Consider the following 120,205-nt stretch of genomic DNA (forward strand, 5'->3'; position numbering starts at 1 on the left):
CAGTCTATTGCTGTCAAAGTGTAAACAAACTGTATTTTAAATGTACGCAATTGATTTTATGAATTAAATTGCTAAAATCTTTTTATAGTCGTGAAAGAAAAGTGGTTCACAATGTGTTAAAGTATTTGTCGAAGAGAAATACTAAGGGTTCGGCAATGATATTATATAAAATAGTTCTTTAATATCATTGGGGTTCGGACAATATTTTCATTGAATAATGTTTCCGACAAAGGTTGTCAAATTGACTGACATGTTTATCGCATAGTACAGTCCACTATGAAAATTAGCTGTGGTTTGTTTCAACTACCTATTTTAAAAAAAAAATTCACTTTCTAAGTGTTGAATTTTATGGAATTGGGAAAGAAGTACCGAGTTTGAAGCGTTCATGAGCAAAGATTGCAGTTGAATATTCAAGTTCTGAATTTGATTATTGATGAATAATAAAATAAATCCTACTAGCTCGATTGATAGTTTCATTAATTTATTTAAACCAGGTTACGTATAATAATATTTTTTCGTTAATTTATGAAAATATCAAATTAGCCCGTAATCCTGAATGCCACAGTAGATATATGATTTATCTACTGTGTGAATGCTGATACATAAAGTGAGCCTATTAATTTAACACGGGTACGACTGTACTCAGTGTTGCACTATCAAATGCAATTGACGCGCCTCTATGCCAGGGTTTTTATGTTCCTGGTCAGGCTATAAATATAGATGACCCACGGTGAACTGTCCCGCCAAACTCAATGACAGGGGGGCGCTACCATCGTTCAACTATATGGTTTCCAACATGGCAAAAATCGGAACCAGCGATCCGGTATTGACGGTGGCGCCCCACTGTCAATGTCATGCATAGGACAGTTCAGTATTTTGGAACTATAGTTTACTATAATTACGTTTACTCACAAGTTTTTTTTTTACAAACTTGTTAAAAACTCACGAGGATAACTATTTTTCACGACTTGTGACTTTGGTATTATTATTCTGTGCTTTGACTTTGATGTACTAGGTCAATATAGATGACCCACGCTGAACTGTCCCACCAAACTCAATGACAGGGGGGCGCTACCATCGTTCAACTATATGATTTCCACATAGAGGAAATTATTCCTCTATAGGTGGTTTCCAACATGGCAAAAATCGGAAGCAGCGATCCGGTATTGACGGTGGCGCCCCACTGTCAATGTCATGGATAGGACAGTTCAGTATTTTGGAACTATACAAGTTTTGTACAACAAATGTTGACATTTATCAGTTGAAAAATATATTCAAGATTGTTTTTCTCTGCGGTTGGTATCTGTTCTAGGTATTGTCGTTCAGGAGAATAAAATGTCTCACCTAGCCAAGTGGGAATATGTTTCCCCGTATTGGATTTAAGGCGCTTTTACACTGCGCGGAAATTAGCCGAGTCAAATCAAAAAAACAGTGGGTGGAGTGGGGATTAACTTTAGCGGGTTTAAGCTCCATCACCAACGCTAAACACCATATTTTTTTGTTTTCTCTATCCACAACTTATAAAATCTCTGCACCGTCACAGACACTATGTTTATGTGACACTGTCACACTGACAGCACCACTACCAGGGTGTGGAAACTTCCATACAACGGTCATCGAAGTGAAACTTGCTTCCAAACAGCGACATCGGTGAATAAATTCAAATACTTTTTAACTACCCTAAAACGCTCTAGATGTCGCTGCTCCTGTTTCCTTCATATTTTCATTTTTTTCTTAATTAAAATATATTTGAGAATATTGTTAATTACAATGTGAAAACTTTTTTGAAATGAAATTAATTTGTTTTAATTTAAAACTGAACATTGTCATTTTTGTTATAATTTACATAATAGAGTAGTAGAAATTACTATTTAACATATGGCAACTTTGTTTTTCCTCCAAAATGGCCGGTGTTGTTTTTGTTATGTTAAATGCATTCTTGTTTTCTTATCCATCATTTAAGTTTTCTGTGGCCCTATTAAAGTATTGAAGAGTCGTCGAGTCAAATTCAAGTTCATTCCTTCGTACCTGCTGCTGTTAGAGATGGGTAGTGGGTAAAAACCCATTTCACCCGATTGGGTTAAAACTGGGTGATTTGGGTAAAAACCCGGTTTTTACCCATTATCACCCATTCTGGTGGGTGAAAACAAAAATAGCGTTTTTTTAAGGTGAGAAGTGGTATTTATTGCTAAGGGGGCGTTCTAGTGTTACGTAATGCAATCTGGGGGGAGAGGAGGTCTTGAAAAACGTTACAATGCGTTACAGTGGCGGAAGGGCGGTTCGATTTCAAGTTTTTAAGCAGAAGTACTTTGTAGTTGGTGTTGTTATTTGTAACTTTATACCGTAATGTCATCAAAGAGAGAGTTTGGCATCTTTGGCATCCCCCCCTCCATGTCCTTGCCATGATCACAAATTATTGTGTTCCTACTAAATTTCTTCTAAATCGGTTCAACAATTCTTGAAATAACACCATTTTATAAAATAATTGGTCACATCATCATAACGTGATCAATTTTACGATTTGGCCACGATATAAATGCATATTAGTGTTAAATTTGACTTATTACTTATTAAACAGTACTGTACCGTTATTCGAAGCCTTTATAATGAGAGTAGTGTCTGTCTTTTCCTGTTTGAGTACTAGTTTTGACGTATAATCTGCCCACGTGACTTCCGCTCCGGTCCCCCACCGCCTAAGCACGCCTCAATTAGCGACACTAGCGCCACCAACGGTAGCTCGAAACTAGGTTTCGATATTCTCGCCATTGGTGTTTTAGTTCCCGTTCGAGACGATCGTAGAATTAGCTCCGCTAGTTCGCGACCCATCTCACAGGTACTAGTCGTGACGTGATTCAGGTAAAATATTACCATCATAATGTAAGTACTTCTAAATTATTATGTACTGGCTGAAAACTTATAAAAATTACTGTGATTACTTATTTCGCAGTGTAATTTATTTTTACAACGGTGTTACCGTTCGGGGGTAGATTGCATTCAATCTAACTCAGTGTAATTTTAAATAATTATCTTTCTTCTCTAGTAATACTTGTACCTAACGGTATTCCGTTAGACGTGTTTTAAAAGTAACATTACTTTTTAGCAATGTTTGTTTCTAACGGTTTTTCGTTAGATATGTTTTTAAGCTAACTTTTCTTCTTAGCAATGTTCGTACCTGACGGCGTGTTCCGTTAGATGTGTTTTAAAACTAACATTCCTTTTTAGCAATGTTTGTGCCTAACGGTTTTCGTTAGATGTGTTTTAAAACTAATATTCCTTTTTAGCAATGTTCATTCCTAACGGTATAACACTCCTTTTTAGCTGTGTTTGTTCCTAAGGGTTTTCCGTTAGATGTCTTTATTTTCAAAAGGAAAGAGGAAATATTATGTCCACGTGCAGAAGAGGAGCAAGAGTTGGCGTAGAGGTCAAATCAAAGGATGGTGTGGTGTAATGTGATAGTCGCAAGATGTGATTGCTTGCTACAATAAGTTGTAAGTACCAAATTACCAATACCATTTCAGACATACGAATTCCATCGGACGGATTGTGTTGATTTATAAATCAACAAAATAAATAAACGGTAAACTACCTTTATCAATATGCATCCGGGGAAAGTATGAAAACTTCCACTAGGTAGGGTAGCGTACCGACGTACCTATTCTACCGCCATTATGGAAGTCTAACGCATGGCTTATAACCCAAGAGTGAAGTGTGCAGTTTGTCCTATTAGGATACGGTACGTAGGTATAATAATACCTTTGTGGTTTTCTTAAACTATGATTTCAGGAAAACGCTATGCTGTTACTGTGTAGATAAACAGTGAGTCTGTGTAATAAACGGTGAAGGATGAACATCGTCTATTCAGCCTGATACGCAGTTTATTTGATGCTAGCGGCGTCTGGAAAATTTTTCGGCAGCAATACGATCGCAACTCTGCTCCGCAGATCGATCTGAGATTTCGCCTTATGCTAAATACCTACAGTGGAAAACTCAAACTGGCTACTCGGCAAGCTAGATGGCAGTGTAACCAAAACGCAGCAGCATAATCCTGTAGCGAGGGTAAGTTCTCTTGGAGCAAACAGGGAAAAACCAGGAGCCAGAACCTTTTCTCCCTCATCCCACCGGGATAGGAGAAAACTCAAACACTCAAGGAGTCTCATATTGAGCCAGGCAACGCCGCTCATTTTTATTTACGTCGAGAGGTCTTAGTAAGGCATTGGTCCAAACCCTCTTGTTATCCCTCATCCCACTGGGATAGGAGATTACCCAAAGAGAATCGGACTCAAATCATTACATTTCGAGCCGAGCAACCTCGCTCATTTTTATTTACGTCGAGAGGTTTTAGGGCATCGCTCTAAACTCTCATGTTATCCCTCATCCCACTGGGATAGGAGATTACCCAAAGAGAACCGGACTCAAATCATTACATTTCGAGCCGAGCAACCTCGCTCATTTTTATTTACGTCGAGAGGTTTTAGGGCATCGCTCTAAACTCTCATGTTATCCCTCATCCCACTGGGATAGGAGATTACCCAAAGAGAACCGGACTCAAATCACTACATTTCGAGCCGAGCAACCTCGCTCATTTTTATTTACGTCGAGAGATATTAGGGCATCGCTCTAAACTCTCATGTTATCCCTCATCCCTCTGGGATAGGAGATTACCCAAGGAGAATCGGACTCAAATCATTACATTTCGAGCCAAGCAACCTCGCTCGTTTGTATTTGCGGTTCAAAGACATGAGGGCATCGTCCTAAATCCTCATAATTTTTGAAGAGTTATAGAACCCAAACGCCTTATTCCACGGCAAACGAAAATAAGTAAAGTTGCCGAGTAGACATGAGGGCTTCGCCCTAAATCCGCATAACTATAAAAGGGTCTGAAATTCTATTTAGCACGGCAAAATTAAAGTAATGTTGCCGGGAGGACATAAGGGCATCGCCCCAAATCCTCATAATTTTCAAGGGTTATGGAACCCTAATTAAAATGCTTTATTTCATGACAAAAGTAAGCTATTTAAGACCTGCCATGGGTAAAAGGTGGAGACAGAGATCATGAGATTACGCAAAAATTACTCGATTCGTGTCAGTTTGGCTTATTTCATTACTGCCGAGATGATACAAGGGCATCGCCCTAAACCTTCAGAATCTTGAAGGATGTTAATTAATCGGGGCCGCAGCTATGCGCCCTGAATTTTTGGTACCGAACAGTTAACGCCTGGAGAAATTAAATAAACTTAAGCCTTTATGCAGCCTCTGCATAGTAAAGTTACAACTATTGACCTGATAGTCTTATAAATAAGGTATACATTCATAGACGCTTGGCGGGTACCACAAAGTACTGAATACTAAAATAAGTATTTGTCTGCTATACATACCTATAGTACACCGACAGACTCATGCAAATGTTCTGACGGCAATTGATTCGCACAGAAAGAGTCGCGACATTCGCGCCCTTACCTATTGGACGACTTCATTCTGGGGTAACTCAGGACCCATCCTTGCTTCGGGGTCAGATATAACCCATGCCCCTATTGTAATAAAAGCACACAAGTCTGGATAATAAACACAATGAAGTCGGTCCTTACCTATATAAAATAAATAAACAAAATAATAACAGTGTTACAAACTAGTAACAGTAAAAGGTGAACTCCATAAATACAAAATGGCCTAACCGAGTCTCGGTTACCAAAAACATACAGATCAAGTCACGTAACGTTACAAATCCTAAAGCATTGGCTCTTCTCATGTTATAACACTACAATTCATGATTTGCGTGAGGCAAAGAGCATTTTAACCGCCAACTTGAGGCGCTCATGGCACCCAATACCAAATACTTATGATCCACAATAACCAAAAGTATAAAGCTTATCTGAGCTTAAAACAAATTGGGCACGCTGCATGGTAACGCATTTCGCAATTGAATTTCACTGTACAACGAAAACAGTGACTTAAGTAAACCGTACTTACTAAATATATATTAAACCGCGTAGGTTTACATACTACAATTTGTTATTTTCTCATTTATACAAGCCATTACATTCGTTGGAGAAAAGATTGCATACCAAAAGTCACACAAGTCTTCAGTCTCTTAACTGAACTTTCCGTGTGCCCTATTATAGTGTCAATGACTACGTCTTGTCTACTTAATTTAAGTAAATAAAAATATAATTTATTATTAATGTCATATGACACCATGTCATATTGTTAATTCGACATTTTGTGCACCTCTGTGGTTCAATAAAAATTGTCGTATGAATATGAACGGCTTTTACGAGGAGTTAAAGGGAATAAGTCAAAACCTTCAGTCCAAGAAAGTAATTTAACTCTGATTTTTCCAATTATCACTGTGACCTTAGGGTCACACAGAAGTACATAAACATGGTTGGAATTAATTTTGGATAATGTGCCGCACTCTTAAGCTCTTTGCTTGGGGCCGAAAGTCCTTCGCCTACCTTCATAGTACAATTTACAAAATTCGTATTTGATGTGATTTAAATCCATCAATTATTATACTGTAACGAAGGTAGTCACAAGCAAAATGTTGTGGCACACACAACTGTTTACGAGTTAACTTGTTTTAAGTACAACAGCCTCGTGAAATATTCTAATACCTACCCGACTCGCTAGGTCAATAAAGTAATTTGTCTCTGCTGACTATTGTCACAAAAATTAGTACTTACCTACCTACTGGCAACTTAGGTATGTACACTTCAATGAATCATGAGTGACATTGGCGATGATATAAAACTTAGTGTTACACAAACATCATTACATAAATATTTTTACATCGTGCAAATGAGCGATCGTCCAACGGTATTCAGGGTGATGAAAATAAATCATTCGAAATTAAATCCGATGCCCACCCTAAGGGCCTTGATGAAACCTGATAAGGTTTAGATCGGCTACGAAACTATCATTTAATTCTAGCTGTGCTTGCGACTTCGTTTACATAACTTTTCCCGCTTTCGCAACATTCTTATTGATGCTCCGCTACTATTGGTGGTAGAATGATGTTATTATGATTTTATACATAGAATTCGTGGTTAAAGGACTCCAACACAAAGATAGTTTTTGTGTTGATGCAAACAAACTCTTGTTCAGCCCTATAACATTATTATCATAATTGTAATTACAATAATACATAATTTCATATTAAGATTGCTCTGAATTAAGCTGGTTGACTAACCGTCAATAAGCTGATCTAGCTGACAAGTTATCACTGTTAGCCCTAAAGATAATGGTCGCACAGTCTTACCACAGCACCGACGTTTGTAAACTGCAAAGTTTACTAAGTTTGTACTAGGAAAGTCTGTATTATTATAAATTTTATCAATTCCGACTCAAACTTCGCTATCCCTAGCGAACAGCGATAACGCGGAATACTCAGGCAATACAAAAGTATCGTACCTATACATAGCCGGCTAGCTATTGTCACCTATTCATTACACCGTCCACCTAGGCTACGGTCCTGTAAAGGTTTATAAATATTAAAATCTGAGCGGATACCTAAATGTGGGAAATGTTGGAGATCATCAAACGCCCGCTATCGGCAAGCGACCTTAACTGTACCAGTGAATATTCTTATCCATACCTAATAATTATTCACTCCTACCGAAGCTTATTAAATTCATCCAACGGTCTGATACTGTGAGTGAGGGTGGACGTAGCTTTTGCGCCTTTTACATGACGTAAAGTAACCGATAGTTCATTATTACATAGTTGTTAATAAACGATGCATTAGACGTGAATTTACGGAGATGCAGATGCAGGTTGCGTTCTGTAAAATATTATAATGTACCTACACACAGTACATTACCACTCAGTAGACAGATAAGCTAAAGTTCTAACTAATTCATAACATTTCTCACTGATCAATGTCTTATTCTTCAATTGATCACATTGGCGATTACACAGCGCCACCAGGAGATAATAGACACGTCTCTCATTATAAAGGCTTCGAATAACGGTACAGTACTGTTTAATAGCGACGTTTTACCTGAAAATAAAACGTTTATTAAACATACTTACCTTATTCGAAGCCTACTTTTTAAATCTACCTGGTGTCATAAAACACAATGGCGAGAATATCGAAACCTAGTTTCGAGCTACCGTTGGTGGCGCTAGTGTCGCTAATTGAGGCGTGCTTAGGCGGTGGGGGACCGGAGCGGAAGTCACGTGGGCAGATTATACGTCAAAACTAGTACTCAAACAGGAAAAGACAGACACTACTCTCATTATAAAGGCTTCGAATAAGGTAAGTATGTTTAATAAACGTTTTATTTTCAGGTAAAACGTCGCTATTAATCAATAAACTTAAATGAGAAAAATTCAATAAAAATAAAGAAAAGATACCAATTGAAATAATTATAAAATTATTTGTTTTCACCCGGTGTAAACACCCACGGGTGGAATGAAATGGGTTTTTATTGGGTTTTTACCCTCATGTGGGTTTTTACCCGGGTGGAAACCCATCTCTAGCTGCTGTTCTGGTTCATCGGAGTTTTGTTCGTTCCTTCATGAATCGCGAAGAAACTTTCTGTTATGTTCACAAGTGATCTGAGTTTTCTCAATGTGCAAATGCTTTTTTAGTGTTGTTGAAAACTTTGCGAAAAGACGCTTTTGGTGTATAATATTATGTGTGTTCATAAATAAAGTAAAATTATTAAATTCAAAAGTTTTTGTTTACTTATTTGCATTTCCATGTGCAATGTAGATCCATTGTTTTGAAAATAATACAATACGTACACCATAAAGATAAATATTTTCAAAATAATGGATTTGAAAAAATTCTACATTGTACATCATAAAAACAATAATTCTTTGAAGGTTATGAGGGCCTATGTGTGCGTGAACTATGTGTGTATGTGAGCGTTACGTACGTAGGTTAAGTACAGGGAATTTAACACCAGGCTGTCAATTAGTAGGCTCAAAAATTTGACAGAGAGGGTTCTTAGGGGTGTCCACTTTGAAAAAACATCGATGTTTTTTTCGATTCGATATATTGAAACTGTAAATCGATTTCTTTCGATGTATTGGAAGAAAACATCGATGTTTTGTATAAATCGAGTACTTTTTTAAGATTTTTTATAATCCACTAATTTAAGCATTGTATTATTAAAAAACAGTAAAAGCCATACCTACATGAGAAAAATCTTCATTTATATTAAAGTAAGAACAAAAAAAAACATCCGCATTTATTTTTATAAGTTTGTTATATCCTAAGTATATTTCCAGTGTTCTTTTGGAAGACTTTGCAAAAACAACAGTTTATTTAAACGTTTGCCTTTCAGCCTATTTCTTTATTGATTGACACAAACAAACTCGCCAACCGACACGCGTGACACGACATTGACATAACAGAGCCCCGATTACGATTACGGTAACTTTTAACGTCAACAATCCAGACACGCTTCTCGATTCTGCGATACGATTGGTCGTTCAACAGCGTACGTCAGCTGTTTTGACCAATCGTATCGCAGAATCGAGAAGCGTGTTGTAATGTGGGAATTTTAAAATAATTCACAACACTTACAAAGAAAATTAATTTTGTTTATTCATTGTAACATTGCATAGTTAGTTAATACTATATTGTGGGATATTGTGGGTAAGTTGGCCGAGATAAGGTGGTTTGGCTTGCTGTGCAGAGCGGTACTGCCCTGGTGATGATGAATCCTTGGCAGGACAACGACGTAGGGTATGCTCGCCAGATCGAAGCTCGTACAGTGAACCCCAATAAGTGGGGGATACACACGCACAGAGTTTATTATTAATCTTTCTTTGGATACGGCAAATAAATTTAAAGTAAAAATTAGGGACGTTACGACGAAAGTTTGACAGCACGGACGACAATAACGCTGCGTCTACTCAACTCCGACGTCCCGAGCGAATGAAATGGCCGACGCGGGCTGCCGCGACGTGAACCTCGTGCGCTTGATCGCTGAAGGAAACGAAATAGAGATGCGGTACAGTCGATAACCGCAATCGGAAATATCGATAAACGTTGTAATCAATTTGTACAGATATTATTACTATTATAAGAGTATTATTTTATCAATGTTTTGTTTATAAGAAATTGTTTTATTTAATGAGTAGTTATTTAATTTAAAATATTTATTTAATTTTAACTTAAGTTGGCGATTATTTATATCTAGATAAAAATAACGCTACAATACCCCGCTCGCTGGTGAAGGATTTTTGGTACATGATAGGTACATTTAAAAAAATCCGCACTATTTTAAGACGTACTTAGTTATATTTATATTTATTTATTTATACGTATTTGTCAGTTTCAAATCTTTGATATGCCAAACGCCTAGATCTCTACCGGACATGTCAGATAATTCATAGACGAGGGGCGAACGTTTACCGGTTACCCGACATTTTAAGAACTTAGGTGCAAGTTTTTTGCTGAAATACTTATCTTTGTCACTTTGATAGTAAGTTCTTTTCCAAACTATGTCATTAATATGGAATTCGGCTGGCTTACGTCTAAGGTTATAATGTGCTGTATTTTTAGCATGAGCGTGCCAAAGACGCGTTTGGACTTTATCAAAAATTGGGGCAAGATGGCCAGTATTCTCTGCATACGAATCACGTGGGAGAAAGATAATTTGATCACCAAGATCTGATTCTAAATAATGTGAACCACACGTAACAAGTTCCCTACCATATACAAGGAAAGCGGGTGTATAACCTGTTACTTCATTCACCGAATTATTAATAGCAAAAAGTATTTTAGGTAGATTGACATCCCACGATCTTTGATCCTGGTCAATGGTTGTAGAAATGCAAGTAACAATAGTTTTATTGTATCTTTCTACGGTGTTAATCTGAGGCGTATAACGAGGCGTAAAGAAAATGTTTGGTATTTTATAATTTTGAAAAAACTGTTCCAGGCTTTTACTAATAAATTGACTGCCATTGTCCAAAAAAATTGTTTGGGGGACACCGTGTACCAAAAAAACTGAGTCCTCCATGTGACGTATTACTGCATCGGCATTGGCTCTTCTAAGGGGAAACGCGAGACAATACTTAGTAAAGCAACATACTACTACTAGTAGATATGCGTGCTGTTTTCTGCTCGTGGGTAGAGGTCCGATGAAATCTATTGATATCATCTGGAACGGCCGTGAGCACTGTTTGGGCCTTCCCATAACTCCTAATGTTGCATGGTTAGGTAGTTTATATGCGAGGCACGTGGGGCAACTTGAGACAAATTTAGCTACGTCCGAGTAAATGCCTGGCCAGAAATAGCGTAGCGACAAACGGTGATAAGTCTTGTGAATTCCCAAGTGACCAGCAGTAGGCTCTGAGTGATTAGCTGATATCACTTGTTGGCGTAGTTCGCTTGGGACTACCTCTTTCCATGCAAACTCAGACGTAAGTCTACATTTATTTTTCGAAAGTCTATACAGCGTATTATTATTTATTATGAAGTTGGGCAAGCTAGAAGGAGACTTTAAACAGGTTGTATATTTATCTTTGTACCAATCATCATTGGTGTTTGAAAAGACATTAGAAGTGTTTATAGTATTTACGGGTAGGGCACGTGACAGAGCGTCGGGAATTACATTATCTACACCTTTACGGTGTCTAACTACGAAATTAAATGATGACAATCTCACACCCCAGCGAGCCAATCTGCCTGTGGGATTACTTAAGGACAAGAACCATTTGAGCGCAGAATGGTCAGTGTAAACAACGAAGGGTTGGCCATTATCGAGGTAGCAACGCCAGTGTTCTAGAGCTATAAGAACAGCTAAAGTCTCTCTTTCAGTAATGCTATAATTTTTCTCAGCTCCTGAAAGGGACTTGCTCATATAGGCAATGGGGTGCTCCTCGCCATTAATATTTTGGCATAGCATGGCGCCAATTCCATAACTACTTGCGTCTGTATGTACTTCAAAAGGCAAGGTATAATTAGGACAAGAGAGAACAGGAGTGGTAGTCAACAATGTTTTTAGACTTTCGAAAGCGATATTAGCCTCTACAGTCCAAGAAAAATGTGGGGCACCTTTTTTTATAGAGGTAAGCTTATTTAGTGGTCCGGCGATCGTGCTAAAATTAGGAACAAATCTACGGTACCAGGAAGCGGTTCCCAAAAATTTTTTTAACTCTTTCTTTGATGTTGGGGTAGGGTAGTTGAGAATGGCGCTAACCTTATCAGGATCCGTACGCAGACCTTGTACGTCCACGACATACCCCAAGTATTTTAAGCTGTGTCGGAAAAAATGAGTCTTTTCAAAATTAATTGTGAGATTAGCCCCCTGTAGCTTTTCTAGGACACGGCGAAGAAGGTTCACGTGACTGTCAAAGCTATCACTTACACAGATAATATCGTCTAAGTAACAGAACACTCTCAAGTCGAATTCAGGCCCAAACAGTTTGTCAACCAATCGCTGTTGTGTTGCTGGAGCGTTAGTAAGACCGAATGCCATAGTTTTAAAACAGAAAGTGCCACGACTAGGAACAAAGAATGCGGTTTTATTTTTATCCTCTGGACAAATAGGAATTTGCCAGAAACTTTTTGAGAGGTCGATGCTAGACAAAAATTTTGCATCTTTTAAATTATCTAAGATCTCTGATATATAAGGCAAATTATATGCGTCTTTGACGGTTACGGAGTTCAATTTACGGCTATCCAGACAAAATCTTGGTGTACCATTCTTTTTATTGACTACAAGCACCGGGGATGACCAGGCGCTCTCACAGGGTTCAATAACGTCCAACTGTAGCATTTCGTCTACCTGTTCATTAATGATTCTGGTTTTCTCCGGTGACATACGGTAATAGCGTTGGCGTATAGGCACGGAGTCCCCGGTATCTATGCGATGACTAATTAGTGCAGTTCTCCCTAAACCCTTTTTCTCAAAAGATATATTCTTGAAGTCTTGCACTAAGTTGTCCGCGATAACACGTTGAGACGGTAGCAAGTTTTCGTAAGGTGTAAGATGGTTATAGTTAGCGGTTGTAGTGGAAGACTGAGCTATATTCATAGAGCCAATATATTTGGGACATAACTTGAATTTTCTCCAGAAGTCAATACCCAGTATAAGAGGAGTATCAATTTCTGGGATAACGTACCCTTTTATAGTGTGAAAAGAGTCTTCAAAAGATACAGGTATTTCAATGTAACCGATGCCACGTAAATTCTGACCACCAGCAGCGGTTATTTGGAGTTTATCATCTGAACGCAAAACAAAGCCCATGTTCAACAACTCATTGTACAGTTTGTCACCTATAACTGATATTGCAGCTCCCGAGTCCAGTAATCCACAAATATTAAAGTTGTTAACAGAAATAGTTACATAAGTTCGTGTATCATCATTAGGTTTAGATTGCAGAATTGAAGTTACTTTATAAACAGTAGAAAAATTTTTAACGAATGACAACCAGTCTTGCCACTCTTTTTTGCTTGTGTAACTGCAATTCTGCGCTACTCGTTTTTTGTTTCTTCTGAACAAGAAGGTTTTTGGCAATCTGGGCAGTCATAGAAGCGAAAACCTGGACGACCACAACGGAAACAGACGATATTGCGCTCAGCCGGACAATTTCTGAGTCCGTGGGTGTCAGCACGACAGCGTGGACAAAATTTTAGTTTAGTAGTAATAGCATGAACAGGTTTTTGGTTATTTCCTGAATTCCACTGATTGTTAGATTTATAATAGTTTAAATTTTGATTTGAGTTTTGTGCAAAATTTTTGTTATAATTATTAGTGTAAGTTTGTTTTTGTGGATAGGATTGGTCGCTGCTAGTTGCTTTAAACGCCTTATTACCAGCTGGGGACTGAGAATACGCAAATGCAGGTGCTAAAGTATCAGCTGTTGCTTTAGGGGGTTCACGAAATTGTGATAGGCGTGCTTGAACATTCTCAAAGTTCTTGCAAAGTGTTTGCAGAGTATCAATATCTTTTATGTCCGGACAAGACGCCAGCACGTTGGCATAGCAAGGGCGGATATTATGCAGTATGATCTCTAGCTTATCTTCTTCGGAGAGCTTCCGATCTAATTGTGCAAACATTCCTGACATGATCGAGAGGTAAATAGTAATGTTTTCCCGTTCGCCTTGCGTGCGTGCTCTAATCTCTGCCAGAAATCTATAATCGTAATCCGAGTTACTAAAATCAGATTTAAGACGTTCACAAACATCCTCCCAAGTATCCACTTTATCTCGTATACTGCGAAACCAGTGTAACGCATCATCTGAAAAAATTTCCGAAGCAAATGATAAAATTTTATTAGAAGAAATTCCCCTTGCCTTAGTAAAATCGTTAACACTAAGGATGAAAGCGCGCACGCAAGTTTTTCCGTTAAATTTAAGTTTGGAAAGATCGGAAGACAGACCACGGTCGCAGCTAACAGTTACGATTTGAGTCATATTTTCTGTTGGTTCAGCCGGGACAGAAGAGGATTCCCTGGACAATTGTGAAAGGGAAGATTTAATAGATTCGAAGCGTTTTGCGGCATTATTCCAAGAATCGAGTACTTCAGGTTGAATCGAACAATCAACTCTATTTAATCTGTGGTAAACATGGCTCATTAAGTTTTTTGTTCTTTCTAGTAGGCTTTTGTCAAAATATAAATTTAACTGTTTAACATTTTTATAGGCTTTTTCTAAACTTTCGTTTATAGATTTAATATCATCAATTGGTTCAAATGGTGATGCTAGAATATCTTCTGAAGGAAAAAGTTGTACCAATTTTACTATTTGTTTACGTAGGTCTTGTACCGTGTCGGCTGGATTCTCACCTCTTATTTCTACTTCGTAAGCGAGTTCTGATTTTTGTAATGATAGAAATTTAATCGTGTGCGTCATTATGAATTTAGACAAGTTGAAATTTAAAATATGGGTAAATGTGAACAGTTGTCGACTAATACAAATAAAATTAAATCTAACTACCCCGTTCCGTTACAATTGTATACTACGGAATTGTTCTAATAGCACCTAAATACGACTGAAAGGGCAAAAAGAAGAAAAAAAGCAAAAGCAAAGCAAAACAAAAAAAAACAACACTGAACAAAAATAAAAACTGCAACTAGTGTCTAAGTGTGATAGATTACAAAATTAATAACTTATTATTATTACAAACTTAAAAAAAAATAACCCATAACTATCGATATCGATAACTATTCCATCCACACTAGACCCTAGTTGCAAGGCAAAAATAATAGGCAACTAAAAAAACAAAGCTTAACAAAATGCACGCTCACAACACAAACTACACAGCAATCCAAATTATATCCCACAATTAACTTAATCCACGTTGAGGGCGCCACTTGTAATGTGGGAATTTTAAAATAATTCACAACACTTACAAAGAAAATTAATTTTGTTTATTCATTGTAACATTGCATAGTTAGTTAATACTATATTGTGGGATATTGTGGGTAAGTTGGCCGAGATAAGGTGGTTTGGCTTGCTGTGCAGAGCGGTACTGCCCTGGTGATGATGAATCCTTGGCAGGACAACGACGTAGGGTATGCTCGCCAGATCGAAGCTCGTACAGTGAACCCCAATAAGTGGGGGATACACACGCACAGAGTTTATTATTAATCTTTCTTTGGATACGGCAAATAAATTTAAAGTAAAAATTAGGGACGTTACGACGAAAGTTTGACAGCACGGACGACAATAACGCTGCGTTATTTAGTTACGGCAGTTTACGTAGATTTAGATATATTATTATTTAAGTTTATTTATTTAGGTAGATAATAGTAATTAAATTAGAATTTAGATCTAAGATAAAGGTCAGCGGTAACGCTAACCGTTACAGTGTCTGGATTGTTGACGTTAAAAGTTACCGTAATCGGGGCTCAGTTTGTTTTTATTGTCACTAGAGAGAGACACTACCATGAAGCTACAGATAAAAATGGAGGCCACACTCCGAATACCTACTTGAAGCACAAACTAAGTATCACTATCTCGCTCTCTGTGGGCAGACTCGCTCTTTCTAAATAAACAAAAAATATAAAATTGCTCAAATTCAATGAAACCAATGTAAAATCATTATTTCTTGACATAGGTATCATTAAAAATGATAAGTGTAATTACTGGTAAAACGTTTTAGGAAGAAATTACTGTAAAAATGTGAAAAATGTTTACAATGATCCAATGTCGGAAATCACGAAATAAACACTTACGCGTGGAATCTTATGTCACTTCCAGGACACCACGTACTACTGCAACCACGCACTACAAAATTTTGCACCAATTCTTGTGATAAAACAATGATTATTTCCTGTAAACAATCTCAAACGAAATTAACTACTTAATAAACAAAATAGTAAACAACCGCCATGATGGGCCAGATTGGGCCGATGTTGCCACATGGTACCGATTACCCAGGAATTGGGATTGTAATTCCCTGATTCGCCAACACATTAAGCCTAAATGGCCGACAATTTTGTGATTTTTTATTTAACTAGGTAATCTTAGTTTCAAATATTAATTATTTATTTGTTTAACTTCTGATATGGTTAGTGAATTGGCTATTTCGAAGAATTTACAAGGAGATTTAAATCAGAAGATAGCAATACTACAGTTCACACTAAAAAGAGAGGTAGGGCCGCAGAGAGCGAGATAGATATAAGTAGGTATTTGACTCAAGTTTTTGTTCCAACTCTGCCCTCCATTTTTATCTTTAGCTTCATGGACACTACTCACTGCACTCGTACGCAGTGTTGCCAACATTTTTAAAATACAAGTTGGGTTGTCCGTATAAGTAAAATTTTAGTGGTCAGACTTGAGTTTTATGAAATTTTAATTGGTTATCATCGATTCGATGTTTTAACACTGAAAACTTAAAAACATCGATACATCGAGTATTTCAATAGCTTTTTAAAACATCGGATCCATTCGATGTATCGCATTGTAAACATCGATGTTTTCAATACATCGATGTATATCGAATATCCCTAGGTTCTCTATTTCCTATGTATTACTTTTCTCTATGACCACTACTATTTTGTTGTTTTTTGACAGGCGAACTGTGTGTGTACAACAAACTTACCAAGACGTGTTTTTTGTGTTATTTATTTATTCTTAGGGGCTGTTCTCCTCGGATAAAGTAGGATAGAGGACGAGATTTCTGCGTATTTTCTAAAAAAAAAATTATATCGCTATGGATACAATCTTGAAATTGGACGATAATGATACTTTTGATTTGGTAAGACTACGCTGTTATTATTTTGCTAAACTCTTTATAATACTTAAATTTCATGATACTACTTACCTAAATTAACTGACCATTTCAGGTTCTAGAGGAGTTGTTGCGAAAAAACCATGCATCAAGACACTCAGTAAGTCCTGAGATAGCAAATGTAATAGAAGCTGCCAAAGAAGATTTACGAACATCCTTGATTAAAGCCAATTTTAATATTGATGAAGTATCTGACCGTATACTCGATGGTAATTACTGTCAAGATAGAGCTTCAAAGTTTGTTACGCTATTAAAAGAAACAAAGTCAGAGTTATTTCGTTCCATCATTACACATTACAATAGTTCCTACGGTGATGTTTGTATGGACTTTGATTGGTTTGTGAAGCTTGTACTAGGCACAAGTGAATCTAAGGTCATAAGATATCCTATAATACAATTGGTATTGTCAACTGTTAACTGTAATAGTCAGCGAAAGCAGAAACTTTGTGAAATGGACAAGGATGTATTAACTAGATTAATAAAAAACCTGGAAACTTCTCTGAAAGAAAGTCCACCTTAATGTTTTGGATTGATATTTATTTGTTCATTGCAATAATGAGACTAAATCAGTTTTTAATCTATACTAATATTATAAAGCTGAAGAGTTTGTTTGTTTGTTTGTTTGGTTGGTTGAACACGCTAATCTCAGGAACTACTGGACCGATTTGAAAAATTCTTTTTGTGTTGGATAGTCCGTTAGTTCCTGAAGGCTTTAGGCTATATACACTCGGCATCAAATAAATCGCACCTCCCGCGACAAGCACTTATCAAACGTATGCATCCCCACTTCCCACCAACATTGGTACCATTTGAAAGCCTAGTTCTAAACTTCATTTCATTAAAGGAAAGGCTTTTACCCCAAAAATGTGTCTTTACAACGATCCAGAGTCACTTCTTCAAAAAATAGGTAGTTACGCTATAGCCATTTTTTATGACTATAAAACTGTTAAGTTGGGATTAATCGCTATCCATCTGTTAAAGAGGACACGTGAGATCTTTATTTGGTTTTATAACCATAAAAATTGGTCTAATTGATCCCAGAGGTGAGCCCAAAGTGAGGTATATTTTCAAGTCACATTTATGGTATATGTTAATTATTTATTTAGAAATGAAATGTATTTTTCTTGAAGGATATTTATTGGGCTTTCAAATAACACCAATATTGTTGGGGTACCATGATTGTGTCAGAAGAAAATCTTTAAAGTTCGCGTCGCGGAAGGTGCGGTTTATTTGATGTTGAGTGTATCATCACGCTAAGACCAATAGGAGCGGAGCACCAATGAAGAATGTTTCAAATCAGTGATTTTTTTCCTTTTGAGAGCTGACGCTGCGTAAACGGTTAAAGTTTCGCAAAAATCATGTATCACAGGATTGTTCCCCTTTAAAAGTTCTAAAAAAAAGTCCGCGATAGTATAATATGTCTATCTTTTAAGGTTGGCTCATTTTTATGCAAAAAGAAATCTGTTTGATATTAATGCATTATTTTCGGAGGTTTTTTCATAAACATGATATTAATCCTTATCCAAATAAATAAGTTATTCATCACAAGTATTTAATTTTAAACATACTTGGCCTTTACACCATTCAATTTCAATAAATATCTTAGGAGATATCGCAGTTTTAAAATATCATCGCAGCAAAATAATGATCAAGTAGGTACTGCGCGCGCCACTGATGGATCAATGCACAGCCTAAACCGCTGATCATAGAGACCTGAAACTTGGACGGTGTGTTCTTTGTAAGACGTAAGCATCTGATAAGAAAGGATTTTCCAAAATTCTACCCCTAAGGAGGTAAAAAGGGGAGGGCAAAGTTTGTATGGGATAACGAGATTCCTTCGTTCAATCTACTTCAAATTTCGCATAAGCATTCTATAACAGAATTAATGGAAGACGTGTTTCGTATTTTAGTGAAATGCATCCCCTAACTATGTTAAAAAGGGGTAGAAAGTTATTTTAGTGGTGATTTGCTTCAAAGTTGATATTAATTACTCATTAGCTCATTAGTGCATTTTTTTTACAATCATGTCATGTTAAAGACTATCATACTCTAGGGGCCTCCACTTAACCTCGGAGTGGGTGCCCGCTGCGTGCGCTCGCCTAACAATGCATAGTAATGCATGACGGTCAATTCATGCCGCGGGCACCTGCTTGCGCTGTATATGTCACCGGAAAATAACAAGACTCGTAAGTTGATCAATTTTCTAGGTAGTTGATCAACTCTCGGAAAATAATAAACGGCATTTGAAATGTACTATTTAACGTATGTATTTTAGTAAGTTGATTAATTTACGGCGTCTTGCCGTTAAATCATCCGACAAAGGCAAGGTGTACGATGATTGGTTAAAAGACTCACGTGCTTTTATACCGCTCCCCGCCACCCGGCCGCCGCCATTACCGGTTTAAACATAAACAAATCTATCTACAAGTCTAATTTTTTAGAAATCAGCAGAAATGTCATCAAAAATGGCCAACTGACATAAAAATATTTTTAGTCTGTGAACTAGTGATGCGACAAAACTTCTCGTTAATCGCGAAGTGAAATTATTATAGTACCTACTTGCGTATCATCGCCGGGTGATCGTCAAAATACTAAAAATATGCAACAAAGTCGCAACATTGAATGTGAACTGATTATGACATTTTCGAGAACAGGAAACAAACTGTATGCACAGATGTAATCAAAAAACACACTGGACAGTAAAACAATCAATGATATCCGTAAAGTTATTAAACTTCAAATAGTTGCAAAAAGTTCTGTTTGACAGTGTTGCTACTAGTGACATCTCGCTCGCTCAGTTCTTTGTTGCTCTATTCCGCTAGGGAGGTAATTTAAGATGCTATCAATGAGGGTTTTCGCGATTGAAAAATCCGCCAGATGGCAATACGTAGACGCGAGGTCCAAATGTTGCATGATTGGTTATTTTTGACATGACATTGACAGATATGTCAAAATCCACCAATCACGCAGCATTTGGACCTCGCGTCTACGTATTGCCATCTGGCGGATTTTTCAAAAGCGAAAACCCTCATTGAAAAAATATTTTTATTTTCTTTTATTTTATTTACTTGTATAGGAAAATAAGCCATGGAACAATACGTAAGCATAATTGCATAAAAAAGTAAAATAATTTCGTTTAAATAAAACCGACTAAAAATTAAACTGACTCCGAAAAAGTAAAAATAATTTTACGTTATCTCCAGTATTGTCGAAGTTATCGTTGGAAAACTAAACAAAGTATCGTATATTTTTTATTTAAAATTAATCAGTAATCGGAATAAGTGAATACTTAAAATAATATCGATTAAATTTACAGATTATTGTCTATGACTCACAGGTTACAGCACTGATGTGTCAGAGACAAGTCATAGACAATATGGAGATAACACATGATTTTAAACGTCAAGTCAATTTGACAAGTCTCACAAATTTTCATCGTCCACGTATTTTTCTAAAATAATTTGTTTCAAAGATTGATTTCAAACTGGTATAAACGTGAAAATAAAGTTGGTTTCATGGGCTTGTTAAATAATGTGTATGATATTATGAACACGTAAGTGATTATGGTGTAATTGTGTATGAAAGTGTTTGTTTACATCTCTGCTGGATTCTAAAAAATCAGTCCGTACTTGTTTTTCTTTATTTACAGTAGTAAAATTAGCACAAATATTAGAATACAAATATTAGATATTTAGACTGATTGTACTGACTGATTAAACTGATTATAATACTTATTATTAATATAACTTACAATAATAAAACTCTGAGCTCCAATATATTTTTTAAACATTTTTAATTTATTTAACTATATAGCATAAACGAACTTTAATATCCTTATCTCTAATATATAAATATTAAAACAACATATCTAAGAAATCTAAGTGTTTGTAACTCTTTGAATAAACACTTCCTAAATGCTTATAATTAATGCTGTCGACCAATCAGAGAAAAGTGTATTAAGTGACGGATAATAGTCTACCGTCAAATAGTACACTGGGCAACGATTGGCCCATTTGTGGATGATTTTACTGGTAGCAATAATAGTTTATTATTAAATTACGGCTAGGTACCGTAAGTTGACCAATTAGCTAAACTTCAATGCGTTAAATAGTACATTTCAACTGCCGTTTATTATTTTCCGAGAGTTGATCAACTACCTAGAAAATTGATCAACTTACGAGTCTTGTTATTTTCCGGTGACATATCGCACACCTAGATCTAAACTGAGACAACTCAAAAATTGCCAATTTTAACTTATGCTTATATTCAAATACTCGCTTATCATACGCATCTTTCCAACATAACAGGTTTAATAAAGCCTTGATCCATTTGCCGCTAGATGGCGATAACTTACTTTTGTTGAATCAACGCTTGTCAACCCCTTCCACCTAAACAAGCGTTTTGTCAGTTGACCTTCGCTAGTATCAGAGAGTGCACGTATTAAAATGAACGAAAACGCGGATATTTAGATTTGTTACAGTTAAGCAGAAAATATATAATGAGTTAATTTGAGTAGTAACAGTATTGATGAATTGTTCTGCAATAGTCAACCAGATCATTTTGACTTGTTCCAGTTTTGTTTGATAAAGTAACTTATATTTTGTTACTATTTTGAGTTGAGTTTGTTTTGATGAATCAACTTGTGAATTTCTAGTTGGCGTAGTTTTGTTGGATCAAATTTCAATTCAATGTTTTTCTATACAGAACGCGTAGTTTTGCATGTTTCACCTAAAATCAGGTACAGTATGATAATCCCTGTTTCTAAATAAAGTTAGTTTTATTCAAACTGTTCAACTGATGTGTTTGAGAAGAGTGTTTTGAGTTAACTTACTATTGTTGGATAAGTAAAAATTACAGTGGATATTTTTATTATTTTCCGAAAAACATATGCTAGGTCGTTTTCTTTTAAATATTTTGAGAGAACAGTGTAAAGATAGTTAAAATGGCAATGTATAGACGACGGCACTTCAAGTTAAACACTGTAGTAACTAATGTAGTTGTAATACAAGTGTATAGTCTGATATGCTATTCTTTGTAATGTAGAAATAAAAAATAATGTAGAAAAAAGGTCGATAATAAGTAAATAAATAATAAATAAACATATCAATCAGCTGATGCTAAGAAAAAGTGGCTGAAGAAACTCAAACACCTATCATGTTCACCATGTCATGAAATCTTCATTTAAATCTCTTATGCTGATCCAAATCGTATTAAAAAAGAACTGTTTTCTCAAACAATTCCTAAATTGATGATTAAGGATATCGAAACATTCAATGAAAACACTTTAATAGTGCAGGAAGAGGACTCAGCCACATCTTGAAATTTTGAAATACAGAGGACCAAAGAACGTGGAAGAGATGACATTTGATAAGTTTTATGACAGTAAAATCTTGCAAAAAATGTGGGCAACTAATTTGGTTGTAGACGAAAATCGGAATCAAGTTAAATGGCACGATATAAAAATTTTAAGAGTGGAAAAGGAGGACTCAAATCTCAAAATGTCCAAACAAAACTGATTCAAGTCTAAATGTACTTTATTATTTATACAAAGTCATTCCCCTAAAATGTAACAACTAAAAAAACTGCGATTAAAGGTAAAAAGGATAGATTTTTTGACCCAGTTTATACACAGGGTCATTTCACAGCCTATCAATAATCCAAAATAAAACTGAGTTTCATAACTTCCCTAACAAAAAATGTAGTAATACGTTTTTTTCGCCTCCTGAAAAATGCCCTTTTTTGAGTTGTCTCAGTTTAGATCTAGGTGTGCGAATACATAAACTCATTTTCGCGCGAGAGTTTTTGCGGAGGCCCTTGAGGTAGTGGGAGTAGTCTTGAGGAAAAGCTCCTTCTCCCACGGCCAGTGGCATGCTAGAAACTTGGTGATTCTAGCACCCGTAGGAAAATAAAAAAAAAAAAGTTTACCAATAATACTGCGGTAGGTGTAGTTTTCGATTTCGTTGTAAAAAGATAATACCACCGATCAAAGGCCGAGCTGCATATTCATAAAATAAAATATAAGAAAATTTTATTTTCATGTTTATTTAACCTTTAAGATTTTTATATTTTATAAGTATTCAAACATTTAGATAATAACGTTAAAAATCGTATGAGAACGTTTTCGACTTCTCCGCGGACGAAGTCGCGGGCAAAAGCTATTTGTAAAATAATTAGACTAAATTATTAAAAGTGCCTACCCAAAGTCATTATTCCACGCGGACGAAGTCGCGGGCACAGCTAGTAAGATATTTTAAACATTGTTCAATAATAAATAATAATCTGATTCACTCACAGGATAACATTCTCAGTTCATAGTTCTTTATCTGCCAACATAATTTTGTATGAAAGTTCATTGAACAGCATACTTACCTCAATAAACAAAACTTAATATTCTGTTGGTTTCAGTATTTTTTGTCTCAAAATTTGGAGTTTTCAAGAATTTTGAAAAAATGTATAATGTTAAGTTACATAAGTGTACATAATATTAAATTTTTAGATTTAAGTTAATTAAAGTATTTAACAAAACTAATGTAAGCTTTTTTATAGTTGTCTAATTAGTCCAAGCAATAAAATTTCTTAGAAATTCCATAAAGAACAACTAAAACCAACTCAAATCCCTTAATCATTGGCATATCTAGGGCATTCTAGGGTATTTTTTTAAGGGGGAGCCTGGCCCGAGCCCGAGATTGGTATGTTGTACCAGCTTATGAAAGAGTACTATCATCTTCGGTACCCACTACCCATTCGGGGATCCTAGTGGACGACATGCAAAATCCTCTGGGGTGGGCACAAAAAAAAAAACGCCCGAGCGAAGGGATTTAAATACTGTAATGGCGCAGTTACATTATTCGCGAAATTCAACGAATCAGTGGTAAACACGCAGTTCATTTCGGTTTCACCTTGCGTTGTCCATACTTCCGAAATCCGAGCGCGTGTTCGCGGTTGATCGAAAGTTAGTGCGAATCACAAGATATCTAGTATAAATGAGGATCAGTACTGTTGTAGAAAATTCAATAAAACTAGTATCTACGTTAATCTTTAAGACATAAGAAAGATATATATTTTTGAATTATCCAAATCGGACCATTACTTACGAAGATATTAAGTAATAAACATAGGCCGTTTTTGCCGCTAAAAGTCAACGTACGCAGGGCCGCGTGACGTCACTATATCCGAATCGAGCGCAGCCGGCGTACTATTGGGATGGAAAATATTTTTTTCCAGCTAAACTATCAGTTTTAGAAAAAAACTTTTAATAACATTTATTCATCAAAATATTTTTATTAAAAGTTATACCCAGTTTCTGGCATTTCTGGCATGGGGGGGGGGGGGTGTCATAACCAGCTTCTGGCCGAAGGGGAGTCATATCCAGTTTATGCTTATGGCCTGGGGGGAGGGGCAAGCCTTACCCAGCTTCTGGCCTGGGGGGGAAGTCATGCCCAGCTTATGACCTGGGGAAAGGAGGGGGGCGGGGGAGTCATACCCAGCTTCTAGGCTAAGATTAAATAGATTTCCAGGAAGGTGCAGCTGTCCTTTCCTGCACAGCTGGCCCGCCCATGGGAACGGCGAATAGATAGGTAGGTACTATCGGGGACTCGGACGCCTTGACACCTTAAGGGCCTAAATTGTTTGCACACACACACTCGATTATGCTACGCCCCCCGTTCATTCATGTTTCGGGTCTAAGCAGCGTCGGCGCACCACTGTAGATGTTTACCCTTGCAAACCAAGCTCTATGTAAAGCATTTAGGATTGAGTATTGCTTATTACCCGCATCCGTAGCGCTCGTTTGGCAACGTCGCATTTTAGTCAATTTGAAACCCAATAAAGAATCGCTACAAAATATTATATGGGGCTTCGTGTAAAATTTGAACTAGCGACTGCCCGCTCGGGTCACAAAATTGGTATCGCACATTCCGAGGTAAGTAACTGTGCAATTTCCTGAGAAAAAAGTAGCCCTTTCTATAATTATTGTTGATATTAAGATTAAGAGTGTAAATCTCGTGATATTAGTTTAGCTAGTTAAGGCGAGAAATACAAAATCATACAGTTAGTTACTTTCGAATTTTACTTATTTAATAGGTATTTAATTTATTCGGAACTTATAATTTATAAACAATATTATGTTATTGAATTAATTAGTAAAGAGTTAAGGAATATTTGTGGCTTAAAAACAATTATTGTAAGATAACTTCATAATAACTTTCTTAAATCCTTGAATGTAAATAAAAACCTATAATAGGTTTCTATTTATTTTTAATACATTGGCAACTTTTGTTTTCCGTTTTAAAGAAACACTTATCTAACTACGTTATTACAATTTAATACAAATATTGCACTAGGTAGCTATGATCCAGGTAATTTGTTATTTTAAATATTATAATATTCAGTTAGTTTTATTTCAAATTCAATTTTTTATTGCACATTAAGTGTCTTTACACAAGGTCTTAAATCAATAACAATTAAACTTCAAACTAAATAATACTTAAACAGTTAACAATGTTTATTGTAGATAAGTTTGTAAGTAAATATAAGAATTAAGAATTATTTTGAGAGGCATGGTTCAGTAATCGCGCGAAGGTCAATAAAAAGGCAATCAAACAGTCCAATTACTAGCACGGGTCAACACAAAACAAACTCAATCGGTTATTGATCACAAAACTTCACAAAAAAACAAAGGCGAGAATATGTCGACAGTTCGCCAAAGGAAAAAGCAGACAGACCTCGTATAAAAACACAATATTAAAAAAATACATTATCTATTTGTTTGTAACCAAATTCTATTATGTATTAAAATTCTAAGGCTGAGTTGCACCATCTTACTTTAACTTTGACAAACGTCAAAAATCCGTCAAACTCCATACAAAGAGCACCGGTTACTGTTATAGTTACGGTCAAAGTTAGGTGGTGCAACTCAGCCTAAAACTAAGAAAGATTGAAGAAAAAGAAACATTTCGTTTTAAACCTTAACCGTATGACAATAAAGTGCACAATGGTATTTCGTATTGCAACCTAAGCCCTGATTGTCTCTTATTGGTCGTAGTAAAAATATAGTAAAATGAGTAACCAATTAGAGACGGGGTGAGCACGTGACCGGAGCGATGCGCTTACGCTAAAATTTCTACAAAGTGGTCAGGCGGAAGAGTCCCCGATAGTACCTACGTAGGTTTAACTCAGAAAAACTAAATAACAGGTAGGTATTGCGTGTACATCGAAATGATCTTCATAGCAATGTCTTGTAGCATAGGCAGAGTGTATCTGCCTACCTTATTGTTAGAAGGAAATAAATTAATACCTATACATTTTTATATTTTACTTGGAAGAAGAAATGACTCTAACAACACTTATGAACACTTTATTTGAATAAATCGCCAAATATACCACCGCGGAGACCCCAATCGCGTCTCTGCGTTCCATTGAATCGTATGAGCGTATGGATTTTTTGCGATATTTTTCACAATTTCTATTTAAAAAAATTACCTATCGATAGCTTACTTTATTCTGATGAATAAATGTCATTACAAGTTTTTCTCTAAAACTGATAGTTTGGCTAGAAAAAAATATTTTCTATCCACACAGTACGCCGCGCGGGCGGCGTTCGGATCGGATATAGTGACGTCATCGTTCCCGCGCCGGGCGGTCAGTGAACTTTTTTAGTAATTTGGCCATAACTTCGTCAATTTTTGTCGTAGAACAAAAATTTTTGGACTGTGTATTAAGGATTTCTTAGCCCTATACATCTGCATTCACAGCTAAAAATCGAAATGATCCTCATTTAGCTATTTGGATCAAATATGTAATTGCTCAATAATGAATAATAAATAAATAAATAAAATAAAGTAAGGCAGAGCATTCATTTTACAGTTTTACTGCACAGTAGTTGGGAAGCTTTTGAGTACAAAAACAAATAAAATTCATACAAGTACTTTATTACGAAATTTACTCTGTTATTATATTTTTTAGGTATTCATAAATGATAAAATACTTAATCCTTAAGACCATGTCACTTGGTAAGAAATAAAAAAACATTAATATATAAGACTACATCCATAAAACTAAGTAAATGTGCAAGTCAAAATGTGAACAGAACAAAATTAACTACAATTGAACACTTCAAAATGCAGGCAAGACAATATCATTCATTAAGTATATTATTTATTTTACATGCGTGAAGTATTGATGTAGGAGGACGGCGGCACTATTCATTGTATAAAATAAAATTATTGCAGGCAGGTTGGCTTATTAAGATATGGTAAAGAAGTTCAATTAATAACTACACTTATATTGGCATCAAGATCGTATTAGCTACTTACAATTTAATTAAAACATATCGGTTAATGAACAATCAACAACTATTTATAATAATTAACGAATTTTCAGTACCTATTAGCACGGTAATAATATCATACAGTATTGTAACTTCATATAAACAGACGAAACGAGAACTTTCTTTCGAAATTCAAATCTCGGTATGCGCTCGGTATGCAAAAGTCGGGGGTGTCGCGAATGTGCCGAATGGACGTCGGTGGCCAAGCTGTGGGCCAAGTGTTAAAAATGACAAAACTGATTGAATTTGAATGACCGTCATTTACGGTCAAATTGGTAAAAAACTAGTCAAATTGTTATTTTCAGTCAGTTTGATTTGAAATGAAAATGATGTTGTATTAAACCAGCTTATTTTTGCCCACGACTTCAACGACGAATTAAAGTAACAGATCATTATGATTATTAAAGTTTCAAAATGATTTAAGTAGTTTTTACTAAATTAAATCTACTAAGTAACCACAAAACAACACACATTTTTAACCTATTCCATTCACAAAGTATTTTGTTTGTCTAACTAAATAAAAAATACAATTACAAAACTAGATAGAAATTTTAAGTAGGCAGATGTAATCAAACTGGGTACTGTAGGTGGGCAGCCCTATCGCATGTTGTCATACTGTGACATACCGCGCGACTGTTGACATTTATTTCAAAAATATGGCCGAGTTGGAATACTGTATAGATAGTATTACCGTGCTATTAGCACGCCGCGCCAGAAGAATATCCTGACGGGTTGACCTTCAGTACCTACTAGACTATGTATAATGCCTTGTAGTTAGCGCTGATCTGTTTAAAGCTATATTCCTATTAGCACTGTACGAGATGACGTCTGAATATGTAGCCAGTGTCCATGGTAGCCAGTGCGGCAAAGTCAATAATATACCTTTATGCTTATCTTATTCTGGTCAAGTACAGTAAGCATAGCCTGGTTAAGATACATAAATGCTACATTCATTTTCTTTGCTGTTTCCTACGAGTTCAGTTTTCAATTTTAATGCGACTTGACTGTGGTGTTTAGTTAACTTGTCTTAAAAATCCATAATTAAACTACTAAGTACACATTATCATATTGTTATCTTAGTTCAATAGGCACAAAGAGTGATTTATAAGTACACAATTAAACAACTATATTCGAATTTTACTAATATTACTCACACTACAATTATTATGTACATACTCGTAATGTATTTACATTGAATGAGAAATGAAGAATAACCTTTTGAACAATGACAACAATAATAGGTTCTCTAGCTATTCTGATATTCATTTCTTCAATTAAGTATGTAATAACAAAAACGTAGTATACCGTTGGGCCTACTGAACCATTGATAAAACATGGAAAATAAACGTGTTATTTCAATAAGTATTATTTCTATGACATTGAATAATAGCACCCAAGTGTGAATACAGTTTTATATACAGCAAAAGAGCAGAATGACTTACCCAATGGATTTGAACTTATTTAGAGTCAATTGAATTTCGTTACATTGTGGTTGGATCATAAGCTGGCGACTGTATTGTCTATCTAGAAATCTTGTTAGCACGTACAGACGCCGGCACATCAAGCAAAACACTGTGCACCTTATTATATTATAGTAATAGGTGCCATATTGCATTAAAAATGTTTAGTCTGATGTGCTGTATTTTTTTATTTTAATGCAAATCTAATTCTTTTAAGTATCTTATCAAATTGTATTAAGTACCTTCCTACTTACTATTGATACTTTTGTGTTTGAAAAGAGCCAGATGAATAAATATTTAATTAGAATAGTTTATCACCAAAATGTTTTATTCAATAAACATATTGATAAAATATGAATCTAACAGTTACGTAACATCTATAAATTCAATAAATTGCAATTATTACTAATATAAAGTGTAAGTACATTTCATAATCTCAAATAAATCTGTTTATTACTTTATAAAGAAGTTTTAACAATAATCATAACGAATCGATATTCGGTAATGTAGGTCTTGAATTGAATATTTAATTATTACTTCTAATGGAAAAATAATATTTAGGCACGCAATATTCATGCGGTAACTATGTACCTACGTATATGTACGCTGTTTAATAAATGCAGTGATAATTATACTTTAACAATCTTCCAGCTAATAAATTAGCATAATTCAGGTTTAAACGTAAATACGAGTAAATTTCGTAAAGAGCATGGCATTGCGTTAGCACAGTGGAAAGAATAAATATGCTTGAGGCTATAAATACGCGTTTTGTGAATGTTTTTCTCGAGATTTTGTACTAAAAGACCTTGAATAAGCACACCAAACCAAATTATTCAAATGTGGTAAATTATTTACCTTAACAACAGGAATGGTGTGATCTGATAGGATTAACCCATGTACTTGCATTGCTATTTGCGTTTTATATAGACACGTCGATATAACGCATTCTGGCACTTATTATTCTTTCCACTATGTGGTTGGTAACTTGATTTTTAACATGGTAGTCGGTATACCGTGTAATAACAAAACACTATTCATTCAGATCTACCTACAACATAAGTACGTTTCGAGTTATTTTTATGTGTGTATTATTTGTTTCTCAATTACCTAAAAAGTCCACAATATTAATATCACAAGTACATAGTTTAAAGTTATATAAGTATCTTTATTTTCGATAATTGAGATATAAATAACACATATTTCAATTGGCAGCTACAATAAGGTTGGTTTAGTTCGAAATACCGAAATAAATAATAGTAAATCAGTAAAATATTCAAAGATAAAACCTTCCGGTTTTTCAACTAACATTATCACTATCACTGGACTGGTCTCCACACCACAAGCAACAAAATGAGTACTACTACTTTGGAGTAGTAAATATACAAAATATTAGTGCAAAAACACCCGTGAGAAAAGTCACTATCACGCACACCACTCTTATATTTTACAAAACCGAAATAACATGTAAAATCGTTATTCCTTCCATTATTTTCAACAATATAAAACGATCCAATCATTTATAATAGTTAAATATTCCAAATTAATATTTGAGGTAGGTTTATTTATTACATTCGCCCATTGCAGGATCGAAGTTTGAAAATTTAAAATATTTGTGAGAATTGGAAAGTAAGCAATTCACTCTCATATTTTGAAAGAGTGGAAGCAACATTATGTCGATTTATTCAAACTATTTGGGCAATCAATTGACGACGTTGGCGGCACGGGCCGAACCGTAAGGGACGCTGTTCTTGTCCTGTAGCGGGCGGCACCTATGCTGGCCCTGGAAATAAATAATAATTAAATAAATAAATATGGGTCCCTATTAAGTAGCCAGCGAATAGACCCCTCCCATTCTTCCCAAGGCTCGTTTAGTCGTAATTGGTCCAATATGCAATTGATCCAACATAACTGTCGGAAAAATCCCTTACCGAAAATGCTATCGGATCAATCGCAAACTTTAATTTTTTTCACCAATGGACCAATCACGCTTACATCCAATGGACGTATGTAGTATATTCTTTCACATCTGCATAAATAAAAAATGAATCGCCGAAACACATTTCCGCCGCACATTCTTTACTGTTGTGTTCGTCGTTATTGCCAGGACAGGAAAATATGGCGACATGAAGTTAGCCAAGTCGGCTAGTTTATAATATTATGTCATGCAACGAAAGTTGAGGCAAATACATACTGGCACCACAGAATAATAATAAGTACTACGTACAGAAGTTTTTCTTCGCGAAGGTATTCAAAAAAATGTATGCTCAATGTCATCAACAATATGGTGTAATTTAGCTTGTCTTAAGAGTCGAGCACCGTTTTGTTGACATACGTCAGTGATCGGTACTGTCTTGATGCCATAGGGCTGACTGCTACAAGAAGCTACTGTGTCGCCATCTAGCGCACCACACTTGCATTCACTGCTCTTCGCGGCAACGCGCAGCTACATGCGGCCGCCAGTTATATAGTGTAAGAGCTAGCACCTAAATATTTTATAACACACATAACTGTGACAATTTATTTCACGTGGGCGAAGCCAAAAAGCTAGTAAGAAATAAAAATTCAATTCAGTAGGTATTTCAAACCAAATTTTATTACATAAACAAACATTATACTAATTTCATTATGGGACCTTAGTATGTGAAAACTGCAATTGACGATATTTCGCACTGTTTTCAATATTATGTATTACAGAACGTATGTGTGATGGGATGATATTTTCGAAAATACGATTAGAAAAAAATTTTCTCGAAAAAAAAACATTTACCTCTGGATTTTTTTATAAAAGTTTAATATGACCGTGTTTTACAATAAAATTCCTATAAAATCACAAAGGTATCATGTTTGCCTCTTTGATTTCCTGGCTGTTTTAGATTTCAAAAACCTAAATATATTAATTTATTAACTTTCTGATAAAAATGTGAATGGCTCTTACGATGTCCCCCCCTTAAATCAAAATGTCTTTATTTGGTCTATATGCCCATCATCACTACGTAATAATTATAAAAAAAAGTCGCTTTCCTGTCTGTCTGTCCCTATGTATGCTTAATGCTAGATCTTTAAAACTGTGCAACAGATTTTGATACGGTATTTAGGGTTCCGTAGCCAAATGGCAAAAACGGAACCCTTATAGATTCGTCATATAGTCTGTCTGAACATAGAAAGTTTTTGTGCACTTTTTAAAATGAGTTAACCAAGTATATGGCTATTAGACTTGCACACGTCCGTCCGTTTTTTGTAGGATTAATATAATTAAGTAACATTTATTTTTTGCATTCGGCTCTTGGTCTAACCCAAACGAAACACGAACAACTAATGAACTAACAATGAACAAAGTTGATAAATTAGTAATATGTAAATAATGAATTTGTTTTACGAGCTGTCCCGGCGTACTTCGTACCGCAAATTAATATAAAGTTGTTTAAGTGATTTTTAAAATCACAATATTAATTTTTGAAAGTAGGGTCATTGTGCTGGTTTTCTATCTAACTTCGGTTTTCGTCCATTTCACTGAGTTGCCATAAACACATGCGTAAAATTTGAATACAAAGTATTGTATTCACAGAAGGCAGTAGCCATCCCGCGCTAGTTTTGTTGCAATCTATAATGCCTAAGCAACAGTTCTACCTAAATGAAAATGTAATTTAAAAAGTAGTGAGTTCCAAAAAATTACGTAAATGCGCGGCCTTACACCGGTCACCGGTACATTGCAGAAATCATCGCGCTAGAAAAAAAACGTGCTGACAGGAAAAGTTTTTGGCACGTATGTCTAATTGATAGCATTATAAACACAATTTTAAGTGTTTATTAAACTTCTTCATACAAAATTAAATCTTATATGACTAAAGGTCATTTTTTTAAAGCATAGCTCAGGTCATATTATAGCAGGCAAATCAACTCGGAAAGGGATCAACAAATTAATGACAAACAGCTGTTTATCTCTTTCTAAATTACCCCTGGTGATGTATAAAAAAAAGAAATAGATAATGTTTGGTCAGTACTCATTCTGGCAACATTTTCATGTGACGTCACTAACTACCTGACTTGTGCCGAGTAGGTACCTACATACAAGATTTAAGAAAACAACATATTTATATGCAATCAGATGCAACTACACGCACACACACACACAAATACCTGTCAGCTGATTGCCTATATTGCGGCCATGTTGTTTTTTTAAATCGTGTATGTGTTTATAATGCGTGTAAATGTGTGCGTAATGTACCGAGTACATTTATTTTAAAGTTACGCCAAGTCCATGAGACATTGATAAACGTCAGTGTTTTGCGAGCTGTCATTGCCCTTCGCGCACTGTCATCGGCGAGGCAAGGCGTTTACGTTACGGTGCGGATTGTGTGTGCGTTGCAGTATGGACTTTAGTTGACTGCCTTTATGAGCACTCGAACGACATAAAATAATATGATACATTTATGTAAGGGTATGTTAAGATCACAAAGTTGGCAACTCCGATAGTTGGACGAAAACCAGCGCAAAGACCCTATCCTGTTTGACACCTATAATAATTGACAATAGCTGGCTCGGCGAACTTCGGCAAACTAATGTGTGACGTGAAGTGCCAAATCGCGGAAAATGTCGGAAGAAATACATGAATTTGCATGAATTATCATGAATAACAATAACCACTTATTTACCTCTCAGTGTCTTCATGCAACTTAAAAAAAGTACATTGTGTGTTTTTATTATTATTTAGGCAGTAAAATACTGCACAGTATTTTTACACAATATTTTTTTATTTTTTTCCATAATACAAGACAAGAGTACGCGTGCGTGTGTCAATGCTCGCTCGTATCTCGTATGTGACGCCTTGTCGAATCGCCTCCTGTAGGTGGGCTATCGTGCGTGTTTTGTTTTCGATGTGAACTCGCGGAGATGAACAGGCCTGCTGGCACCGACAAAATATTTGAATACCGATGCAAATCTTTGCTAGTGTTGATCGCTTCAACTCTTGCTGCGCGACCTATAGTAGGATATGTCGTGACGTTTGACGAGGCCGCTGGCCTCGGCCATGCCGTAGAAGATGCTGTTCTTGTCGTAGTGTAGCAATATAATTACGCGCGAGCGATAAGGATGGGTAACTTGGAGTCATTGGACGAAATTCTGTGCTCAGCGACCGGACTTTAGAAAAACTAGTAATATGAATTTTGCGATTACCTACCTGTAATTAATCACTCAGCGGTCAGTTGACGAGGCCGGCGTCCTTGGCCATGCCGTAGAAGATGCTGTTCTTGTCTTGTAACAGCTGCTGCGGCGGCGCGTACTCCACGAGCTGGCCGCGGTCCAGCACCATGACCTTGGTGGAGTCCATGATGGTGTTCAGCCGGTGCGCGATGGTGAGCACCGTGCATGACGCGAACTCAGAGCGGATCGTTTTCTGAGGATAAAGAGCGGTTGTTAACTCTTTCATAAGTATAAAAAAATGCATAATACATATTTACTTCGACCGAATGCATAACATTGGCCATCAGAGCAAAGTGGAATTTTTAGTGTCCTCATCTCACCTCGGAACCATTTCACCCAGATGAATTGATTCGACTAAAGCAGTAAACTTTGTTCTCCTAGGAATTAATTCACTCAGTCTTCGCAATGCGAAGTTCGCATCTGTTCACCTAGGTGAATTAATTCCTAGGTGAACAAAGTCGATCTTTTTAATCGATTCAATTCACCTGGAAAATAAAGCTAGGTGAAAGTTTCGAGGTGAAATGAGGACACTAAAATTCCACTTTCTACACTCAGGTGAACAAAGTGACATAGACGTATCTTTTGAGGGAACACGGCCCCTGATATGCCATGTCATGGGGTCTGGTATAGCTCATGAGTCAGTACTATCAACTAAAGTCCGGTCGCCGAGCACGTAGAATTTCATCCAATGACCTCAAGCTATCGCTCGCGCTTAATTATATTGCTGTCGCGCTCGCACACTCACTGCGGCCGCCTGACGCAGTCGCGACTGCAAATGATTACGCGTGAGCGATAAGGATGGGTAGCTTGGGGTCATTGGACGAAATTCTACGTGCACGGCGACCGGACTTTATCATCAAATCAGTAGCCCAACAGCACTAGACCATTCTGGCCGTGCCACTCCGGCCCCCCCCGCTAAATCATCATCGTCATCATTTCAGCCATAGGACGTTCACTGCTGAACATAGGCCTCCCCCAATGCTTTACATGTTGATCGATTGGTAGCGGCCTGCATTCAGCGCTTCCCTGCTATCTTTATGATGTCGTCGGTCAACCTTGTGGGTGGACGTCCCACGCTGCGTTTTCCGGTACGCGGCCTCCATTCCAGAACCTTGCTGCCCCATCGGCCGTCAGTTCTGCGTACTATGTGCCCTGCCCCCGCTATACACCACTACATTTTTATCATCGAAAAAAAAATCTGGGTAATGAGTTATTGATACTCATCCTATTTATGCAAAAAAAAAAGTTAAATAAAGTTACTCAAAATTTCATCCCAAAATTGGTAATTTATGGACACACGCGTCGCTAATAAATGTTACATTATCTTACGTAAATAGTGCTTACGTAAGATAATGTAACATTTATTAGAACTCAAAATTACTTGAAGTTAGCTAAGTAAGTAATAACAACACTGGAAGCGTGGTCGAGGCGTGAGCGAGACAGACAGATCGGGGCAATGTGCGAGCGCATACGACTACTCTAGCGAGCAGCGGAGTGCCCCAACTGTGACGCGTAAAATACGGAGTAATACGGACTAAAGATAATAAAAAAAATAACTTCATGAAAAATTTTTTCGGTGATAAAAATGTAGTGGTGTATACGTGCATGCAAAGTGTAACAATCCGAGTGCGCACCTGTATGAGCTCGTCGGTCTCGAGGTCGACGGCGGCGGTGGCCTCGTCGAGCACGAGCAGCGGCGTCTTGCGCAGCAGCGCGCGCGCCAGGCACACCAGCTGCCGCTGCCCGACGGACAGGTTCTCGCCGCCCTCCGCGATCTCGTGCCGGAGACCCGCCGTCAGACCTGGGCGAAACAAGACCGGTTTATTATTCGACAAACACAATAATAGGTGACTTACTTAGGCTGGATTGCAGCATCTTACTGACAAGTCTGTCAAATTCCATACAAAAACATCGGCTATGATTATAGTTACTGTTAAAGTAAGATGGTGCAAATCAGCATTTGGTTCTCTAGCAAGCTGATCTTAGCTGAGAAACTAAACAGAGCTGGTGGTACTATAGTAAACAGTCAACAGATATACCCTACTGGCTATGTATACCAGTAATTTGGTATGCATGGGAGTTCTTTTTCAGAACAGTAATATGACTGCCACTGTACTGTGTCGAACTGAATTTCACGCAGGTAAGGCTGCGGCCAAAGGCTATACGTCTAGATGAACTGTGTCAATGCCTGAGATATGGGATCGGCACAGAAGAGTGATTTTTAAACATCAAACATCAGCGAGGTTTCAGATTTGTATGCTCTATCGTCACGTCATATTATGTCAATTTCCTCCCACTCCCATATCTCAGGTACTGACTGATTTATGCGCTAGATCTAGTTTAACTATTATATTTTACAATTTAGATTACTAATCCCATGTATATTTGTAAAGTTGAAATCAAAAAAGGGGAATAATTTTCTAGTGTCTGCAACGCGTTACCTTTAACGAAGTTCTTCAAGTGAGCATGCTCAAGCGAGCGCCAGATATCGTCGTCGGAGTAGGCCTCGAAGGGGTCGAGGTTCATGCGCAGCGTGCCCGAGAACAGCACGGGGTCCTGCGGGATGATGGTGATGCGCGAGCGCAGCTGGTGCAGCCCGATGGACGCGATGTCGATGCCGTCGATCTCGATCTTGCCCTTCATCGCTTCCACTATCCTGTTGGTGAAATTAGATTTATTATAGTATATGATTGGCAGAATTGTCGGTCGCAGGATTGGACAGTCATCTTGTAGTCAGTTTACCGATTATCGTGTGAGATTTGGAGCTAGATAAACTATTTACTCTCTAAAGGGTTGTCGTGAGAGGCTACGACGCATGTGATGTCTCGTAGAGCCGATTCGCCCACGCAGTAGTCCAGCGCACCCGTTTCCGCAGAGCTACTCCTAAACACTGTTTTTGTAGTTTCGGGTCTTCGCTTATGCTGATATCTCGTTTTACATGAGAGAGATGGCAACATTCCAAACTTTGGATAACGATTATCGGAGTAGCCTTGCCGGCCACGAAACGGAAGTTTTCATTGTCTCTCACTAGAAGTAAGCATGTTGGGGGAAATGGAAATGCTCACTATCTTGCAAAAAGGTGCTTTCTTCTTTTGGACTGACGTTGTTGATAGCCGCTCGCTTTCTCGGCTTCAATGGGCAACCCATTTTCCTCCAACGGGTAATAATGGAAATGCTCTTGATCTGGCAAAAAGGTGATTTTTTCCTTCACTAACCTGAACAGTCCGAGCGTGAGCGTGGACTTGCCGGCGCTGGTGCGGCCGACGATGCCGAGCTTGTCGCGCGATGTCGCGCAGCGCCGGCTCGCCCGCGCGGTAGCCGACTGTCAGCTGCTGCAGCGTCAGCGCGCCCGTCTCAAGCAACGAAAGTTCCAATATTCCCCCTTTTTTTCTTTGGGACTGACGTTGCTTATAGCTGTGATCAGCTTTCTCCGCTTCAATGGGCACACCATTTTCCCACCATTAGGGGGTAACCATGTCCGGGGCGATGGAAATGCCCGATCTTGCAAAAAAAAGGTTTTTTCTTCACGAACATTCGCCCAAACTCACCTGAACAGTCCGAGCGTGAGCGTGGACTTGCCGGCGCCGGTGCGGCCGACGATGCCGAGCTTGTCGCGCGGCGCCACGGCGCACGTGATGTCGCGCAGCGCCGGCTCGCCCGCGCGGTAGCCGAGTGTCAGCTGCTGCAGCGTCAGCGCGCCCGTCTCGGGCCACGTAGAACCCGGCCCGTTGGGGAGATTCCACGCCGCTTCCTTATGACACAGGTATTAAGTTTGCTTTTTGTACTAAAATTTTTGGTACGTCACATAAAAGTTCGTGATGGAGTTTTCTTCGTCTTCCTTATGTTTACTCAGACGGCGATTGATGGACCGCGTTCAAATTTGTATGAAGAATCGACCGATAAAAAATCGGTGTAATGTGCGCACTTGTAACAGTCCGACCCAACTATCGGTCAACTAAAAGTCGGTGGTCCACGCCAAGGCTTAAGATGAGTGTCATTTTTACAACACATCCAAAAGAAGAATATTTATATAGCAGTTAATTTTAGCAAAACGTTAAGTTACAATCTTAGAGACTAGGCGCAGACCACCGATTTTTAGTTGGCCGATACCACAGAATAAGTAATAGTACAGGTACAGAAGGATTACTCCGCAAGACGATTTAAATAAATGCGAGTCTTGCTACGACGCGATACAGTGGAATTCAGCTCGCACAGCACTACGTACCTACAATTTTATTCACCTACAAGTTTTGTCTCTTTCTATCGCGTGCCCCTGAACTCTTCTTACGCTGTTAGGGTTGCTGTCTAGTAGTGTCTAGTAAAAAAATAATTAATCTACTTATTTGTAATGAGGTACGTATGTAGGTAAGTACGCATTCATTATAGAAAACCTTGGGAGAGGCCTTTGTCCAGCAGTGGACGTCATTTTTGGCTGAACCGAACGAACGCATTCTGAGCAGTAGTCATGGTAGGTTAGGTTCCTATACTATGCTAAGAATTATTGATTACCTACATGGCCAACATACCTTTCAGCATCTTTGGGAAGCGAAAAAAAAAGATAAATCCGGTAGATTTCTTTTCGAATTTAAACACCCGAACGCCGCACAATAATATTTATTTCTCTTTATGTCCATTTTTAAATAATACTTCGATCATAGAATTAGGTACTACAACGCACGCCAGCGTCCTGACGGGCGCGCGCGTGACACTCGACTGATATAATACCCGCCGGCGGGGCGCTTCGCTGTAGGTAATTATCGGATGTACCGCGCGGAGTGAGCCAGGCCTGCCGATACTTAGTTGGGCCCGATTTTAATTTGTATGAAGAATCGGCCAAATTAGATCGGTGTAATGTACGCACTTCCAAACATGCCCATACTGATCAACTGCCCGACTGCGCCTAGACTTAATTCCAAATTATTGACTTACTTGTTCAGTTTCAGCATACTCCTTTATTCTTTCAACGGCGACAATATTGGTCTCCACTTCAGACGTCATTCTCACCAGCCAGTTTAATGTTTGTGTTATCTACAACAAAAGCAAATAATAATATGTTAATGTAACTATTCTACAGGGTGTTAGGTAAATGGGTATATGAGCCGACACTAACCCATGTTAACATATGCATATAAATGGTATGGTGAAGTCAGAAATTTGATATCATCATTTTATTTTTTTTAATTTTCATACAAAATAAATTTTATAAATTCCGATTTGTATGGAAATTTAAATAATTAAAATGAAGATATCAATTTTCTGACTTCACCATACCATTTATATTATTATGCCCATGCTAACATGGGCTAGTGTTGGCTCATATACCCATTTACCTAACACCCTGTATATGAAACAAGTTTTAATTATTTTTTTTAACAAAACTTTTTTAGCCTTGATAACGAAGTCAATATTTTAAAATGTTATCAATCTTTTGGGCCATACGTTTTATATTTCAAATCTGTGAATTACCTGCAGAGCGTAGCTGACCGAAAGGCCCACCATTCCAGGGTTGGTGTCGTCTCGGTTTAGAACGGCGAATATGGCAGAGAAGAAGATGATGAGGTTTCCCATCATCTCCAACCGCACTGCCAGCCACCGGTTGGCTATGCAGCTTGGGTAGTAGCACGCCTGGTTGTGGTCAACTCCCCGCTCCGATTCTTCAATAAATCTGTCCAATGCCATAGAGATACGAATAAGTCTATTTTTTTTACTTCGAAAAAGAACTTAAGACTTAAGTTCTTTTGCGCTCCACGTTAACTACTTATAATCCGTGGATAACGGTATGAGCTCACAATAAGTTGTACCACTTGTACTTTAAGATATCACTTTCTTGAGCCGATTTTTTTTAATTGAAGTTCATATACAAAAACTAATACAAAATATTGTCTTATTAGGTAACGTAAGCAATAATAGCATTTTTAAAAATGTGCATATCTCTCTTGTTAACAGAATAATCATGAATTAAAACATTACACCCAGCACACCGCTTACCTGTTCGTAACTCCATAAGCGCGGATGGTAGAAGCGCCGGTGATGCTTTCTCCGAAGTGCGAATAGATGGGTGACCGCGAGACCGACTCCAAACGCTTGAGCTGCCGCGAGGTGGCCACGTAGAACCGCTGGATGATGTAGTACACCACCCCGATCGGCAGGATCACCGCCAGGAAAATGGGCGTCGAGAAACTGATCACGAACAACGTCCCGAGGACCTATACGCAGTTAAGTTCAAATCAGATGGCGTCTTCGATCATGGCGGCTGTCACTTCAGGTTAAGTTAATGGCTGCCTAAATTGATTTTGTTAAGATATTTTTATGTTATTACGTGTACGGCATTCTTGTGTAACTAAAAATCTGTAATTCATCATCATTTTAAGATGCGATACGCTTTAGTAAATAGAAATTGTAGAAAAAACATACGTATCAACAAGAGCAAATCCCATATTAATTCAAATGAGATTTTATAATAAAAGCATAGATACATATTTGTTATGCATACTCTAGCTTTGATATTTTGTACCAAATGTGTTAAAAAACATCTTAAGCATTTATTATGCCGTTTTATGTAATAAACATGGGCTGGAGACCTACGTTTGTATATTAGTCACACCAGTGGTGCAAAAAACGACACATTTGATGAGCGTTAGCAACTGTTCATAGGTATTGCGTTTAATTTCACTTTGTTATCCGATAAACCGTCCTGGGATCAGTTTACAATGTTATTTACACATTGAGTAATATGGTAAATAGAAAATAAATAAATATTTAAATAGTTTTGTCACAAATTTTAACATGTAGGCTCGATAACATAAATTAACAGTAAAAGCATAAAATATTAAGACATAAAACACAATCTTCAAATTACTAAAGAAGCCAAGAAAAAACACAAAATAAAATGAAAGAACAGAGTAACAGAGATAAAGCAGTAACATGTAAAACCCCCAGTGAATTTGGAACACGTTTTCATAAAAAATAAGATGAAATGTAACATAAATTCCCATCAAAACATAACCGCGAAATAAAATATTAATTATATGTATTTTACGGGGAGATTACCTCGAACGCGCAATATATCACGTCGGCAAAGTTAGAGGGAAGTGACGTATCCAAAACGTCCATGTCTTTAGAAAATCTAGAAAGTATCCTGCCCACGGGAGTCACTTCGAAGAATTGCAACGGCGTCTTTAATACATTGTTCAACAGGACCGCATGGATTATCTTCGCCGCACGCCACCCCGCCAAATATGGCATTAAATCAGCAAAAAACGATGCTATGGCTGTAACAACGTCCACGAAAACTAGTTTATTAATTGATTAGTAGGCATTAGTGGGAGTCCTACAGGGACTTAATAATGAATACATTATTTACGAGCCTAAACGGAACCCGGGATGAGTGAAAGCGGTGTCTATTTATCTACCGGAACTACATTGGTGCCTGGGAGTTAAAGTGCAGGGGCTGAAGGCAACTACATATTGAAATCACTATAGAAGACAGAAATCATGCATAGTCCTTACATAGTTTCTAAGCGCCGGGCATAAATTGGCTTCTAAGCACTATAAATAAGCATTAGAATTAGAAATAACAAATTGCACTACATTTATGTATTTTTGGGATTATTGAACATAAACTGATCCCACGTCAGTAAATTCGTGTACCTGAACGAAATCGCACGTATTTGAAATCCTAATATTTGGTTAGTATGCAGTAAAACTTTGTCAATGTGATTTTTTTTTATTATGCATTAGATACTTGCATACTTTACATTATGTAAGTTTACAATATGTAATAGTTTCAATTACAAATGAAATTTAAATTGAATAATGTATAATGGTAGGTACATATTGTGTATAGTCTGAACTGATAGTCCAGTAGAATTAGCTTTTAAATCGGAAATAATTCCTACAAAAGATTTTATTGTTTTAATGGCTTCATTGGTTGCCCATTAAGACTCTCCTAAGTTTTCGACTTCGACGGAGTTGTGCTTAAGTGGTGGGGGCCCCCGAAAGAGGCATTTTTTCGATTTTCCGGTTATACCGCGTAAAGGACTTACCATATCAAAAAGTGGTCTTCATAACGGTTGAAGGGCACTTAATCTTGCATTGAATAAGACCAAATTCATATGTTTTGGACAAACCGTTCTCGCGCTAAAGTTCGGCAAAGTAGAAAATATACGTATAATTAATGACCCTCTCCACGTCCAATGGTTTGTTACCCACAGGCTTCCAATTCTTGAAAAGGGCCACCTCAACCAGTGTAACCCTATCAAGGCTTACGAGCTTGATGCGCCTATCCTTGTTCGTCCCAGCCGTTCCTTAACTGCGGTTGCTGCACCTCTTCCTGGCACTCACCTGAACGACTCTGTGTTACCTACTGTGGCTGCCCCTCTTACTTGTATCCACCTGCATGACTACGTTGCCTAGCCGTATGCCTGGTCTAAGGTTCGACGCCAAAAATCAATGACAACAAGTTCATATTAATACGCTGAAGAGTTTTTTGTTTGTTTGTTTGAACGCGCTAATCTTAAGAATTACTAGTTTGATTGAAATCATTATTTTTGTGTTGAATAGCTCATACATTGAGGAAGGCTATAGGATATATACAATCACTCTACGACTAATAGAGGCGAAGCAGTAAAGAAAAATGTTGCAAGCACGGGAAATAGTATTTAAACTATTTTCACTCGTACGAAGTTGACTTTGTGGCGTCGAACCTTGGACCAGGCATATGGCTAGCAATGAAATCGTACAGGAGGGTACAAGGAAGAGGGGCAGCCACATTAGGTAACACAGAGTCGTTCAGGAGAGTGCCAGGAAGAGGTGCAGCAACCGCAGTTAAGGAACGGCTGGGACGAACAAGGATAAGCGAATCAAACTCGTGAGCCTTGTTAGGGTTACACTGGTTAAGGCGACCCTTTACAAGGCTTGGAAGCATGTGGGTAACAAGCCATTGGACGTGGAGAGGGTCATTAATTATACGTATATTTTCTACTTTGCCGAACTTTAGCGCGAGAACGGTTTGTCCAAAACATATGAATTTGGTCTTATTCAATGCAAGATTAAGTGCCCTTTAACCGTCATGAAGACCACTTTTCGATAGGGTAAGTCCTTTACGCGGTATAACCGGAAAACCGAAAAAACGCCCCTTTCGGGGGCCCCCACCACTTAAGCACAACTCCGTCGAAGTCGAAAACTTAGGAGAGTCTTAATGGGCAACCAATGAAGCCATTAAAGCAAAAAAATCTTTTGTAGGAATTATTTCCGATTTAATCAATTTTTGTGTTTAATTCTACTGGCCTATGAATAGGTACTTATTTTTGTAATTAGTAGTAAGCCGTTTTACTGGCTGTAAAGTATGCACATGTTTCAAAACAAAGGTGTAAAATGGAGAAAATTGAAGGACACTGCTCATTGCGCTATACCAAACCATGACAGTATAAATAATACAAAGGCGTTGCTATCGTTATATTTTCGGTTCTAGAACGAGTACGCAGGCACAATCGAAAATATGGTAGGAGTCTTGAAGAGTACGGTGTCTGATGCAATCTAGTACGGTATGGTAGTGAGCATAGTACTTCAATCGAACCATTAAGCCACGTATTCACTAGTAGAGGAACTACGGAGACGCGAAACATTCGTCGGCCAATGAATACGAGGCTCTTTACACCCGTATTGGCGCAGTTACACCATGCGGAAAATTTATCGAACAGCGCGAGCACGCAACCGAAGTATGGGAGATGCACGAAAAAATTAACTGAAGTGTGTGTTAACACTATTCCCCTTATTACAAAAAATTTTACTAGTTGAACTCTAGTTTAAATTGTCATTTTAGTTTGGAAATGTCACTTTAAACCAGTGTTCGTCCCGGGTTTAACTTTTTGTAATAAGACCCTGTCTCGATCAACTTCCCGCGCAGTGCAACCGCGCCACATCGAAACATCGGGCGGCACGTTCGCATACCGCGAAGAAGCACGAGGTCCACCCCCTGAGCGTCATCGGGAGCACATTGTCGAGCACGTCGACGTCCTTGCTGAAGCGGTTGAGCACGCGGCCCACGGGCGTGCAGTCGAAGAAGCCGATGGAAGGCGCGCGCAGCACGCCGCCCAGCAGCGCCGCGTGCAGCGCGCGCGCCGCTTCCAGCGTGCCCAGGTACAGCGCCAGCGACGACACCGACACCGACACCACTGCGCCCCAGCGGCCACGGTATAGTACACAGCCATGCCTTTAGCTAGGTGACGCAAGCTTTTGGAGGACGCGCGCGGTAGCTTGAGGAGCGTTCCAGTTTCACCGGGCAGAGTATCGCTACTCTGCCTATAGAAGGCACTGTAGCCGTTAGCGATCGCCGGTATACGTACCGGCCATAAAGTTAATATACCTAGCAATAGAGCAACAAAGAACTGAGCGAGCGAGATGTCACTAGCAGCAACACTGTGTGATAAAAAGAGATGCGTGATGACGTCGCCGTCACGTCAAACAGAACCGTTTTTTTTGCAACTATTTGACAGTTCAGAGGCACTAAGAGTACTTTTAGTTGGCCGATAGTTGTGCCCGATTTTAATTTGTATGAAGAATCGGCCAAATCGAATCGGCGTAGTGTGCGCACTCCCATACATGCCCATACTGATCAACTGCCCGACTAAACTATCGGCCGACGAAAAATCAACGGTGTGCGCTTACTCTTAGTGGCACGGTGATAATTTGAGATATATTTTACCTGAGTGAAATCGTGGATGTTTATGAGAAATAGTGCTTCAGAAACGTGGTGCGTAGTTGAGTGATTGATATATTATTATTGTACAAAATTGAAATAATCCTGACACTGACACACAAATGATATCCAGTGTCATCCAAAATCGGTTTCGTTTGACAGCTCGTGGTTGTTGCTCTATTCCGAAGGAATATTAATAACTGTATGGTACCGGCTCGTCTGCGACCGCGATCGGGCCGTACGCGAGCTACTCAACGGGGACAACCACGCTTTTGACAGCGCGCCGCTTTAGAGTTTTGTCTCCAAGGCGTAAGACGAAGTTTATTGGACAAGTAAAATAGGTTAGATGGTTAATGACTAGGTAACGGATACAAAAAATACAACTCGAACCAAAAAAGTGACATCTAATGCTCGAGATATTTTCCTTTAAGGGATATCACTTCGCAACAAGCTAACAGAGTTCAATATGATACAATTTAACAATACAGGGGTACATTTTAAACGTATTTTTAACAATCGTTCGTATTAAAACGAGGCAAAACAAAATATCGTCCGTGACAATTTAAACTTAAGATTATTAAATAAAATGAGGAAAAGGGAATACAAAAAAATATGCTTGCTTCATCTATTAAATGCATGTCTGTGGTGTGTACGGTATAACAACATCGCTCACTCTGTGCCCTTGTCTAACTGTATTTATTAAATAAGAAGTTTAGCAATAATGCACACGAGTGTCGATGAAACGCACAATAACAATTACATAAAAACGAACCAATTGAATATGTATACAAAAAACCCGTTTGCTATATTCACAACATGCATTAGTTATATTACATTATGATTTCTCTATACGGGAAATAATTAAAATCATAAGCGAAAGTAATGTATAAATGTCGTGAGATACCCATACCACCCAATTTTGTGACTTCGCGTATGATTTTGGTTTGCATTATTTCAAACCATATTCCTTTCTTATGGCTCAAGTGAACTCCTCTCCCACAGTAAGGACTACGGGTGGATCTGTAGATTTCAAGCTAAGACTCCACTCGGAGAAACAATCCAATTTGTATACGTATGCGCCTCGGAATAAGTATTCGATGATTTTATTATTACCATACCAATTTAATTCTACTCGAATGAATTTTACGTAAGTTGTAATCGATATTGTATCCCTCTGTGTGTTAGTGTAATTTAATTTATATCGATATTAAAATTTTGGCGGTTTATTTCACGACATTTATTTGTGTTATGAATAGGGCACAGGAGGTAAAAGTATAGTTAAAATCAAGATCATATTATACATGCAGATTTAAAGAAATGTTAGAAGAAATTAATTCAAAGAAAACCATGCATATTAATCGCAACAAGAAAAATAATCGTAATACCTCAATACCATATTAATCATAATAATCAATCGATTGTAATTCAAAATGAATAAACAAGAAAATATAAATAATGTATTCATTATTTGATAATAAAAATATAATAAGCATTTTGAAAGGGTATATTATTATTGTAAAATAGTCTACAATAATAATACAAATCAAGAACTTAGGGGATAGATTCTAATTGTCTAGTAAGTTGCAATATATTATTATTATGTACTTTGTTTGTACAATTAGAATTATGCATAAAAAGTTTAACAGTCTTATAACACCCTTTTATCTGTTTTCACAACAGCGAAATCAATGTTTAACAAAAAGTAACACAGCATTCAATGGTAAACAAGGCACTACAGCACTGTTAAATTTTTTATGAGTAATTCAATGATGATCAAAAATATTGTAATCGAAACTTATTAGATTTCCTGTTTTTTTTAACTAATAAGTTTTTGGAATGAATGTATCAAGTTTCTTTATTAATTAAATTAATGATTTGTACATAATTACAAATACGTAGTCCTACTTATTTTATACATATTATTTAACAACAATAATAACTTCATTAATGTCTGTTTAAATTCTAATATAGTTTAATTGACAGACCTTAGAGAAGTTAATATAATAAACCAGTAATCATGCGATCTCATCCCAAATTATGCAAAGTTAAACACCCACTTTTTCCCGAATACCACCCATTCTAAGATAAAGGCACGAATCCGTATAAGTTATATACATGGATGATTCCAAAATATGTACTGAACCATACCAATTTCTTTAATAAACTATAGAAAAGTATAGAACCAGCATAGTAAAGAGGCAAAATTGACTGGTCTATTCCAGTAACACAAAGTCCATGATATAGTGGTTGCAAGAGGCTTGTCTGCATTAAAATGCACGTTGTTTTAGTATATTATGTAAAAGACTTACCTTGTCCTATGCCGAGCCCTCCGTATACTCCGAGATAGAGATCTCGTTTCGATTTATCTACCACACCGTCGACCATCTGAGGAACGACGATTTAGAATTATATTAATAAGCATTTGTATACGTCATAATTATGACATCAAATTAAAACATGGCGCATGGTTGGAAAAGTGGTTATGAGTGACGAAAAGATTATCGCGCCTAATTGCCGGAAGTTTCATAAAATCCTTTACTTCTGGTCAAAGTTTTAAATTGTAAATAACTTGAAAAATCGAACTGGCTAAGGCTTGATCGATACCACGAAATTTTAAGTTTGTATCACGACACACATGGCATTGTCTGGTATTTTTATTCAGCCCACTAATCGTAAAGATAGAAAGAAAGCGTAATGGCGCAATTTCACTAGTCGATAGGGTCCGCATGTGGCGTGCGGGAGATTTCTGGAACGCATGCCACAGGGCCCGCATTCGGCGAACCGTTTTCATTCGTCGATAGGGTCCGCATGCGGAGTGCGAGAGATTTCTGGAACGCGTGCCACATCCAACAAGCACACGTATGAAATATTTGACTCAAGACCCGCAAGCAAGCTGTATATCGACTGATGAATTTCATTGGTCGATAGCACGGTCGGTATTATGCATGCGCATGCTGTATACCGAACGAGTTATCGACTAATGAAAATGCGCCATAAGTTTGTCTGTCTAAAAAAAACAAAAGTAGTTCGTGATACCCAAAATGGACAATAAATTAAAACAACACAACGTTATTCCAAGTAACAAAGACTTTTTGGCAACTTTGGGGGTATCGAACAATATGACGCTGACCGTACACCATTAAAACTTTGTACAGGTGTGCTTACCATATCCTGGTCGTTGGACCACTCCGCGAGCCAGTAGTTGGAGCCGACCTGGAAGACCTGCAGGATGAGGTTCATCAGCACCGTCACGATCGACGCCACCACGCCCACGCTCGTCAGGTAATGTTTGTACACGCTCCATTTTACCTACAACAATATAAGCATTTAGGACACGAATTTTTAGGTAATGTTTAACAGCCTAGTATAGATCGTTTCATCCACGAAGACCCACCAATTTTTGGTCGAGGGAAGCGCGGGGTGCGGGGAGCTTGATCCGAGCAATCCGAGTGTCATTATTGTAGTGTGCGTGTGCACTCGTGGATAATTTAGCGTGTACCGCTAACAGTCAAACTTTAGCGGAAGAATGGTGGAGCGCGTCTTCGTGGATGAAACTATCTATAATAATGGTACATAACAAACATAATTTAAAAATCTACTACTTCAGGTAGAGCACTTGAATCGATTTGGGGAGATTGGACTTTCGAAATACTCACACTGCCGGTCTCAGTTTTTTCTGTTTCAATAAGTTTCGACTTCTCTTTGAGTTCGTTAGGTGTAATACTTTCTGTTCGCCGCTTCTGGCTGCCGGAGCGGTCGCCTAAAAAGGAATCAAAAATAATTATTTATTTACACAGTCTCGAAATACATAATATACCCAGTAGATTGAGCTTTAGTCAGCCTTCAAAAAGAGTCAGGTCAAAAACTTATGACTACAGATTTTGTTGGGATATCGCCAGAGTATTTACAATAAAAAAGTTAAGTATAGTGTGACCTACCAGCTGCTGTTTGGTCCGATTCTGAATTGCTTTCTGATAACGATCTCGCCCTTTGTAGTTTACTCTGGAACTCGGAGCCGAGTTTGGTTTCAAGATGTTGTTTTATTTCGTCCAATTCTGAAATGAAAATGTAGAAATTGAAAAGTGCAACGATTGATTGATGAATAATTCTGGTACAGTTGACGGGACGTCAGACTAGACGTTGTTTTTGCAAAGCAGTCCCTATTACAGCTACAAAAGATTTCAGTGTTAAGTGTAGCAAGCTGGTCTATATTTGCCGTCGGGCGAGTCAGCGTCGCTGAGGTGGTGTAGTAGAAACTCGGTGAAGGCGCACTTGACGAGGCGTTAGACTAAACGTTTTTGTTGCAAAGTGGTACCTATTACAGCTACGTAAGATTGTAGTGTTAAGCACGTAACGTAAACGGATCAGCATCGACTCGGTTACGGCTAGGCGACGCTGAGTTCATAAGTGCGTCGATCTTTACATGGTGGTCTATACTTGCCTTCGGGCGAGGTTCGCTCTGCGTCGCTGAGGTGATGCAGCAGTAACTCGATGAAGGTACCCTTGACGGCGCATGTGACTAGGCGTAGATGCCACAGCCTTCAGCTTAACACGGAGGTTAGTACTTGGTACTTGCCTTCGGGCGACGTTCTTTCCGCGTCACTCAGATGATGCAGCAGGAATTCCGCGAAGGCGCCTTTCTTCTCCAGCAGCTGTTGGTACGTGCCGGCCTCTGAAACCTCGCCATCTCGTAGCACCAGTACCATGTCCGTCTGAGCCAGGTAGGACACGTTGTGCGTCACCCACACGCGGGTCTTGTTCTTGAGCAGTCCGTTGGGGCCGATCACCTGGATGATAAATGCGAGTGGAATAGTACGATATTTTGAGTACATTTGGTCAGGGTTGGAACGCCAAGAAACACACAGGCGGTGTTCAAACCGTATAAGGCCGGTTTCCACCAAGGCGGAGCAGAGCGGAGAAGTGTTTTGAATAACCATCAGATTTCATTATTTCTATTTCTCCTCTCCGCTCCGCGCAGCGCCGCCTCCGTCAAATATGGAAAAATCCGCTCCGCCTCGGTGGAAAGGGCCGAAAGGTCAACATAGAGATGCTGCTGACGACCGTCGTATGTTCATCGTACATATTATTAACCCTTTATAGAGCTGTAACGAATATCATACGACCGAAAACCATAGAGAGATACTATTATCAAGTTGGCATATTATGAGTACCTTATCGAATATGTGCTTGCCGACGTGCGAGTCGACGGCGCTGAGCGGGTCGTCCAGGAAGTAATTGTCCGCGTCGAAGTACACGGCCCGCGCCAGCGACACGCGCTGTTTCTGCCCGCCCGACAAATTGATACCTATAGACAAACATCACAGATTATACACTCAACGTCAAATAAATCGCACCTTCAGCGACGCGAACTTTAGAGATTTTCTTCTGACATAATCATGGTACCCATATTGGTGTTATTTGAAAGCCCAATAAATAAACTTAAAGAAAAACTCATTATTTTTTTTTATAAACAACTAACAGGTACCATAAATGTGACTTGAAAAAAGGCCTCACTTGGGGCTCACCTCTGGGACCAAGTAGACCAATTTTTGTGGTTATAAAACCAAATAATGATCTTACTTGTCCTTTTTAACAGATGGATAGCAATTAATCCCAATTTAATAGTTTATACAGGGCGTTACTTTGCATTCTTGCCATATTTACAGAGGTTACTATATTACTGATACTGAACACAAATCCGTAAAAAAATAATGCCCGAAAAAATTTTTTTTTTAATCTTGAGTATTTTATTTTATCGACAATCTGTTAAACACACCACTAATTATCGTAACGCATGCACATCACTTGTTGGCGATGGCGATGGAGACTTTTTTACTTTTTATTGTATTTTTAAATATCTATTGCAATCTATTGTCTTTAAAATGTCTTTTTGACACTTGTAAAAAACTGAGAAATCCATCAAACACATATCACGTTATAAATAATACAAAAATGACTGAAGTGTATTCAAACAACGAATAATTTAATCAAAATGGTGCTTGGAGTGTCTGCAAGACGTCTTAGACGAAATGCTTGATGACGTACCCTTAGCGTTACACCAAATGCTCTACTACCAGCTGCAGCAGGATGGTGCTCCCCCACAATAAGGACGTCAAGTCAGGCCCGTCCGACTTTGTAGGCAGCGCCGTGGACTTTATTAGGTGGGCTGCTAAATGTGTTCCCCGATCCAAAAAAATTCTAATAAGGATTTTCTCAAACGACAACACTTAAGTCATTTGTCAGTTTGTCGGTGATTAATTTGTCACAACTTTCAAAATATAAAAACGGCTATTCAAAGATTTTTGTGTTAATCTTTATCTATTGTGATAATAATGTTTTATCATCCTGTTGGAGATATTGTCTAGTGTGATTGTGAGATACAGACTCAGTAGTGCTCTAGTAGGTATTTAAGTTTGGAGACAGTGACTTTTTATCTAGTGTTTTAGTTTAAGTCATGAGACATCATATTTAATAAAGAGAATAATGTGTTTCTAATTGTTTGAGTATCATTTTCTTGATCATATTGACGGGCTTAGTTACCTCTGAAAAGTTTTTTGCATTAATTAAAAATAATGGGAGAACATAAAATCAATGACATAATAATAATATTATGTCATGATAATAACCTAAAATACGTAGCCAAGCACGGATTAAATACCGCCTTAGTACCAAAGTCACCAACTAAATGGCGTTAAGAAAAGTCCAGTTATTTTTTTATGGAGTCGCCGTTCTTCTCGTCAGAGTAAATATATTCTTTGCGTCAAGTGCGCGAATAATACGTTTGGTGAACAGTGGATTGGACGAGGGGTCCAGTAGCTTGGCCACCACGATCGTCGGACCTGACACCAATGGATTTTTGGAGTGACTTGAAACGACTGGTACTATGCGCATAAGAGATAAACAGTGTAAACGCGTTACATGAAAGGATTGTTTTAGTGAAACTGTGATACAAAACGTTTATGTGTTGCGAAAACTAAAGCGAAAAGCTTCGCCGTACGTAAACTTTGTAAGTAGGAACTTATAAATAAATAATTAATCGTGAATAAGGTGATTTCATTTCATACTTAATTTATTAATTTGTAAAAATAGGGTACAATGTTGTAAATTAATTGAAACCCTAATAATTATTACGTATTTTTGACGGTCCTAAGCCCGTAAAGTAGAAAAGAAAATCTGAAATCAACTGAAGAGTATTTTAAAATAGTTATTTTAAATCTTTGGACAAGTTATTATGACTGGATAAAAAGGCTGGTACCCAAAGCCATAAAATTAAGAACTAGGCCACGCCCACTAGGTTTATTCCACTTGCACCTGTAGAACGTGCGAGACAAAATTGGTTTATTCCAATTTGTACTGAAAAACCGAATTTACTAAAATCTTAGTGTACTTTCTTTATGGGAGTCTCTTGTTTATCTTAAATAATAGGTATTGTTACCTACTTTTATCTCTGTGAATATGGCAAGAATGCAAAGTAACACGGTGTATAGCCATAAAAGTTGGCTCAAGCGTAACTACCTATTTTTTGAAGAAGTGACTCTGTGTCCTTCTAAAGACACAATTTTTTAGTGAAATGAAGTTTAGAACTAGGCTTTCAAATGGTACCAATGTTGGTGGAAAGTGGGGATGCATACGTTTGATAAGTGCTTGTCGCGGGAGGTGCGATTTATTTGATGCCGAGTGTAGATCTTAGAACACTGTACAACTTAGAAAACTGAACCTTGGGAACGGAAGGAGTGCCAAATCGACAGTGCGTAAGTCAAAAATGTGCATTTTACAGGAAATTGGTCGGAAAAAAGCACGCGGTCTTTTTTCATCCAATGGCATCAAAATGTTAAAACCGTCAAAAATTACTTACGCATTGTTAGAACTTCACTGACGAAATGGCATCAAGCTCGCTTATTATGCCCTGTTCAATGTGCAAATAACTTTTAAATAAAATTAATAAAAATAAATTAAACTTGCGCGGGCGCACGGAGCAGGTGCCCGCGGCAGGCAATAGGCATAGGCGGGTTGGAAATTGGAATGGAAATCAAATGCACACGGCGTCGGCGTGCGCTGCTCATACTAATTTTTGAATCAGAACCGCGTGCGCTCGCGCTTGTTTTAGTGGAAGCCTTTAACCTAGTGCTTCGGTCAGTTTGGACTTTGGGAGTGATGAAGTTAACACTAATAAGTTAATTGCAAGAAGTATCGTTATGCGAATGAATTAAACTAGCTAACTTTTCAGTTTAAAAGATGTTCTGAAATTAATGTTTTTTTAGAAAATCATATAAAGCTTTTGTCAGACTTCTCATAACTACATAATATGTAGTTATTTTACTTTTAACTTACCCTTTTCACCAATTTCTGTCTGGTCACCTCCAGGTAATACGTCAAAGTCGGTCTTTAGAGCGCACACATTGATGACGTTGTTGTATTTGTGCTCGTCCAACGGTTTGCCGAAAAGGATGTTGTCTTGCAGAGTGGCGTTTTGTATCCACGCTTGTTGAGGAACGTAAGCGATTTCACCTAAAACATATTTTAGGTTAGTTATAATACGTATATTAAGAGTTGAGATTACATATTTCAGGTTGACTGTCTAAATTTTTTTTTATAAAGGTAAATATTCTTAGTAAAATACAACATAATACAGAAGAATATGATAAATAGAGGCTCATAAAGCTATAGTGGCGTGTGTTGCCAAGAAAGACGCAGCTGCTTCCCTGGAAACCCGCCTCTACATACCTTATATTTTGTCCCTAGGTGTCGCAGAGTATCATGTCTAAAAATCTGTATTTCCCTGGGCCAAACTGCCCTCTGTATCAAAAGCTGTGTACGCCCATGTACCCAGCGGGTCTAGGATGCGCATCGTGATAAAATCTTATCGATGATTTAGACGACAAATGTATGGGCTTATCGCGCAGAAATCGATAAAATGGCGTAATAAACGTTTATTGCGGCGCGCATCCTAGGCCTACTGCACTGCTAGTGATGTGATAACAAATCAAGATGGAACCTCACCGGTAGTGTTAATTCGTCCGGAGACCTTGTTCATCTCGCCCAGGAGGGCGGAGAGCAACGAACTCTTGCCGGAGCCGACGGCGCCGACTACGGCCACGAGGGAGCCGCGGGGCACGTTCAGGTTGATCTTCTTGAGCACGGGCTCGGCGTCTTGCTCGCCCCACGAGAAGTGGCCGTTCTCTATCACCAGGGGGTTCGCTGGAAATAGAAATGGTCTTTATTTTTTTGGAATAAAATTACTGCAGATGTTTTTGGAATACATTTAGGCTCGGTTGCATCACCTAACTTTGACCGTAACTATAACGATAACCGGTGTATTTTGCATGGAGTTTGACAGATTTTTGACGTTTGTCAAAGTTAAAGTAAGATGGTGCAACCCAGCCATAGTAAGTCTCAGTACCATAACATACTAACGCCCTTATTCACAAACATTACAGTGCGCGTGGATGCACAGGGTGACACACGAACCAATCACAGAGCTCTATTCAACGCTGTGCGTTCAAACGATTTGATGCTTCACTTAAGCAAGCATCGTTTGTGAATACGGGCGTTAATATGGCAGAACAACATACTAAAAGATAGCTTGATGTGCTCTTGTTTGTACATAATTTTCATTGATAAGTTAAGTAAATCATTCATAATTTTAAGTGCGATGTTGACATATTCGAAACGCCACAGTCTAGGAATAGCCTTGCACTAGAGTTATGGGATATCATGAACGCGCTGTATAGAACATTGGTTAATGTATGTTGAAGTACTTACGTTCATTAGGGTCGTGTTCTACCGCTCCGTCGTCTAATTCCTCTCCGTTCATGAATTTGTTCAACCTTTTAATGCCCACTGCAGTCTGAAATGGCAAGAACCGATTATAGAACAAGCAAATATTTGTTTTGAGTATTCAAGATACCACACATAAAGAAACTGAATAACAAAACAAATATTTTGCAAAAGCGTAGAAGGTTAAACGTTTTATTGGCGTAGTAAAAGTTGGTAAATAAGCAAATATTAACTATTATTTTTTATTTAAACCTTTTTATTATTGGTAAATATAATGCGTTATTTACGTTTAACTTATAGCTAAGCAAATACCTGATTTTATTAGTGGATAATACTGACTTACCGTAGTATCAAAACACTTACCATCGCTACCACATTGTTATTACATTCATTTACTGATAACGTGCAATTTAAGCTATGTTAGTGACATAAAGTAGAACGTTACATTGTCATGGGGTGAGATGGAATGGGATGTAGGGTTTTTGGTGAGATTTATCACATTTAGAATATTTCATATAACAAGAGAGAGCCATAAGTAAGATTTTATTTCTAGCCACAATTATAAATTTATAAAAAATCTCGCGAAATGCAACATTTGTATTCTACCTTAACCTCGCGCTTGTTACACCAAATATCAATAAGGATTAACATTTACAAAAGCCTTTTGGGAAAACTTACGCTTCACTACATTATCCACAAAAAACTACAAACCAAACACATACAAAAAAAATTTTGATTTCAAACTTACTTGCACGACATTCGATATAACATTAGGCAGCATGGAAAGTGGGAAACGTAGTATGTTGAAAAGAGACAACGCTACGAAAGCTGTCTTTGCGTCCAAGGCTCTTGTATCGTTTACCAAGACAAAACACCCGAACGACATCAGCGACACCTATGAGAGGAGTCCAGGAAACTAGTTATATTCTAATAAATAAAATATATCGGCATTATTTGTACGTTCGGTGTCAGTTTTATCAAGCTAATTTGGTTCTAGTAGAACGCGTTTGACGCGCGTTTAACATTTTTGTAATAAGACGATGACTGTATTTCTAACATTATTTAATCAACATTTAGGAGTAACTTCGCAGTTATTTCGCGATTCATCTATGCGTTGATAAGACGGACACAAAACGGTCTTACAGTAGCGTAACCTAATGAATGTTGGTTAGTATGTACGATTGCGAGAAAGAACCATAGCCTCTTTCTTAGAAATAGAGGTTATAAATAAACTTGGTGGCTACCTCCATCGTCAATACAATGATGATAGGAAGGAAACCTAATGGCATATGCATTGTGTTAAACAGGGACATCGACACGAATATACTTTCGGCTGTCAGGACATTGTTTGAATCGGACATCACATACGTGAAGAAAGTTAAAAATATCACCTAAAAAAAAAGGTTAATAACACAAAACTTGTAATAATAATACCATGTAAACAATTGAATTATCTTAGAGTTAACAATCTCTTGTTAAATAACTTAATTACTATCTTACATTTTTATCTATTCCTTATCAATTCATTCATTAACATAAACAATATCAATTTTATCATGTGATTAAGAGCGTTTACGCGAAGCGCGGCGTTTCAAGGGGCATCATTGGAAATGATTCGCGCGCGGCGTTTTTTAATAGTTTTCAAATGTTTATAGCAAAACAATAACAATGAATTATATATCGTTTCAAAGTAAATATTTTAAAGAAGATGTTATTTTATTATATTAAGCTATTTTTATGTTGAATTAAAGAAGAATAATGGTATAAAAATCACTTTGATTTTTGGGTATTTCACGTTCTTTGAATTTGTGATTTCTTATTGTAAAATGCTTAAATCTAAGAATTTTCTCAACTAACTATTTGCCTAAGGACCTATGCTATAGGATATAAATGTTTTTTATATCGTTTTCACAGTATTTTTTAAAAAATGTCAGCTTGTAAACTGACGCTAAAGTGGAAATTTGAAAACCTGTGTGGACTTATCTTGATAGAATTCTTAAATACTATACTAATCGAAATATTTTCTCAACTAACTATTTAGACGACGAAATTGCCTAATTATTTATGCCTATAACATATTTGTAATGTAACTGGTTAATGATTGTAACGGGTTGAAAAAGTACTGTTTTTGTGCCAAACGGCGTAAACGCTCTTAAGGATTACAAGAATTATTTCAATCAGAATAACATTATTAATGATGGCAATGAAAGATATCAAAAACTGATTTTTCGATGTAATTTGATAAGGTAATCTTTTTACAACGTAAATTGTAGCATACGATTGCGATTGCTTGCGTATGTTTTTCGTGTAACTCTAAGATTGTAAATAATCGCTTTGATTTATAAGGCAAATAAAATATATTTTTTCTTCATTACAAGTTACATTGATAAAATCAATATTAATAAGATATATCTTATATTTAATACTTACCAAGAAAGGCGCGCATGACCATATAAATGAAGTCGCCGAATTAAGGTATGCCGCTTGCTTTAATACATACATTTCTTTATTTCTAATTTTAAGTATTTGCTCCTCAAAACTTGGTTCCCAAGCATACATCTTAAGTACCTGTAAACATACACAAATGACAATTGTGTAAACATTTAACATACATTACATATATACTACTGAACCTAGAGAACTAATCTTGACATCATTTTGTCCGTCTGTACATGACTTGAATTCTAAGCATGCATCATCTTATTTGAATGCTTTATTTTTCACTTTTGTAGTGTACTCTTACTTATTACAGATTTAGAGGCATTTTTGACGTTATAAAGATATTTTTGACAGTAAAATTAAAACATTATTAAAAAACCTTTTGAAGTGTAACCTAGCTTTGTTGCTTTTCATCATAAATATTAACAGAAACTGTGGTGGAGTATTTTTTCAATTTGTTGTAAGAGGATAAGATTGTGTTGAATCCACGCGGGATAGTAAAAAGTATTAAAATCAATCCGGAGAGATTATCATGGATTAGTTATCAATATTCTTGTCATAAATAGGAAGAATAGATACATATTTGTATACTGGTGATAATTTAATTTACAACACGAACTGATAAAATCGAGTGTATTTCACTGAATCAGGCTTGATATGATATCAATACGTTCAAACAAGATAATATGTGCTATTTGATAAGAGAATGGCCTCGAAATTCGTATCTTCGAACGACTTAGGTGATACAAGATACGCCTACTCAATCTTTGAAATTATACGCGATTTGAAACTTATATTAACCTTTAACCGACGACGTGATTTTTTTGTCACGCCGTCTGCGACGTGCGGTCTGTGGGACCGCTATACTGTTTACTCAAAAAGTAATATTTTTTTGTATAAAAGTATATTGGTTTTATATTTTTTGAGAACATTATAGTATTACAAATAAACATACGTATAATTTGAGAGGAATCAATGTATATTTTTTATTTAAATATGGCTAAAACTTTTTTGACCCTTAATTTCATTGAAATTACGCTAGAGCTCAATAATACCTATATAACTTGTAAATTTTAATCAAAGCAAGAAAAACTATACTCCTTCCTAAATATAGTGAATATAATGAATAAAATAAAAATAAATGACACGTACATTACATGCACAAAAAAAATTGACGTAGGGTAAAACATCAGGCAAAATCAGGACATTTTTTTTACTGCATGCCAAGCATTTTTGGAATGCATAGGTAACACCTGTAAGATAATTTCGATTTCAATTTAGATGGACTAAAATGTACGTCTTTTTTGCAGCTGGTGCAATGACATCAGGCTGATTTGGCATGTCAGAGCTTAGAATACATGTCACTGCTTGCTTTACCACCCGTTTCGCGGTATTTTTTTACAGACTTTTTACAGACCATCTTTTACATAATATTATGTTCAAATATCAATTTATCATTAGGAAATGTCTTTTCCTAGGTTGTGGTGGCCCAGGATCCATCATTTTTACGAAAAATTTGTCGTCTAAAACAAAAACGCCAGTTTCAGTATGGTACAAAAATGTCACGTAGTCTGCGACGTGCGGTCCCACAGACCGCTGTTGAACTTTAAATCGAATTATCTTATTAAAACTGCCCTCGTCGATGTAACCACTACCTGTAATGGCGTTTGGGCAACTAAACTCGAAGGTACTGAGACGCTCGGGACACGGGAGTAAGTAGAACATTGCAATCCAGAAATTTCAAAAACCGGAGCGGTCTGTGAGACCGCACCTCGTCGGTTAAAGGTTAACTACGATGAAATCAAAGCGTTATAGCTTAAATTATCTCGACCTTTTTATACCTATTTCTGGTTTTGTTTGATTTATAACTCACAAGTTATAAATAAAGATTAGACACACGAAAGGTCAACAAATTCTTAGTTGTTTCAAATTTGTATTGTCTTCCTTATTGTTATTTATTAAGGTAATTGCAATAATATATCAATAAATTATGCTATTATTACTTCGCAACTGTCCGAAAAACCGGAAGTGGCGAGCGTATCTTATGCGTTACTGGTTATCTACGACTATTCAAGTAAATGTGATTATAATAACTATAATTCAATATAATTATTGTATTCAGTTGTATGCAAAAAGCAGCCTTCGCACAATGCCAAATTGATACAATTGCACATTATGGTGAATACAAAAATTCAATCACTGTATTCTGTACAATTTCCCAGGAGTAAGTTTTACTCGTACTAGGATCGATTCATATCAATGTCGTGATAATCACGATTGTTAACAAATGTTTATCTATTCGTCGATCTTCATTAAATGTATTGTAGGACAATATATTTTATAGGTAAATAATTAAATAACTAGTAAGATGCTAGTTGTCGAACTTTGTGATAAAGTATGAAAAAGTATGGTTTTGCTATAACTTACGAGATTTTCTTTCATTGACAAACTTTCATTGAAACTTTTAACCTGAATATCACCTGACTGATGATAACTATTGGTGACTTACTTTAATTCCATTGAGCACCTCGTTCATAAGTTTGACCCTCTCATCTTTGTACTTCATTTGTTTGATCTGCAGCGTCTTGACGCGGTTCGCAATGAGCCCGTTGACCGGGATGAGGATGATCATGACCGCCAGCCCCGCGAGCACGGAAGGCCCGAGGATTCCCCACAAGAAGTACAAGGCCAGCGCTATTTGAAGCGGGGCAGACCATATCATATTTAAATACGCCGTTAGTTCCACAAATCTGTAATGAAATACAAAATTCGAGTTGTAAAATTACACTTGGAATAGATATCGAACCGGCATCAAAAACCAGTGGATTTTGTGATATGCCGAAGTGCTTTTTTCACTATTATTCAATTCAAACTATTAATTTTGGTTTAAAAAGACAAGTTTTCAAAAACCTAACTTTGAAAAACCCAGGTAGAGTTAGGTCTACCAGAATTTCATGGCATAAAAAATATTGGAAAAGTGTGAATTAAACAGTATCTAGATCGTTTAATCCAATTTCCCTAGTACACTAGTTACTTGGTGCACTCAACCAAGTTTATTTTCCAAAGCATGGTACTGAATCTCAAATTCACAAAATGAATTTTTTTTTCGATCGCAATAGGCAATACAGGACTATGCAGAACAATTTTTGGGAGACACTGAGCAAGTAAAGTTTAAACCAATCAAAGGCCTATACTGAAGTTTACTGTGTTGTTTTATAATAGGAGCTTATACAGTAACATCGTATGGCAACATATTTTGGCATAAGTAGCATTTTCACCAACATGTATCAAGTATTCAAGAAATATGAGAGAGAACTAGCTAGAGAGTACTCCGCGTTAATTCAAATTGTGCAATACCTACACGTACTCAACTCCTGTTTGTTTGTTTACACATGTCATCACTACTCTGCTACTAGGATTAACAATTTCAATTTGATATGTACTTATTACTTTGAATTGTGCAATAGTTTTTTCATGGCAAGTAAATGACGTGCTCTTTTTATATCTCACCATTACTCAGCAAATAGTCATCTTTTCTTTTATCGGAAAATAAGTCTAATGAATAAATAAACCTTCGCGGTGAAATCAGTTTAACTCCTCCTTTATAATGTCTTTTATATTCTTTTTCAACAGTTTTTTTTATTACTTAACACAAAAGTCGACTTAAAAGACGGATCCAGCCAATCTAAAATTAAATCTATGACGCATGATATTTCATATTTTTCCTTATTTAGTACTGTGTCAGTCGGCCACTCTGTTTGGGAAGTAATATTACCTTTGCGCATCCACGGACATGAGATTGACAATTTCACCGACGGTGGACTCTTTCCTTGCAGCGTTTGAGAGTCGGAGGGATTTTCTGTAGATGGCGCTTGTTAGAGCAGTCCTTATTCTCATACCAACAAGGTACATAGACGTGAAATAATGCGCTAAGAGCATTGTTTGGACTGTCGCGCAGGCCATGAGACCGACTGCGTAGAGATAACCTTTCCATAGCGGCTCGTCGCTCCCTACGAATCCGATCAAAAGTCTGAAAGAGGGAGCACAAATATATTTGAATGGTATGGTGCAACATTTCGATTTCAGCAAGCTTTATGAGGTCAAGTGCGTCAATCACTTTCATTTTCACCAGTTGACGTTTTTGACCTAGACTGCGTTCTGCATAACGTTATCATTTCTTTCGTTATACATTTTAGAATTTACAATCTAACTAATAATGTTAATGTAATTTTTTTTCAAAAGTCAAATCGAGCATTCATGCATAAACATAACATAAACATAACATAATCCAGCAATAGTTGATTTTAGAATGTTTTAAAATGAATTATCTTAGTTTGAATTTTGAATTTTCTTAGTTTCATGTACTTATCGATGAATACACATCGCTAGGTACATGAAACTAAGATAAAACTGTAGTTATCAACACTCAAGATAAATAAACCTATCTGGAATGAAAATGATCATAAATTGAAATTTCGTCTGAAAATTAAATTTACAATGTGTGTGACTTGCGACTTGAATAAAGCGAGTTATCATGCGCGTAGGCCTACTTCCTTCAAGTAAATATTTACCTCAGAAGCTGTGGAGATAAGAACATTAGAGTGTCGTTGAACAACTTCAGCAGAGCACCGAAGAAGAACTGGCCTCCAAAGGCCAGACAGAGAGCTGGTAGGATGGATGCAGGTTTCTTCTCGTGTTCAGGCTTGAAATTAACACTGGCAGAAGTTTTACTATACGTTGCTTTAGCGCCATTACTGGTACTGCTAAAATAAAAATACAAATAAATAGTATGGTTACCACTGATAATATTTTGAAATAAATAAATTATATTCAACCTGTTATTTAAAAAAGATTACAACTATGCTTACATTTCTCGTTTTTTGAGTGATCTGTGCCAGAACTTGTCGAATTTGGGAACAACTTCTTTAGATGAATCTTGAGGATTAAGTGACCACAAGTCACCTTCGGTCAAGCTCCTACGGAACCCTGTAAGGGCCAGCGGGTCGAACCAACTGAACGTGAGCCGACTTGGGAACCCGGACGCGCTTTCCGGACATTGGTTCTAATAAAAAAATACACATATTAGGCCCTATGCACACGGCGTTTTTAAACGCGATGGCTCGTTTTTTTTCTATAAATGTCTAAATTGGATCCGACTTTCGTGTCTGGCTTCTGTATCGCTACAAACGCATGTCGACGGTGCGCTAAAAAACGCCGTGTGTATAAACCCTAACGGTTGCCTTTTGTAAACATAGGTACATACGGTACATCTTAATTATTGTACCACTAATATAATAATTATAATATGCCATCACGGCAGTGCCAGCTTCGCTTTAACTGCTTTCAATCTCTGGTATGCAAAGTGTTGTGTTTCGTAGTATTCCTTACCGGAAATAGGACGAGGAATGTGACGCAAGAATTTTTAAATACTTACTTTAATAACTCATTAGATACACAACACAACATAAAATACTCTTTAAATCCAACTTTAATAAGAACTAGCTTTCCGCCCGCGGCTTCGCCCGCGTGGAATTTTGTCTGTCACAGAAAAACTTTATCGCGCGCGTCCCTGTTTCAAAAACCGGGATAAAAACTATCCTATGTTCTTTCCCGGGACTCAAACTATCTCTATGCCAAATTTCATCAAAATCGGTTGCGAGGTTTAAGCGGGAAAGCGTAACAGACAGACAGACAGACAGACAGACAGACAGACAGACAGACAGAGTTACTTTCGCATTTATAATACCTATTAGTTGGGATGAACTACGAGTTCATCCTAAATAATAAATGGATGTTCTACTAAACGCATGACTCATGTGGGGATCGATTCCGTCAGCATTACACAGCATATTTTTAGGTAGAAATAGTAATGGTTGTTTTGATGACAATTTAAGACTTCAGGGTCTACAAAACATTATAATTGTAAGTAAAGACTTTTATTGAATGGGAAAACAACTACATACTATTATTATGGTTGTGTGTATTTCGAAATATTGTATAATGTCATGATGATGATAACGCGGTACAATAACTGAGCGGTGACTCTGTGGCGGTGACTGCCATTAACTTGGCAACAGACCTATCAACTCGATTGTTTAGCGAGTCAACAAGCGCTGCTGCAGGCAAAACATCGTGTGGTTTACAGCAAAAACCGCATAAAAGTGAACATGAGTAATGTTTCACAATAAAATATTTACTACTTCTCGTGCATTTGAGACCAAGATAGGTTTACAGTTTTCATTCAATGAACAATAAAATTGACTTGATGATTAAACATTTGTTGTGCAATGATGATTATACATAATCGTTTTATCAAAGATACTGAGCACACAGCCTTGCAAATAAAAATCTCCACTACAATATTACAACATGTATTGTATGTTATCGTCAGACAGTACCTATCTATAGGTACACAAAATACCTTTAATTCAATTTCAATATTCATTCACGTTGTGTAACATCGACCTTGATGTTTGTATCAGAATGCACAGTACTTTAATCTGAATGGTTAGAGATTCAATTACCTTTTCGTACGAGTAAGGCGTGTCCTTCGGAGGCAAGTCGGCGTAACAGTTCAGTATAAACATTAACACTATTAATGGATAGTACACCATGTAGCTAACGAAGTTATACTGAACGTTTTCATCGTCCTCTTTTTCGCTGTGCAATATGATTTCGGACCTTAGCTGGGGCAGCCCTGCGATGATCAGAAGCAACCAGAAGAAAAATAGAACTCCAGATGCTCTCATACCATATTTTCTGTTATAGTATAATAATGTTGCTGATAAGGCCTGAAACATAAAAGATGATTAGAATTTGAAAATATACATAGAAGATCTAACTCTTCACGTGTCGACCGTAATCTAAATAATCTATTGATAGAGAGAGATACAATCGAATCTACTTCAATCATTGCTAATCATGGGACATCCCGGACATCGCGATAAGTCTTGTTTAGAACGCTGGGTTTCTAGATTTATCTAAGTACCTCTTTAGTATGAAATGCGACAAGCTTAGATAGATTGTTAACAAAATGCTTATGAACTTATAAAAAATATCTTAAAGTTAATGAATTCATGGTAGTGTTAAAACTTGTGGCGACTTTATAAGAAACAAGATGATTTCCAGTCACTCTGTCGAGTTGAAGGTCAATCTCGAAAAGATCCGTTTAGAATACCGTATTAAGCAAGAACCGACTATATTTTTTTGTCATAGTTGTATAATGATGTAATATTATTCAATTTTTTGCAGCAATCATAAGAATTACAATTTTCTATTCGGTGTGAACAAGTTTATCAAGGTCCTACACAACAACTTGTCTATTAAATTTAACCTTCGTCGCGTGCATTATTGGTCGTTTTACATTTTTGGTGTGATATTTTAAACAAATATTACAAAACAAGACAATATAAGGTAGTACGATGTAAAACACTAGAAGTTACAAGAATTTTTAATAAGTCTTTATATTACAGTCGGTAATTACCCTACCTAGTTTACTTATCCTACCTACTATTAAGCTGTGTTTGTGTTCAGCACTTCATCATAGTGTCGCTTCGCGTTTGTCTGTCGACTTTTCATTTTTTTCGTTGCTTGACTAACATTTAAACTTCTATTTATAGGGATTGTAATCCGGGCTCCAAGACTGATTCACAATGTGTCAATTAATGGATCGTCCTATGTATTAATTTGTACTGCAGTAGTTATTCATGCCCTATTACGGGTCCGTACATAATACAAACATATGTAATGGTAACGAATTGAATAGTTAATTAGTGGCATTGAACTTAGAACTCTATGATCAACTAACCGGCTGCCTCGCCGGTTACGTCGTCATGCATGCGGTTAAGAGGCAATTCTCGTAATTACTGTGGATTTGGGCGTCCTTGTTTAAAAATATGATAAACGCACCATGGAATAAAGGGTTAAAACCATAAAGTACAATATTGGCAGTAGAATCAAATAAATAATTCAATAAAATGTAGCGAAATCGAAAGGTAGTTAGACAAAGTGACCACGAAAATAGCAAAACGACAAAGAGGTAGAAGCCCTAAGGCCATAATTGATTAATATTACCTATTTACTGTTCGAAATAAGAATCCTGGTCCCATAAGATTTTTAAAACTACTATCTATTTGACGGCGCTTGCAGTCGTGTTGGAGTTACTTATTATTCTAGCACGACGCGCACATGGGCTTGTTATCTTTGAATCACGTGGTCTCATGGCATACTCAAATAAATTAAAAATAATTAAACAACATGTTTATCATTCAGTGTTTGTGTGCTTACATAATACACGCTTTTGCACTGAGGGGTGCGAGTGTAATTACTGTAGGACTATAAAGACTATACCATCTTACTGAACACTACTGTACTGTATGTAACCATCTCTAGAGATAACAATAGTGGCTTTTTTTAACGCGGAAGTATACTATTGCCAAGGCTCCAACAAACATTTAAAATTAAACACTTTAGGAGAGGATGTTTGATACAAACACTTTTTGCTGTTAATTTCTATGTGTTGGTGAATACAAAATGCAATTGTACATCGAAAAATTTATCAATACTTTTGATTATTTATTGTGTAAGTAGCCTACAAACTTTATCTTAAAACAAAACAATGTATTGCTATTATTGTAGGAACTGCTCTATAGTTTTCGTGGGAAAATTTTTTCACGACACAACCGACTGTGTGTGGTGTATTCAATTCAAAACTTAAAAATTGACATTAATGACGTCATTAAAAAATCACGAGGGCAGCAATTTAAAAATGATTTACAGTACTTTTCGATATTAAAAGTCATGAGTCATTTTACCTACTTCCAAAAATAATAGTTGTGTCAAATAATGTAACTATATAGGGTAGAACATTCTGTAGGTAGGTAGGTAGGTATTTAGGTGTTGCTCTAACACTTAACAGGAACCATTTTGTAAAAATTACACTAGTTTACAAAAAAAAAGTTTTTCTTTTACCCAAAGATAATTCATATTGGATGTGTTTTCTACCAGCCCCCTTATTACAAAAATATATGTCTCATATTTTTATCACGTCAAGTTTTTGAGTTATCCACATTAACCTAAGTAAGCTGTCTTGTTAGCCGTGTCGGAGTTTCTACTTTATTTTAATTGCATTTAAGTACCTATTATTTTAACATTTTCACTTGTTTTAAAATGTCACCAAGGCAGTGTAAATTAAGCCCAAATAACTTTTGCTAAGTTTGTGGTCAAATTGTATTGTCAAAAAAGAAGAGAACAATCGCTGAGGCCGTAAAACGGGCCTATTTCTATTACTTTCAAATCTCGGTAACAAACCTGATAAAAAATGGGTTCCTGGTGTAGTGTGCGAAAATTTAAGAAGTATATTATTGCACTAGGCTGCAGGAAAAAGAAAACATATACCATTCGGCACTTCAATGTTATGGAGAGAACCAACAAATCACACTAATGACTGTTACTTCTGCCTCACTGAAACTACAGGTTTTAACAACAAAAACCAAGAACATACAATATCCTGATGTTGCATCAGTCACAAAACCTGTGCTACAATCTGAAGGAGTTCTTTATCCGTCATTACCCATCAATTCTAATAAGGGAAAGATGCTTGGTATAAATTTAAAGCAGTAGTGAAAAGTTTCCTGGGAAACTATAAATTTTTCTGAGAATTAAGCAGAAATTGTTTCCAAATTATTGAGGAATTACCAAAGAATGGGTGTGAATCTATCTATCTATCTATGTCAGCCTTTGGGTTCGCCTTCGAACATAGGCCTCCTCTTCAACCCTCCACCGTTTTCTGTCCCTGGCCACACGCATCCAGTTCACTCCAGCCTGCTGCCGGATATCGTCTGTTCATCGTTTAGGCGGTCTTCCCCTGCCGCGGGTGTTGTTGCGGGGTCTCCACTCCAGGGTCTTGTATTTTTTTCTGTTTCCAGGCGATAACAATATCAAATCGAAATCATATGTTATATTGGCTCCAGACATATTGCACACTCCCATGCATGGGCATAATGTCCAATGGGGAGGCAGCAGAACTCACTGATAACACTAGTTTACAAAAAAAAAGTTTTTCTTTTACCCAAAGATAATTCATATTGGGTGTGTTTTCTACCAGCCCCCTTATTACAAAAATATATGTCTTAAACTTTTATCACGTCAAGTTTTTGAGATATCCACATTAACCTAAGTAAGCTGTCTTGTTAGCCGTGTCGGAGTTTCTACTTTATTTTAATTGCGTTTAAGTATTATTTTAACATTTTCACTTGTTTTAAAATGTCACCAAGGCAGTGTAAATTAAGCCCAAATAACTTTTGCTAAGTTTGTGGTCAAATTATATTGACAAAAAATAAGAGACCAATCACTGAGGCCGTAAAACGGGCCTATTTCTATTGCTTTCAAATCTCGGTAACAAACCTGATAAAAAATGGGTTCCTGGTGTAGTGTGCGAAAATTTGAGAAATATGTTATTGCACTAGGCTGCAGGAAAAAGAAAACATATACGAATCGGCACCCCAATGTTATGGAGAGAATCAACAAATCACTCTACTGACTGTTACTTCTCCCTTACTGAAACCGCAGGTTTTAACAACAAAAACCAAGAACATACAATATCCTGATGTTGTATCAGTCACAAAACCTGTGCTACAATCTGAAGGAGTTCTTTATCCGTCATTACCCAGAAAGATACTTGGTAATCTTGGTATTAATTTAAAGCAGCAATGAAAAGTTTCCTGGGAAAATATAAATGTATCTGAGAATTATGTAGAAATTGTTTTCAAATTATTGAGGAATTACCAAAGAATGGGTGTGAATAAGTCGTTAAAAATGCATTTTTTACATTCTCGCCTGGATTTTTTTCCTGAGAACCTGGGAAGCGTGAGTGTTGAGCATGGCGAAAGTTTTCACCAGGATTTGAAGGTTTTTGAGGAAAGATACCAAGGAATTTGGGATAAAAATATGTTAGTGGATTGCTGCTGGTCTATAATAAGGGAAACTGATACTAATCAGTATAAATGAAGGAGTAACACGACTTATTTTTGATTGTTTTTAGAGATAAATGTATAAAAAATAATCAATATTTACAAAATTTGACGTCCTAAATTTTTTCTAAGTTCAGTTTTTAAGTAAGGGTTAATAACTCTACCGATACATATCAGTTTCATCTCTGGGTAAAAAACCTTGTAAACTAGTGTAATTGTATAAGTATGTACTGATATCTTAGTAGCATTTGTGTTTAGTACAAAATATAAGTACTATCTAATAGGTACAACAGTTATTGTTAATACAGAAATAAGACAGTGATTTACCTAAAATATAAGTACAACATAAACATTTTCCCTAAACACATGTTACAAACCCTAAAACAAAATAAAACAAAATATACTTACAAAGGTTAATATTTTTATGATGGGGCTGTAGTAATCAGCATTTGAGACTACATTTTCCTTTTGTGATGAATTATGGACTGTGACACCCAAATCAACAAATTTTACCACTATTAAAATGGATGTGACGATTAACTTTGTTATATTCAGTGGATTCCATGGGATGTTCTTCTCTTTGCTATTTAATATGTAGTAGATGTCTAGAAAAGCTGCCACCCAGAGATATAAGCATGGTGTCCATACAAGAACTGTCTTGTGAAAACATGGTGTGAACTCTGGATTATCTGTGTGCCAAGTTCTGTTGCTGTCCTAAAATAAGAAACATTTGATTAGTATAATAATATTATTATTATAGTAAAGGGTAGATACTATCAATAGTATGGTGTAAAATTCATTAAACATTTATTTTAGGGTTTGTACTTGGAAGTTTGAATAGACTGAAATCTTAAATTTGATTGATGCTTCTATGCTGGCTCTAAATTTTAGGCATTCAGTTCATCAGTGATACACAAATGTGTGTGTGTTAAAAATTGTATTGTTAGAATTGGAATTCATTAAGAAAGATAATATCCATCTCTGGTAACTAAATGCATGATTATACTACAGAATATAAACATTTAGGTTCCAAAAAGGCTTTATAATACATTTTTTATTTTATTTATTTAAAATATATAACTTTCAAAACTTCAAATTTTGGCATTACTATACATCGTTTATTGAAACATGTTAAAACTTTATTCTTTTGACAGAAATACATATATATAGTATTTTTAATATTTTTCATTTATTGAATAATAAAAAATGTGTATGTACAGACAACAGCTTATAAGTATAAATATTGTGGCATCTTAAACTGGTAACTGAAAATACCTCGTAATAAAAATGTAGTCTGTCTGAATGTGCTGTTTACTGTATGCTAGAGAAACATTTTTTGTTATAGATAAAAGATCCCAACTGCCTGCATTCAACAATATCAAAAGATGATGAGATTAGGTAGATTTTTACATTTTTATAATACCTGGTGGGATAACAATAACAGGTTTTGTGTTGATGTAACATTCTAATAATATTTTAACTTAAAGGTCATGGTCATTATCATTTTTGTAACGAAATGAAGCAGTTAAATTTTTATTTTAGCTCACCAATATTTTTTGAAATGAACATTTTACTATAAAATGTATTTTGGTAAACTTGTGTAACTAAGCTTACGTAGTTAGAGTTAGAAATGGACGTAGTTATGCTACAACGTTCCAACCCACAAGGTGGTCAAAATTGAGTTTTTGAGCCCAAGCTAGGTATTTTGGGTGGCCCTATCTAGTGCTGAAGACACTGACTATCTTACGACAATAATTAATGAAATAATTAAGCGGTCCAAATGATAAAACGATCCAAAAGATCTAAATAAAATCTTAAAATGTTACATTCCATTTGGAACGTTATGTTTTAATTCGTTTTGGACTGAATACAATGAAAATAATGATCCAATCATTTTGGAACGTTTTACAAATAACTAATTTTAAATGTTAAAAAGTGACATTCCATTTGGATCGTATGCTTTTAATTCGTTTTGGACTGAATAAAATAAAAATAATGTTCCAATGTACTTGGAACGTTTTTAAAAAGGCTTTTTGTTTGAAAGTGGCTTTAACTTAATTTGCAAAAACGTTCCAATGTGTGAAAATTGTTATAATATTATTTTGGTAGTTAATATATTATTTTTTTTTCTAAAACATAAGTATAACTATATTTTAGCAAAAATAAGTATAAAAATGAAACAATATTATTTTAAAAATTAAAAATATTTATAATAATAATATGTATAATTATAGATAATAAATATTAATTATCGTTTGATAGAATGTTTATGTCCGAATTTACAATGGCATACTTTTAAAATAGCAGAATTTCTTTTGGCAAAATTTCATTCTGCATAATATTAAAGTGGGGTCCCATTGCAGTTGGCATCTTGTTGGTGAATGGGTGGCACTGCTCAGTTTACTCTTGCTTTTTTTTTTTTTTCTTCTTCCATTATTATGTGCCACGTGCCACTGTCATGAGTCTATGTAATTGCCTGCATTTGTGTGATGTCCATTGTAATAAATGTATTTTTTTTCTATCAATGATGTTTTCAGTTACAGTACACTTAGTACAATTAGTTTTCCGCAACATTCCTGGACAGGATATACCAAATAAACGTCATGCAATCGATATTATGCAGAATATTTTCAATATTGCAGAAATTCTGCCATCTGCATAGTATGCCAAGTGGAATGGTACCAAATAATCGTGTTACTAAATAAAAATTATTCTAATCGATATTATGCAGAATATTTTAAATATTTCAAACTAAAAACTGCCATCTGCATAGTATGCCAAGTGGAATGGTACCAAATAAAATGTTATGCTAATCGATATTATTCTGAATGAAATTTTGCCAAAAGAAATTCTGCTACTTTAAAAGTATGCCATTGTAAATCTAAATATGTAAAAGGAGAAACTGACTGACTGACTGACATATCAACGCAGAGCCTAAACGGCTAAACGTAGGCACTTGAAATTTGGAAGGGACGTAGCTTAGGTACCGTAGAGGTGCACTAAGAAAAGAATTCCCGAAATTCCCACGGGAACGGGATTTAGCGGGAAAATCCTTTTGTATGAAAAATCTAAACCGCTTAAGTTAGACGCTTGAAATTTGGCATGCAAGTACCTTAATAAACTTTAAGCTTAGTTACAACAGGATATTGCAAAATTCCCACGGGAACGGAAGTTAGCGGGAAAAAGCGTACCACTAGTTAGCGGGAAAAAAAGTGGTATGTTTTTTTTTTTGGTAGCGAGTAGAACTGAGTAGTATGTATCACTTCAACTAAATAAATAAACGTTATTTTATTACATACTTGTCATTAAAATTTACTAATATTTCTCATACAAATTTTGAAAAAAATGTACTTGGAACGTTTTTGCAAAATAAGGTAAAAACTAATTTCATACAAAAAGCCTTTTTGCAAAAACGTTCCAAGTACATTTTTTTCAAAATTTGTATGAGTAATATTAGTAAATTTTAATGACAAGTACGTAATAAAATAACGTTTATTTATTTAGTTGAAGTGATACATACTACTCAGTTCTACTCGCTACCAAAAAAAAGCGTACCACAAATTTACAAAAACGCGATTTTCTCAGTTCGACTTGCGTGTGGGTTGGAACGTTGTAGCATAACTACGTCCAAATATGAATTGCTAAACTTGATTAACAAGTTGTAAAGTAATTGAATTGGACTCGCAAGTTGTTAAAAACTCTAGCTACCTAGGTACTTGTTTCTGCCACTGTGGGGAACAAAAACTTTCTGACATATTTGGTAGGTACCTACAAAGTTCAAAGACCTACTTACCCAAAAAGTAGATCCGCAGAACTCGTCAAGCGAGGAATTGTAAGACATTGTTGTCACAACACGTCGACAAGGCACGAACAACGACTAATTTAAAGTAATGCTCTAGCTGCCATGAATTTTTAAGTTTTTTGTAAAATTTTGCAATAAGACTCGGTACGATTATAGGCGGTTATCCGACCAAGAAAGTCCCTTAAAAACTATGAGTAATATTCATTAGATATTTTTAATTCCAACAAATATAAAATTTTAGAAAAAATCCATTTTACAAAAACCACATTACACCCGTACGACAGCTCTTCACCACACTACCACAGACAAATTAATTTTATACTTTATTTTTATAACTAGCTTTCCGCCCGCGGCTTCGCCCGCGTGGAATTTTGTCTGTCACAGAAAAACTTTATCGCGCGCGTCCCTGTTTCAAAAACCGGGATAAAAACTATCCTATGTTCTTTCCCGGGACTCAAACTATCTCTATGCCAAATTTCATCAAAATCGGTTGCGAGGTTTAAGCGGGAAAGCGTAACAGACAGACAGACAGACAGACAGACAGACAGACTGACAGACAGAGTTACTTTCGCATTTATAATATTATATAGTTGGGATTAGCACAGATTCTCAATCCACCAAAGACCATCGACTAAACCGGAACGCACGTCAACAGACAATCTAGTGTTGTGGCACTTTTTGATCGAAAATCGAATCCGTTGAAACTCCATACAAAAAAGGCTTTTCGGTCATCTTTCGAGATAAAAACTGTCACATTTGGCATTTTGTTCAGAGACGTTTTTTCTTAAATTCCCGTTTTTAACTCGACACTGGTAAAAGGCATATCGTAGCAATAAAAAAAAAGAGCCACGTGATAATATAAATTTTCAGTTTTGACTTTTGATAGTGTGTCTGACTGAGCAGTGGGTCTAGTCAAAATGCCATCGCAAACCAATAGGAAGCTTTCGCTAATGTCAGTCGCCGCGACACCGGGGACTGTTTGATCAAATCGAAAAACGAATAAAAAAAAAATGCTTTTCGACCTTTTTTCGACTGGTTTGCGATTTTAATGTGCACTTTGTCCAGACCCACAGGCTAGACAAGTCAAGTGGCACTTTGTGATCGAATCAAAAATCGAATCCATTTACGGATAGAGATGGGTTTCCACCCGGGTAAAAACCCACATGAGGGTAAAAACCCAATAAAAACCCGTTTCATTCCACCCGTGGGTGTTTACACCGGGTGAAAACAAATAATTTTATAATTATTTCAATTGGTATCTTTTCTTTATTTTTATTGAATTTTTCTCATTTAAGTTTATTGATTAATAAGTAATAAGTCAAATTTAACACTAATATGCATTTATATCGTGGCCAAATCGTAAAATTGATCACGTTATGATGATGTGACCAATTATTTTATAAAATGGTGTTATTTCAAGAATCGTTGAACCGATTTAGAAGAAATTTAGTAGGAACACAATAATTTGTGATCATGGCAAGGACTTGGGGGGGGGGGGGGATGCCAAACTCTCTCTTTGATGACATTACGGTATAAAGTTATAAATAACAACACCAACTACAAAGTACTTCTGCTTAAAAACTTGAAATCGAACCGCCCTTCCGCCACTGTAACGCATTGTAACGTTTTTCAAGACCTCCTCTCCCCCCAGATTGCATTACGTAACACTAGAACGCCCCCTTAGCAATAAATACCACTTCTCACTTTAAAAAAATGCTATTTTTGTTTTCACCCACCAGAATGGGTGGTAATGGGTAAAAACCGGGTTTTTACCCAAATCACCCAGTTTTCACCCAATCGGGTGAAATGGGTTTTTACCCACTACCCATCTCTATTTACGGAGCGATGTAAAAAAAAAACGCCGCGCCGGAGCCGGAGCTAAGGACTTTCGTATGGTTTTGGATGGGTTTTGGTTTCGATAAAAGTTGATTGCGATTTTTATCCTACTCCACTGTTCGGTTTGTGTTGTGTTCACTGGTTCACATTGATTTAGCTAATTTCCGCATAATGTAAAAGCAGCAGATCGTTTGTCGATTCTTTTATGACCACCACTACTTGACTGTCACTTGTCACATCACCAGTCTCATCTGTGCACATCACTAGTGTTTGGTGGCGGTGTTTGGTGTTGGCTGAAATGGAGATTTTTACTTAAAGTTATTTTAATGCCAATCGCTTGTTTATTTCACAAGAAATACGTGTTTTTGATTTAGTAATTAATTTAAAACACAGGTACCAACTGTGTGTGGAATTTCCATATTTTTCATTAATTTAGATTGTAGTTTTTAGGTTACTTCTATCTACATCGGTCAGAATGGCAGAGTATTTAGCGGCTATATTTGGTACCGAAAAAGACAAGTAAGTAATCTAGACAGGAAGATTCTGTTATCTTTATTATATTGTAAAATATCTCCATACTTGTATGTTAAAATTATTTCCAAAGTTAACTGAATGTAATTCATAACCTGAGCATTTGCCTAAAATAATTTCTTCTTTTCAGAGTAAATTGTTCTTTTTACTTCAAGATAGGAGCATGTCGTCACGGAGACCGTTGCTCTCGAATTCACAATAAGCCTACCTTTTCACAAACTGTCTTACTACAAAATTTGTATGTGAACCCCCAAAATTCTGCTAAATCTGCAGATGGAAGTCACTGTAAGTATTGTTTTTTTCTATATTTCTTATTTTAACTAAACTTGACTTTTCTCACAGTCCCTTCCTGTTTTGAGTCTATACAACGTGTCCCAAAATTCAAGGATAAGCCGGCGCCGCAGGATGGACATAGTCATGACTACTTTAGGAAAAATAAGAAAAAAAATCTATCTCAATTATTTTTTAAGTTACACAATAAATTATGAAATTCGTCGAAAATTGACACCCGTTATGATATTTTACATTACCACGACTACAATTTTTCAAATACTTCTGTTTTTTTGTTTGTATCGGCAACTTAAGTAGTGCTGCTATCCACTCCAATTCTTAAAACCCCCAGAATCCTTGCAGTTTTTACACAAAAGTTAATCAAAATATGATATTTCCTTAAAATTTTGAACAATTTTTACTTTCACTCCACTTTGACTCGTCGTTTTGTAAAAAAACAGTATGAACACTACTGCGGCAAGTTTTTTATAAAGTTGACACAACTATCCAAGATTCCAAAATGGTATAATACTCTAAGAAAACTAGTCGCAAAAAAGATATGCGTACCATTTTTACAAGCACTTCGCTTGTTAGTTAGTATGGGATAAATCTTGCAATTAAATTTAAAACCAGTTCTCCTCAACCAATTGAGCTGAAATTTGGTATGCTAATGTAAGTACGATGACATTGCAATATTATGGTATCATTGAGCTGGATGGAGTCTGGAGGTGGCCATAGGAACTTCTAAATGAAACGGCGAAATTGCATCTAGTTTAGGTTCGTTAGATTTGTCTTTTCAAGCACTTTGGTGCTAGATGATGTCCAGGATCCTGATGATGAAGTCAAGAGGTGGCCAGGAGCTGGCCATAGGAACTCCTAAACGAAATAGTGGAAGCTTATCGAGTTTAGGTTCGTTGAATTTGTCTTCTCGGGCACTTGGGCCATGAGATTGAGAAACAACTAAAAAGTTTAAAATAAAGTTATAATCGCGCATGGAATTTATTCCTCTTTTTTTCTGTTTGCGCTACAAACTTTCGAAATTATTTGAACCTTGCATACAATTATTTTTATCGTTAAATTCTTTCGTAAAATTTCGCATTAATGCTTGTTTTTAAAAAAGTTTTTTTTTTATTATAACTTTATTTTACACTTTTTAGTTGTTTCTCAATCTCATGGTCCAAGTGCTCGGGAAGTCAAATCCAACGAACCCAAACTCGATAATCTTCCGCCATTTCGATTAGGAGTTCCTTTGGCCAGCTCCTGGTCACCTCTTGACTTCATCATCAGGACCCTGGACATCATCTAGCACTAAAGTGCTCGTAAAGATATCCAACGAACCCAAACTAGATGCGATTCCGCCGTTTCGTTTAGAAGTTCCTATGGCCACCTCCAGACTCCATCCAGCTCAATGATACCATAATATTGCAATGTCATCGTACTTACATAAGTATACCAAATTTCAGCTCAATTGGTTGAGGAGAACTGGTTTTAAATTTAATTGCAAGATTTATCTCATACAACTAACTAACAAGCGAAGTGCTTGTAAAAATGGTACGCATATCTTTTTTGCGACTAGTTTTCTTAGAGTATTATACCATTTTGGAATCTTGGATAGTTGCGTCAACTTTATAAAAAACTTGCCGCAGTAGTGTTCATACCCCTTTCGCACCTGAATGAAACGATCGTGAGTTTCTTCTTTGAAAAATTATAAGTTCGCGCCAAATTCATTTCTCCGCGCCAAACCGACCTCACTTGATCGTGCGCTTATCGATCTAACCAATAAAAAACAGTTTTGGCGGCTAAATGAATCAGTAGCCGAGAGCGCACCGGAAAAATGGCTGCGTTTTTTGACCCCGTCACTGGACGTCGTAAGTAATATTTATTTTATTGCAATTTTCGTAGGAATTCATTGATATTTTGATTGTATTGCATCATTAAGTGTATGTTGCATCTGAATAACTATAAATTTCTTCTATATTCTTAGCAATTACCCATTAAATTTATGAAAAAAATCCCAGCTCACTATCGTGATATCTGGGTTGCAATTGTGCCAACGCATGATCGTGACTTTTAAGGTTTTTTTTTATATTTGCCATTGAACAACGACCTCGTTTTGGGCTTCCTCGACGAGGGTGACTGTTCCGAGTTGGAATTTGTCGACAACGACCAAGAGTTTATCCCTCCGCAGCCGGAAAATGATGAAAAAGCTGAAGTTGAGTTATCTTCTCCGCCTCACCCATCTGTGGCAGCTGGGCAATTAAATATCTAAGAGGAAGTCTACGTCTGATAGTATGGATGGTAGAAAAGCAGACCCATCTTGTTCTAAAAAGTCAAAGCAGACACCTTGTTCAATAGTAACTTTCATATCCTAGGATCTCAATGTACTGGCGGTATTTCACTCCTGCCCATCGTCTGCAACTTTACAAGGCGCAGGTTCGGCCTCATATGGAATACTGTTCTCATCTTTAGGCAGGTGCGCCCCAGTACCAGCTTCTCCCTCTGGACCGCATTGAACGGAGAGCAGCTTGAATCATTAACTGCCAGAACATTTTGGATTTGCTTGACCCCTTGGCGCTGCGTAGAGATTTGTATCCTCATTGTGCATCTTCTATCGCATGTATCATGGGGAGTACTCCGAAGAATTGTCCGGACTTATTCCTGCCGCCACTTTTCGCCACCGATCTACCCGACAGCACTTCCATCCACTTAGATGGTTGGCAGTCCACAACAGTACGTTTCTCTAGAAACTTCCTGCCCCGTACAACCAAACTGTGGAATGGACTGTCGTCTGCGGTGTTTCCGGACGGATACGACCTGCAAAATTTCAAGAAGAGAGCGTATCTTCACCTTAAAGGCCGGCAACGCACCTGTAACGCAAGGACAGTACTGGGGGCACCGCAATCGACATAGTAAAGTTGTACAGCCAGAAAGGCCTTTTAGTTAATTTCTTCGTTTTTGTGTTAAATTTTTGTTTCCTAAGAAACATGAGTTTATCTCGCAAATGAACATGAAAATGATCTCATATAAAATTATGTGAATTTCGTTTAGTTTCTAATTTGTCTGTTGAAAGAACATTTACATTCCAATAAAAACAAAATACTGTAATGTTGTACCTAAGCTATAATGTTAGCATTTATTAAATAAGTATTTTCTAATAACCAGATGCATTTTATTTCATTATAAATATTTTTCTGATAAGCGGACATTATCATTGCATAAAAATCACATCAAAACTTATAAATGCACGATCGTGAGTTGGTAGAAGTCAGCCCCAGAGCTCACTATCGTGATATCGACTTTCCAAAGTCCTGTTATACGCTGGATTTTTTTTACTATTTTTTACATTAATATTACCACTTCTTTGCCAAAATAATATAGTTTTCATTGCAAAACAAAGGAACGAAAATCTCAGGTGCGAAAGGGATACTGTTTTTTTACAAAACGACGAGTCAAAGTGGAGTGAAAGTAAAAATCGTTCAAAATTTTAAGGAAATATCATATTTTGATTAACTTTTGTGTAAAAACTGCAAGGATTCTGAGGGTTTTAAGAATTGGAGTGGATAGCAGCACTACTTAAGTTGCCGATACAAACAAAAAAACAGAAGTATTTGAAAAATTGTAGTCGTGGTAATGTAAAATATCATAAGGGGTGTCAATTTTCGACGAATTTCATAATTTATTGTGTAACTTAAAAAATAATTGAGATAGATTTTTTTTCTTATTTTTCCCAAAGTAGTCATGACTATGTCCATCCTGCGGCGCCGGCTTATCCTTGAATTTTGGGACACGTTGTATGTGGATAGTGAATACTGTACATTTTCCAGTATTTGTTATTTTTGTACAATGATGAAATAGAAGTGAGTAGCAAATACATTTCAGCCAAGCAAGTGGTCAAGTGGGAGAAAAATACATTGATTATGATTCACTTATTTACTCATAAAATTTTTGTTTGTTTCTAGTGGTGGTTGCCAATGTGTCTGATGAAGAGATGCAGGAGCATTACGACAATTTCTTTGAAGATGTTTTTGTCGAATGTGAAGACAAGTATGGAGAGATTGAAGAAATGAATGTGTGTGACAATCTCGGAGACCATTTAGTAGGCAATGTTTACATTAAAGTAAGTACCTAAGTAATATATTGCATGTTGTAGTAATGTAATCTTTTGAAGATATTTTAAAATATTTTTTATCATCTACTCTCTCGATGGAGAAAAAGTTTAACTAAGTCCTAAAGGATTTACAATGATTCTGGATTTGGAAAGACACATGGTGTTAAAATGGGTTACCTGAACTTGAAATGTTTGCAGGCATTGTTCAAGTCCCTGTGATCACACACAGTGCATCTAAATTAATTAATCTATCTGTAGGCATTTAGTTATAGTCATAGCTGGGCATTAACTCGTTAATCCGTTAATCGTTAATTAACGAAGTTAACATTTCTATTAACGGATTAACTTTTAAGTTAACTTTAAAAAATGTTAACGGACTCGTTAACTTCCGTTAAATTATCCTAAGTCCGTTAATCGTTAATCCAGTACCTACTATTTACCAAAAAGATACAGCAGGCACGCTGAAAAACGCTAGAAAAACGCGTTCTGACAAGTACCCGAACGTACTTCGTGAACGTGCTTCCAGAACTTCCAGAACCCAAAACAACAGTTTTTGTAACCAGATCACTAACGACACTTGTTTGTATGTGTGGGACAACTCTTGCCACTGAATTTAAGACCAGTTTTCCTGAACCCATTGAGCTGAAATTTGGTATACTTATGTAAGTATGATGACAATGAAATGTTATGGTACCATTGAGCTGGTCTGATGATGGAGTCATGAGGTGGCCATAGGAACTCCTAAATGAAACGGCAGCATCGCATCGAATTTGGGTTCGTTGGATTTGTCTTTTCGAGCACTTTAGTACTAGATGATGTCCAGGGTCCTGATGATGGAGTCAGGAGGTGGCCATAGGAATTCCTAAACGAAACGGTGGAAACTTATCGAGTTTGGGTTTGCTGGATTTGTCTTTTCGAGCACTTTGGTGCTAAATTGTATTGTAATTGAACCAAGGCTCTGAGATTGAGATAGTACTAAAAAGTGTTTTAAACTTTTTTTAAAACAAGCTTTTATTCTGAAATTCAGTTGTACTAAAACGAAAAAAATAATTGTACTTATGCAAACATAAAAGAGGAATAAATTCCATGCGCGATACAAGCTTTCGAAATTATTTGAACCTTACATACAATATTTTTTTTTCGTTTTATTATCATGTGTTAACGATTAACGTTAACTTGCGTTAAATCTTGCGAAATGTAACGTTTTAACGTTTAACGAAGTAAATTTTTTTATTAACGGTTTAACGATTAACGAAGTTAACTATTTGATTAACGGTGCCCAGCTATGGTTATAGTGCTTTAGAGCATACTTTATTGCAGTTTACGTTTGCAGAAAGAAAAGTTATCTATATAAGGCACTATACAACCACCCACTCAATACTATCACCACTCACTTCTCCGAAGCCACAATATCCGAAAGGGTCTGACTGGCTGACTCGTGATCTGAGAAACATGAGTTTGAACTCTGCCATTGCTCGATTACTGTGGTGAATGCACTAGTAACACAAGCATGTTAGGGGTAGGTGGGATTATTAGTAATTTGTATTCACAAATTGCAATTGTATTCACAAAACACAAAATGCATTGCAATTGGTATCTTGCCTGTAATTGTATCATCTACCTTTTCAGTTCCGTCGCGAGGAGGACGCCGAGAAGGCGGTCAACGACCTGAACAACCGCTGGTTCGGCGGGCGGCCGGTTTACGCCGAGCTGTCGCCCGTCACGGACTTCCGTGAGGCCTGCTGCCGCCAGTACGAGATGGGCGAGTGCACTAGGAGTGGGTTCTGCAACTTCATGCATCTGAAGCCTATTTCCAGAGAGTTGAGGAGGTAATTTTTTATTTGTAATATTCCTATGCTAGATGGCCGTTGGGGCAGAAAAGTTCTCGAATGGTGACCACGGGCTGGAAGACGACGTAGCGTGGACCGAGGATCTGGTAAAGATCGCGGGAAGAACCTGGATGCGGGCAGCGCAGGACTTTATTATGGAAATACTTGGGGGAGCCCTTTTTCCCCAGCAGTGGACGTCATTTGGCTGAAACGAATGAACGAACGAATATTCCTATGGTCTTCTGTGGTTTAGTCTGTCTTCAAAAAAATTCTTTAATCACAGAAAATGAGCACTTTTAAAGTTCAATCATACTGTTAAAGAATTTTGAATGACCAACACCCATCCATGACTAATCCAGCGCCGGATTTAGGGCAACAGCCCTGGGACTCCATAAAAGAGGGGCCCCTCCCCACAATAGACTTCAGAAAAAAAAAAACAGACTAAGTAAACTGCTTTTATTTGAATTTTTTTTCGCTTTCTTTGAAATTATTTATTGAATACTGACTGAAAAAAAAATTACCATTTTATGTGGAAAATTATTCAGGGCCAGCGGGCTTCCACTCCTTTGTTGCCTCAAGGCCTCCAGTCCTCTAAGTTCTAGTAAATGGCCATATTTAATTTTGTATGGCAAGACCATCTTTAACCTTGCTATTTTACATGGCTTTTGTGTCAAGTTGCATTTAATATTGAGACCATCCACTCATGCAGACCCAGTCTTATAATTCATCATTATCATCATTATCATTTCAACCACAGGGCTTCCACTGCTGAACATAGGCCTTCCCCAATGATTACCATATTGCTTTATAAAGTTATAATTCAATGTGAATTATTATTTTTTTTGCTAATCATTAGAAATAATTTGATGATGAGTCTATAATGAAATTACGATAGTATGTTTATTAATTATTTTATTTATTTTTATAATGACTTGCCAGGAAACCATGATCCAATATTAATTAGAATGCTACCTATTCAAAGCTAAACGTGAACCACAGGTTAAGGTGCATTGCTTAAGCAATCCTCATTAGCTTAGGAAACTAGTTGCTCTGCTACTACGACAGAGTAAGAGAGATGAGTTATTTAATTTTCATATTTTGTGGCCGTACATTTTGATGCACGCTGACGCAAAATGTGCCGAGTTTCCATAGCTTTATGATCAGTGTCCTATTACTTCGTTTCAGTTACTTGTACTCCCGTTGCAAGGGCCATACTTAAGGCCCCTCGTCCACGGCGATTTTTTGTAGCGATGCAGTAGCGATTCAGTATTTCCCTCCCCTTCTCTCCCCGATCTCGTCCGACACGGTTGCGCGTTCGCATCGATACAGTCGCGCTGCTGTAGCGCGTTAGTAGCGCTGCTGTAGCGCGTTAGTAGCGCGTTGGCATCGCTTCTGTAGTGCGTTGCAAATACAACTAACGCGCGTTAGTAGCTATGCTGTCGCTCGTTTACAAAACGCGCGTTAGTAGCTATGCTGTCGCTCGTTTACAAAACGCGCGTTCACTACAAAAAGTCGTCGTGAGCGAGGGCCCTAACATTTTCTAAAGACGCACGCTGACGGACGCAAAATGTGCCGAGTGTCCATAGTTTAATGGCCAATGTCCTTTAACTTCGTTCCAGATACTTGTACTCCCGCCGCAAGGGCGGGCGCCGTTCGCGCAGCCGCTCGCGCGAGCGCCGCCGCCGCTCGCGGTCACGTGGGCGCCGCGAGCCGCCGCGCAACTCGCGCTCGGGCCGCTACTGACCGCCCAGCGCGCCCCTACCCTGAATACGGACTTCACGCATACCTGCCTGAACTGTACGTTAAACAAAAAGTGAGCACTGGATTATTTTAAAATTTAAACAGATGTGTTCAAATATCACAAAATTGCAGTTGAACATTAGATATTTTTAGGGTGATTTTTTATAGTCAGCGTAAATTCGATCGGATGGTGTCTTGAACTGTTTTAATGCGTCTGACACCCGTCTGATGATAGTTGGGCGATTTGAGTCGCGCGTTCTGCCCGAATGAATATAGAACCATAATAACATTAGAGTCCGATAAGTAAATGACTTAGATGCCTTATAATATCAGTAGTAATATAATAATATAATAACTTCCCGTGATATAGTTTGATGTCATCTAATTTCTGAATGCAAAATCTTCTCTGTGTATCAACTTCTATTCAAACTATGTCCAATGTTTTGTTGAAGATAGAAGACGACTTTTCTGTCTCAACACATGAAAACTATAATATTTTATTGGACGGGTTGCTTCAAAATATTTACAATTGCCTCAACTGCAAAACAGACCCAGACGATTGTACAATTTATAGTACATGCACTGAAAAATCGGAACCAATTTTAGTTGTTGGTCATGTTTCTAGAGTCACAAAGTCAATATCTTTTACAGTGCCACATCTTTTCTTCTTTTCTATTATGAACAAAAATGAAAATTTGCAAAATTGTAAAATACCTACATAATTTAACTTTGTTGTGTAAACGATAAGATTTATTCATCAGTCAAATTAGGGCTTGAGTCTGCAATTCAATAAATTTGGTTTAATAACATTTCATATTTTTAAAATCAATTTAGCTAAATACTGTAATTCCTCTAAAATTTATCTATTAGAACAGAGATTTGTTGGTGTTTTTTATAGTTTCATAGTATTATTTGTACTTTCCAATGCAGTACACCATCTTGTTGCTAAAATCGAAATGTACTATTGTATGTTGTATGCAGATTTAGGGCAGAGTATCTTTATTGAATGTTTTGATTGATGTGAATGTTCGTATATACTGCAATAACGCATATTTATTAGAAAATATACAATAGTGTTCATAACACTATATTATTTTCTTAGTTATGTCTCATTTAAAAATAATGTAAGGTTTTAATATACGGTATGTCGTCTAGATGAATTGGTGCGATATTGCAGTATTTGTAAGGGATGACTATTATTTTTAAGAAAATAATGTGTACGTTTAATAATTATAAGAAATTAATTTCCAATTATTTGTTTCTGTTAATTAATACCTAAGTGAAAATTCACCATTATGTTAGCCGCTAAATATCTATTTATTACGTTTTAAGAAAGAAGGTCTATTCTTTACTGTATGTATTATCAGAACGAAAATACTTATCTGTATAGGTATACAGGTGGCAACACTTGAATATACACACTGGCTCCATAAATAACATTGAATTTATTTACATATTGACTACTTATACATAAACAGTACAGACTTTCTCAGAGAAAGAACATTCAAGAACTTTTTAGATATTACCTAATTCAAGTTTGTTTCTTCATAAATTTGTTCTAAGAATCGAATATTTTCTGCGCCACTAATATTAATACACGTGTTTTGTTTATCGATGACTAAACAGTAGCGGTCGGATTCTGTAAAAGGTTGCCATAATTTCGTTTCTGGTGTGGGGTTCCTGCAAGGAAGAAATATATGAATCTATATCATTTTGCAAATGTTAAACTAAAATTTAAAACCGATTTTGTTTGCAAACTAAAGATAAGCGGCGGATCATGCTTTTTGGCACTTCTTAAAAGCTCACGTTAATAGAAAGCAAGCAGCAGCTTGCAGTGAGTTGTTAGCATAAGCTGTGTTTTTATAGGTATAAATAACTACAAACTTACCCTGATGTGGCAAAATCCACCCATAGTGTTACAAATTGTTTAATAGTTTTTTTAGACTCTTCTGTCAAAGGTATTGGTAGACATGAAACGTGGAACAGGTAATGCAAATCGTCCGCGTGGCAAACACCGTTTATGGAATCCATGTTATATTGTTGTTTTGTATAATTCCTTTCAGTTTCTGCTGCGAATTGATATACGTAAACAGGGGGATTGTTTTGGTTGATACGATAGTGATGTCGAGCAAACCTCAGTATATTGTATACAAATAGTAAGTCGGACGTAAAGTTCGTCAGTTCTTGAATCATATCAACAGTTATTTCCTTATCTTGAAAGTAAAACTTTCGAAGTTTTTCGTCGACCTCTTGGATTTTTTCCAACGACCATTGGAATTTTAACTCCCTGGGTACGACATCGCCTACTTGGGACAATATGCCTGATGCAACTAGTCCATTTATATTTCTCGTTATTTCGATTCCTTCTCCAGATGTGTATCCCAAAATAAGAGGTACTTTGGCTATAAGGCCCTTTTTGACTAGATTACACGGTGGTTCCGTAACGAATTTCTCTACTTTCAAATCAGATTTTTCAATAACTGGTCCAAAAGTTATGCTATCTGTTAAATCTCTCTTAACGTCGATATGTAGTGGTGGCAGTTTTATTTTTATTAGCGAAGATGCTGGCAAACTTTTTAAAAATTGCAACAACTCTTTTTCGTCTTCTGTGTCTATTCCAAGTAATTTACCGAGTTGGAAAGCTCGTTGTCGTGGGTACAAATTGTAGCTCCAATCACTGAGGCAAACTCCGCTTTGGCATATCGCTTTATTAAACAAGCCTCTGCTCATTTCAGATATTAAATGGTATGACGTGCATGCTGCACCGGCACTGCAGCCAAACAAGGTGATATTGTCGGTGTCCCCACCGAATGCGGCTATGTTCTTTTTTACCCACTTCATAGCTGCCACTTGGTCTTTTAGTCCGGCGTTCCCAGGTACTTCCTCGTTGTCGAGACAGAGGAAGCCAAGCACTTCCAATCTATAATTGAATGTGACCAGAATAACATCGTGTTCCATGAAAAATTCCGGTCCATAGAAATCAGAATTCCCCGACCCAGTATAGAAGGATCCACCGTGGATCCACACCATGACGGGGAGGGGTCGTGGTGGCGTGAGGTTCTTGGAGTAAACGTTCAGGTACAGGCAATCCTCGCTGCCTTCGTCGATGCGGTCCAGGCGCTCATTATACTGAGGACACACTGGCCCATGTTGCGAGGCATCGCGTATTCCTGACCAAGCTTCTGGAGGTTCAGGAGCCTGCGTAAAGAAATGTAAGTACCTATTAGAGTATTTTTGGAAGATTAAATTATAGAATCAATAGAATTAAACCTGGGGCTAATTCTGTGTTGATACAGCCTCTCGACGGTATACATTAAAATTTTGCCTGCATCAGGTTGGCGCCGGGGAAGCGTGTGGCCGTAAATTGTATTCAGACACGCGATCTACCTGCGGCACGGCGCGCCGCGGACGCGAATCGAGTGCTAATTGAATGGGCATTAACGCGTCGTGAATTCGTTATAATTTCAAATTAAACCACGTTTTTTATGTAAGATACTCTCTGTTTGCTATAGAGTTCCCACAGCATACCGTGTAGCCATGGTGAAATAAAAGTAGCTCTCATTATATGAACTTTGCAAGTTCCCGAAACGTATTTCTTAGGTACACATCACCAGTGATTTGGCCATGTTCTTTCACAAAACACAAGGTAGCCACTGCAATTTGCAATTTGTGAATTTGTACGATACTCGGATTAAACGAAATCTGGCGAGTGCAACGAGGGAGTTTACGAAAGCCTAACGTGAGTAACAAATTAATAATTCATGCCCAGTATACACCGATTATGCAGATACATAATTATATTGCATATAAAATCGAATAATGATTACGTGAATGACAAATCTGTTACCTTGAATCTCAATGGTCCGAGTGGCGGCTTCGCGTATGGGATGCCTTTGAACGCGTAGTATTTTCCCTCTTCATGTTCACAGACTACGCCAGCCAACGCGCCCTGTTCGACTTGCACACGTGGCATACCGTTAGTCGCCTGCAAAGGCTACGCCAAACTGAAATGAAAACACAAATGACCGACTTTTCACTATTACGGATGAATTGGCAAATTGCCTAATACTAAGACCGCAAATAATAATTAATATACATAGGTTATAATATCATAATAGTTAAATATGGCTCGGTGTTTGATTGAACCTTGGACGTCCGCTCACTGCGCGTGACGCGACAAATTACTCAGCAGAGGCAGAGCGATCAATGCGTCTGACTTAATTTTGGATGTGTATTGTGTATTTTGTTGAAACAAACGACTGCTTACGTCAAATAAAAAAAATCTACGATTTTACATACCATAGATAGATTTCAATAGTTAGGTACGAATTCGAAATACTAAATGAGACAGTAATAGCCGTGAAGCGTGTTTTGTGAAGTCAGTTTTGCGTCTGGGATTGTGTGTTGATAAACAAAGATATTATTATCTCAGCGTTATCGCTGAGCTGATAAAAGAGACATAGTTAACATTTTAAAATACCTCAAAATCAAAGAGTTAAACAAGGAATATCTGTAAAATAAAAATTCGATACCTAATTTGATTGTATTATAGGTACATAAGTAATATGTTAAGTAATTTGATTTTAGGTTTATAATGTACCTATTATTGAATTTGAACATACACATAATGATCTTGTTGTTCAAGATAAACTATCTTTAGATACTGTGTGACTAGCACGAAAAACTTTCGTCTTCGAATCGTTTGCGTATTCGAAAAAATGCGATATCTAGCCTTCGAAATCAACGTTAATATGACGATCTCGACTGTCAAAATTAGTTTCGTTCTACCTATGTTTCTGCCATTTCTCATACTGAGTTCATTTTAGGTCAAGTTTACAGGGGCGCTGTTTAAGTTTTCATACTAAATTTTTTGATGGCGATTCGAATACGCAAACGATTCGAAGTGGAAAGCTTTTCGTGCTAGACGTACTGAAGTGATGAGACAGACAGCTATATAGAAAATATCACATTATGGTGGTAGTAATTTTAAGATATTTTATAATCAGGAAGTTTGATATTATCATGATTTTAAAGATTAGTCATTTAGTCATATGTTATTCTGTGGAAAGTCCACATAATCTCTTACTTAAGTATCTTTACTCTATTCGGCTCAAAGGTCATTTAATTTTCAGAAACTAACTGAGCGATGACCATGGCAAGGCAAGCGTTGATGGATGCTTGTAGCAGCTTGTTTATCTTGTAATTTATAAATATTCGTCGCGTAGCCCTGCTATTGAACGGCCTGCCTTGTAAGATAAAGTTAGAAGGTAGAGCAAGCAGTTTAAAATTAAGCTTAAATCCGTTTTCCAACTATACAGGGTGGAATTTTGTAATGCCACCTGGAGGGAAAGTACTCTTAATATTGTAGATAGAAAAATGTTCTCAAAGAAAACATTCCATTATTTTTTTAAAGAAATAAAACTGCATTCAAAGATTTCCAAAAATTTGCTTGCTACACCTGGGAATCGAACCAACTAAAATCTGTTAAAAATTACACTCTGTATTTTTATTACATCGATCGTTAGGGTTAAGTAGCTATAAGGATGAAATCTCTCTAACATACTTGATAAATCAAATGAAAGGAAAACCATGAAGACTTAAATTATTTTAATTATGTTACAGAAAATTGTATGGTATGGTAGTGAATTTTCGAAAAATTTTCGAAAATCTTTGAATGCAGTTCTCTTTCTTTTCAAAAATAAAGGAATGTTTTCTTTCAGTAAAAATTTATATCTACAGTATTAAGAGTAGGTACTTTTCCTCCAGGTGGCATTTCAAAATTCCACCCTGTATACTTACCTAGTTTAAAGAGTATAGCTTAGCATAGCTTAAAGTAAGCGATATAATATGCTAACTAAATAGTTCTGTGCTAGTTTCGTATTTCCCTCTACTTAGGTCGGATCTGAATAGCCAGACAAAAATTGATAACACGAGGCATGCAATGTTTGATGAGTACTTTGATACCGTGCACATTATTGTTTATCGGCACCCATTGATAAGATAAGTGTAGGTAATTAATCTTACGCACATCGCAAAAGTGACGCATTTCACGAACTCAATTTTTGAAAGTTTAAGTAAGTTAGTTTTTTTTAATGAATGTAGGTACTTGTACCGTACTTAGATGGCTAAAAAACTATCTACAAAATAAAACTAAACGTGTTGGTAAATATTATGTTCATCAAACTTTATGGTAGCGTTAATCTTATTATCACTTACCTCTTTTCCTGTATGTGAATTAATGCTGCTAACTCCAATTGAAAAAATCCGTTTGCACCATTATTAGTTAGTACCTACTTAGTATGATTACATAAAGTGGGTAATGTACCACATTAGGTACAGTTAACAAAATAACCAAGTAATTTGTATTTTATGGCGCACAAACTTAATAAGTATTCGTATTTGCTCTACTTACAAAGCAATAATAATATCCACAGTTCATTAATAGCTATAGGTACGTTCTTAACTACTTACACCACTAAATAGGTCTTCATCTCATCAAGTTCTCAGACGAATATGCAGGATTTATCTTAATTTTGTAATTTATCACTTGCTGTGGATGAGTCGCGTTTTTACAAATTCCGGTCTGAATACTTCAGGTGTTCTGCCTACAAAAGCTACTTTGGTTGATAACACCATTCACGTTTATGAAGGGTTTAAGTTTTGTGAAACTGGATAGGTAATACGAGTATTACTGATCTGGTTTTCGAATGATATAGGTACGCGAAACGTCTTGTATTCGCATCACATTCACGATTGTTGAAATTTTAAATGACTTCAAATATTTTTTATAGGAATAAATATACAATTATTTGAATAGGTATTTGTAAATACGCGGTTGAGATAAGATTTTATTAGTATGTTTATAGCCTGCGTAGTACTTGTGTACCCAAATGTAGACTTAGCACTTAGCTGAGTCACGTTTTCTTTTAAAATGAAATGCCTATTCGTTTAATGTCGATTCTCAGCCCACACCTACACGACACTCCAATAAATTAATTCACCTGAATTACTTAAGTGATAAAATAATTCAAATTCAGCAATATTTTAAGTAGTTTGGGCGCACGTACGTCGTGTATCTTAACATTGAAAAAGGAATAATTGATGACAGGAGCAATAAAAAAGCCATCGCAACGTGTCGGAGTTGGGTGTACGATACTTCATACATTATGTACGGGGCTGAAACCACATATTGCATAGCGACACCCTCAAACGTTGCTGATTCTACCCTCGGGACGTCTAACCGGGCCAAACTTCTGCACACAGCTCTAAATAAACACGCTGGATGAGGCTATTTTGTAATATAGGCAGTTTACTTTACTTGGCGAGCAAATTGTTATTATTTTAGTTTACACAGGGTCTATCCACATTGATAATTAGGCTTATGTAATTAAGTTTTATTGGTTTGTAGAGATTTTGTTTGGATTTTGTGTCTGACTCTTGTGGAAGGGTTTCTTTCACAAGCGTTTCACACCCCGCTATTAGTGATTTGTCCTCTGAGATTGTGTCTGAGATGAGATTTCACAAATTGCTCAGTGTCAGTTTTGATGCAGAATATTTTTTTTAGATGTAGATATACAAATGTTACTGTTGTTGCAGTTGCATTTCTTCGGGTTTACATGAAGTTCTCTATCTGTGTAAGAAATGAAAGAACGGGTTTCTTATTCTTCCTTGCATGAGTGCTTTTTATATAAGTATACTTCAATGTTAAAAAGTTCAAAAAGCTCTTCGTAGGTTTGGCTACAGAAAATGTAGAGGCATTCGCTAAACCTAAGTAGGCAATAAGAATTTAAAAATACTACCTACACGTTATTCTGAGAATATACGAGTAGTTTTTTTACAGTGTGTGGGCTTCCAGTAAGATAGCGTAGGTGTTATTTTGCTCATAAGACGTCCTACTTTAACCTCATTAATTTTTCATTTTTTTCACGCGACGGGACACAAAGGAGGAAAGGTAAGTGCTTCGCTACATCGTACGTGAATGAACGAACGTGTAATTATGAAACGAGACAACGCTGTAAATTAATCGCCTTTGGCTATAAAGATTAATTACTTTTTGGTTATTTGACTTCATTACAACACAGATAAATAATTCGTTAAAAGATTAGGTTATTTTTGTTTTAAATGGACAAGTTATTATTTTGGTTAAATATTTCACCTGAACAATATTTTTCATACAACTGAAAATACTTTCAAAGCGCTAATAAATAAAACATCAAAATTTCACCACAATTTCCCCTTTCATGCTGTGCGTAACCCCAACAGTTTTTTTTTATTTTCGAATATTGGAATATTATTAAATAAAAAGAACACTTTGAGAACTTGGAGGGGAAACTTTGGAGGGCCGTAGTCCCCTCAGGCAATTGGGGAATGCAGATACTATTTAGAATTCCTATGGGAGTGGCGTCTGGCAGAGATGAAAACTGGTCATGTGAAAATGTTGTCATTGCTTTTCGCGCGCTGCTGGAGGTTATTTAGACGTAGCGGTGTTGCGTAGCGATAGTGCGCCCCTCGGGACCCGATGATGCCAATGCGATTGCACGCGCTCTGTGGGAGCGGAGCCAATGTATTCCGCGCTATTGATTTCCCTTACAAATAACCATTTGATCAGTTAAATATCTGTGATGCATTGCTATGGGGGAATAAAATTTGTATTAACGCAGAATGACCAACCAATATGTATGTTATTATACAGGGTGTTAGGTAAATGGGTTATATTGCACAAATTGCTAATATCTGTATCTACTTCGTCGCGTGTAATATCTGTATTAGAGATGAAACGGATATCCGGCAACTATCCGGTAGGCCGGATATCCGGCCCTAATTTACTATCCGGCCGGATACCGGATAGTAACTCACTATCCGGCCGGATACCGGATATTAAAAAACTACGACAATTTCCTATTAATAAAATGAAATACATTAATCTTTGAGGTAAATATCAATAAAATGGCTTACAATAATGACGGTTCTTATTTAAAGTCCATAAAGTTACAAAAAAGCCATATTAAGAGCGTTTACGCGAAGCGCGGCGTTTCAAGGGGCATCATTGGAAATGATTCGAGCGCGACGTTTTTTAATAGTTTTCAAATGTTTATAGCAAAACAATAACAATGAATTATATATCGTTTCAAAGTAAATATTTTAAAGAAGATGTTATTTTATTATATTAAGCTATTTTTATGTTGAATTAAAGAAGAATAATGGTGTAAAAATCACTTTTATTTTTGAGTATTTCACGTTCTTTGAATTTGTGATTTCTTATTGTAAAATGCTTAAACCTAAGAATTTTCTCAACTAACTATTTGCCTAAGGACCTATGCTATAGGATATAAATGTTTGTTATATCGTTTTCACAGTATTTTTATAAAAATTTCAGCTTGTAAACTGACGCTAAAGTGGAAATATGAAAACCTGTGTGGACTTATCTTGATAGAATTCTTAAAACTATTTATGCCTATAACATATTTGTAATGTAACTGGTTAATGATTGTAACGGGTTGAAAAAGTACTGTTTTTGCGCCGGCGGCGCGAACGGCGTAAACGCTCTTAAGGCCTTTCAAAACTAATTTATTTTTCTGGGCTATTCACTCTAAAATGACGAATACATACATAGATAAATAGTAAATATCTGTTAATGTCGAAATATTGCCAAATAAAATAGGCGATTTTTTTTTCACTGATGGTCTGATGACATGATGCAACTAGTTAAATTTTCGCTATTCAATTACACACTCACGATTGCAGCCGAAATTGAATTGATCTGCCCCCTACACAAGTGGCAAAATCTGACATTCTATTCGGATGGATTCGATTTTTCAAAAGTGTGACTAGTCTATTCTACTAATAGACCCACTGATCGCGTTCGAAGCACCTGTGCGGCACTATACTCGTGACGACATGCAACGAGACAATGGGCCAACTATCCGGCCGCCGGACATCCGGCTATCCGGCCTAGCAGCTGGCCGGATATCCGGTATCCGGTATCCGGCCAAACAACTATCCGTTTCATCTCTAATCTGTATGTGTAAATAAAGTTCTATTTTAATTATACCGACATAATTATGGATTCTCATCCATAAACTCAATAATTCATAATTTTCCAACTGTATAGGTAACTTGCTTACCATATTATTATTATACTTCTTGTTCCTAAATAAATTTATTACAGGTTGTAGTATTTTTCATAAATTCATAGATACCTAGGCTTTCTTAATTACAAAAGTAAAGTACAAAAACTTAATTTCCTTAAAATCTATCTATCGTTTGTCGCTATTAATTCCTGCTAATATTACGAGTAAGACGGGGAAGAAAAGCTTACAGGCAGCTTATTTAATAACTAGCGGCCGCCCGCGACTTCGAACGCGTGGATCCCGTTTTACCCCCTTCATCTATCTTACGCGGTTTAGATTTTATCATACAAATGTTTTTTCCCGCTAACTCCCGTTCCCGTGGGAATTTTGCAATATCCTGTTGTAACTAAGCTTTAAGTTTACTAAGGTACCTGCATGCCAAATTTCAAGCGTCTAACTTAAGCGGTTTAGATTTTTCATACAAAAGGATTTTCCCGCTAATTCCCGTTCCCGTAGGAATTCCTAAGTATACTATAACCTGCCCAGGAGTTTGAAGAATAATGGTACCAAGTTTCGTTAAAATCCGTCGAGTAGTTTTTGTTTCTATAAGGAACATACAGACAGACAGACAGACAGACAGACAAAAATTTTACTGATTGCATTTTTGGCATCAGTATCGATCACTAATCACCCCCTGATAGTTATTTTGAAAATATATTTCATGTACAGATTTATTATAAGTATAGAAGATAGATTAATATCCTGAAATTAAGCTCGACAAAGCTTTTAGAAAAATGTGGGAAATTTCGTAGAAGCTCTTCGTAATATCAATGATATTCATTCCATTTTTTTACATAGAAGTTTGCATAGGAATATTCCTCGAACAGCATATTTTTCTTGTGCTACTGTTTTTGGATTTTATGGTCCAAAAAAGAAATAAAAAAAAAATTGTGAATTGCTAACAAAATTCTGATCACGAAAACTTCTTTATATTTAAGAAAGAGATACTTATTTATAAAAACCAAATGACGAATTACCCCACATTGTGAAGGCAGGTACTCGTATGTAGGTAGGTGGTACTTACTAAGTAGTATTAACATATTAATAATAATAAATTAGAGCGTTGTGGGAATTGTTTCCACGAGTCAGATATTATATTTGGGGATTAATTACTTAGTTAATTATGTAAATTACATCGTTAGTCATATCGGAATTTAATGGGCAACCGAACGAATTACGAAACATCGATTTTTTTAGATAAAGTTAGAAATGAACTGCAAAAATGAATTTCATTTGTTAGGCCTCCAGTTAGGTATCTCATTTTTTTCATGAAAATCATCCAAAATTATAAAATGTTATTTAGTTATTTAGTTTCCATTGGTGAATTATTCACCAAAATCGTCCCGTTAGACATATTCCCCCTTAATAATAAAAGTTACACCCTAGTTAAACTTAGTATGGAAATGTCATTTTAATCCAGAGTTTATCCTAGGTGTAACCTGTGGTGTAACTTTTTATTAATAAGGGGGATTGTGTTGCATCTCTACATTATTCCCTAGTAAATATAAATTAATTTTATTTTACGTCTAAACCGTTTTGTGCAAATTACAGTTTTTAAAACCTTGTATGCATGCAAAAAAGTAAGTTATTTATGTCTATCTTTGTATCTACTTAAACCCTGATCTGATAAAATAAGATCAAAGGCATGTTTAAGTAGGTAACGCATTTAATCACTGAAATCTAAATGTATCGACAAATAGTTATATTATCTTGTCGAAATTGATCTTGAGGGACGAAAGCAATTCTTGGCTGCTAAAACGCTACAAAGCAAATAATGGGGTGCACACACCCCGGAGCAATTATGGCGAAAAAACTTTGGGGAACCCACGAGATGAGCAGTGAACCCTCCCCTTAAATAAACAATACACTCCACCAAACATTCCATCCATGCATCGCTTTTTAGGGATAGAAGTACCTATAGCTACTTTGGAGCTTTGACTTAACAAAACATTGAGTTTACGAGTCTTTTGGCGTGTTTCTTCGAGCAAACGCAAGAAAATTTTCCGAGAAATCCAAGATCTCGGGCATACTTATGGCAATGTAAAAGATGTATTTTTAAAATATTTTTGTTTAAGTACTTTAGAATAGTTAACTACACTCTTATGTACCTACCTAAAACCTAAAACTTATTTACTTTGTCACGTTTTTTTACATCGCTTGTCGTTCGGGCTCTAGGTTAGGTATACATACAGGGTGACTTTTGTATCAGTATCCAAATTTGAATATAATAATCTATGAAGCGAAAGACAAAACACTTATTTTTTATTTTTGTATCGTCCAGTACAAAAATGTCAAAATAAAGCACCCAGAAACAGTCTGAAAAAACACTTACACCATGGTCACGGCTCACTCGCTTATGCACGCACACACTTACGCGCCTGCCCGCGCCGCGTCTTTCCGTTCTATACATGGCCAGAACGCACCCATAGGAAACTGCTCGTGTATATTTTGTAGTGCCCGTTTGTAAATCTGTGACTCCAAACTATACACGAATTTTGCGTACTGATCGTGTATAGTTTGGAAGAGCTTAGTAAAAGAAGTCATATCCAAACTATACTCGATTAGTTTATACTACACCACTTACACTTGACTAGAGTGTGTTTAGTTGATATTGATTTAGTAAAATATGGAATTATATTTAAAATTACATTTATTCGATATTATTACATAAAATATTATTATTTTACTGAATCTATAATAAATCTAGATTTTTAACACTATTGTAAGTGGTTTTTGAAATTAAATTGATTAGGTAGATTTCAAATTAAATAACAATTATTAGTGTAATCATAAATTCATTTAAAATGAGAGAGAGTGAGATAAGAAAGTTCAACGTGCATTATTAATACATTATGCGAGGCTTTAAATGCTAGGTTTGTATTATCGGCCGTTTGGTGTAGTGGTTCGAAACGGACTACTATTCCGGAGGGAGCGGGTTCGATTCCCGCACAGTACAAACATTTGTGTGCATGAACATATTTGTTTGTATTGGACTGGGTGTTTTCTATGTATAGTAAGTATGTATTTACAAAAAAAAAGTATTTAAGTATGTATGTTTAATACTTAGTATTATGTACAAGCTTTGCTTAGTTTGGGACTAGAAGCGCAGTGTAAAATGTCTGAGGATATTTATTTATTATTTATTTTATTTATTAACTTTTATCTCAAGAACAAAATCATTTTGACATAATAATATTTCCATACCTACATAATTCTTAATTTAAGAGTTATTCGAGAATTGGTGAAAATTAAATATCAGCCCCAAAACAAATATCTTTTCTATGGCAGAATACGTGTCGAAAGATGATTCAATGTTTAAAGTAGACACGTAGATATGAATTAATATGTAATAGAAAGAGAGGTCAATAAAACAAAATGATTAGCATGCAACTACTCGCGTATAAATTGTAATCACGCACTTATTACAATACATACATGATTAGTCCGTATGCGTACAGGCGATGTATATTTTGGAGTAAGATAATTGACATAAGTCACTACAAAGTATACGCGAGCAGTACGCAGCATAAGCGTACTGGTCGTGTATAGTTTGGAGGAGCTTAGTAAAAAAAGTCATCTCCAAACTATACTCGATTAGTTTCACACCCTTGCGTTTTGGCTATGTATAGAACGGAAAGACGCGCCCGCGCCGCATTTCATTCATTGCGATACGATTCATAAGTTGTCGATTTTCCCTTCATACTTTCACGGGCTTAGGACCGTCAAAATGCAAAAGATTTCAAAGTGGTAATTAGTTTTAATTAAACAGACTTACTAATGTATGGTAGAAAAATTAAATACCTACGACAATAATTACGCTATCAAAAACAAAATAAAATCACCGAGATAAAATTACCGACGTAACACTACTTTTCTTGTGTACTTATTCGGGGGTATTTAAAAAGTTCATCATTATTTTCATGTGCAATAATTGAGATTGCTTACCAAACCTACCTAACCTAACTAAAAACTAACACAACAAATTATGAATAGGTATTTTAATAATTGCCCAAAGTGCATACCATTTTTCTCCAGACAGACTTGCACGCTTTTGTACATTGTCTTTGATGAGTTTATTTAAAACTACAGTGTCATTTCGCACTTCGCGTCTCGTGTAGGTACTTACCTACTTGCTCGCGGATCTTGCTTCAGTTTGCCGCTAAAATCGTTCACCGGTTTGGCACTGTTGGGTTTAGTCCTTGGTTACGAAGTCGAGGTATTCCTCTGGGCCCGGTTCAAACTCTCTCCACTTATAATGTAGCACAGAACCATTTCATAACACTCGCGCTGCGAATACATCATTACGTTGACCGCGCGACGGAACGATCGGCGCGCGCAGCGATACGCGCGTCTCGTAATGGGTTGCGCGGGCGACTGATTGAAGCGCCGCGCGGCCAGGCCGGCCGGTCGAGCGTTGCCACACGTTGCCAGCTCTCCGCTCGACCAGCTGTCCCGCAAAATGTTTACGCGCTAAGCGCGGTAACCACACTACGTTATTAATTGGTTAGGAAAAAAATAGTTGTTGTTAAAATTTTACCTACCTATTTTTTATTAAAAATGACATCTATAAACGATACCTAATGTCAGGAAAAAATTTGGATACTGATACAAAAGTCACCCTGTATACAGTGTGTCCGGGCTTGTAGTGATCAAACTTTAAAGGCGTAATCTATGGACAATTTTATCGATGAAAATACTTCAAAGGACAATGGGCAAAATGGTACCCGGCTCCAATAGATATGCTTCTAGTGTCGTTTGAAAGGTCTTACCAAGACGAACAACTTTTACTATGGCCACCAGCCTCAGATCTGGTTGTGTTCCAAGATAAACATACTTTTTTGCAAAATGGTACCCGGCTCCAATAGTTATGTTTGTAGTGTCATTTGAAAGGTCTCACCAAGACGAACAACATTTACTATGGCCACCAGCCTCAGATCTGTACCTCTAGTAGGAAAAACTTTCGAGTTCGTTTCGTTGCGTATTCAAAGTGTCATCGAAAAATTTTGTATGAAAAATTAAACAGCGCCCCCTATATTATAGCCGCCCTAGGGGGCGCTGTTTAATTTTTCATACAAAATTTTTCGATGACACTTTGAATACGCAACGAAACGAACTCGAAAGTTTTTCCTACTAGAGGTACTGGTTGCGTTCGAAGATAAACATATTTTTTGTGTAACCGAAGTATCTAAGTAATACGTGTCCATCGCATGGTACTTACGTTATGCGAGGCATGAAGGGTTTACTGCTCCAGCATCTTTCCTTAACTCTACAGGGTGACAGGTAAAGCGATACATTCCTTGAAAGGGGTTAAAGTAGAGCTTATTTGCAGTCATTTAAGTCATATGACACCATGTCCGAAACTTGTTCATTTCCAAGTTATTCAAGATTTAAGTATTTTTTAAAAAATCTCCAGTTTTTATGTTAAAATGTACCCTTGTAATGAAGAATACGGAATAATGTTAACTTTTTTGTTGTATTCGTATAGCTAAATAATAAGATTGACGTTTTAAATTAAAATTTGCAAGAAAGAATCGTCATTACTCAAGTAAAAGCTAAAAAACCATGTATTATTTTGCAAAAAAAATATGTTTTAGGTAATTAAACGAAGAATTTCCAAGAAAAAATGTATGGAATGTTGTGTACAAATTACAGAATTTAGTTCCTTGATTCATTAGCTATTCAAAAAGGTACAGGTGTTTAACAAACACTACATAATTATTTTTTTATTTGAATTTAAACGTCTAGTAAGATACTTTCATAAAAAAATAAATAAATAAAATAGTCACACTAACAACTGTTCTTGGGTCTCAATAAATGAAAAACTTAGTATTTTAATAATAATTGTATCACCTAATTTTATCTAGGTACATTATTTTAAGTCCTGCTCAAACTGTGAGCCCCGTCTTCTAATACAAGCTCGTAGTCTGTTTCTCACTTTTGTTTTTGTGACTCTTGTTGTCAAACTGCTGAATATCTTGAGCTGCCCTCTGAATGCGCTCACGAAGCTCTTGCTCGTTGTTTACGGGGGTTACATACAAGAGATACTTCATGTGACCCCATAAATAAAAATCGCAAGGGGTCAGATCCGGACTTCTGGCTGGCCAAGGAATGGGTCCACCGCGCCCAATCCAACGAAGTGGATATTGTTGATCCATCCATTGGCGTACACTGAGCCGAAAGTGTGCTGTGTGTGTGAAAGCTTCGTGAGCGCATTCAGAGGGCAGCTCAAGATATTCAGCAAAGTTTGACAACAAGAGTCACAAAAACAGAAGTGAGAAACAGACTACGAGCTTGTATTAGAAGACGGGGCTCACAGTTTGAGCAGGACTTAAAATAATGTACCTAGATAAAATTAGGTGATACAATTATTATTAAAATACTAAGTTTTTCATTTATTGAGACCCAAGAACAGTTGTTAGTGTGACTATTTTATTTATTTATTTTTTTATGAAAGTATCTTACTAGACGTTTAAATTCAAATAAAAAAATAATTATGTAGTGTTTGTTAAACACCTGTACCTTTTTGAATAGCTAATGAATCAAGGAACTGAATTCTGTAATTTGTACACAACATTCCATACATTTTTTCTTGGAAATTCTTCGTTTAATTACCTAAAACATATTTTTTTTGCAAAATAATACATGTTTTTTTAGCTTTTACTTGAGTAATGACGATTCTTTCTTGCAAATTTTAATTTAAAATGTCAATCTTATTATTTAGCTATACGAATACAACAAAAAAGTTAACATTATTCCGTATTCTTCAACACAAGGGTACATTTTAACATAAAAACTGGAGATTTTTTAAAAAATACTTAAATCTTGAATAACTTGGAAATGAACAAGTTTCGGACATGGTGTCATATGACTTAAATGACTGCAAATAAGCTCTACTTTAACCCCTTTCAAGGAATGTATCGCTTTACCTGTCACCCTGTATAATTATTGATAGGGATAATTGTGAAATAAATGTTTTTATTTGAAGAACTACTACCCTCTTATTAATAAAAAGTTATACCTAGGATGAACCTTGGATTAAAATGACATTTCCATACCAAATGACAATTTAAGCCAGAGTTCAACTAGGGTGTAACTTTTATTAATAAAGGGGTTGGAGTTTTATTACTTCTTAAGGGTTTTATTATGGGTTGCTAAAGCGAATAAATCCACAAGACCCAATAAGTCCACCCACAAGATGGACCGCCGACCTCATATAGGTAGCGGGAAGGCGCTAGATGCAGGCCGCCACCAACCGGCCATTGTGGAAATCATTGGGGGAGGCCTATGTTCAACTGGACGTCCTATGGCTAAAATGATCATGATGATAATGATGAAAGCGAATAAAGGGCTAATAGCTTGAGTAGTTCATCGTAGGTATAATCCTTTCCTTTTCAATGCTTCTTTAAGTTATATTAATAGATTGTAGTCATAATACATACTCGTTTACATGGATGATTGTGTTATACTTTCATTATAATACTTAGTGGAATTACTGCTTTCAAAACGTGAATTAGAACTGGCCCCATAGCAGACATTTTCCTACATCTAAAGGCCTTTTGAAATATAATATTGGTTATGGCTATTGGAGCGGGTACCACTTCCCAAGTAACATTTTACTCCATTTAAGAGTTCACATTTAGTTCCAATGTGTACTTAAAGCATTAGTACAGTTCACTCGTGATGTATAAGCTGTATTATTGCAATTAATTACACCTATACCTGTCTAAGGGACTTATAGGAGTGTAGACTAGTGTAGAGTTATACTTTTATACGATTGTTGGTGTTATAATACTCTAACAACTATCCTTTAGTCAGCCATCTGACTAAGAGCATTATAGGAGGGTAGAGATACGGCAACCGCTGTTTAACGGCCTACTTGTACGATGTTATAGAGCTAGCATTTTAATAGAACACACGTGGTCATTTATAAAGCCAAAGGCTGTTATGTTTACTTGATTTAGACTGTTATACAGCTAGTAGCTGTAGTAGGACTTGTTTGTGATAATTAAAATAACCTTTTTTTACTATCTGTACAAAAGTGTTCCAATGGTTCGCATGTACACTGTAGGCTGTTAAAAGGACTATATGTGTTGTCCATTAACATCAATAGCAGTTTATTTGTCCACAAGTACTACTCTTATTTGCTTTAAGCTGAACACGAATGTGAATGTGATATTCTATTACACATTTCCCCAAGCCTGTTTTTAGTTGTTCATGGTGGTTCTGTACATGATGCAGAGGAAAATATTATGCCTGAACCTGAAATTTCCCTTCAAAATATACCAGATATCAGAGTGTGATGATTGCAGTTCTTGTGATAGTGAATACCATTTTGATTAGGACAATTATTTAACCTTTCGCAAAAAAAAATAAGAACATGGGCTATTGAAAATCGTATTCCTCATTCCGCTTTGAATAAATTGTCAAGCATAATAAACGAATTTAAACCGGGAACACTACCGTCTGATACTTTAGGTATTCATACTTGACTATTAGTACCTGGGCTAGGCGATTTAACGGACATTAATAATTTTTATTGCGGATCTCTAAAATTTCAGTATTTGAAAGAATTAAAGATACACAATTGACCTGAACTAGGTACATCTTAAAGCTGTACATAAGTTCACATTAGAATAAATTTATAGACATTAGCGCTGTAGTGGTACAAATGTGGAACTTCATATAGATAACAGCATTCTAACAGAACACATGTGAACCTAATATACGCTCACCGCATTAAATTGGAGTTATGACAGTTCACATAGCCGTATTTCATTTCCACCATTTTGTTCTACATAACCTAAAATATTTACCAAATAAATCTCCAAAATTAATGCAGATTTATCACAAAATTCGCAGATAGAGCGATTGAGTTTTGGTTTCATGTTATAATTAATTACCGTAATATAATTATAATGCCAATCCAATTTCAAAAACTGAAAATTGTAGATTTCCTCTCAGCCAGTTTTAAATATTTTAAAATGAATATCGCGTTTTTACAGAGGCGCGTAAATATTTTAGCTGTAAATATGTATACATTTCACGATAAAGTTGCATTCCCAATGGCATTAACATTATTAAGTATTTAAAACCCGTGTTATTATTTGCATAAATGATTATCCGCCCGAGTTGTTTCCCTCTTGGCACTCACGTACAAATACCAAACTAATATTAAAATGTGGAAATAATTTAAGACACACGTGAACTTTAGGTAGCATTGGAGTACTTTTGTCGGACTTTATAACTTTGAAAGCTGTGCATTTAGCCACTTGTTACTCTTTATTGTCCTCACGTACGTTGTATGGTTCACACTGCGTCCCATATAGTGCCGTAAGTCAGCCTTAAGTACGATGTTACTACTTAAACTGCTATTATAATGCTATTATACTGCTAATGTACAGCCATAGTGAACTTAAAGCTGTCTAATTTGTGCCCAAACTGGTTCTATAAAAGCATTATAGCAAGCTATACAGCTCGTATACAGCTGACATACACAGCTTGTGGAGTACATGTGAACGACTATTGAACTCTTAAATGGAGTAAAATGTTACTTGGGTTTCCATACATTGTTGCCCATCATCCTTTGGGGCCTGAACCATTTCTAGAAAAATTACATCGATTTAAGTTTTTAATTTTTAGTTTACACCTCTTCTTTAAAAAACAAGTGAAAGCGTGGGTAGCTTAACATTAATAGGCAAATATTTTTTATCATGCGATAGCCAATAAAATTATCTATTAGTAGAAGAAGAAAACAGACACAAGTTTCATACATTTTATGGGAGTAAGAATGGATTTAATTAGAAAAATTCATTACTTTTTTCACTTCTTTTTCAGTTATTTTCCAACACAAGAAAAACCAGGTCGTTAAGGTATGTTTTATTTGCATTGTATTATTAGTAATTGAGCTATTCTACAAAACGAATGTAAATTTATTAGTCTACGTCTATTAGTTTCGACGTAATTGTTGAACAAAGATACCCCTTCCCAGCGGTTTCCATAGCGCACGCGACATGCGAAAATGCACTGCCTGAAAGAATCACACAACCTATTCCGATTTCTATGGAAACCGCTGGGAAGGGGTAACGTAAATGCGCCTATTACCGCCAGTTTAAGCTGACTTCGGATAAACGTTAGAAAATTAGATATAAGACGTGGTGATAGAAAAGACACTTTAATTTATTTATAACAATGATGAAGTAATCTTTGAATTCAAGTAGTAAGAATGAGTATTAAATCACACAATAATTAATAAATAGCAATTTAATCCGAAAAAGCAGTTGTTTCTATTACCGACCTATAGACGAGGTGTGTTTCTATTAACGTTTTTTCTGTTTCTATTACCGACCGCTAAGAATATTGCTCTTCAATTGGGTATTTCCAAGAGGCACGGGTTCGATTCCCGCTCACAGGCTCGGGAACCACTTGATTTTTTCAAGTTAAATTTGTTTTGCTTTTAGTTTTAGTTAAATTTGTTTTCTTTTTTCAAGTTTTTTTTTATTATTAAAAGAGAAAAGGCACGCTTCTCGGAAATAAATAAATAATCAAGCAGAAATAGTAGAATAATTAATTCCTCAATTATACTTGATTACGCGATACCCGGTCTTCTAGTGAGTAGTGGGGGTCATTATTTAAACTATGTATATTTGAGTTTTAATAAAAAATAATTTTCATCTAATATTTTATTTTTAATTTGACTATAATTTTTAATTCGTTTTTGACTGATGTTTTTGATTTTAATTGTGTGTAATTGTGTATTTTAATTTAAACTATGGACAATTGGACACTGTCTATATGTATAATTATTTTAATTTTTTTTTATTAATCCAAAAGATCTTAAAAAGTTACATAGTAGTTGTGATAACGCATGATTGGTTTGGTGTCATGTCATAAATGTTAGTTATATACAAAATACAGGCTTATAAGTCTTCGCAGGTGACGTTATAGTTATGAGGCGGTAATAGAATTAAGTATGAATATTACTTTATTCTATTACCGACCGCAAAAAAAAACAGTAACCAGCTAAAATATCTACTTTAATGAAGACGTGATCAGTGAAGTATCATTTCTATTAGGTTTTATTTTATATCAAATAAGTACTAATTAGAATTTAACAGGTTTTTATAAAATCTATTGTCATACATTATTAGAGATATTCTTTAATGTTCATTGCAGTTTTATGCCAAACCTATGACAATTAATGTATGGCGTTAATTGATTTAATTATGTGAAATATTCTTATGAATCGATCAAGACAACAAAGTGGAGGTTAAATGCGTAATTAAAGATATAAATACTAAAATAAGAAACTTAATCAAAATTCTAACAACGCCATGGGTCGGTATTAGAAACCAAATTATGAAAAGTGTTTCTATTACCGCCCTTATTTAAAATTGTATTTAAGCCACAAAAATACAGCGAGAGGGCTATATTGAGGGTTTATTAAGGAAACTAAAGTACGAATTAATATTGTTATGCAAAAACATGTTGGTATACTCATTTTAAATGTGTTATAATCGCTAATTAATAACAAGGTGCACCTTAAGTAGCTGGGAGCGCGTCAGTATGAAAAGTGCGTCCGTTGCGGGCGCGTCCCATTTAATGTGAAATAACTCCGTTTACTGGTTATTTACGAACACAAACTTTAATTGTTTTGATAGTCAATAAACATATCTAGATATTTTTTAAGTAACGTGTTTTCTGGAACCTGTTATTATGTCTTTTATGAAAGAAAGAAAAATAGGGCGGTAATAGAATACAAATTTAGGGGGGTCGTTAATAGGCGCACTTACGTTATCTTTGTTCAACAATTACGTCGAAACTAATAGACTTAGATTAATAAATTTACATTCGTTTTGTAGAATAGCTCAAATACTAAAAATACATTGCAAATAAAACATACCTTAACGACCTGGTTTTTCTTGTGTTGGAAAATAATTTTTTAACTAAAAAGAAGTTAAAAAAACTAATGTATTTTTCTAATTAAATCAAATCTTACTCCCATAAAATGTATGAAACTTGTGTCTGCTTTCTTCTTCTACTAATAGATAATTTTATTAGCTATCGCATGATATAAAATATTTGCCTATTAATGTTAAGCTACCCACGCTTTCACTTGTTTTTTAAAGAAGAGGTGTAAACTAAAAATTAAAAACTTAAATCGATGTAATTTTTCGAGAAATGGGTCAGGCCCCAAATTTGAAGTATTTTCATCGATAAAATTGTCCATAGATTACGCCCTTAAAGTTTGATCACTACATGCCCGGACCACCCGGACACACTGTACATAACCTTGGGGTCGACTTGAATATGATATGATCGTTCATTGTGTATTGTTTACAGATAGGTTCATAAGTTTTCCATTTAATTATTTAAAGAAGTTAATAAACAATGTTACTTTCTGACATAAAGGCATTAAGTTTGTTTGAGGGAAAAGGGTGGTTTGTGTTAAAACCCCCTATAAATATTGATTTATTATACAAAAGCTTCAGCGTCAAAGTTGCAATTACAATCGCTGAGTCACATGGGGTTATGGATTACGATGACTAAAGTTATTTCAATTTGGAGAGCATCCTCATGCGCACTTTAATCTATTATTCAAATGGGACCCTCTGCAATTATGACATTTGATGTGCCGGCCTGGGGTTCCGTGCACGTTCACTATGGCACTTGCATAAATTTAGTCAATTTGACACGGAGTATCAGGGAGGTTTGCCCTCGGGGTGACGAGGGAACTGCGCTTCGATACCCGCGCCCGAAATTACATTTTCAGAATAGTTATTGATATTTTGAAAGAAATAATCTTTCCGAAGAATAGAAAGATGACGAGTAAGTATGATGTGGTTATAGTGAAATAATTAATATATCATCATTAACGAACGAATGTTTCGATACGATTATTCCCAGAACAGTGTGTAGGCCGTTTCGTGTGTCGTTCATCAAGTTGGAGAAATCCAAAAGTTTGCTTCGTTACGGGTGGTCCAAAAGATAAATAAGCAAAACATTACTCAGTTTTCTCTGTCGTATGGTAAATAAAGGGAGCCACAATCGTCGTAATTGCGCAACCAAGCACTCGCCCTCCAAAATATAACTATTACGCTTTTATTAAGCTCACCAAACCCGCCGAAGGGATACTCATAATTTAATTACGTAGGTACCCCAAAATAACTTATTTCAACTTGCTAGGGATTGCTGTGCTGGTTTAATTGAAATGAAGGTTTTCATAAGAAGTCGGAAGTTGGGCGGGCTGTAGCTATAGACTGAAACTTTGAACAGAATAGGCAAACTCCATACAAATAACGTGAACGGATGTTTAATTATTTGTTTTCAAAATGTTATAGGTTGTACAATGTACCTATAGCTTGAATGACATGGGGATTTGGGATATAATAACGTCCCTAATGTGGCATTGCAATAAAATAACGTCGTCTTAGGTACATAATGTCAATTTATCCTAACAGAAAAAATCTGCGACATTTTCTGCTCTACCATGCGAAGCGAAGAAATATAATGTTTGCCTATTCCCGGATGATTTGGGAGATCATTAATAAAATAATCGACAAGACCTTGGGCGAAATCTTTGTAGATTGAACTCAACCGTGTGTTGAAGGGAGCGTTTTATGTAAATAAGATATGAGGAACTGAAATTTACGTACAGCCGCTCACAACGCGTTAGCGTGATCCGTATTCATGACGAATTACATTGTCTTAACCACGCTATGCATACGAGAGGGTGTTTTGAATTTTCCTAGTTGTCCGTATATTACTAGAGTAGTCGGTAAAGGGGACTGTTATTAGGGATAATACGGGCGCCCCCGGGACCCTCAGGACTGTAGACAATAACCGTTTCCCTTTCAATATTGCTTCGCTACCTTCCGTTTTCGGCACCGCGTCGCTAACTGTAGATTTATTATGTAACCCAACAACCTTCTGCTATTGTGCGAAATGTCTCTTATTGTACACAGTACGGCATTAAAGAGTGCGCAGTGATTTGATGTTTATCGAGAGCCGGATACTTAATAATAAGTCTACCAATTCAGTAGCCTCTCATGTTTCAGTTAAGTACCTACTGGATATTTTCCTTTATGCAATAATTTAAAAAGTCGATAGGTGACCGTGACCGTCTTTTTAAAGTAATCATAACTTTTTTTGGTTTGAATATTTCAAAGTGCCTTAAAAGTTACTTAAGAAATAAGAACATTGGATACCCTACCGATCTTACATGCTTATCTGAAACTCAAGTATTATTTACCAAAATATCACTTTTAAAATCATGAAATGTTTGGATTTGATTGATAATTTGAAAAACCTTTCACTTGAGACTGCTAACAACCATAATGGAGAAAAAAGTTTATAATGAGAATATTAGAGTCGGAGAACAGAGAAAAGTAGTCGACGTGCATTGATCAGTCCCAGAAAATGGGGCGCGTTTGTCTCTGACAGATGATGTGAAAGAAAATAAATAGGCAATAGCTATCTTGCAGGAGGCGTAGAGTTCAATAATATCTAAATAATAACACAGGGCTGAACGTAAACGTAAATAAATAGTTATTGTTTAAAGAATTCACTCCCCATCAATCATTAGTCCAGTCAGCAATACGTATTTTTATGACAGTAATGGAACGAAGTATTTCTAATTAATATTTAACTAATTTACTTTCGTATTAACAACTTTGTATTTTATCCATATTCGTAGTGGGATTAATTAGTGGCAAAATAATGATAATGAATTGTATGAGCTAACATAAATTATATACGTTATGTTAAGCGTGGGTAGACTAAATATAACTACTGTTTAGCGGAAGCATTAGTTTAATTTTCACGTTCATGATTGAGTTACCAAATATGTTTTTCTTTCTTTAGTTATCATAAAAAACTTTTTAACTCTTTAACTAAAGAAGAATTCTCTATTAAAGAATTATATTAATTTAAATTTCTGTAAGGTATTACCACAAGACCAAGACCAAAGCTCGAGGCAACAAAGGACACTGAAAATTTATCGCTACTGCAGAAAGGGTAACGCTTTTATGAAAATAATATTGCATCCCAATGTAAACGTTTTCGCCATTTTTTCGATATTGTAGTCTACAAAAATAGTCGATCAGGCGCTTTGTATGCAAGCGGAGGAATCTTTCCGCTGACGATATTTGGGTAACTTACTCGACTCTACATAACTAGCAACTTCGCCCTGTGGTTGTGAAAGATATGTTGTTATGGTTTGATGGACGGGAATACAAACAATACAGACAACAAACACAAAAAATATAGGTAGGTACAGTTTTATTACTAAGTGATATACAAATTATTAGTTATCTTGAAAAAATAACATCATAATCTATCTATATGCTATCTGTTGCTGTGATGTTTGTGAATGGGGTTTTTTTTAATTATAATCTCAAGTTTAGACCATTATACTTGCTTATTCTTTCAGTTTCTGAAAGATACATTATTCTAGATAGAAATGGGCTGTTATACTTTGTAAGTATGTGCACGGTCATGACAGATAAATTGTAAAAAACTGGGATTGGCTAGCTTATTTAAAATTCGTAGGCGTAATTATCTGAACAGATTTTTTCATAAACACGCAGAACAAAAAGGTTAAATTGGGAAAATTTACCTACTTAGTTACTGTTTATTTCATATTATCCTGTGATGATCCTATTATATTAGATATATTACATGTATAACGGAGAAACCAAAATGAAGTTACACGAAAACATGTTACCTGACCTAACCTAATTGTGGAGAGCGACTAGGTAGGAGAAAAAAGGGTCAGAAAGCAGGCGCCTTAATTATAATATTATGCTCTCCACGACTCTAGGCAGGTACACCGTACTCGTACGAATTTCTCTCGAAGGAGTTCATTTTGATATGTATGCATGTAGGACGTAGGTGTTATCATCAGAGGCTTCATTCCCTTTTCCTACTAATGGCATACTTATTAAAATTTTGTTTGCGTTAAAGTTGTGCCTTTATACTTAACTTGAAAAAGTTTACATAGGCTTATTCACCTACTTCAATTAGGTACTAAATCAGGAGGAAATAAGCTCCAAGCTAAATAACACGACTTAAGGAAATAATACCTCTCAGTAACACCAGTCGAATTAGAGTCCATCAATTCATATCGAGCCTGTCGAGACTCGCAACGTTCTTAATCAAAGTCAGAGCATTTATCAAGTTTTGAACTTTATTTTCCGTATATCTCTTCACAGAAAAACGAATCGAAACGACACGGGCGCCGCACAATGGAGGGATAGGACCAAATACCCATCTCAGTCATTGTGTGTAATGGAGTATGGAAGAATTATGATAATAATTTCTATACAGAAATGTATCACGCTGTCGAAGCAACTCGGAGATATTTATATTACAACAAAGGCCTAACAAATGCAAAAATGTCTGCGGAAAAGTTATTTCTAGGACGTAACGTAACTTGTTCGTTCTTTTCCTTGAACATACATCTCTCTTGAACCTGGAAACACTGGCGAATTATGAGAACAATTCGTTATATTTTCATGTAACTATCTATATATTAATCAAAGGGCGAACAACGGTCGGATAGCATTTCTTACAGAAATCTCGGCTCTATATTTAACATGCAGACGTGAAGGAAATAGAGAATTGGGCATAAGTGAATTATTTTGCTGTCGTTAGTTCCAATAATGTAACTAAACTTACAGATTAGATTGAATAAAATTACATTGTTTTTAAAATTAACTATGAGGTAACGGCTATCGATATGCTTCCCCAAAGAAATATTATGTGTTTTCGACCGCGAAATAGTTACAATCTTCGCTGCGTCCACTCACACGATCCGAAGAGCTGGAGTTCATCTTCCATTCTGGCATACTATCTAAATGTAAATCAGAAAGCGGCTTACAAACGAACCATAAAAACAAACGCTTCTCCATTTAATATTTCATAAAACGAGGCCCGTAATAGCCCCCGCTTATTTACGATTTTCTTTGAAACTCATGAACGGCTTTCGTCATGATTTAGGAAAGGTAAAGGTAAGTTGAAGCAAATATTAACGCAATAAAAACGCCTTCTGTTAGGTTTCGTAATTTCTCTTCCGAGCTCTGGAAACATTATGTTAGTCGAATAGAATTCAAATAATAAACAAATAATATACTCCATTGTTTTATTTACACGTAAACTGGATAATGCTCTTGTAACGTTTGAATAGCACGAAATATGCTCGCAAATATTATATCTATTCCGAATATGCGTACCATTGAACATTATGTGGTAAAATGTGAGTGTGGATTAATAAACCAATACGCTTAAAACAACTTTCATTGAACTGTGATCGTCATCATATTTCATCGAAAAAAATATTTGATATGTTTCTACAATACCTGTTACCATTTTACAAAAGAACTTTATAGGTATTTAATTGATTGCATTTGCATGAATACGAGTAAAGGTTTCTTGTCAGGACTACGGAACTTTTTGCTGAACCGAAACCAAATCAGAAAAGTTATTGTCAATTTAGAAACAATAGAATCGTCATGCGACGACAAAATACGAAACAAGAAAAAGTGAAACTGAGTGTGTATGTTAAAATGCATGTCAATCAATATACCTACTCAGTCGCCGTCACAGCATTTTATTTTCAATCGGATGCTTACAAAAAATATAGGACGAAAAAGATTTTACCCGACAAAATAAAGTGACCGATGCAATGTTGAAAATCCACTGAGATAATGCAGGTATCTATCGAGTGTCCAGTGGCAGGCTGGCTGATTTATATGGGGTGCAGCATCGGAATGCAAACGAATCGAAAAACCACATTTCCGACAAACCATTATTGCGATATGTATTAGGAGCTAAAAGAATTATCCTTGACGAGTTAACCTTGGAGAGTTAACCATACAAAAGATTTCTGATTTTGTTAAATTCACAATTGAATTTTAAATGAATCAAGTTACAGCTTTGGCTTTTTAGGAGAACAATTTGGTTAAAAATACAATATTATATTACTGACTTAGCGTGTAGGTGCCTATGTCAATAAATCGCGCAGGTTACAATAGATCAAGAATCCTTGAACTTATAGAGACGATTAAGAAAATGGGGTCAATAAGACTGTTCTCGATTAAAATATTTGTGAAATACAAACACACATTCTTGAACGGGTGGGTAGACATTACTAAAGGACCCAAAAAGGTCAAAACTACGGCTAAAATATGAAGAAAACGCAAACAATTTTGTGTTTCATAATTTGTTTCTATTGGAGTTGGGCCCCCGTTAACTTTGCGAAGTAAACATATAAGCGCTCCCATGTGGCGACCCGAGTAAATCTCCCGAACCTTTTAAAAGATCTCTAGCCTCATTGGAAACCTTTTGTTCACAAATTGACCGGGGAATTCAGTCGCATTAAATAGTATTTAAAGGATAGTTTTCATGGTTAATTAAAAGCACTCGCGCGCGCATTGATTTCGTATTTTCATTGTTTCTTAACTCCGCTTCGCCGCCTAAATAGTTATTAGAGAGATTATTGTGGAACTTTCAAGGTAATTTTGAAACTTTCACATTTGAATGGGTGCTAATTATTCCATTTTGATATACTGCCCAGAATCTACTCGTAGCTTTAAAAAGCTTTATTTCTGTTAAAAAAATATCCCCAATTGTTTTAGATATCTTTTTCAATATTAAGTCATAAGGTTTCATCCATCCAATGACAATAAAAAGTAGTTACTTACTTCGATACAATGAGACCAAATAGAGCATTTAACAGTAAAATCGTAAAATACAGAATACGAGTTATGTGCATGTACCTTGATGTAGGATTGTCCAGCAGTGAACGTCATTTGGCTAAAACGAACGAATCTATACGATAGTGTCTTCAATCAATGTGGCATATTTTTTTTCAAAAAGCTGGATTACATAAAATGTGTCATTTTACAAAGTAGGTCAAACATGATACAAAAAAGTAAAATCTTTTTTTAATAGTAAATCGGGTCAAATATTTACTATTTATACTGGTTAAACTATTTACATACATACAATCGGTTAAACTATTTACATAACTGGAAAATATAAATGAAAGATAAGCAAACCAAGGTTTTTGCTGATTATGCTGCTACGAGCGCTCGTAGCCGCGTAGTTTCGTAGTTGCTACGACTATTATTATCATTACCTACTACAAGCGAGCAACTACATTTTCATAAACAATGAAATTTTGTTTCCTTGTTTGTCTGAGGAAAATCGCTTAGCTGCTTTCAAACTACACTTGATGCACTTGATACGTAGGTAGTAGGTAGGTAACCTACTGTTAGATTTTGTATAAATGTGTATTAATTCGCATTTGCGAATCCTTTTCTTTTAATGTCTATGACAAAGTAGGGTTTGTTTTATTACCTACATTAGTAGCCTTTACCTGCGACCTAAGGAAGTAATTTATTTGTAATGAACAAGACGTTAATTACAACAAGATTTAAAGTGGTATCTGCATAATAAATGTTGTTTTCAAAATACGTACAATTAAATTACATAAAAAATAGTAGTACTTAGATATAATGAGAATATCAATATTTCTATTATTTGTTGGTTATCCGATAGTTAAATTGCAGGCATATCTCGGAGGAACTTATAGCTTAGTAGAAGATATGAATCTTTTTACGAGTAAATAAAACTACCCTACTAGTCTACTAAAACTTTAAAAGAGCTATTTGTTCAGAAATACTTCGAATATTGGAATGTAAACCTGCAGATTTTTTTTGAAATCTTATCTTATTTAATGCCAGATTTTAAATTAGTAAAAACCTATTTGCACATGGGTAAAGTCGCGGGCAAAGCCTGTAGTACGATTAATAAATCTCTAGAGATACGAAATTGGGAGCTACAAGTTAGTTGTTTACAGGAAATGAAAGGTTCCATTGTTATTTAATTCATTTCGTATAATTATATCATGTTACGGAACCACCCACGTTACATTATCCATTTTGTACACCAATATAATATAATGTTGATCCAATAGGTAAATATTCAATCCACTTTCACCAAATTACCTTGGATAAAACGTAACAATGTTAAACCCATTTTGTGTGTTTCGACAGCTGTCAAAAGAAAATGCTTTTATGGAAATTGTTTTTTATTAGGCTGCGATCACACGACTCATGGGGATGACATAACATGAGTAGTAAAAGATAATATATCAATTATTCAAGACACTGAGTAATAATTACGGTGATTGATACAGCCCGGATTATTTATTTATCGAATTACGAATAATAGTAGTAATTATTAGGTACATATACACACATGCTTACGTTTAACTTTTAAAGTTTTTGTGGTTGAAATGGTGTGATCAGTGTGCCTACCATGAGTTTACGTTAGGTGAGCTCGCTAGCGAATACGTCAAAAAATTCTATGAAGATTTTATTTCTTGAAAGTAGCCGCTAGGGGCGCTGCACAATATGTCATACATTTAAATGTCATTTTTTTACGCAGTCGCTAGCGAGCACACCTAACGTAAACTCATGGTAGGCACACAGGTCAGGTTGCAAACTGAGTTTTAATACAGTTGCAATCACCCGAATATTTTCATACGTTGTTATGAAATTGTCTGGCATTGCGGCTATTATTGGTATAATAATATAATTGAATGGTGGCCACTGGATTACTGTAATAAAAGAATGTAGCCTCAGTTACAGCTGATTTAATTTGGGTTGTAAAATTATTCCGTTCGTAGATTGTTATTAAGCGCATGAAAAACCACACATATGAATTAAAAAGACGTTAAAAAGAAATAAAGCTAGAAAATACTAGTAGCTATAAAAAGAAACAGAGGTGGAATTTTGTAAAGCAATCGTAATCATTTGACAGTTCATAACGTACGATAAAGTCAGTTATACAAAGCGTTTGACAGAATAATCGTACGTTATGAACTGTCAAATTATAACGATTGCTTTACACAATTCCACCTCAGGTATAAAATAATGATTTATTACTTATGAAATATGACACTGTTTATGGCTATTGTTGTTAATTTTTAAAATCCTACCAACTTCAATGAGCATTTCGCGCCCTATCTTTTTAGAACCTTTTTTAGGGTTCAGTAGTCCTGACAAGGAACCCTTATAGTTTCGATATGTCTGTCTGACTGTCTGTCTGTCCGAGGTTTTGCTTGGAAACTATTGGCACTAGAGAGCTGAAATTTTGTGGAGGTATGTATATTAATCATGGATTAGGGGTTTCTAAGACTATTTTTCCATTTAGGGATCTGTTTGCAAATTATTAAAGTTTAAAGTGCCTATTTTTGTTCGAGTAGGACGACCCCCCTTCTAAAAACTAAACTGTTGACATGAAAAATCTGGAACAATTCGTAATAATACTGCTTTTCATGAACTTTCAAGGAAAACTGTAACGGTTAAGATACACTAGTTAGTTTTACGAGTAATAGTATTTAACTCGTGTATTATAAAATTTCTTAACTAGTAAAAATTCCTTAGAAGAAAATATTAAAAGTGACTTTAGATGAAGTATAATTGCTTGCCTCTGAAATATATTGTGTTACCGACGGACAACTACGGAACCCTACACTGCGCGTGGCACGACACCAACTTGGCCAATTTTTTTTTAGCACTTGAAATGCCATTAACGCGCTGGCCACGTCTGACATTCTCTGGCGTCCGCGTCGGGCACAGCAATGTATGATAATGTCATTGTATTATTATTAAAGTATGTCAATCAGTAGTACCATGGTTGGTTTGCAAAGGTTAAGTATAGTTAGCTTTTTAGCGAACTAATGCATCATCACTTTTTGTAAAAAAATGTATTGTAATAAAGAGACAAGAGACAGCATTTGTTAAAACAGTGTTAAATGTATGTTTGTCTTGTTAGCTGTCATTAAATAAATAAATAAATAAAAGTTTTGTTTTATTTCTTGGTCTATTTGTTTCTTTTGTACTTGGTAGTAATAAAAAAAAAAGAATTTGAATCAGCTTACTCCGTGCGGATAGAAAAAGCATCGTGTGACCACAGCATTAATCGGAGTTACTTTTACGTGCCCTGTTTATTCGTGCTAATTCTGTGTGCTGGTGAAAACTGTATAATGCGCAGCAGCCATACAATATTTTAATAAATTGAAGCTTCGGTGCGACACGTTGCGCTCCTACACAAAATATTTATATTTGATTGGGCTCGTGGGCTCATAGCCCATTGAGTGAACGTTTCCTTATTGAGATTAAGTGAGGCAGAAAAAAATATATTTTCTCTGGTTATTTAAAGACAAGTGACAGCAAAATTATACACCCACCTCGCCTCATCGAACATCTAACAGTGTTATATTTCATATTTACTGTCGCAATATTTTTTCGATTAATGTGGGAATTCTGACGTTGAGTGCAAGGACTTTTAGACAATTTGAAATAACTAACTTATTTTTTCAACTTCAGAGTTTGCCTTAGTTTAAAAAAAAATCTGTTTATTGTAAATAAAGAGCTAAACACTTCAGAGTCCCACGTCTAATTCTGAAATAATTAACTTTTTAAAAAAATAAAACCGACTTCAAATGCGTGAACACAAAAAAAAACTAAAAATTAAAAATATTGCGTATAAAAAAGTTCATCCCCAATTTTCCACCCTTGGGGGTGAAATATTTTCTTCAAATTCGCATGAAACCACCCTTTTGATAATACCTATTCAACAAAAAAATAATCGTTCAAATTGATTTATAATCGGCGGAGATATTGCGTATAAAAAAGTTCATCCCCAATTTTCCACCCTTGGGGGTTGTTTTTTCTATTATTAAATTTAAATGGGACCACCCTTGAGGTATTACCTATACGCCGAAAAAAGATTTGTTCAAATCGGTTCATAATTGGCGGAGTTATCGCGTAACAAACATAGAAAAAAAAAAAAAAACATACGGGTCGAATTGAGAACCTCCTCCTTTTTTGAAGTCGGTTGAAAATATACCTAGCTATAGCAAAACAACATAGCAATGTTGCATGCTATAAACTTTACTAGCGAACATAATATAGTCTACAGTTAAACAGTGTCTAAATAAATCAAAAAAGCGTTGTTATTTACACGTATATTAAATCAGGATTGATAGAGCTGAAATGGATTTACAGGATTCATTTGTATTCAGGTAGTAGGGCTCCTTGCTCTAACAAACGTCACTCTGACCTTAATCAAAAGTGAAATTTAACGTTAGTTAGTGCGATGTTATTAGTTCGGGTTCCAATATTGAGGAATAATTGTATTATGTCGACCAAACACAATCAACTCGTTAGTGTTTATTCGATCTAAGCTGTGTAACGGACTGCTGAAGAGTTTTAGGCTTAGGGACTAGATCACGCCGTAGTGTAAAATGTCGAAGGATATATATTTATTTCCTTTTTATTTATGTTACAACTTGTTTTCATCTTTGCGAGTACCAATAGAGAAAAATTGTCACTCAATGCCAATACCAGAATTTCATACTTAAAATATTACATTTCCCAGTAAACACACTGGTCCCACGGATGTGCGACAGCTTCTTTGAAGTACAGTCACGGAATGAAAAGGTTCGTCAGTTTTCAAATTGATTCCTTAAACGAATCGCGAGCACATATTACCTTTTGAAACTATGTTACAGAATAATCTCGAGTTAGAGAAAATAATCTTTAACTGTTCGTCAGTAAAGTTCAAAATTATTTAGATCAAAGTTGTTTGACGATTTAACTTGTCAAGAAGATTATTATGATTGATAAACTAAAACCTTCTTGTTGGTTCAACCTGCCATTATTATTTCTATTAAATAAAAAAAACTATTGTCAATTGGTCAATGTCATCATTGCATTGCACTGATGGGATAGAAAAATAAACAAGCAAAACCTTATTCGTTAGCAAACGTCATATTTATTTAAATGTTAGCAGCACTGTTTCTTGCACTGTTATGTTGGCAGGTTTGACTCTTACAGTACCTAGTGCAAGCGAAAACCGACACTAAGGTGACGAACCTTTTCATTCCGCGACTGTACATAATAAGCTTCATATTTCCCGTAAAATGTCACACATGATATTTTATATATTTTAGCGAAATGACGTAGTTTTACCAGAGTTCTGAGTAGTTGGCTACTTCGTGTTCTTGTCTTGTTCGCGCTTGGAAAATCTAAGAACTAAGACATTATGAGACACACCAAAGAATACCCTGATTAGTACTTAACTATTTCCTGTTTATTTTGTAGAAGACATTTTTCATCTGTTTCAGTGTGCTGTTGTGCGATTGTATTGTAGGTTTCCTAGAAAGGTGCCCACAACTCCATTAAAAAAGAACGATGTTGTCAGTTTTATTTATTTTTCTACAACAGAGGTATTATAATTGAATTTATTGATAAGATCTCACCATCATATCCCTAATAATACCACGTTTTTTTAAGATATTATAATATTAGCTGGTAAAGGACGAATCTGTCATGTTTAAAACAATGAATGCTGTCGGAAAATCAACACAGCCCACATGTATACTTAACAAGTTCGTACGAGTTTAATGATGTACCTAAATACTTACAAACTTTATAATTAAATGCCAAGTAAAAACATTCTTCTCGCAGCTCTGATCCGGTTTTGAACTTAGAATTTTGTTGTAATGCGTACGTTGAATAGCACGGGGATATTAGCTTAATATGTAAAATAATTGCAAGTAATTTATTAATTAAGTAGGCAAGTACGAGTAGGTAAGTATTTCGATGTTCAAAATTATGTCACTTGTGGCTCATGTAACGGATACACAATCATTATGTAAATTATTCACTTAACTGTGTTAGATTTGTGAAAGCTACGTTTAATTTTTAGAGAAGCGATCTAAGAAGCAACGTCTTACAGTCTTCAGTTTTTAGACTAAGTAGGTACCTACATGTATTTCATAATTTTTAGTGTAGCTCTTAATTCTGAAATTGTCCCAACAATTAACAAAAAATAACAATTAAATGAGCCTACTTCAGAAGATCGTTATGTAAAAGTATGTATATTAAAGGTAGCAAAAGAGGAAAACATCGAGACGTGACTTGTGTAGCTAAAACGTTGCTAATATTTATGAGGAAGTTACATAGGTACATAAATGTAGGTCGACCACAGTTATCAAAATATTGTCAAAGAAATACCTACTTTGTTTAAATAAACATTTTAGGAAGAAAATGATTATAGCGTCCATTTTTTGAATTGCCTTTTAGCCTTTATTAAAGCGCAAACTTTGGCAATAAACTTGGCAACTATTACAAAACATTTTCCGCAACAATCAAACACAAACCTAAGTGCTTTGGCTTCTTTCTTGTTCAACTCTGGCCGCAGGGAAATAAAACAGAGTTATATACCGTACGTTAACAGTCCGTGAAAATGCCAAGAAGTTTTAACGGGGGGCAAAAACACAATATATTTCCCCAAGTTTGTTTAATCAGTGTGTGTATTGTATAATCTACGGCGCCTAAAGCAGCCCGTTAGGACTAAATTTCCGGATAATTTTTTGTTTTGAACGATTAAAGGAATGAACTAAAAGTCCTTTTTAATTTTATTGTTGTTGGTCCTTAACCATTATTTTTTTCTCAGTCAATAGAATGTGTAAGAAGAAGAAAGTTGTACCTATACAAAGAGGGATTTTTTGCAGTATTTTTACCCCTCCTCTGGATCTAAATGACGAACTAGTTCTCAATTTTGTAAACCTCACCTAGCGATCGCTTTAATTATAGTATAATAATATGAATTATCTTGGTGTTATTTAATTAATTAACTTTAGTTTCATGACACATTGAAATGCTGAAAATAATTTCTTCTCTATTTACTTAATTTCGTTTGAACGTCTGACGGCTATTTAAAGGACAATGTTCGTTCTCCATACATTGTTCGCCGTTAGAGCAACAGTGCCGAAAAAATACTTTCTAGGTTCTAAATGACACAAATCTTTATGTAAGAACAATTATTCCTGGCGGACCAATTCTATAAACTTATTGATAGCAATAATATTGTTATCATAATCTCTTACTTACTAGTATTGTATTATATTACTAGCGGCCGCCCGCGACTTCGTACGCGTGGATCCCGTTTTACCCCCTTCATCTATCTTACGCGGTTTAGATTTTTTCCCGCTAACTCCCGTTCCCGTGGGAATTTTGCAATATCCTGTTGTAACTAAGCTTTAAGTTTACTAAGATACCTGCATGCCAAATTTCAAGCGTCTAACTTAAGCGGTTTAGATTTTTTCATACAAATGTTTTTTCCTGCTAACTCCCGTACCCGTGGGAATTTTGCAATATCCTGTTGTAGCTAAGCTTTAAGTTTACTAAGATATCTGCATGCCAAATTTCAAGCGTCTAACTTAAACGGTTTAGATTTTTTCATACAAATGTTTTTTCCCGCTAACTCCCGTTCCCGTGGGAATTTTGAAATATTCTGTTGTAACTAAGCTTTAAGTTTACTAAGATATCTGCATGACAAATTTCAATCGTCTAACTTAAGCGGTTTAGATTTTTCATACAAAAGGATTTTCCCGCTAATTCCCGTTCCCGTGGGAATTCCTAAGTATACTATGACCTGCCCAGGAGTATGAAGAATAATTGTACCAAGTTTCGTTAAAATCCGTCGATTGGTTTTTGTTTCTATAAGGAACATACAGACAGACAGACAGACAGACAGACAAAAATTTTACTGATTGCATTTTTGGCATCAGTATCGATCACTAATCACCCCCTGATAGTTATTTTGCAAATATATTTCATGTACAGAATTGACCTCTCTACAGATTTATTTTAAGTAAGATAGATTGTATGCACATCGATTTGGGAGATATTCTGTATTGTAGTTGTCGCAGCCAAATTGTATTATAATATTGGACGGGTTTTGGAAATAGCTCGGCGTTCCACTTTTATGATTTACTTACTTACATTTTGCACGTAAATAAATAACATGAATCCTATGTTTACTTTCAAATCTTGACATTTAACACGTGACTTACCAAACTACCTATCTCCATGGTTACCGTCTTAGTCTATGCATGACTAGGGATTTTTTAATTGAATATTATTAACAATTCTCGATAATTATTATCGATTGAAAAATATTCGATATTTGAATCGAAAGGTATATTCAATTTTATCAATATCAAAATATTCAATTATAATAATAAAATAAATATTATTTACTACCACCTATGAAATGTTCTGAAAATTGCCTGGAGCGCTCCCCCCTCAGATCATAAGGTTTTCCCTTTCCAAGCTGAGAGGACATCATTTTGGTTCTATCGATACATTATAAAGGTACTTAATATTTGAAATGTAATTACCAATTATTGTTATAAGCATTTTGAGCGAATAAAACTTTCAATTCTATTAGAACTTTAGACATTTCTCTCACTTTAAGCGGCATTGGATTTTTCATCGGATTTTGAAACTGTTACAGATATATTAAAGATGATCCCATATTGTTGTCATTGTCAATATCAGTGTTATGATCACAATTCTTTTTATTTTATTCATGACCTTCGACCAGTTGGACACATTAGATAGCTTCTTGTAGTATCGTGCAATATATTTTTAACTCTAAATTAAAATCTAGTCATACTGTAGCAATTAGAACGATTTAATTTACAAGATCGGTATCTTATTGTCTATGATGACCGCAGTCAACATCACTATTACGTGGATTCCTAACAATGAAGTACGGCATTGCCTTGTGCCGATTTTACATAGATTTTATCGACACAAATTATGGAACTTCATAGGATATGGAGCAGGCCACGCCCTAAAATGTCCGGATGTCGTCATAGTATTATGGAATACATATAAAAGACTTTTGTTATTTCATTTTCTAATCCTCAAGTGTCCGTTACAATCTAATTAATATTTATGTATTCAAAAAGTAAGAGATTAATTTTGATACTTTACTGCTGTGCCCAGGAATCTAAGGCCGTTTCT

The 120,205-nt window shown here is 36.1% G+C and overlaps 3 protein-coding genes and 1 long non-coding RNA gene across 12 annotated transcripts; 2 read left to right on the forward strand and 2 right to left on the reverse strand.

Moving 5' to 3' along the window:
* Positions 1 to 16,849: 16,849 nt before the first annotated feature.
* Positions 16,850 to 18,746, forward strand: LOC135072474 (uncharacterized). Its single transcript, XR_010257446.1, has 2 exons — positions 16,850 to 17,165; positions 17,254 to 18,746. It is a non-coding gene; the product is annotated as an uncharacterized LOC135072474 (long non-coding RNA).
* An 8,365-nt stretch (positions 18,747 to 27,111) lies between these two features.
* Positions 27,112 to 72,191, reverse strand: LOC135072478 (multidrug resistance-associated protein 1). 7 transcript variants are annotated; one of them, XM_063966402.1, is made up of 27 exons: positions 71,863 to 72,191; positions 68,478 to 68,783; positions 63,624 to 63,890; positions 61,968 to 62,161; positions 61,671 to 61,859; positions 60,875 to 61,129; positions 59,609 to 59,849; positions 57,091 to 57,228; positions 55,409 to 55,555; positions 54,646 to 54,730; positions 53,884 to 54,081; positions 53,215 to 53,391; positions 50,055 to 50,188; positions 49,460 to 49,670; positions 48,822 to 48,938; positions 48,540 to 48,643; positions 48,049 to 48,192; positions 47,193 to 47,268; positions 41,235 to 41,455; positions 40,173 to 40,390; positions 39,651 to 39,849; positions 39,114 to 39,212; positions 37,733 to 37,935; positions 36,626 to 36,840; positions 35,819 to 35,985; positions 34,162 to 34,377; positions 27,112 to 30,765 (listed from the first exon to the last, which is right to left on the reverse strand). In XM_063966402.1, the coding sequence occupies exons 1-26, from the start codon at positions 71,908 to 71,910 to the stop codon at positions 34,183 to 34,185; spliced, it is 4,548 nt and encodes a 1,515-aa protein (XP_063822472.1). In that variant the 5' UTR covers positions 71,911 to 72,191; the 3' UTR covers positions 27,112 to 30,765; positions 34,162 to 34,182. The 7 variants fall into 7 exon arrangements, with proteins under 7 accessions (XP_063822472.1, XP_063822469.1, XP_063822470.1 ...); XM_063966399.1 differs by lacking the exon at positions 41,235 to 41,455 and adding an exon at positions 44,136 to 44,359; XM_063966400.1 differs by lacking the exons at positions 41,235 to 41,455; positions 55,409 to 55,555 and adding exons at positions 44,136 to 44,359; positions 55,905 to 56,051.
* Positions 72,192 to 73,957: 1,766 nt separating this feature from the next.
* LOC135072476 (splicing factor U2af 38 kDa subunit) lies at positions 73,958 to 83,436 on the forward strand. Its single transcript, XM_063966395.1, has 5 exons — positions 73,958 to 74,226; positions 74,369 to 74,523; positions 78,468 to 78,625; positions 80,246 to 80,445; positions 82,065 to 83,436. Exons 1-5 carry the CDS (start codon positions 74,183 to 74,185, stop codon positions 82,186 to 82,188), a joined length of 681 nt encoding a protein of 226 aa, XP_063822465.1. The 5' UTR covers positions 73,958 to 74,182; the 3' UTR covers positions 82,189 to 83,436.
* Positions 83,437 to 83,611: 175 nt separating this feature from the next.
* LOC135072475 (carboxylic ester hydrolase-like) lies at positions 83,612 to 88,727 on the reverse strand. 3 transcript variants are annotated; one of them, XM_063966393.1, is made up of 4 exons: positions 88,657 to 88,727; positions 86,033 to 86,189; positions 84,074 to 85,383; positions 83,612 to 83,865 (listed from the first exon to the last, which is right to left on the reverse strand). In XM_063966393.1, the coding sequence occupies exons 2-4, from the start codon at positions 86,156 to 86,158 to the stop codon at positions 83,712 to 83,714; spliced, it is 1,590 nt and encodes a 529-aa protein (XP_063822463.1). In that variant the 5' UTR covers positions 86,159 to 86,189; positions 88,657 to 88,727; the 3' UTR covers positions 83,612 to 83,711. The 3 variants fall into 3 exon arrangements, with proteins under 3 accessions (XP_063822463.1, XP_063822462.1, XP_063822464.1); XM_063966392.1 differs by lacking the exon at positions 88,657 to 88,727 and adding an exon at positions 86,485 to 86,590; XM_063966394.1 differs by lacking the exon at positions 88,657 to 88,727 and adding an exon at positions 86,332 to 86,462.
* Positions 88,728 to 120,205: the final 31,478 nt, after the last annotated feature.

This window comes from Ostrinia nubilalis, chromosome 6, assembly GCF_963855985.1.
Source record: "Ostrinia nubilalis chromosome 6, ilOstNubi1.1, whole genome shotgun sequence".
NCBI lineage: Eukaryota > Metazoa > Arthropoda > Insecta > Lepidoptera > Crambidae > Ostrinia > Ostrinia nubilalis.

Bases quoted from the DNA above. Each gene is read 5' to 3' on its own strand.
- LOC135072478 (XM_063966396.1), bottom strand. From the start codon at position 71,910: ATGTCTTACAATTCCTCGCTTGACGAGTTCTGCGGATCTACTTTTTGG. The intron at 61,863-61,967 runs GTAAGCATAGTT...TTTTTATTTTAG, and splicing joins TCACTCAAAAAACGAGAAAT to CAGTACCAGTAATGGCGCTA. The intron at 34,378-35,818 runs GTGCGCACTCGG...CTTTATCCTCAG, and splicing joins AGACCGACGAGCTCATACAG to AAAACGATCCGCTCTGAGTT.
- LOC135072476 (XM_063966395.1), top strand. From the start codon at position 74,183: ATGGCAGAGTATTTAGCGGCTATATTTGGTACCGAAAAAGACAA. The intron at 74,227-74,368 runs GTAAGTAATCTA...TCTTCTTTTCAG, and splicing joins TTTGGTACCGAAAAAGACAA to AGTAAATTGTTCTTTTTACT. The intron at 80,446-82,064 runs GTAATTTTTTAT...ACTTCGTTCCAG, and splicing joins ATTTCCAGAGAGTTGAGGAG to ATACTTGTACTCCCGCCGCA.
- LOC135072475 (XM_063966393.1), bottom strand. From the start codon at position 86,158: ATGCCACGTGTGCAAGTCGAACAGGGCGCGTTGGCTGGCGTAGTCTGT. The intron at 85,384-86,032 runs GTAACAGATTTG...TTCTTTACGCAG, and splicing joins TCGGACCATTGAGATTCAAG to GCTCCTGAACCTCCAGAAGC. The intron at 83,866-84,073 runs GTAAGTTTGTAG...TCTTCCTTGCAG, and splicing joins GTGGATTTTGCCACATCAGG to GAACCCCACACCAGAAACGA.